General features: G+C 32.3%; 1 protein-coding gene and 1 long non-coding RNA gene across 3 annotated transcripts; one reads left to right on the top strand and one right to left on the bottom strand.

The window, feature by feature from the left end:
* Nucleotides 1–11,781: 11,781 nt before the first annotated feature.
* LOC127731149 (uncharacterized) lies at nt 11,782–19,735 on the bottom strand. Of its 2 annotated transcripts, XR_007995516.1 has the most exons (5): nt 19,691–19,735; nt 16,577–16,718; nt 13,886–14,070; nt 12,276–12,372; nt 11,782–11,932 (listed from the first exon to the last, which is right to left on the bottom strand). It is a non-coding gene; the product is annotated as an uncharacterized LOC127731149 (long non-coding RNA). The 2 variants fall into 2 exon arrangements; XR_007995517.1 differs by lacking the exon at nt 12,276–12,372.
* Nucleotides 19,736–34,746: 15,011 nt separating this feature from the next.
* LOC127727834 (galanin receptor type 1-like) lies at nt 34,747–126,552 on the top strand. Its single transcript, XM_052234949.1, has 4 exons — nt 34,747–35,186; nt 122,963–123,098; nt 124,368–124,582; nt 125,375–126,552. Exons 1-4 carry the CDS (start codon nt 34,851–34,853, stop codon nt 125,840–125,842), a joined length of 1,155 nt encoding a protein of 384 aa, XP_052090909.1. The 5' UTR covers nt 34,747–34,850; the 3' UTR covers nt 125,843–126,552.
* The last annotated feature ends 17,627 nt before the right edge of the window (nt 126,553–144,179 follow it).

Here is a 144,179-nt window from a genome sequence, read left to right as displayed (position 1 = left end):
CATTTTGGATTTTGAATGCGTACTGATTGATATTTAAGTTTTAGATGCATAAATGTTTTATAAGTTGTTATTGGCTTTGAACTAGCTGTCAGTAACAGCGACTACTCTCAGATCTGTACTAAGTGTCTTTTTGTTGTGGGGATGTATAAATATCCTGCCACTTCTGGTTTTTCCTTTTATTAGATATTTTTCTGCTTCGTATCGATCTGATGAGTCAAGCCCTTTTCAAATAATTTTATAGTTTGTTCTTATGTTTTACTGTCACACCACTGTCCCAGGTTAGGGGGAGTTTTGCGCCAACAAAGCAGTTTAACCCCGCCACCTTCTGTATGTGCCAGTCCCAAGTTAGGCCCCTGTAATTCAGCGGTTGTCGTTTGTTGCTGGATATCATATCTGTTTTTCGTTCATTGTTTTGTACATAAATCATGCCGTTTGTTGTCTCGTTTGAATTGTTTTACTTTTGTCATTTCGGGGGCTTTTATAGATGACTATGCGGTATGGATTTTGCTCATTGTTGAAGGCCATACGGTGACCTTTGGTTGTAAACTTCTATGCCATTTGGTCTCTGGTGGAGAGTTGTCTCATTGGCAATCATACCACATTCTTTTATAACATTGTGTACGCTAGACGCGAGTTTCGTCTTCAAAAGACTCATCAGTAACGCTCGAATCAAAAAAGTTAAAAAGGCAAAATAAAGTACGAAGTGAGAGAGCATTGAGGACCAAAAAGGTTTTGCCAAATACAACTAAAGTAATCTATTCCTGGGGTAGAAAATCCTTAGTATTTCGAAAAATCTCTTTGTTGTTAACAAGGTTACCTGTTATTTTTTTTTGTATTAGTCCCATGGTCGCAACTAAAAGCATATGAAGTTAGCATTAAGTTCAAATCCCTTCAACATTCAGTATCACATATGTTTCTAGAAAATACTGTGGCACTTATTGTCAACAACTCTGGACACAGAAGCAAACATGATTTCATTTATTTCTTCCCTCGAGAATATATTAATAACAAAAAGACTTCTATATAAAATAAGAAATTACACGACAGTTGACTGAAGAACACACTACAGCAATAACGATATTCTATATCGAGTCAAAGACTTTGTTCGGCTTCCGTACTAGACTCTCGGCAATGTTTTTAATTGAATGAAGTATTAGATAGTTCATAAACAAGTTTGTATGTATTAAAGAAAGAATTGACATGATATTTATGAGATAAATACTGGAATATAGAGTGAAACATTGTCTTGTATTTGCTTTTAAGTTTTATGATTTACCAAAGAATGGAATGTTTTGTTTATTTTATTTGTATGCGACAGATACAGTAACGTCAACACAATACTTCATTTGTATGCGACAGTATACATTTATTTCCCGTGCATGAAGGAGATATGAAGATTTGTTCACCCAAGAATATTCATATTTCACGAGGGCTCTGCCCGAGGGAAATATGATTTTTTCGAGGGTGAGCAAATCTTCCTATCTCCCGAGGCAAAGGGAAATGAATGTTTTATTCCACTGCCTATGCTTTGTTTACTATCAATACATTAAATATTATTTTGCATACATTTTTTTTCTTATCCGCTTGTTTTTGTAAGTCAAACTAAACACGACATACCCATTGATAAACAGTAAGGATCAAAATTTAATTATAAGTCTTTTTGTTTTATCGTCTGAAATAAGTTTGAACATGATAATGATTTTTGCTATCGCTATTTTAAGAAGAATAAGAAGTTCAAAACGTTATGTACATTAACCGCGCGTAACGTCGCACGAAGTAATCCCGACATTTCAGAGGGGAATATGATCCTCAGAACGGAAAATGAAGATTTGTTCAATGACACGTGGGATAGTCTCAACCAATCAAATATTGATTAAACTATCAATATGTTTAAACAGTGGAATAAATACAGTAACGTCAACAAAATACTTCATTTGTATGCGACAGATACAGTAACGTCAACAAAATACTACATTTGTATGCGACAGAAACAGTAACGTCAACAAAATAAAATTGAGAATGGAAATGGGGAATGTGTCAAAGAGACAACAACCCGACCACAGAACAGACAGCAGCAGAAGGCCACCAACAGGTCTTTAATGCAGCGAGAAATTCCCGCACCCGGAGGCGTCCTTCAGCTGGCCCCTAAACAAATATATATACTAGTTCAGTGACAATGAACGCCATACTAAACTCCAAATTGTACACAAGAAACTAAAATATACTACATTTGTATGCGACAGATACAGTAACGTCAACAAAATACTTCATTTGTATGCAACAGATACAGTAACGCCAACAAAATACTACATTTGTATGCGACAGATACAGTAACGTCAACAAAATACTACATTTGTATGCGACAGATACAGTAACGTCAACAGAATACATAATTTGTATGCGACAGATACAGTAACGTCAACAAAATACTTCATTTGTATGCGACAGATACAGTAACGTCAACAAAATACTACATTTGTATGCGACAGATACAGTAACGTCAACAAAATAAAAGATAGAAACAAACTGATCGCTGACATGAATTATTTAGATATTATATGCTGTCTATTCTTGATATAAGTATAAGGAGATGTGGTATGCTTGCTAATCATATAATATCCACCATAGAACTGCCAACAAGGAGATGTGGTATGCATGCTAATCATATAATATCCACCATAGAACTGCCAATAAGGAGATGTGGTATGCTTGCTAATCATATAATATCCACCATAGAACTGCCAATAAGGAGATGTGGTATGCTTGCTAATCATATAATATCTACCATAGAACTGTCAATAAGGAGATGTGGTATGCTTGCTAATCATATCCACCATAGAACTGACAATAAGGAGATGTGGTATGCTTGCTAATCATATTATATCCACCTTAGAACTGCCATAAGGAGATGTGGTATGCTTGCTAATCATATCTACCATAGAACTGCCAATAAGGAGATGTGGTATGCTTACTTATCATATAGTATCCACCATAGAACTGCCAATAAAGAGATGTGGTATGCTTGCTAATCATATAATTTCCACCATAGAACTGCCAACAAGGAAATGTGGTATGCTTGCTAATCATATAATATCCACCATAGAACTGCCAATAAGGAGATGTGGTATGCTTGCTAATCATATCCACCATAGAACTGCCAACAAGGAGATGGGGTATGCTTGCTAATCATATAATATCCACCATAGAACTGCCAATAAAGAGATGTGGTATGCTTGCTAATCATATAATTTCCACCATAGAACTGACAACAAGGAAATGTGGTATGCTTGCTAATCATATAATATCCACCATAGAACTGCCAATAAGGAGATGTGGTATGCTTGCTAATCATATTCACCATAGAACTGCCAACAAGGAGATGTGGTATGCTTGCTAATCATATAATATCCACCATAGAACTGCCAATAAGGAGACGTGGTATGCTTGCTAATCATATCCATCATAGAACTGCCAACAAGGAGATGTGGTATGCTTGCTAATCATATAATATCTACCATAGAACAAGGAAAAATCATTTCGCTTCTAAATTTGGCTGTTCGTTATCAGGCACTTTTAACCAATGAAGAACAGAAAACAAACGAACCTCACGTTGATTATAACAAAATAACCAACCTTCATGTGAACGTATGATGTAGTCAACAGTAGTTTACCGATGTCAGAATTGTATCAAAGAATAACGAAGATAAAATTTAAGGTTATAAACAAAAACTGAAGGAATAGCATGAACGTGTCACTCGATATAGCAAGAATTGGCTAAATATAAGATACGTATAGTTTCTATCACTGCATTCACTGTGATATGATATTTCTCATCTCGAGTCAGGTAATATTCGTATGGCGAAAGTCTAAATCGTCTTATTGTATTCATTTATAATGAAAGGCATGTCGGTAAATAAGAAACGGCCACACAAGAATTATCGACATTAAACACTATAGAAAAAGCATGCATATGATTATATTGGTGAATATATTAGTTGGACTTATAAGTTGTCATTTCGTTCAAATTTGTCGAGTATCATTGTATGCAATGTGTTTGAAGTCTATGCTCAGCGTTGATTTGAACTTGCGACAAGCATATAACTAAAAAAATAAACATGATTATAGATATGATTAAATAGAACTGTAGCGTAAACCTCAATGAAACAGCACCAAACACACACACACTTTTCGTGACATTTGGTGTTGAAGTTCAAGTTAACCTTACTTACTTAATGCCCTGTACGCCATTAAAACACATTCAAAACGTATTCGCGGCACATTTCTTGTCGATATGAACAACCAATCAACGTTTCACCATAGAACTGAAGGCATACTTAAAAGATATAAGCTGAATTCAAAATACTTTAGTGTAGAGTGGACACGAATTATGATGACCAATTTTTTACACTAATATAGGATCTGCAGCAAAAACGATCATCACAAGAAAAAAAGAAATATAGCTCGTGTCCCTTAACGAAAGTTTACTGTTCTATTATTGACCTTGTGTTAGTCCAATAGTCTAGACTAGCAGAATATGAAGGTAGCACGACATTCTAATTCCTTCAATTATCAGTATCCCATATGTGTTGCTAGAAAGTACTGAATCACTCATTGTCAACAACACGGACACGGAAGCAAACTTGACTTTATTTTTTCTTTCCTCTCTCTAGAATTAGATTAATAAATCAAATAAAAAACTACACGACAGCTGACTGAAGCACACAATAAAGAAATGAAGACAATATATATAGAGCGAGAAAACTTTTATCGGCTTCATTACTAGGCTCTCGGTAATGTTTTTAATTGAATGAATAAGATACAGTTCATAAAAAAGTTTGTATTCAGTAAAGAAAGAAATGACAAGATATGGTAGATGTTGAAATATAGAGTAGGATAAATTGATTTCCTTCTAAAATTTATTTATATTTATCAGGCACTTTTTCGGTGTAAACCCTATTGATTACAAGAAAATTATGATAAATATAAATATGATTAAGTCTTTGCATGAAAAAGCGAATCAAATCAAATCAAATCGAATCAAATCTTCTGCATATTTTCAGAACAGACACGTCTACTGACTAGGAATATTCGGTTTCCAAATTTTTATTCGCAGAAACACAAATGAATCCCCAAAAAACTGTTAACGTATTCTAATTTCTCTTTTTATCCCCCCCCCCTCCCATAATTTTGATAATTACTGAACGGACCACTGGGCAAATCAATGAATGTCGCGTACTAAATATGGTCGGATTGTTGCCTCTTTGACACATTCCCCGTTTCCATTTTCAATTCTCTTTATCGTAGCAGCTTAGTTTTAACTTGTTATACGGCTTCTGAAAGTTATTTTGACTAATATTTACTCCGAATGAAGTAAACGTTTACAAAACCAGTCGTTCCTGTGTACAAGTTAACTCCGACCTGGACTGCTCTGATCTGATCAAACTTAACCAATGCTTAAGGTTAACAACGGTTTTGGTATGTTCAACGAATTAGTTAATTTTGGAGCCAGACCATTTTGAATCGATTATTTAACTTTATGTTTGCATAGAAGGATAAATTCAAATGTCGTTTCTATGAAGAAAAAAGATCCAGGTGTATGAAAGTAAAAAACATCATGACCGGTCAAAAGAGGACCTGTCATCAGGACTGGTGAGAGGCAAGCCTGTTCACATTTGGTCTAAGGTAGATCTGTCACCAGGACCGGTAAAACAAGTTCTATGTCTTGTCTATGTTCTATGTCTTGTCTGCCACCAATAAAGTTAACAGGCTGGAATTCTCCAAATATATCAAACTAACTAACAAAGGAGTCAAAATGTCTGCTCAAAGTTATGTTTTGCACAGGTTATAACTCAGCTTTTTCATTACTTTATTAATGAAGTAAACATAGTTAGGAAGGATTGAAGAAATTAGAAATGTATGCAGTTTCAGACTTCAAATAACGACTCTTATCGAACCTCTGCCTTTGGTAATAGTATTATTATCTAAATGCAAAAATATCATTTTAATCTTTTAATCAACAGATTTTATACTATTGGGAGAAGTCCCTTGATTCGGGGATTTTTTTAAGGCTATTTAAAGAACAAACGGAATCATAATTTCGAATTTAATCTCAGCAGACGTCATTAAATTCGAAATTGCCAAGAAACTCAAGTTATATCGCTAATTTCCGGAAATACACTAACATTAAAGCTGTTTGTTAACTTCATCTGTCTGTCATTCACATTTTACAATCTCCTCAATTAATCCTGATTCTACTCGTAGATAATAATGTCCAGAGCCATGACAAGGACATCCGGATTTTACATAGGGGTATTATATCTATAACGGAAAAAGTCTATGTCGTTTCATACTAATTGTGATTCAGATCATAGTATGGCTTTACATATGGATAAATGACCATCAGTTGACTAAATCTTTTCCGTATAGAAAAAGACATAGATTGTGTTGTTAGCCACTACCTTAAAAATCTGTTTAAATCAAATTTTAATTGGTTGCAGTATCTACAAATGCATCTGAATCAAGACGTCAGTTTTACATATAGCATTTAATCCCTGATTAGACAATTTCTAGTGTTTGCCCTCAATGTGTGGGACTCATACTTACAAGACGTATACACCCTTGAACATGTAAGAAGAAGGACACAGGAACTTTAGATTACCATCAAATATTAATGACATGTTCCACCATCTTGAATGGCAATCTTCTCTCAAACATAAAAATAACACTTTATAAAGGAGAAGGTATAATGAGAACACTTTTCGTCCCCTTGAATTCCAAATCAAAAAGTATTATACATGTATCAAATAAAATTCTTCAAATGTGACATTAGTCTGACAGATATCAGTATTCAATTCAAAAAATGGCATTTAATTTTAGGCTTCGAACTACTTGTGTTTAGTGCAAAACTACAAAAACTGCCGAAATAGCCACATTTTAAGTTCTTGTACTTATAATTTAAATATGAGCAACTGCTTCACCCAAAAAGATATGTTGCTTCAAAATGAATGTAATAAAGAAGTTATTGTATGTAAAATATCTTTTTGAGGTAAAGCTATTGGTCATATCTATTTTGTCGAAACAGTTTGTTCAACATGTGTATGACGTCATATTGACATCACAAGTGACCCTTCTTCTTTTAAGTGCAATTTATCAATTAAATTAGCATACTTTTGAAAGGCTTGAATAAGTTTACCATACTTGCAATTTCAGGGGCCAAATAATGACATTTTTAGTCAAACAGATCTTCAATTGTGTCGGTTCTTATGCATCTTTGGCTTTTAAATATACGGCGTATCCTTCCCGATGAAGGTAAATCCAGCGCTTTGGACGCATGAAATTGTTGTTTTCATTTTTTATCATATCTCATCCTTTGGTGAGTTCTAATCGCTTGTGGATTTACCTTGACCAGGATAGCTTAAAACCAAAATAATGGACATTAATAATCTCATGTTTTATGAACGGATAATTTAAGAATGGTTTGCTATAAATCATGTCAGTACCGAAACTGACTTCTATACTGATCTGATGATACTCTCGGGTACAACCGTTGTATCGACCCAGGGCTAGAAAATGAAAAAAAAACTCTTTAAAGTTATATTTGTTAAGGGCTTTTCTGGACAAGTCTTCATTTGGCACGCTCATTATTAAACAATGAAAACTAAGATGTATAAACACATGAATACGTGGCAATCTAAATGACCAAAAAGGGTATAAAAAAAGGCATACCCAAATCCTTATTGATTCAACGGCGCCTGTGAAATTTCACAAATTCCCTAAAAGAAGAAAACATCTTGGGCTAAATATCGTTTCTTCAACTTCGAACTTTATTTTGCCGTTTTAACTTTTGATTCAATCGTCACTGACATATCGAGTAGGATCTGCTTACCCTTCAGGAGCACCTGAGATCACCCCCAGTTTTTGGTGGGGTTCGTGTTGCTCAGTCTGTAGTTTTCTGTGTTGTGTTTTGTGTACTATTGTTTGTCTGTTTGTCTTTTTTCCTTTTTTAGCCATGGCGTCGTCAGTTTATTTTTGACTTGTGAGTTTGAATGTCCCTCTGGTATATTTCGCCTCTCTTTTGTAAACGAATCATGCGTTTGGCGTACACAATTTCAATCCTGGTATCTAAGATGAGTTTATTCTTAAATAGCAAATATGTAACCACATCACATATAGAATGCTAACACAAAACAGACAGAGAAGACATACAAACAGTAACAGCTTCCGAATACCTATATGCAAAACATAATTTAGAATATATATTAGGATGGTAGGTAGGTAGGTAGAAAGATGAATAGACTGAAAAAAATTTGTTAATTTGTTAGTTTTGCGGTATTTTATTACATGTTTCATTACATTCATGCCAAACCGTAGATTAACATCTTTCTTAAGTGAATACCTAATTGGCAACTACCTTTCTCAAGTGAATACCTAATTGGCAACTACCTTTCTTAAGTGAATACCTAATTGGTAACTACCTTTCCACACAAAGTCAGAATATTTTTTTTTTTTATAATCTTGAATATTTTTGTTTTCATATCATTATTTCTCAAAATAGGGGTTTTCAAAATCAACTTTGTCAGGTTTGAGCTATCTGTAGAAATTTATCAAGTAATTACTAAAAATGAATGTCATTCCTGTCTGATTTCATCGTGTATATCATATAAACGAGAAAAAAATGTCGTAGAAAATAATGACTGCCCTATCAAAATATAGGAACAGACAATGCTATCAATAGTTGATAATTTTACAATATCTATATTCAGAAAAAAAATGATAACCTATAGTTATATATAGGATTAATGTTGTATGCTTTATTAGATATTATCCACCATTAATTAAGTTTACCAATTACAAAAGTGTTATTATTAGAAAATTAAGAAGGATGTATGAATTTCTTCTATAAGTCATCAAAACAACAGTCAGAGTAATGGAACAAACACATTTTATCTTGAATTACCTAGAGAAGTATTGATTATCTTTGAAGATTTGTGTTTCTCACATGCATTGTTCTCAAGAATTACTTTTCTTTGCTAAACATTTTCATCTTCTGTTTGCACAGGGAAAAAAAATATTAATCCATATAATGAAATTTGTAATATTTTATTAATCTGTTCTTATCTACGTCTTGTTGAAAACAGTTTATTTTTTATTTGTATTTCAATGATATATGACAAATTAACTTATAGTCTTGGAAGAACATATGTTTGGATGTTGTTTTTTTTTTACTAAAAACTTGTTTTTCATTTAATCCGATTGGAATTAGTGAGTAAAGAGTCTTCAATACAAGAATACTTATATGTTCTTTTATATTCACCATCTATTCGTGAATTGGTTTCTATAATGTTTCCTAGATGAGCTGTTTGCTTGTAAGTTTGTATTAGCTTCTTTTCCTAGTGTGGCAACTAAATTCTTAATCAATATTATCATTTAATAATCCATAATAAATCTATGTGTGTAATATCTTTTTTATTTTTTAACATAAATAAGCATATAACGCTATGCTCATTAATAAAAGTTTGAACTTTTTAATCTTACAATATTCAAATAATACAAACTCGAAAGATTCTCATCAATGAAATCGTCCTGGTCTGGCAGGTGTCTTATTTTAAAATGTAATGCGTGTAATGCTTGTAATGCTTGTAATGTATAAATGTAAGAGGATTACGAACAATATATACAATGAAAAGAAAAAAAACGTAAGCTCTTCTGTATTTTTAAAGTTATGGTGTATTTATTCTCGAGATAACTTCTCTTAAATTTTAGGCCAGTTTGTGTTCTGAAATTTTAATGAGACGCACACCACCTATTCTTGGTCCTCATCACTTTCTATATTAAATTTTTTCTATTTCAAGCATTTATAGAGTGCGAAGTCTATATACCGTCATTTACACACCAGACAGTACTGGTTACCAGAACTTTTGATATACCAAATCAGGTACTTTATATCTGAGAATCAGTCAATACATGCCCTTTTTATTAGATTTTATTTCTTCATACATTTTTGTATTATTCAAAAAATTATCAGTCAATATGTGTTCTACAAGGATCACCAGTCCTTCACCTTTCATTTGCTACCTAAATTACCAAAATATATTCTACATAGTTGATATTTACACCTATGCGTATGAACTATTTTGTTTTGAATATGTACTACTTTCCAGTATGTTCTGTTTGACCAAGCCCGATATGGTTGTGTTACAGCTTACAAAATCTACCCGAATTATTTTGCAAAGAATTCCGCTCAAGCAGAAAAGCGCTGTTCCTTTGATCTTTATGTGTTTTTGCGGTGCATGTACTGATTTTGTGTCATGGATGGATACCCCATATCCCTTAATTTAATATAAAGTTATATTTACCTTATTCAAACAGTTGAGCCTCGCGCACCACTGAAGAGATATGAATTTTCGAAATGCCCATCTGGTACAGTTAATGTTTTTCTAAATCTTTCAAAAAACACTATGCATCTGTTATAAATGTTGTACCACATTATAATTGTGAATAATGATACCACAAATATAGCCTGAACAAACGTTTGAACCTTTACTAATCTTGTTGACAAGTAGACTTTTCCATTCTCATTTGCATTATTTATACTGGAAGAAACTGGAGGGAGTATGTTAATTGGACACCATTTCAGCACTATCTTGCCATAAACCTTTTATGAGGCAAAATATACTAAAGGGATAATCAAAATCATAAGCCGAAAACGAACTGACAATACCATGACATAAAGCGAAAAAAAGAGGTACTTGTGTGCTACACTTACCTGCTTAGGAGTCTATACAGAAAACTTTCTAGGTTTAAGGTTTCAGTCCTTATAAAAAAGAAGCGAAAGAGACCAAAGGGAAATTCAAACTCATAAGTCGAAAATAAACTGACAATGCATTGGCTTAATAAGATAAAGACCACGAGACAAACAACAGTACACAAAATACAACATAGAAAACTAAAGACTGAACAACAAGAACCAAAAACTGGGGGTTATCTCGGTTGCTCCGGAAGGGTAAGCAGATCCTGTTCCACATGTGACACCCGTCGTGTTGCTCAGGTGATAAGTCTAATTCGGTAAGTCACATTCGGGAAAATGGGACGGGATTGCAGCCACGACAATTGGAAGATATCCATCGTCATCTGTGAAACAGATATTCCATAACGGTCAACCAACTTGTGATGGCGTCCGTAAAATTAAAGAAGGGATGATTGCAACTATCACCACTTGGAACTCTTGGTGCAATACCTTCCTTGTGAGCAGCAACCCTCTATCAAGGAAATCATTATAGGAAAAACAAACCCTGGAATATCGTATCAAATGGGAAATATATAATCCGTATGCTGGCGCTGCTGGAATGTTGCTACATAGAAATGGTAAGTTCACAATTGGGAAGCTGAAATCATCTCTTTTGTTCTAAAGTTTTGTTACTTAGTGCTTTTTTAGTCGTACTGTTACAGACCCATCAAATGTTTTGGGGGTACAGTGGTTGAATTATTCTCAGATAATAAACTTGATAATTTAATTGCCAATGAAAACATAAAACGATTACTAAATTCTTTCATAGATACACATATTTGGTTTGGAATTTTGGTTTTACTTGTAGAATTCTTATTACTTACAGGATATCAAATCCTAATTTAACCATATTATAAGCGTGGTAACATGGGAGTTTTTACTGGGTTGATGCTACTGCTGATTGACACTATGTCTCTGAGAATATCAGTAGCCCAGTAGTCAGCACTTTTGTGTTGACATGAAATATCATTTAAAAATCATACCACATTTTTTTTTATTAAGTAAAACACAAGGTACATGAAGGTATGTTAAGATTGCCAAAGTTTTATTTATTTTTACCAACACCTGCAAGCTAGCTGTAATTGACCGTACGCCATTTTCAAAAAGGTCAGTGATGTATTATGGTATTTGTACTCCTCCAGGGCACTGCAAATATAAAAAAAGGTAGTTTTATAAATGTGATGAAGCTATATCATGAAAGAGAAAAAGAATGTCGACTTTAGCCAGTACAATTTAATGGTGTGAGTACAACTGAAGGGATTATACTGATTTAGTGTAAAGGTATTAAACTCCGATGATTTCGCATTTTTACTTTCTGATTTAGTTTTCTGTGTAGTGTTTTGCAGACGTGAATTTCTTTTCGCTGTCTTTCGATTTTTGCCATGACGGTGTCAGTTTATTTTCGAACTGAGCCCCTTTTTACACATATTCAAAAGGGTATGACTTACTGAAACTTAAATATGAGTTCACTGATCAATTATTCACATACCTAGTAAATCTACTTCTGCATATCAATATGTAGATGTATGAATGATGGACCAATTAAGCAATATCCATATAGAGTCATTCACATAAAAGCACTATATCTTAAAAAAATAATTAACAATATGATATAAAATGTTCTGATTGAGCATAGTGATTGGCTTTAAGTTCGTTCCACAACCTGATTTGTTACATATATTAGAAAAAAATAACACTTTGACAAAATCTGAAAAATATCCCATCCCTAAGATGGATAAATGCATAGACAAAATATGGAAGGCAACATTTGAGCAACATGACGGGTGCCACATGTGGAGCAGGATCAGCTTACCCTTCCGATGCACCTGAGATCACTCCTGATTTTGATTGGGTTCGTGTTGCTCAGTCTAGTTTTTTATGTTGTATTTTGTATACTGTTGTTTATCTTTCCGTTTTTTGTTGTTGTTTGTTGCCTTTGTCTTTTAATGGGACGTAAGAGGTCTCAACTGTCTCATCAAGATTTCTGACTTTCTATCATAGCAAACTGGTAGTGTTTTTTAAAACCTCATGCTCATTTGCTGTTTTATTTTTTAAATTATTTGTATGTTTGTCAAATACATGCTTATCTAGGTAGGTTTTAATATCGAAATGGATGCAGTTTCTTAACTCCTTTATTAGAATCAGCTGTTTTAGATGTCGTAACTTCATCAAAAATTCTATATATTTTCATTTACATAAGTTTAGGAATCTAATTTTTTACAATTTCTTAAATTTGGTCTTTACTGTTTTTTTTTTGTACTGATTCCTAAGCTTTAAGAAATATTGTTTTAATAAAAAATATTTTGAACTATCTTTCTCTGGCTTTGCTAACAAAGACACTTTGTCTGTCTCTGGTTTTGCTAACACGGACAATTTGTCTTTATCTGGCGGGGCCTCGGTGGCCGAATGGTAAAAGTAGTCGAACTACTGTATCACTAGCCAGTCAACCCTGAGGTTGTTAGTTCGATTCCTGCACGGGGCAGGTGTACTCGACTGTAATCTTAATTGACTAGTATTGTCAGTTTTCCCACCGAAGGTCGGTGGTTCTCTCCGAGCACTCCGGCTTCCTCCACAAATAAAAACTGACCGCCACGAAATAGCACAATAGTGCTGAAAATGGCGTTAAACACCAATCAATCAATCAATCAATCGTTCTCAGGCTTTAATAACAAGGACACGTTGTCTTTCTCTGGCTTTGCTAATTGCTAACAAGGACATTTTGTAAAGTAAAGTCCAAGAAACCTTTTAAACAAAGTAAAAAACATATTTGTACACCTCTTTGTAATATTTGTTTTGTTGAGGTCTCACTGTGACTTTGAGATGAAGAACAGCAATAAAAGCGCTGTTCCTTTGCTCTTTGTATGTTTTTTGTTGTGCATTTACTGATTTTGCGTCATGGATGGATACCACATATCTTTTGTTTTTCTATTTAATTGCAATAATTGATATAGTTCTTTCTTTGTCTTCGTATGCTCCTTCTATTTAATCCTCTTAATTATAATTTTTGTACCCTTTGTTTTTCTTTATGTTTTGATTCAAGTTTTTAAGATTCAAATCTAGTTTCCTTTCTTTTTTCGCATTCACAATAGCTTGGCTTACCTCAAGCCTTGGTTGATTCTTCAGGTTCCAAAGTACGGTTTGTCTAATTTCAAGGCTTTCAATGTTCAAATATTTAAGACTGGTTTTATTGATGGCTGCACAATTTAGCGTTCCAAAAATGGTTTATTTTTTTCTTAGTTTCCTCTTTCCAGGCATTTTCTTTCGATATGTTTTTGTATAGATAACTGATAGAAGACAGATTATATAATTCAAGTATGCTAAATATTCAGCTGAAGAAACTTTTATTATTGTAATTACTAGTGACAAATGCTATTCATAACATCTCACAAAGATATCATGGAGTATAGAAGTGTGATTGTCTCTTGTGTATTTCAGCATCTATTGACAATGTTCCTAATGATAATAAGACAGCAGCATTTTATGTCCTCTCTGATAACGACTGCAGGTGCCTCTTATCTTCCCTGTGAATATATGGTCTTCTAGCTGATTTGATTCTTTCTTTAATGGTGAATTTTTTCAACCCTAACTGTTATCCTTATTCCTAGATGTTCAATACAATCTGTGTTTTTTCTTTTTCACCCCCCATAGTCCATTTGTAGTCAGTTTTTTTGCTTTGAGCAATCAAATATTTCAGTTTTGATTGGATGAATTTGATAATGGTGCTCTTTAGTATATCTGTCTATTAAATTTAACATTATTTGAAACTCATATTCATTGTTTGAAATAAGGACTATATCATCTGCACAAGTGTTCTCTTATATATATATGTCTCCCAAATGATATCCTAATGAGTTCTGCTCTCGATAAAAAAAAAATGTTTTTTTTTTATCGAAAAAGTGTATACTATATACGGTATGAACTATCAACTACAACTATGTCAATCTACCATCAACTACAAAAACTTTTTTGTTGTTGTCTTTGTCAAATTTACTATCAACTACAGCAACGTTTTTGTTGCCGTCTTTTCTTTGTTAGATTTATTTATATGGTTTTTTTTTTAATTTTATAGTCAGTGTTGTTATATGTCTGTGATGTATGTTTACAAAGTTTTAACTGCTGGGTCCCAATTATTGGCACACAAGCCTATTATGTCTGTTAGGGTTGCTAATCCAGTTTTGTCAATATAACGTATCTATAAACATATTTTCTTCGGAAAATGCCTGAACCAAGTCAGGAATATGACAGTTCTTTATTTACTCGTTCCGTTGGTTAATAACGTTTGATTTTGTCAGTTTTTATTGACTTCCCTCTTTTTTGAATTTACCTTCGAGTTCGGAATTTTTGCTGTACTTTTTCTATTTCTATCAATAGGTTTTATTGTACTAATATTTTGTATAAATGTATGGATACGTTTGGATAGTATTGTTTTTAATTTTTCCTATTTTACTGAAATCTATACATTTGTTAGTTGAAAAATATCAAATACCGGTGCTTTATCCGGGCCTCGTTAATATTAGTAAACAATATTTATACATCTGTTAGTATTTTTTAGTAGTATGCATAATTTTACATACTTAAAAAAAAAAATAATATATCATGTAAGTAAATTCAATAAGAAGATTTTTCATCAAGATTATCAAACATAATTATCTAATATAACTAATGCAGGTTATAAAAAAGATAAAGTTTGTGTTGTTTGAGGGTTAAAATGTAAAGATATATATTTTAAGTATGTCTGTAGATTTTTAGTAATCAAATAATGAAAAAAAAAAAAAAAAAAAAAAAAAAAAATAATAATGAAAGACAATTTTTAGGTTCGTTTTGGTTTTTTATTTGCACAAATGAATTATTTTGTATTTTATCATATAAGAGCCAATATATCACATGACAATCTATTTCAATACTGTAAATCTAAAGGCAAAGAAAGGAAAAACAACTTTTAGTTATGGAAATCAAACTGAAAACTTTCAATGAAAGATTAGACAAAGTATCTGATGGAAAAAATAATGATCTTTTAATAAAAAAATATGTATGCAGTAGGGGTGGGGATCTCGATAGTTTACAAGTTCTCAAACAGAAGGGGATGGGGTGACGCTGGGGATTCCCCCAAATTTTCATTTGATTTGTTTTATTGTCCCATACAAGTATATATATGGTTTAGGGGTGGGGATCGCGACCTTTTACAAGATAAAAGCACATTTTCAAATTCAAGGGGTGGGATGACCCCCCAGGGACTCACCCTATATTTTATTTGATTTGTTCTATTGTCCTGTTATTATTACTAAAGACCGTGTGTGTCTATCACTTACTGTTTTCAAGTAATAGTCATTTTGAAAATTGAAAAAAAATAAAATCCCATAGGGTTCTATAGTAAACCCCTCCCTTCTTTAGGCCCCTCAAAATACCCCTAAATAGACCCCAAGGCACAAACGAAAGATTGATGGCTCCGCTAGACATGTTAGTCTAACATTTTATGAAACCCTAAGTAAATCTGACAAGCGGTCCGAGTTGTCTTCTTTGACGGTCCGAGTGGACTCGGTCCGAATTGTCTCGGGGACGAGTTGTCCACATTTCTTAAAACATCCCATCAACGTCGATTTTCATCTTTGTCATTCATAAAACAACAACAACTAAATTTGGCAAGTTCAATGATGAACGGAATAATTTAATAAGAGAAAGGAATTTAAATGTGCATACATTTAATTGAAATTAATTGATTAATCACAATCTTCTTAAACGAAAAGAAGATCATGATAAACAAAACATACTTTATAACATCAGAATACTTACTAGCTTACGTTTCGTGTATGTTAAAATTACCGCCAACTTAGATTTAACATATTAGCCAGCTAGATAATAACAATAGCACTTTTTACACCATTCAGTGGGAAGAACACAAATCTAGGGTGATAGCATAAGGCAGCTTCACTGCCTAAAAATTTAGAAAAAGAACTATAGAGGATATATATTCGTTAAAAGCAAAAGAGGCCATGGTTAGGTCAAGAATAAAATGGGTCGAAGAGGGAGAAAAACATACTAAGTACTTTTTTTCCTTAGAAAAGAATAGACAAGTTAAAAATTCTATTAATAAATTATTGACAAAAAATGGTGAGGTTTACTGTAGATCAAAGTGAAATTCTAGATATAAGTAAAGTGTATTATAAATCTCTGTACAAAAGCACATGTCCTGAAACTGAAATTTTAAAGACATATATTGATAATACCCACATTAACCACTCTTTAACCCTTTGTGAAAGCAAACAAGTGGATGATATATTAACCATAGAGGAGTTAACATCTTCTATTTATAAGATGAAAATAAACAAAACTCCAGGCAAATATGGTTTAACTGTTGACTTATATCGACAATTTTAGCCAAAATCAAAGCATATTGTATTGAATGTGTCTAACGCATGTTATGATAAAGAAACTCTCTCTGACACCCAAAAGATTGGGATTATATCATTGATTTTCAAAAGAAATATCCTTTGTCCCTAGATAGTTACCGTCCAATCACTTTGTTGAATACAGATGTTAAACTTATTACATATACTTTAGCACAAAGACTTAAACAAATTCTACCCCTAATCATACACAGAGATCAAAATGATTATGTAAAAATCGCTATATAGGATTCAACGTACGTCAAATTCAAGATATTATTGATTATGCTGAAAACTTTAATATTGATGGAGCTATACTATTCATAGAATTTTCTAAAGCGTTCCACTCACTAGAATGGGACTTTATGCTGTAATCATTACACACATTTGGATTCAATGAGTCATTTCAAAAGTGTGTCAATTTTTATATCGTGATATAAAAGGATTAATTTAAAAAAAAGGGTGTATCTCTGAAACCTTTGGGATTCAACGGGGAATTAGACAAGGATGTCCCTTAAGCGCTTAATTGTTTGTATTATCAGTCGAAATACTGGCTTGTAGAATAAGTGATAATAATGATCTGAAAGGGATACAAATAAAAATTGATAAAAAACTCATAGCCTAAAAATCTCACAACTAGCAGAGGATACAACTCTCTTTTTAAGATCTAAAGATGAAATAAGACATGCACTAAATTTAATTGAAACTATTGGATCTTTCTCTGGACTTAAACTCAATAGAAACAAAACAGAAGGTATATGGCTAGGTAAACTTAAACATCGCAAAGATAAATTTGAAAGTATCAATTGGAAAGATAAAGTGAAAAGTCTTGGTATTTATTTTGGCTTTAACAGACGAGAATATGAAACACTTAATATAGATAAACAGTTTGAAAAATCAGAAAAAGTACTAAACGATTGGAAGAAAAGAAAATTGAGTATGATTGGAAAGATAACTATAATCAAAACACTAGTTTTTCCAAATATAACATATGTTGCTTCATTGATAAATCTAAGCAAAGAGACTGTAAGTCAATTAAAAAAAATCTTATTTAATTTTTAATGGGAGGGTGGTAGTGAGAAAGTTAAACGTTCAGTGTTAAAGAAAAGATTACATTGAAGGGGGACTGAAAATGACGAATATTGATGCATACATTGAGGCTATCAAAATAAATTGGGTTAAAAGATTAAATGATGAAACTTGTGCCAACTAGAAAATTATACCAACCTATTATTTCTGGGAGATTGGGGATAACAACTTTATATTTAAAATGAATCTTGGTTCTCATAAATCATTAGAAAACCTAAAACAATTACCTACTTTTTACTTTGAAATTTTGAAAAGTTGGATTAAAAAATGGAGGGGGGAAGACACTAGTATCTGATAATTATAGAGATATAAGAAAACAAGTTACACTGGGAAATCACCATATAAAGATTCATGGCAAAAGTTTATATTTTAGCCATTGGGTAAAAGAAAACATAATTTTTGTTAATGATGTAATTGATGATAAAGGAGAAATTTCTCATAAAGTATTAGATAAACTGAAAAAGAAACAAAACTGGATCGCTGAACTATGTACTCTTCGAAAAGCCTTACCCAAAAGTTGGAACGAAAAATTTAACAGTAATATATCAAAACATACTAAAATAACATAACACAATACATTAAAATGTTTTGTCATGGATTGTATTCCATGTATTACAATCTAGACAAACTTTGGTTTAAAGAAATTTATAATATTATAATCAGGTCTAATAAAGAGCTTCCAGTAGGTTTTTGCTCATGGAAAACCAACTATTCTGTGAAAATGTTAATTATTTTATAAAGAAAAATCTATCTTTTACTTCTCATTTTTTAAAAGATAATAGATTGAAAATGTTATGTTGGAAACTATTGCATAACATTTGAGCATCAACCATAATCTGTATCGTTGGAAAGTAGTTAATAGTGAAAACTATGAGCTATGTTTCAAATCTGATAACTACAACCATTCCTTCTTTGAATGCATATGGGTTAAAAACTATTGGACTTTATTCCACAAAATATTTATGTATTTTGATATTGGTCAACAAGTTTTTTGTCTTAAAAATCTTGCAATAGGATATAAAGTTGAAGATGTTGAATATAATATACTTAATCATATAATAACAATTGTTTGCTTTGTGATTTATAAATGCTTTTATTTATCAGAAAAGAGAACTAAATATGTGAATATGGTGTCAGTCCTAAAAAATGAAATTGAAACACAAATTTTATATCATCAGAAAAATTTATTTTTGAGAAAATTTCATGAGAGAATATTAGAAATTTGATTCTTTATCTCGTTTGTTTGCATTGGAATGGCTTAGTACCACAGTAAAAAATCATTGAAATAAAAGGAAGGAAAATGCTTATCAAGAACTACTCCTTTCTTCATTTTTGTTTAAATACCAGATCTCGTATATTATTCTATGTTTGAAGTAATTGAATGATAAGATATTATCTAAAAGACAATCGTAATAAATTCAATAAAACTGACCTTTCGATCCAAAAGATAAGAAACCATACTTTTACTTTCGTTTTTAAAATCAGAAACTAAAAGTTGAACAAAAGACGGTCAAAGATACGTTTTCTTTTTCATTGTATCTCAGTCGATATGCCACCAAAATGTATACGTGTTTGTAGAATTACACTGTAAATTGAAACTAACACGTAATAATATACAGATGTATAAGAAGTTTGCTTATGAAATCCCCTGGTTTTATTGGTAATTAACAATACAGGGAGGAACCTTAGTGCCATTGTTGTAACACCAAGGGACATTGTTAGCAACTATTAGTGAAATAAAATATCTGAAGTTGAAAAAAAGGCAATTCTATTTCTACTAGAATATGCAAACATACACATGGTAAAATAATAATTGATCAATCACTGAAAAGTATGACAAAAGCATTCCAACTCTTGTCAAAAATATTTACTCTTTTATTTTTTACAGCAATTAATTTTTCAATGCTGTTAAAAGATTTTATTTTACTAAGCACTGCCTGGAATGTTAAAGCCTTTTTAAAATATTTTTGCAGTTGAAAATATTTTGTTTTATTTGCAGATAAATCAAATTTTATTAAAAATCTTTTTAAGTCTCTCTAAATCACTCAAATTACACCCATTGCCATTTTTATCTCTATTTATGTATAAACTTTCATAAAAGTCTTTTGTCTCCTTTGAAATATCAAATTGGTTTGTAGATATTTTCCCATTATCCTTTTTATTAATTGGGAATTATTTTGCTTGTAAATTTTTTAATTCAAGACCACAAAAATACTTTGTAGGTTTTTCACCTTCTTCAATCCACTGAACTCTACAGTATAAATTTCCCCCTAAGCTTTTCTTTCCTTATACTTTCTAATTCTTGTATTTTAATTTTAAGCTAATTGTCTTACTCCTCGCTTAATTTTGAAAGGTTCACTGAACCCATCCATCCATATTCCTTCGGAGCTAAGCCCATCATATAGTCCTGTTAGAATTTTCCAATAAAACTTGATGAATATTTATTTTGTTTTCTTTGTTGTGTTTTGTGTACTGTTTGTCTTTTTGTCGTTTTTTGTCATGACATTGTCAGTATGATTTAGACTTATGAGTTTGAATATCCCTTTGGTATCTTTTGCTTCTCTTTTATTAATCATGTCCAAAGTACTGAGGTATCGACCAAGTGCAGTAAAAAATGAAAACAACACGTTATTTTCATGCGTGCGAAGCCGAATATTTGAAAGCCAAGGATGTATAAAAACTTCAACAGTTGAAGAGCTATATGACCAAAAATGACCTAAAAATAGCAAAATCTATCTAAGAAATATTATCTAGTTCAACTTTTTCTGGGTACATTCGGTTTTTCAACTTTGTTATGTAATTAGATGTCCTGCAGACGAAAATAGTTGCTCTGACGGTACAGGTGTGTTGCAATGGCTAAGACACATTTAGCAAAAAGTATGAACCTATGAAAGCTGTTCTCGTTAAGCGCAAACATTCGAAACGTATTTTAATTTTGATTAATCAAAAATTACTATTTAATTTTCCGACAGGTGCTCTCAATAAAGATCAATTTTATTTAAAGAAAACGTCAATAGCCTAACAAGATACCGATTAGTCGAATATCATTTTGGTACTCAATACTCGGAACTACTGAGCGAAATGTAAATATTTCAATTAATTATGCAAAAATGCAACAATGAAAGAAAGACAAAAGAATATAGCACGACTACAGCGGGATGAGAATCTAATTCAAATAACTTATTAACTTACTCCCTGTCTATTTCATAAATACGATCTCGTAATTCTAAATTCTATGCTTCAAATAGATTAATTATCGCTGGTATTATTATATTTCTATTATTAACAAAATTAGGTTAACGATTATATTTATTTCTTCAATAATTGATAAAAGATCTTGAATTGTGAAGGAAATTAAACCCAGTTTGACAATTTGATTTGCTGAATGTGTTTAGTTTGTATATAACATGACACACTCGACGTTCTCGGTTCTATGTTCAGGAACACAGAATCCATATTTATCTTTGAAACGTCATGAGTTTTTATTCTCGAATACGAATATATTTATGTCAGTTCAATGAAAGTTATTGATGATGATGATGATGATGATGATGATGATGATGATGATGATGAATTGATGTTTAATGTCCAGTTACAAATATTACATGCATGTTCAGGAAGAGAATAAATTAAACAGACGTCAATATTTTCTAAACACTACATTTGATGGGTGATCATATTATACCATTTTCAAGAAAGAAATATCATTTGAGTGTAATAACGTGTCTTTAAAGAACTGGTTGCAATTTTTAGCAATCCGAGAGAGAGAGAGAGAGAGAGAGAGAGAGAGAGAGAGAGAGAGAGAGAATATGTAAAATATATTAAACATACAATGCAGATGGTGCAGCAGAGCGGGATAGGAGAATTTATTAGATAAAGACACCGAGGATTGGAAAAAGGCACTCCTGTGTTGTCAAGTTTTGAAGATTATAAATTCTATAAGTTCTGTGAAATATATGCATAATTGAAGTCACTATCAAATTTCAGATTAATTTGTTATTATTTCTATTGATTATGTGATTATGAATAATGTACATATGAGATTTCGGAAATACGTTTGACCTAATTTTGTATTTGCTTTGAAGTTGGTTTCAATATGCTTCGCATCAAACTATGTTAAAACCGTGCATCAAAGCAAAATTGGGGTAAGATGATACCCCATATCATTAACGGACATACATGGAGTTAAATTTTGCTTATAAACTTTCCTCTTACGCATATGATTCTTTTGAAAAATGAATATGCTGCTCGTTGATTTTAGCTTTAAAGATTGTCATGTGTCAATGTAATTTGTACAAGCAGCAGCGCTTTTTGTTAAACCTCAAATGATAGTATAACAGGTATTACTAATGAAGGTTTAACAAACTGAAGAATGGGATTATCTTACCAAATGTATCGAACAATTTGAACAGTAATGAACTGATTAGCAGTATACTACAAAAACAAATCTTTATTCAAACATGTGAACACTTATAGTATTGCGTTAAAAAACCTGGATATAGACGTAAACAAATGCCTTTTCATATGAGAAAATAAAATATGCTCGTCTACATGGTGGTCAATAAGCAGTCCCTCACCAAGATGACTCTGAACTTAATATTGGGTTACCTATTTGTGGATCAAAGCAATATCATATAAGACCAATTGGTTATAAAAGGGTATCTCTGATATCAACCATCATCTAAAATTTAGTAAGAACAGTGTAATAAAGTCTATCAGCAACTGACTTTCTCCTTACAACCTAAGGGCAAAAGAAAAAAGTATGAACTGATAATTGATAAATTCAATAATTGATCCACCAACCTGTTTCGTTTACACGACGGATGTTCAGTGGATCATCTGCTTCGTCTGCTTCGTTTAAAGGACGGATGCCCAGTGAATCATGTCGGGTGCTTCGTTTACACGACAGATGCTCAGTGGATAATGAACGGCTGCTTTGTTTACACGACAGATACTCAGTGGATCATGGACGGCTGCTTCTTTTATACGACAGATGCTCAGTGGATCATGAATGGCTGCTTCGTTTACACGACAGATGCTCAGTGGATCATGAACGGCTGCTTCTGTCATGCGACAGATACTCAGTGGATCATGAAAGTCTGCTTTCGTGTACACGACAGATGCTCAGTGGATCATGAACGGCTGCTTCTTTCATTCGACAGATGCTCAGTGGATCATGAACGACTGCTTTGTTTATACGACGGATGCCAAGTAAATCATGTCGAGTGCTTGGTTTACAAGACATATGCTTAAGGGATCATTAACTGCTGCTTCTCTTACACGACAGATGCTCAGTGGATCATGAACGTCTGCTTCGTTTACACGACAGATGCTTAGGGGATCATGAAAAGCTACTTCGTTTACACGACAGATGCGCAGTGGATCATGAACGACTGACCCTCCAGGAGATGTCTGGTATTTTAGTGGGTTTATGTTTTTCCTAAGGTTTCTTTAAGCCATTGTGTCGTTGGTCTTTAATCAATTTTTTCTATTGCTATGTGATATCTTATTTTGTAACATATGGTATAGCTACTTACAAATTGTTAAACACCATGTAATGGGGAAAAAAAAGAGATTGTCCGCTCTTCAACGTTTTGTTTAGGTTTCAGATTTTCAAATAGTTTTGGCTCGAGCATCAGAGAAGAAATACTAAAACAAAGATATGCATCTGGTACAGTAAAATTGTTACTGTTAATGTTATTATACAATTATGGCCCGTTGAAAAGGTGAATATCCAAAATTGTCAACACGAGAAGGTTATTTCACTGAGGGCGCAGCCCGAAATGAAATAACTTTTAAGGGTTGACAATTTTGGATATTCATCGCTTCTAAAGGGCCACAATTGTTTTATTATACCGAACTAACAGTGGAAGGGCATTTTGAATCATTGTAAAAGCACTTACCCCTACTTGAGTCAGTAACAAACACAAATTGTCGTTCAAAAATACATGTAATTTGTGTCTTAGAATTCTCGTATGTACAACAAAGGTAGATTCTTTTTGTAAAATATTGATGGCCCTGAAAAGGACCGTTATTAGAGATATCATCGGCACAAGATGCACGTCAAAAGCCTTATTTCCTCTTCTCTCGATCAATGGGCTTCCTGTAACTTGAACGTTGCCATTTTGTTTATTTACGTCTGTGACGTCATTTTCATGAGTACAAATCAACAAACTAAAAAGGTTATTCGCCGGTGAATAATAGGATTATTTAACGCTGGTGTAAATTTTTAGGGTTATTCGTTCTTCCTTGCAATTGAATGAAAATTAACTGAATTATTCCATGTCACATGATAACGTTTTACCCAATAGAATTGTTTGAAATATATGTAAGGTATAATAATATGTAGTGTATAAATTCATGACACAAAATAACTACATGTATGCATTTGACAAAACCAAAAGCAAAGGAACAGCGCCTAATGTTCTTCATTACAAAGTCCCAGTGAAACCTGCATTATTATTCCTATATAATAATCAAAATGAAGTGGTCATTCCTGCATAATACATCTATCATCATCTAACTAAACTTAATCTGGAAATATATGTTTGAAAGTCTTCACTTATTCTTAGGTGTGCAACCGCCAAAAATATCGCTTCAAAAGTATGCTGATTTGTGATGTAATGATAAAAATATGCTATTCTTAATTCTGTTCATACTGATGTACTAGGGTGGTCTCCCGACATCAAAACAAGATCTGGCCTTTGTACAAACAACAGAATACTAGTAAGAACTGTTCATGTAAACTATACCATATGTCTCTCATCAATCTAGAGAGTTCATCCCGGAAATGGAAAGGCCAAAACTTTTATAGTGCAATGGAAATGTCTTTTCATAAAATGTGTGAATATTTAAGAATTGGAATGTAAACAGTTTTGAAGTAACTTAATGATGTTTGCTCCTCTTGTTTTTGAATTTTTGTCAGATATTCGGAATTCTCTTGTTTTATCCATGTATTGCCATTAGATTTTTTTGCCCAGTAAGCCCTACTTTTCCTTTAATAGTCTTATTACATATAGCTTCTAAAGCCATATCTGAAAATCTTATAAAATCCTTGTTATTTTTTCATTGCTTTTAAAATAAAAAAGCTGCCAATGTTAACTATATGAAAAATCTAGAGAGAATTATTTCCCGTCAAATTTTCAATGGCTTATATGTCAAAAACAAGCACACGGACCCTTGATTTTTTTCTGCTTTTTTCGTTCCTTTATTTATACGCTATCAGTTTATGAAAGTTATTTAAAAAGCTTGTTATTTTGAAACAGAGTAGCAAACATTCTTAACAGTGTATGTTGTAAGAGGACAACACTTTATGGTGAACCATCATGGTTATTAAGAATTTATATATGGTTTAAGAGTCTTAACAGCTTCCGCGAAATTACTCATGTCATTTCAAATAGTTCTGAGATTATTCATACGTGTAACAAACTAAGTGCTTACTTCAAAAGATAAAACAAATTATGGTACTGACAGGGTTCAAACACAATACATTATTTGATAATACGGTTAAAGTTCAATGTCACATGAAGGTTATTATAATATATAAAGGCAACAGTAGTATACCGGTGTTCAAAAGTCATAAATCGATTGAGAGGAAACAAATCCGGGTTACAAACTAAAACCGAGGGAAACATTACACATCAACTATAAGAGGAAAACATTAGAACAACAGGAACACTGAAGTGCAACAAAAACGCCAACATACATAGAAACGGACTATTTGATATATTCCTGGCTTGGTACAGGACATTTTACAAACAGTGACGCGCTAACGTAACTTACAGGCAATCTCGAACTTTATACAATTATTTTCACAATACTCGTCCATTTTTCATGACAATGATGTTATGGAAAGGCAATTTTATAATTATTTGGACAAGAAACGATAAGACATAATAGATTATCCAACCGAAACCATAACATAAACATCAAAAATAAATACATGAATGTTGGATCTACAAAATACCGAGACACGTCGTATACCAATGCAAATTCACACTCGGTATAACAGTCATATTCGGGAATAGGTCACGTTCGGTACTTAGCAGACAGACAACATAGATGTTAATCAACAATCTAAGACGTGGTAAAAATGTCATTAGTTAGTTTAGACACAGACACATCGTATAGATCAACCAATTCGTGAAGGTGTCCATAAAATTTACGGAGTGTCATTTTTAATCTTTCCTCCTCATAACTCGATAACTGTTGGAGCAGTTTCTGCGTAAGGAGCACACTCCTGTATATGAAGTCAGTATAGTGTGAACATGCATGAGCATAACGTATCAATTGAGATATGTAAACACCATACGACGGAGCAGAGGGTATGTTACTGCTGAGAAACGGGAAATTGATAATTGAGAAGTTGAAATCATCCCGTTTGTCATAGATTTTAGTGTAAAGTCGTCCATCTGTGTCAATATTGAGGAATAGATCAAGGTAAGAAGCAGTCCTTCTTGTATCAGTAGTATCCTTAATTTCAAGTTCACTGGGATATATGAGATGCAAGTACTGACTGAAATATAGGTTATTCAGTGATAGGACATCATCAATATATCTGAAAGTAAAATTAAAGAATTTTGCAAGGTGTTTTTTCTTTTTATCTTTTAAAAGGTTCTGAATGAATTATGCTTCATACGAGTACAAAAACAAGTCGGTTAGAAGGGGTGCACAATTAGTACCCATCGGAATACCGACTGTCTGTTGAAATATCAATCCTTCAAACTCAACAAATATACTGTATTTTCTGATAGAATCAGTGTGATTCTTCACAAAATAAGAATTATTATAACCCAAAACAAGAAATTTATATCTACGATTCCCGTTTTTATAGAAAAAGCTCTGTTTAATGAGATGGTGAAGTCGATCTTTCAATTGAGCATGGGGAATAGTAGTGTAAAGCGTAGAAAAATCAAAGATCTTAATGTTGCTGCAAAATTGCAGAGATTGTGATCTGAGATTTAACAGTAGATCTTTAGAGTTGTTGAGAATCCACATCTGATTGACACCACTGGTTGAATATATCTCATCACAATATTTTTGAAGGCCATCTTTTACTGTAGAAAGAATAGTAGTCAACACTTTAGAAAGATGTTTAGTCGAACATCTTGATGATCCAGCTATGTATCGTTTTTTATACGGAGTTTTGTGAAGTTTGATATTCAGTATAATGACGGTAGATTTTCTTCGTTTTCTTTGATGTTACTACCAAATGAAAGAAGGACAGATTTGTGATTTTGTAAACTTTCATCCTTAGTAAATGATGTTAAAGAATATGTAGGATTACCAATTGTGCTGTTAATTTCAAGCTCTTTCGTGAGACATTGCAAATAATGGTTTTTACATACGAAGACAATATCATTGGAGGCTTTATCTGCTCGAACAACGACATATTTGTCATGCAAAGGATAAAGCATCCACAACCTCCGGGTTCTTGAATGGGTTAGATACACTTATGCTCAAAGTACATCGTAGTTTCTGAATGCGCTTCTGAATGCACGATCAAATAGCTTTGATCCATTCAGACAAAGTATAATATACGATGCACTGTCCTATATATGGTAATACCTTCATACCCATCAGCATTCGCCCATGTCAAAAGATGAAAAGTGGGGTTTTTTTTCGGATAAGCTTTGTTGAGAACAAAAACCAGAAGAAGAAAAATAAAGATTAGTTCGAAGTATCAATCAGTACACATTCAGTGGATTTAGTGTAAGGACGTCATAAACAGTCCGAAAAAGCGAACTTTTGCAATGATCAAATATAAGTGAATAATATCGACAGTCTTTTCTTATCATATCTTATATCTATACCACACATATTGCGACAAAAAATGGCAATTATAAACAAGTGTTGCAGGTTCTCAACAAGTCTAAACTTCCTGATTGCACCTTTGCATTTTTCCAATTCATATATAATCTGACTGGCGATTTTATTATGGGTGATCTGAACATGGTCAACAACTCTTTTCTGCGAAATGTGTTGACTTGAGGACCGCAATATCGTGAGCATAAATCCATAAATTGGAGACAGAACTTCAAAATGCAACGGAGTCAGTCGAGGTTAATTCCATGCAATGGACTTAACGCGAAAATCAGACGTGGATGCTCTTTATGCATGGGTTAAGACTTTAGGTCGTTGATACAAACTAGAGATAAAAAACTGAATGTGTCTATAAATACTCATTTTACATCTATCATCAAACACCCAAATGTTGCTAAGAACCTTTCCTACTTCCATGACAAATATATATTATACTTGAAAAACAGAGAGCTCCGCATTCATCGTTTGTGTAAATCACATAACATAAACTCCTTGATAATAGAAGTAGACATTGATAAATCATATAAAAACTCAATATATACTTTCACGACTCTTACCAATGAGAAAATTCTAAACAATCATAGGTCTGTTCTAATCGTCAGTGATACAGTTACATAAAAATCAGACTGAAATACATATTTAGGTTTAAATTAAGGCGACAGTAGCTTACCGATGTTCAAATTTCGTTAATTAATGAAAGAGAGACAAATCAAGGTAACAAACAAAAACTGAGGGAATCGAACTAACTCAGAAAGGAACAAAACCGGGTGGGTCGACAGGGTGAGCGTCTCCTGCTATGCATGCCTCCCCTGCCATGTCAATGCACACTCAGTAAACATGCAACAATCAGGAACAAAACACAATCAGTTAAACTACAAATCAGACAACCATACCGATATCTAAAGATCTAAAACCGAGAAAACATGTCGCTAGTGATTGAGACACAGTTACACCGTATCAGTTAACCAATTGGTGAGGTGATCGTAAAACTTATGTAGTGTCGATTTCAGTCGTTAATCCTCATAAAAGAGAGGCGAAAGTTATCCAAGGGATATTAAGGCTCATAAGTAGATAACACCATGCCAAAAATCTGTTGAAGACATTTTTGTGTGAGGAGCCTTATGTGTGATAAGCATCCATTCTACATGCCAACTTCTAAATAGGATTTAGACAAATTTTAAATACCAATTGTCATCTTATGCATACTCTAGTGTTGAGACAAATTGCAATTACCAAATGTCAACCGCTAAATACCCGAGTGTTGAGACAAATGGTAAATACCAAATGTCAACCTCTTAATAACCTAGTTTTGAGACAAATTATGAATACCAAATGTCAACTTCTAAATACCTTAGTGGTGAAAGAAATTGTCAATAACAAATGACAACCTCTAAAAACCCTATTGTTGAGAGAAAACTATATATACCAAATTTCAACCTCTAAATACTCTAGTGTTGAAACAAAATTATAAAAACACCAAATGTTAATCTCTAAATACCCTACTGTTGAGAATAAAATTGTATATACCAAATGTCAAACTCTAAAAAAAAAACTCTAGTGTTGAGACAAAAATGGTAAATACCTAAAGTCAAACTCTAAATACTCTAGTGTTGAGTAGAAATTGTAAATACCAAATGTCAACCTCTAAAAACCCGAGAGTGGAGACAAATTGTAAATACAAAATGTTAACCTCTAATTACTCTAGTGGGGAGACAAATTGTAAATACAAAATGTCAACCTCTAAATACCCGAGAGTGGAGACAAATTGTAAATACAAAATGTCAACATCTAATTACCGTATTGTTGAGACAAAATTGTATATAACAAATGTTAACCTCTAAATACCGTATTGTTGAGAATAAAATTGTATATACCAAATGTCAAACTCTAAAAAAAAAACTCTAGAGTTGAGACAAAAATGGTAAATACCTAAAGTCAAACTCTAAATACTCTAGTGTTGAGTAGAAATTGTAAATACAAAATGTCAACCTCTAAATACCCGAGAGTGCAGACAAATTGTTAATACAAAATGTCAACATCTAATTACCGTATTGTTGAGACAAAATTGTATATAAGAAATGTTAACCTCTAAATACCGTATTGTTGAGAAAAAATTGTATATACAAAATGTTAACCTCTAATTACTGTAGTGGGGAGACAAATTGTAAATACAGAATGTCAACCTCTAAATATCCGAGAGTGGAGACAAATTGAAAATACAAAATGTCAACCTCTAAATACCGGAGAGTGGAGACAAATTGTAAATGCAAAATGTTAACCTCTAATTACTCTTGTGGGGAGACAAATTGTAAATACAAAATGTCAACCTCTTAATACCCTAGTGTTGAGACAATTTTTAAATACCAAATGTTTACCTCTAAATACTCTAGTGGGGAGACAAATTGTAGATACAAAATGTCAACCTCTTAATACCCTAGTGTTGAGACAAATTTTAAATACCAAATGTTCTCTAGTGGTATCTTTCGTCCCTCTTTTTGAATAAGGCTGACATTTTAATTCGAAACAGATCACCTAAGAACCCATCCGAATTGCTACTACTTTCTTGTATATTCTTTAAGACCGGGAATTAGTGGTTCTATACCCAATAGATTCAAACCGTGTTTTCTCTTCAATGATTCACAAAGGGTTATGTGTCACCTCTTGTGTTTTCGGAAAAAGGGCATCATTTTCTCTAGCTTAGTGCACAGTATTATTCAGAGAATCAAACCATTTTGACGGACATATTTCTTTTTCTGATTTTTTCCACTTTTCGATAATATAATGGATTTTTGCAAAGATTTTAAAGTTGGATTTTATTTAATTGCATTCACGATCCGATACCAACTCTTACACGAATCGATCGCAATGTTTGACCACTGTTAATACTTCATTCTTTCGTATAATTTGTTTCGATATACCGAATGACAGCCGTGTTAAAGAGCTACCTGACATTTTCATTAAATATTACAATCAAATATCATATGATTCTCACATTACATTGCTTATATTGCAAATTAGGTGATAATTATTCCTATATGAACAAACTAATAATTTGTCGTACAAGTGCATTTAAAGTTAAAGTACGACTTGAAAAGCTATGAAAAACCTTTGATTATACTTGATGACAAGTCAATGAAAAATGTGCAAAAATATAGAATAGTGTTATACAGTAGTAAGCATTTTTTGATTTTATTCGAGCGTCGCTGGTGAGTCTTTTGTAGACGAAAGTGCGTCTGGCGTACATAATTGTAATCTTGGTATCTATGATGAGTTTATTTGGTTTCTATTACTGCTTTGGTTATCTTCCAGATATATTTACATTCTATACACCCACGAAGGCGTTAATTTAATATACACCATGTATTAATATAAAATGCTAGATTTCAATAATTAAGAATAAAGTCTTGTAATGTAGGCGTATCTATGGTAAAGCATGATAAATACTGGATGTCCAATCTCATTGTATTACATCATGTTTAAAAACAGAAGTGATGTAGTCATTTACCTTTCGCTTTGACTGAAGTTGAGACGTGATTAATGTGCTCAGTAGCCCAGCTGTATTATAAATAATTACAAACTACTCATGCAGTATTCCCAGCTCAGCTAATTAAGATCAATACCTATATGTACATTACTAGCCACGTGATAGAAGACGTTGAAGACGATACTGAATATGTTACTGTTGCAATCAAATTTAAATCTTTATGAATTTCAATTCCCAATAAAGATTAACACTTTCTATCAGATTAATTAGGGTCAATCAATTCAGGTTACTATCTAGACGTATATTAAATGTAATTGTAAAGTCCCATGTGGTGCTTATAGACGCTCAATAATACTAATCCTAAAATTGGATTTACACTTTTTGTTCAAATTTTGTCATATAGTCATATGCATTATTCGGAAGTATTTTGTCATAATCCCAAAAAACGTCTAAGTGCTCATTGAATTTGAAATAAAATTTGATAAATAAAATTGTCCAAATCAAATCTGATATGACATAATCCTCTTCATATAACGTTGACATGCAAAAATTACAGCAAATAGGTCCTGACTATACGCGGTGGTTGTTGCTCTTTATTGAAAGTCGTACGGTGAGCAATAGTTGCTAACATCCACGTCATTTGTACTCTGCTGGATAGTTGTATAATTGGCAATCGTATCAAATCTCTATATCATATACTGTACTATTTAAATATTTAAATACGATGACAAAGAACAGACAATTTATTATGTATAAAAAAACTATTGGTGTAGTTACTATGTAGTAAAGGAATAGAAGATTGAGTACACTTAAAAATACAAAACTATAAACTAATGAATCGTTTTCACAAGGGTAAATAATTGTGTATCTATACTACTAATATAACGAGGTCCAATTTGTTAGCCAGCATGACGTAAAAACGACGAATAAAAGAATTCAACTTCATATATAACTTATTTAGGACAATGGTGTTGATTAAACATTAAACCATTCCAGGCCCTTTTGTTTGCCACATAATTAATATTACCAATAATTAACAAGTTCCGGGTCGAATCCGATACCGATACCGATACCAATAGTATATGTCGTATGTAGTTTCCGGTTGTAGTAAGAAAACAGGACGAGTTCAAACAGAAAAATTTTGAAACCAAAGAAAACTGTGCACCTTATAATCAGCATGACTTAATCAGATGACATTACGAATACTGAAAATACAGGCTAAAATAAGGCGTAGATACTTTAATTCAGTCACGGACCCGCGTGTGTTCTAGTATTTTATTAAAGAAATGTCGTGTGCAGCACTAATTTCTCCTGTCCAAAATTTCAAATATTTCGTTGGAAAAAAAAGTGGTCTCGTGTACATTCCAATACTTTTTGTGGATTCCTGTTATCCTTGTTATTAGTATTACTGTGGATTCATTATTATTCTTTGGATACCAATTTTCGTGGATTTCGTGGGTTGAGGTAAACCACGAAATTATATGTTCAACGAAGGACAAATTTTCTAAAGGTTTGTATAAAGACTTCGGCAAAACCACGAAATTAAATGTCCACGAACATGCAAGTTTTCCTTCATCCACGAAAATTGGTGCCCACGAAAATAAATGAATCCACAGTAGCTTTATTTCCGTTTGGTTTTTGCTTCTGTTTAAGATATTCTATTAGTAATTTCTGGATAAATATTTCGCAAAAACATAACATTTATAAAGTGTTAACTTTCTCACAAATTATATTAACACAAAGTTTACCATGGTGAATTATAATTAAAATTTAGATACTTATATATTGGCTATTGCTACGGCCAGAAATCACCATTAAATTGTAGCCAACAAAAGACACAAATCAATAATAAAATTTAACATGATGTATTATACAATTTTACAAGAAATATTACACAAATAGAAATATCAACTTAACTCTTAAAATATATGTCCGATCCTTTGTCTTTTCTTTATCCGGAATTCTTCTCTTAACTGTATCAGAATATGTCCAATAAGTTCACAATCTAGTATGATGTAGTTAACGTAAATAAAAGTGTCAATCCAACAACTCCAGAGAACACAGGTATTTTAATGTCTATCTGTCTAATTTCGGTGTCTATATATATAGTTGTCACTTCTAGAACACTGTAGAAGGGAAACTCCAAGAAAAATGTAGAAAGGAAACTTCTAGAACATTGTAGAAGTTTAAATTACGCATCTTTGATTATGATCATTCCTCAATTATTATGTAAGTCAAATAGAAAGTTCTAATATTCCATCAGTATCTATGATTGTTCTAGTGATTCCTAAACTGCACAATTATAACATTATTTTGTAAACAACTATAAACATCTTATAAGGCCACACAAAACGAATTAGGCCAATATAAAACACTGTAATGTGTAATAAATGCAGGGAAATATATTTACTATTGATATAAGTGACTGTTATACACACTTTCTAAATTTATTACAGTTTATTAACAAACCAAAGGTAACAGTACAAAGCACAGTGTGATTTTCATCATTTCAATAATCCTCGTCTCGAAAGAAAAACGTTGAAACAAAACAGATATGATTTATGTGTGAACAAATGGTCTTAAGGACTTTATAACAAATAATATGCTCACAACAATTCCAAGCACGATGTGTGTTGTTTCTAAGACTTAATCCAACCGTATAAAACCTTTGGAACAAAATCTGAAGAATTATTTCGCACACAAACATAAGGAAACTATATATTTTAAAATTGTTGTATAAATGGTATATGTATAAACATCTACTGTGGTAGCAAATGAGGGGCGCAACTATTAAATAGTATGGAATGGATAGGATGATAATTAACAATTGTCACATTCTGCCTTATAAATATCTGCAATCAATATATTTGTGATTGTCGCTAGAGAAGCCATCATATGGAAAGGTATATAGTATGTTCAATAGTAATTTGTTAATCAGTGCTGAAAAGTAGCTGCAAATAAATTGTTTGATTTGTGTATATGAATAAAAGGAGATGTTTTGAGTCAATACTTAGCAAAAACGAATCAAAGAGGGCCAATTAAACAACAGACTAGTGGAATAATTATCTAGCATTTCATCTTTGAAATAACGAATTGTTTGTTCTTCAGAACAAATAGACATTTTTCAACAATTACGTACTTATATTTAATGCATAGAAGTGGTGTTTTGTGTTTTAAAAAACAGAATACTGTTGTATACAAATTGAATTCAATAAATTTAAATTAAACATCCAGAACAGAACTATTTATTGGTTGTATATATTGCTTATCAAGGATAAAAAGAATAATGCTTTATGTTAACTTATCGATGACAGATGTCACAACTGACGCAAATGTCAGCATAGGGCTGGAAGGAGTTTTTACCGGACGACCAGAATATGCCGTAATCGTTCCAACAATTTGGGCTTTACTCGTCATTCTCGGGGTGATTGGAAATGGTTTGGTAATATACACACTGAGTAAAAATGGAGAAACAACAGCCACAAATTGCTACATTGTTAACCTAGCTATCGCTGATCTAACATTTCTTGTAGTTGTAATCCCTTTCACTGCTTCATTTTACGCAACACCAGTCTGGATTTTTGGAGATTTCATGTGCAAATTGGCAATGTATATGATCTACGTAAGTATTATTTTGTTATAAAACTTGTTATATACATGAGAATATCATTAAAAAGAAGGAATGATCAGGCCCCTGTTTTGTTCCCTTCAATTTTAAAATTAAAAAGTATTATATATCTATCAAATGACTTACTACAGATGTTCATAAAACATTAGTCTGTAGGAAATCAGTATTTTTAGGTTTGAATTTTGTCTTACATATTTGCATTTGGACATCAAACTTCTTGCATTCAGTGCACAAATGTAATCACTGCAAACATAGCCTCATTCAGAAGTTTCAATTTTGCAATTTCAGGGGCAAAATAATGGCTATTATCAAACCTCCACCTTTGAGAAAGCATGCAAATTTGTAATTAAATAATAATTAAGTAAGACGGGGTCATGAAATACCTAACTTAAATCAAATTTATTGGCCTTTTAGATTTTCAATGCTAATATTACTTTGTTTATATATTCTGTATCTTACGTTCGGAGTAAAGACTGAATTGTTCCAATAGTATATCATTTAAGTTTAGCCTGGGTCTTTTGACCACTCAACAGGTACTCTTTATCGTTTTACTAAAATACTCTACGATTCAATTTAAGGCTGTAAAGTTAACTTTCCACTTTAGCAGCTTATAGCCGCCGAATTATTTCTCGAACTGATGTTTTCCATTAAGTGGCATAACATGCTCGAACGACTTATCGCGACACGACTGATTGAACTAAAGATATATATATATATATATATATATATATAGATAAATAAAGGTAACAGTAGTATACCGCTATTCGAAATTCATAAATCGATTGAGAAAAAAACAAATCCGGGTTACAAACTAAAACTGAGGGAAACACATCAAATATAAGAGGAGAACAACGACACAACAGAAACACAACACTAAAATGCAACACACACAGAAACGAACTATAATATAACAATGGCCATTTTCCTGACTTGGTACAGAAAATTTTAAGAAAAAAATGGTGGGTTGAACCTGGTTTAACCAAACCTCCCGCTTTTATGGCAATGTTAAATATAACATTAAAATGACAAGATTACATGACAGGACTACAATACAAATAAATGGGAGAACATACAGGACAGAGACACACACAAATAATAGCGACCAAAAGGTACCAGGCTTATAATTTAATACGCCAGACGCGCGTAAATTTATAAAAATGACTATATAATAGATATAAATGTTAACACCGAAGTGGTGACTAACTATAGAATAAAAACGAATACGTAAAACAACCTGAATCAGCACATAAAAAAAGGCACAGCCGAACAACGTATTATATGTAAGCCGAAGAGATCGACGCACAATGTGACGTCACATATAAATTTCTATAAATTTCCAAAAAATAGGATAGAGTTCAAGATTAGGTTTGTAATACTGATATAACATGTATCAATAACAATGAAAATTACAATACTTATTAATATACAATTGTGGTAGTAATTAGATAATTAATTGTATTATCAAGCTATGTCGGTATTTCTTCTAAATCAAACTGTAAACCAAATACATCGTATAAATTTAGTTGACCCAAACTAAAATCTTATAAATGAACTGGGTGATTAATTATCTTTACCGTAACACAGGAATAGAACAGTAAAAAATAATAAGATTTAAAACTACAAACGATAAGACATTTGACAAAATCCGATGAGAATAACAAATATAATATCAAAACTAAATACATAGATTTTGGATAGAAAAATACCGTGACACGTCTTATAGCAATGCGAATTCACACTCAGCAAAACAGACACAAAACATGTGTGTATCTTATGTATTCAATGTTTTTATGCATATTCGGAACTATCCAATACTGATATTTACGCCCACACGGCGAAAGCACATAATATTAATGTATGGAGTCATTTCGTACCTTTTAAGTGTATATTTTAGGCAAAGTTGACATTAGATGAATATGGCATAAGATGAATATGGCCCTATTCTATTGAGGACCTTTTTGGTCATATAACTCCTAACATTTCAGCGTATTAACGCATCCTTGGCTTTTAAATGTTCAGTGTTAAGCGTTCCTGGTGAACGTAAATCCAGAACAACGCTTTGGATGCACGAAATATTTCAAGTGTGTATCTAAATTAGTGTTTAGTATTAACAAAGCTGATCTGCTTAACTTCATTTGTCTGTAGCGTCCTCAGTATATATTTTCTAGATGTACTTGATTTTATGGCAGTGTTCATGCATTCAAATGAAACTCGTGACCCCTGAATATGTTCCTGCAAGGGTTGTAAACGTAGAGAACATTTCACGAGGCACACGAATTTAATGTCCCCTTTCTGACCGGACGTTGCTGCGTATTTAGTTAGCACTCCATGCTTACTAAGCCATGTTGGCGTTATGGGCCCGCAGATGTTTTTCAAATATGAATATTATTGTGCAATTACATGTATTTTTTAAGACAAAAACAACCTTCAAATGGATTTATACGAAAAAGTGTGTCATGTGGGTTATTTTCTGTTTAATAGTCTGTATGTTAATGTTCATATCAGACAAAGGTCCTGAAATTATTGCAATATTTGTTTTGCACACTTTTTTTTCTCGAAAGAACGTTGTGATGCAATTTTACTAAAACAGTATGCAACAAAGCACTATTTTAAAAAAATATTTTGATAGATAAACGTCAATGATTTCAGAAAAGGTATCACTTAAAAGGATGGGACTTCTATTTGTCTCATGCATAGCTCTAATTCCCTGTCGGGATTTGGCTATACTTTTGGTCTAGATTTCTTCAACTCTTAAAAGTTTGTACGAGCTTTTGGATTTTTATACATTTTGGTCCGAGCATCACTGAGAACTCATTAATTGTTGAAATGCGCATCTGGTGATGTACAATTGGTACCTGTAATGTTTTTGCCATTATAGACTAGATTATAACATTTTGCCACTATAGACCAGATTATAACATTTTGCCATTATAGACCAGATTATAACATTTTGCCACTATAGACCAGATTATAACATTTTGCCACTATAGACCAGATTATAACATTTTGCCACTATAGACTAGATTATAACATTTTGCCACTATAGACTAGATTATAACATTTTGCCACTATAGACCAGATTATAACATTTTCGGCATTTGTGTGGAATATTTTATAGCAAATAAGTGCATTAACATAAAACAAATTATATTTCTCTTTTAAAACAACAATGTATTAAAAGTCAAATCTATGAAAGATTCTGATTCCAAACATACTGCTGGACAGGAGAGGGGATGGCCATATCTATATGTCATAGTCAACTTTTGGGTCAAGATAACATTAGATTTTAATAATTGATTGACGTCAAGAAATGACGTGTGAAGGACAAACAAACATGATGCAAATGTAACAAATTGTTCCAAATACGTAGTAGTTATAATTCCAATCGATACCATGTCCTCTGTTGTCACTAGTACCCAGTTTGGAATCTGTTCATTATTTTTTCACAGCTGTCCGTCAAATTGCCGCCAGGTCTTAGTCTAATTTATTTTGTTATGAGTGGATATCGATTTTCGTTAATCATTGCCCATTGTAAAAAAAAACATTGATCTAGGAAAGGTGATTTCTGATTAATTTCAATTGCCAGCTAAACCCGGTATGTTACATGATGAGGTTACAACAATGTTAAAGGGGCATCAGCTGCGATTTAAACAAAAAATTAAATTTATTTTGGTGTCAAATATTTATTAAAGCGGAATATTCCCTATGTGCAGTTTGTTTGGTTCTATTTGATCAAAATAAGATCAATAAAATCGCAAATTTATCATTGACTTGCAAGTCAATAATTCAATCTCATTTGAACACGTATTCATGTAACCCTAACTTGATCTTTAGCTAGCTGAAGATTGGATATGCATGCCCTAAGCGTGTTCAGTTATTGGAAAAAAGAAAAGAATGTCAACATTGAAAATTGATACAATGGAGCCAACATAAAAAAAAAGATTGTTTTGACCGATTCGACTTACAAGAAATCATCCATATACAGATAAACCGATGATTTACATTTAAAAATAAATTATGACATGAAATCAAACAGACCTGGAAAAAATCGTAATTACACAACTCCGCGTGCTTCTCCGTCTATTTATATTTATATTTACATTTATGTTAATATGGGGTCAAATGACAATCGGCAGTCTTCGGAGGTAATCTCGAGAGTTAGTTAGATGGCGTCTTGTCTAAAATACGCAAAGAATGCTCATACATTATCACGAGTCCATGCATTGTTAATTGTTTCTTTTGGACTATTTCTAATTTGGATTTATGTTTCAGCATGTTATGTATCAACTATGAAAACTTAAGTCAAATCGGTGATACATAAAGTATGGAGAAAAAATAAAGAATAAAAATGACACTTTGTAAACGAAGGACTGCTTTAAAGTTACTTCGGTATTTTTGTTAATATATTTTTTTGGATTGAAGCCTCCATCAGAAACGGTAAATATCAAACCCCTGAAAGCAATTGATGCAATCTCACTTGAAGATCAATGTTGACTGAGGGAGTTGGATCCTTAGTTTTTGTATAATTTCTTATTATTAAAGATTTGTGAATTAATGCGTTGTTCGGTCACTCGTAGAATATTTTTCTACATTTGTATTCTTCGATTAGTTATTCTATAACTAATAATGCATGGTATCAACAACTTCAGTGGCGAAGCAAACATGTTTATTTTTAGCTTATTATACCCGATGTGACTAACATGCCATGAGCATTGGTAGCGATTTAGTTTTAGATACTAAAAATAACATTATCTATTTGGTGTGTCCACAGTGCTAAGATTTGAAAACAAATGTGCAAGAATAAAAAAAGGAACTCCCATGACAAAATGTTTAAACCTCTCATGATAATATGTTTAAACCGCTCACGACAAAGTGTTTAAACCGCATATAAAAACACCTTTAAACCGTTCATGAAAACACAGCCAAAGCTCTCATGTTTGAAAGAAAGAATGTATTATTCGTAGTGGAGAGAATGACCCAAACAAAGTAAACATATAAACTCCCCCAAATCCAAAAAAAAACGTTGAAGTTGTTTTCTTTTTATACACATTGGAGAATATTAAAGATCAATGAAATGAATCTACATCTATTATGCCGTCCTGGAAATACATAAACTATTTTGACTCTAATGTTTGGGTATATAAATAATATGATATTACTACGTGGTTATTTCTGTATTGGCCTTGTTATTGGTCCGAGACTTGCTGTATTGGCCTAACTTGTCTTTTCCTATACATTGTTTGGAAAACCAGATATTTGTTTTTGGTTCCACTAATGGCCTTAAGTAAAATCTAGAATCTTGGTCTACCGTAGGCCTATGACGCCTGTACTCTTTATAAATATGTACTGGACATTTTTCTCCTGCATGTAGTTCTTAAAACACTTTGGACTGAACAGGTCTGTAATCTCAAACTTTTTCCCCTCTCTTTGTTTTAGTGCTACGTTCTAAAATAAAATAAAAATGTTAGTTTATTTGCAATAGGTTTTATGGACAAAAGAACTAATATTGACCTCGGTCAATATTGGTTCTTTGGTCTACAAAACATTATTTAGCTTGTCTTTTCTTCAAGTTGATACGATTTTGGTTCTTTAAAAACATCTGATATTGGGTCAAGATTGTAGTATTGGAACATTAAAGCTGGTACATATCCATACTAGTGCATGCAAGCAATTACTGATAACTGAGTCAGATAAAGTTTGTCAGCATTTTCGGTAATGTGTCTAACAGCAGAATATATTTTTAATAAGAACTTCATTTAGCAAACAAAAATATCACCAAAAATGTCAGTAGCATATGATACATACCATTGAATTCTAAATATTCCTTTCCACTGGATGTTTTTTTAAGTAGGACATCTCCCCACAACATATCAATATGATCCTGTCTACCTCTCAGACCAAAATATGCACCATTATTCAGCCAAATTGCATTAAGTAGTGCTTCTGGATTTTCTAGATAAAAAAAGTAGATAACAACTTCAATCATTGAACTATACATCATTATTTTATATCAATTTAAATGCACAATATGAATTAGTAAATAATAAGTAGTGCCTTGTAAATTTTCATTTTATTTGTTTTTGTTACAACAGCAACATTAAACTGTATTTTTTTACATGTTATTTGTGAAGTATTTTCTACAACTTACCTTTATACATGCAATGTGCCTTTTGTCTCCCATATTAGGTTGAGATTATTTAGATGTTAGTAAACAACACCGACAGACGGACGTTTCAAACAAATGGAATAGCTTGTGCATTTTTGGGGAAAAGTGCGATAAATTTATGAAAAGAAGGTAATACATACGTGTACCAATAATTCCTTTCCCCCCTAAGGATGCCAATTTCTTCTCTTGTCAAGGACTCAGCTTTATTTGGTTTATTGCCTTTTCCCATGGATTTCAGTGATTTCTTTTTTGTCTCCAGTACTCGTCTTGAGTGGGCAAACTCTGGATCTTTTTTATACTAAAATATAAGTGTTATAAAACACATTAAATGTAAATTTCAAAATTCAGATTTAATTAAGGCATATCAAAAATCCTTTTGTACGTGTTTCCACTAAAAACATTGTTTTAAAACTTTTTTCATACATATTTTGTAATTTGTTCAACCATTTTTATTAAATACACTTTTACAGAAGCCTAAAATGAAAAAATAGGGGGAGGGGGTGTATTCTGGCTGCATTATTAAACTTCATAAAAAAACGTAGTAGCTCAGGATCAGCAGCTACTTTTGATATATAAGATTTAAATAAATCAATAAATGTACCTTATAGTAAGTTTCATATCCCTGAAGTATCTATACAAGCTTTTATGAATCCCATATAGACTGTCTGGTTCATATTCTGACAAGTCTCTCTTCCTGACTCCCAAAAAGAATCTTGCTAACAGACTGTCCAGTTCATTAGGGGGAATTTCTGTTGGATCCCTTATTTCACCAACTGATATGAAGAAATCTTTCACAATTTTCCCATCGCTTTTGGTCTTGGATCCGATGTTTTTGTTCTTATTGATGTCCAGAAATTGATCAGTCTCTTCATAGGTGTATATTTTGAATCTACCTACACTTTCCTCATCATTTTCTTTGTTATCATCGTCATGATCATCATCCCGTAATAATTGGGCAGTCCTGTTAGTCTGTGGCATGGTTGGTTGTTCAACTTCAACTTCAAGTTCCTCATAACGTACAGAGTTTGCGACGCCTGTCACATTGTGTCTAATTGCCTCCGCCTCAAGTTCGGCAAATGTTGCATAGCGGAAGATATCTTCCACCAATGCGTCCATCATTTCCTCCTTGTTTGTTATTTTTTTGCGTTTAGGCATTTTTTTTTTTTTGTGTGTAGAATGAAAGACAGTGTCTTGCAGACGACAGTTTACATATCTTTGCCTTCATCGTGAATTTCAAACTAAAAACTAGGGAAGTTCCAAAATCCTGTATTGGCCGGATCGGAACTCGGCCAATACAGAAAAAACATCTATATTAGCCGAGTTATTCTGTATTGACCGAGTTGACACTTTTGTATTGCATAGGCAGTTTTCATCATATTAAGTCCAATAAGAGAGTAGTTAATTAATAAAGTTTTGTAATCAGTCACGTCTTATGAACATGGTAAACATTTCCGATCAATTGCTATTTTCACTTCATCTTTATCAGACGTTTATGGAAGTTAAAAAATTATATTATATACCTGAATTCATAAGTGTTCTGTATGGTTCAAAACATTACTGTTTTGAAAATCATTTAGAAATAAGAAAAGAAAACGTTTATTTTAATTTGTATGGAACTTATCCCCCGTGGCGTAATGCACATTTCAAACTGATCAAGCAAATCACAAATCGCTGTTATACTGATAAATATCCAACACATTTAATATCACAAATAATTAAAAGGCTTCATTAACATATTTTACCGGATTAATTAGTACAAAAGATGTTTTTTTGTTGTTAACCTCTATTTACAATTTAATTCGGTTATTTTGAGTTTAATAAGGTTGTGGTATATATGTGTGACAAAAAAGAATGAAACCCCTTTCTTCCGTTGTTCAGATATCACAAAGAACACGCCACGTCATTGTGTTTCAAGGTTTTGGCTTTGCTAAAAGTAAAGCTGCCGTAGTATGTGTTTACATATTGATAAAATAAGATATGTGATAGGCGTTGTTGTGAACGTTAAATTATGCGAGGAGATCTCTGTGTCAACGTAACGTCGCTTCCGGAAAATTTGACAGTTGCCGATTTAGCGTTACGAAATTCCGCCAACATGTGGTATGCGCATAACGTCTTTGTTTTTCATACCTGTATTCCTACGTTTCATTAGTAACTGCTATTTACCTGTTTTATATTGCTAAATCGGTGTCAAGATGGATGAAATCGTGCTTGTTTTCTATATTATCCTATATTTATGTACGTATTATTGACAGTGATAAACATTATAAACCTTGAACGTTAGCGACCTATTTTATTACGCGCAATCTTAAGTGTGGTTGGGGGTATAAAAGGGTGATTTTGAACTGTCAAAAAGAATTCGAACTGAACATCAGAGAATACAGGTAAATATTTTGACATAGAAACACATATACAGAAAACCGTTAAAACATATTTATTCTGCTTATATTTATTGTATTAATTTTAAGATTATATAATTTCTATTTCCTGAAGATAATTTAGTCATTCTTTTGTTAAAATATTGGCAAAGGTATTTTGCATAGAATGAATATCTAAAAACTATAATTGTTGAGAACAATCTTTACAAGAGTTAATGACGCAGCAGCTATCTCAACAAAATAGTATCCAATAGCAAGCGTCATTGAACCCTGTCCAGTATTCGAAATCCCGCCTCAATGAACCATCTTCTACAGCGAAACCAAGTGAAAATAACATGATATCACGCGTATTTGAAAGAAAAGATCTACACCGTTTTACCTGAACAGATATGCTGAGTTGTTTATTTTTAATTCAAGTCACGTTATGTTCGTTTCATATCATTAACAAACTTTAAAAACTGGAACAAAATCATTGAAACTTATTGATAAATGATTAAAAATAGACGTTTTAATAATCTTAGAAAGGTACTGCGAAACAGTCTTTTTTGAAATAATAAAGACCTATCAAGTACAAAGAACACAGTTGTTTTGTTTTAATGACATTGTCGTAATAACAAGAGATTATTCTAAAAACATCTTTGTACAATAGAAGCTGCACTGTAGGTGATGTTAAGAAATACATTGTTTAAGCACAGTTAAGATTGACATCTTTGTCGATAAAACAATGTCTACTTAAATTTTCTGAAATTCCATGCTGTTTAAATAGGAACCTGACCTTGTTTTATTTTCAAAATGCGATCAACTCTTATAAATTTCATTTTATTCATCATCATCATTGTCGTTAAAACACAAACACATACAGGCGCTTCAAAATTATCATCAATTGAAAATGACTCTTTATAAATAAAGGCAACAGTAGTATACCGCTGTTCGAAACTCATAAATCGATAGAGATAAAAACAAATTCGGGTTACAAACTAAAACTGAGGGAAGCGCATCAAATATAAGAGGAGAACAACGACACAACAAAAACACAATATTAAAATGTAACACACACAGAAACTAACTATAATATAACAATGGCAAAAAACAGCTCATTATTTTTTTGATTTACCTCAATCAGGACCACTCAAATGAAAGCCAAGGATATATTAAAAAGATTAAACTATTTTTCAATAGAAACTAACTAGATATACAATCATCTTTGTTTTATGGGTGGCATTTTTTTTTTGGATTTTTGGTGTCTGACGAACAATTTCTTGCAAAATGATTGTTATAGTCAAATAGCATCGACAAAACGTCACAGAGCTTAGTTGGATGGACGCATTGATAATGGTAATAAAATGTATAAGACAAATTGGTGGCATACAAATAAACATATGCATAACAATTCTCTGAGTAGATGATATATCCAAAAACTATTGAAAATATCATTTGATAGTAAAATAAAAACAATTACCATCGTAATCTATACAATATGAGGCAGTTTTATAATATGAAAAACAAATAATTAGATGATTTCTAGTACGTTGATAATCTAGTGTAAATTCAGTTTGGTCTGACAAGCTATAATGTGTGTTCGTCCATTTATGAAAAAGAGAGGCTAAAATTACCAATGGAACATTCAAACTCATAAGTTAAAACAGTTGACAATGGCATGGCAAAAAACGACAAACGACAAAATACAACATATATTAACAGTATAATACTAATATTATCTGGTTAATCAATAAGAGAATATTTTCTCCATCCTAGTTTTTGTCTACATTATATGACAGTTATGCTGCTTTGGTCATTTGTCAACTTCAAACAATTACACGACATAAATGAATTTACTAGTAATTAATTAGAAATGAATTCAATATATGTTGTTCCTGGTGAAATGTTTATTTAACCGAGCTGAATGGAAAGCAAAACCGATTACGGGTTATGATGAATGATATGTAAATGAACGGGGTGGTATGAAAAGTTAGCGTCTCATACAGTTCTTATACCATATCTCTGAAAGTGAAACAAATGGTTATGTATCAATGAAGTTCTGCATCTCTATCATTTAAATTCTCTGAGTATTTGCATGGTGTAATGAAAAAAGGGAGAAAATACCAAAGGGAAATAAAACAAAAATAGTCGAAGAACAGAAAACAAAACACCCTATAAATAGTATTTAGTTATAAGTAATTTGTAGCATTCTGGGATGCCATGAATGAGGAAATGGGATTACAACAAGTGTAACATATATGATAATCTGTTAACAGATTAGTACCTACAGTTGGATCATTATAGGGTCTCAAAACCCTCGAAAAAGATAATTCAACTTTATTAGTACCCTTGCACAATAACTTTCATAATGCATACAAACGGTATTGTACCTCTAACATGAAAAAGTAGAAATTGAGAACTCATTTTTCTCACAAATGTAATTGAAATCTTAATGTATTTCTGTTATGACAAACAGGACTACAAATTTAAGTTGTAGTTTTATCCTTATTAAGGCTTACAACTGTCTTCTTCAGAAATACCTGTGTGATTCCGGGTATTAAAATTGATGTGTATAAAAAAAAGAAGATGTGGTATGATTTCCAATGAGGAAACGTTCCATCAGAAACAAAATGACATAAAAGTAAGCAACTATAGGTCACCGTACGACCTTCAACAATGCGCAAAATCTATAACGTATGTGCAGTGATTCTGGAGGCACAAATTGTGTTACTTCCTCTAGAAAAAAATAATTGTTTTGATGTACTTCCAAGTCTAAATCTTTTAGTTCTCTGCAAATCGTCATAAGGCTAAAATTATTTCCTTGGTAAAGGGTTGCTGCTTACTATAAAGTCAAAGAGAGGCAAAATATAATATAGGGATATACAAACTCATCTTGCTGCAAACTAAATAATTCTTCAACAAAAATATATTTTATACCAAATGGATATGACAGCAAGCACTCAACACTAAATATATCAACCAATCCACTAATGGCAGACAGTATATCAGAAGCATCAATACCATCAACATCAGGATCAAGCATTAACTCACCATTATTTAACACAACATCTTTCAGCACAGATATACCGATCATGACATCATCACCAAAACCAACTAAAACCAAGGCAGCCATTTAAAAGCAGTTGAGAATATTAAACATCAATTTTCAAAGTCTCAGAAAAAGGGTAAACTACTTGAAGCAATTATCGAGTCAACTGAGCCAGACGTAATAATAAACACGGAAACATGGCTTGATCCAAACATCAAATCAAGTGAGATCATACCAGACTACTTCCACTTTGACACGGAACGCCGAGATCGCCCAAAAGACCCCCACGATGATAGCAGCTAAACAAACATTACAGCTGGGTAACATCATAAAAAGCACAGACATAGAACTACTGACTGGCACTATTAACTAGAAAATACTTATAGGTGCATTTTATCGACCACCTGATAAAACAGACGACACCTACCTGAATAAAATGAAAGACGAAATAAATAACATCAGATCAAAACATCAAAAAGATATATTCCTTATTGGTGGTGATTTCAACTTACCAGATATTAACTGGGCAGAACAAACTATAGACCATCGACAGTATCCTACCAGAACCAACAAGGCTTTCTAAGAACTTGTAGCTGACAACGGGCTAGAACAAATTGTGGACTTTCCAACACGCAAAGAGAACACCTTAGATTTATTGCTTACCTCTCACCTATCATTTAAATTGAGATGCAAACCTTTACCATCAATAGGAAACAGCGACCATGAAATCGTCCTCCTAGATATGGCTTGTAAACCACTTAAACCTAAACTAGTCAGAAGAAAAAACCTGGGACAAACACATAGACAATACAGTAGGCAAAGGTAATAGAACGTTGGCATTTATACGTAGAAATCTCAAAGGCTGTACAAAACCTGTAAAGGCAAGTGCAAATGTATCCATGGTAAGACCTGCAGTGGAATATGCATGCATAGTATGGGACCTAACAACCCAAAATAGAATGAAGGTAATTGAACAGGAACAGAAAAGAGCAGCACGATTTGTGAATAACAACTACACAGATCGAACACCTGGCTGTTTCACAAATATGGTCAACAATCTAAAATGGGAAATCTTAGAAGAACGGAGGAAACCAAACAGACTATGCATGCTATTCAAGATCCAGCATGATCTTACAGACACAGACCGTCACCAATATTTAACCCCAAATGATAACCGGACCAGAGGTAAAAACCGCTTCTACCAAGAAAGAACAAGTACAGACGCCTACGGCCAATCTTTCTTCCCGAGGAACATCAGGGATCGGAACAACTTACCAACATCAGTTTCATCGGCCAACACCGTTGAGGGATTCAGAGCTGCCCTTAAGGCATGCTCTGAAAGGAAGTAGGAAACACCAGTTGTACATAATTTTAATTGTATAATATTGCGAACGTTTTACATGTAATTTGTAAATAGCCAAGAGAGAACTTTCTGTGTTGCCCGACACTGCGTAAAGTTTTCGCGCGGAACCAATAACATTCAGTTTTGAATCCGGTTCCTTACCTGGAAGAAGAAGAAGAAGAAACTCATAAATCGAAAACAAAACTGAGCAACACGAACCAATGGTTCATATTTGTAAAGAAGAAAAACAACGGGCAGAAAATACCAAGGGGACATTCGAAACTCATAATTGAGAAAAACTGACAACGCCATAGCAGAACACGACCTCACTGTCAACTTCTAGTTCTCAGCAGTAATATACCTTCTGCTCAATCTATGGCGTATACTTATATCAATAAATATGCGACGCTCGTGCATGTTTACACTATTCAGACTTCATTAACAGAAATATGTACCTGCCACAAAAACTTCTCAAACAGAGTAACGAAGGAAAACCACTGACATCGACACTACACAATTATAACGGTCATCATCACCGATACGATGTATCTATGTCTCAACTAGATAGCGACATGTTTTTGCGATCTTTACATATCAAAGATCTGCAAAGTAACCGATTGTGTCCTATTCCCAATTGTATGATATTTTGAATGAGTGAAGATTCGAATGGAGGATGATAAATGCATAGTAGGAGACGCACACAGTCTTGCTCCTCTGGGGGATACATGCGATTCCCACAATTTTTTATTTTACCTTGATATGTCTCTAATTTACGCACATTTGACTGATATTTTCTCTTGTTTTATGTTCTTGAACCGAATACATTCTTACACAGTGAAGCTTGATGTGTGTCTATAAAAGATTATAAATAGGGTTTATCAAAAACCATTGGTCGAGGAAAAACTGACAACAACATGGCAAAAACAAGAATATATAACCATCAATCTACAAAATCACTACACAAAAGATTGAGAGTTAGCAGCACATTCCTAAACAGTCGGTGCTGAACGAATGTACCCTAGAAGGACCAGAAGATCCTGCTCAACTCATGAGATGAAATATAACAGGAGCCGGTGTTGACCGCAGGCACTACAAAAGGACCAGTAGTTTCTGCTCAACTCATAAGATGAACGTTATAACAGGAGTCGAAGTTGAACGCAGGTACTATGCAAGGACTAGTAGTTCCTGCTCACCTCATGAGATGAAAGTTATAATGAAATTAAAGGTTGAATAAATGCAAATACTGTGGTTCTTTCTTGCACCTTTATTTTACGACAAAAAAAACACTGTAAACTGTTTATCTAATTACTGATGTAAAATCTGGAAAATATATTCAAAGAAGATCTTTCCAAACATCTATTTTCAAATAGGTTCTGATATATTTTCTCTCAGTCTTCAATTTTAAACAGTTAAGTTTTCGTCTACTCAAGTCTTGCTTACGTTTTCCAACGGGAACTTTTAATAAAAGTATCATGAGCCATTGTAAATGCAATGATCGTCTCAGTATTTGCGCAAGACTTATGATATGTATGTTTCTGAATAACATTTTCTTTGACGTTAAACCTAAGAGGGAGATTTGTCTAGAAACACGTGTATTGCTAACGAATGCAATATTATTTTTTTTCTATTTGCCATAGCAACTTGATTGCAAACGTGTAATCTTTGTCGTATATTCGATTTATTAACATTTCTTTCCGAGCTTATTTGTTCCAGCTCCATATAATAAGACGTATAATAGCACAACTCAGTATACTTTGAAGAATGTAATAATATTATATGATAAATCAGTTATTATTATTAGTATCATTAATGTCATTATCATATCTACCATGACCAGAACGTTTAGCTGTGAATTTTTCACTTATATCATTCCGCTGAGAACCGGCTAGACATTGAAGAGTTTAATTTGAAAAGGAGATTTTTTTTTGTCCTTAGAACTCCCACTGATAAAAGACCACGCGAGTGAGCAATAAAACTAGAAAACTGCTAGTTTGACTGTCTCTGATTGTTCGAATAGTTATAATAGATATTAGTTTCCTATAATATCAGTACTAAAATTACAAGCATACGTTTTGCGACTATTATTGAATTGCACCCAAGTGAATATATTGCAGATAACTATTATTTAAACAAAATTAATAATAGTTTTGATAAATGAAGCTGCGATTTTACTTTGCCCATCAGGAATTACTTTTAAATGGGAACAGAAACTAAAAGCACTTTATCAAATTTATTTAACTGTCATGATTATAATAAACGATAGACCAGTAAAATTTGGATTTTGCTTTGATTATAGTAATTTGTTGTAATCGTATACATGTGCTTTTTATTCGTGTTCAAAGAAAGGAACTTGCAAGTTTTGCAATAAAATATGAAAATATGCAAACATATAAGCTATATTCAAAGTTGTGGGTATACATAACACTTAACACTAATTATTTTTCCCCATTATAGCTGTGTGTAATATCGAATAGTAAGCATTCTTCATAATGAATCTCTCATTTATTCTGTTTATTTCAGATAGAGTCTTAAGTGGTTTAAAATTTTTGTAGAGTGAAAAAAAAAGTAAAACTGCAAGTTGAACTCTAGTTTATTGATGGCTAACGAATTAAATGCAATGCTCATTTTAAATGTTATACATGCAAATACACTTGCATGGCCCGTTTCAGAATCTAAAAAAAAATCCAAAATGATATTTTTTGGGATCATATAACGACTTTAAGTTATGTATAACTATTTCGGTTACCCATTAATGAAATTTAGTTTACACAAATAATTATTGAAATAAATCTGTAACATTTTTGGAACAATTATAAAATACTTCCGATGTGATGATTATTGCATATATACCAAAGTTATTTTCGATTTATACCTATGTTATGTATGTGTCTATTTGAAGTCTCCTTTGTGACTTGGATTTCAAAAGTGTTAATCGCTGCTTTGGGTGTCTCTTTTCGTAAGTAATTTTTTTTTCTGACTGCATACATATACATAGTTTTCATGTACTCCTGTTTCATGTATAATTTAAAAACATAGATTACGTATTGTACTTTTTCTATGAATAAATGTGACACAAAATGCCATATTGGCGACGGTCCCCTAGGTCTTGGGGAAATTAAACCTTATTATAACAAATAACTTAACATTTATAAACAGTTAACATATCATTGATATTATGTTATCAATTATACTTATGTTATTTTTATTGTTGTGGTTTAAGTTTTATTTATTAAAAGTATGCTCGCCAATAACTTGCGAGACACTGAAGATTTCAAATTCGAAGGGAAATAATAATGGTTTACTCTAGAATACTAAATGGCATAAGTTCTGCAAAGGTGAATAGTGTTAGATTTATTGTACCTGTCTGTGCAAACTATTTTAATATATCGATTTCTATAGTATAGTTGCATAATGAAACAAATACCAGAAGCATTTGTATTTTTTTTTTGCTTTTCACAGATGGCTATCATTTGAAAAAAATAACATTCTGCTTTGATAATAATTGGAATTTGTGTTTCCCTTCAGAAATAGTAATTTGGTATAACAAATATGAAAAGCACTTATTCTAATTTTGACATGTGTTATCATTGGTGTTTATGCAAGGATACTCTGGTAATTTATAAAATATGCAAGCAAATTGTGCAATAAATGAAATTGTAACATTTAACCTAAACACTTCTCTCTTATTAGCAGTATGTTATATCATATTGAGCATGATATATTTGTGTCCTTTAAATAAATGAAAAGAAAACATTAAACAGTCAATAGTTTTTTTGCGTTAATGTCGTTTAGTGATGACTGAAAACATACTACTTATCCATGATCAATTAAATTGTGTCACTTGGTGAAAATGACTCTCAAATTATTTTAACATGTTAACTGCACAAATGAAAAAACCTGGAAAGAGTATCGATCCACCGAATAATTAGAAGGCGTTTGATCTATTTTGTGATTATGTTGACATTTACTAATGGTTTTTGGTGGTGTTCGTGTTTCGTTTTTAATGTAGTGTTTGTGGCTATGTTCGGCCTGTTGTCTTCGACTTTTTTTATTTTTTGAATGTCCCCTTGATATCTTTGATCTCTTGTTTTTTAAATGTCCCCTTGATATCTTCGATCTCTTTTTTTTTAATGTCCCCTTGATATCTTGGATCTCTTGTTTTTTGAATGTCCCCTTGATATCTTGGATCTCTTGTTTTTTTAATGTCCCCTTGATATCTTGGATCTCTTGTTTTTTGAATGTCCCCTTGATCTCTTGTTTTTTGAATGTCCCCTTAATATCTTCGATCTCTTCTTTTTTTATTGTCCCCTTGATATCTTCGATCTCTTGTTTTTTTGAATGACCCTTGATATCTTCGATCTCTTGTTTTTTTAATGTCCCCTTGATATCTTCGATCTCTTGCTTTTTGAATGTCCCCTTGACCTCTTTTTTTTTAATGTCCCCTTGATATCTTCGATCTATTGTTTTTTTAATGTCCCCTTGATATCTTCGATCTCTTGTTTTTTGAATGTCCCCTTGATATCTTCGATCTCTTGTTTTTTTTAATGTTCCCTTGATCTCTTGTTTTTTAATGTCCCCTTGATATCTTGGATCTCTTGTCTTTTTTTAATGTTCCCTTGATCTCTTGTTTTTTAATGTCCCCTTGATATCTTGGATCTCTTGTTTTTTTTAATGTCCCCTTGATATCTTCGATCTCTTGTTTTTTTAATGTCCCCTTGATATCTTCGATCTCTTGTTTTTTTTAATGTCCCCTTGATATCTTCGATCTCTTGTTTTTTGAATGTCCCCTTGATATCTTCGATCTCTTGTTTTTTTTAATGTCCCCTTGATATCTTCGATCTCTTGTTTTTTTAATGTCCCCTTGATATCTTCGATCTCTTGTTTTTTAAATGTCCCCTTGATATCTTGGATCTCTTGTTTTTTTAATGTCCCCTTGATCTCGTTTTTTGAATGTCCCCTTGATATCTTCGATCTCTTGTTTTTTTTAATGTCCCCTTGATATCTTAGATCTCTTGTTTTTGAATGTCCCCTTGATATCTTGGATCTCTTGTTTTTTTAATGTCCCCTTGATATCTTCGATCTCTTGTTTTTGAATGTCCCCTTGATATCTTGGATCTCTTGTTTTTTAATGTCCCCTTGATCTCTTGTTTTTTTAATGTCCCCTTGATATCTTCGATCTCTTGTTTTTTGAATGTCCCCTTGATATCTTGGATCTCTTGTTTTTTGAATGTCCCCTTGATATCTTGGATCTCTTGTTTTTTTAATGTCCCCTTGATATCTTGGATCTCTTGTTTTTTTAATGTCCCCTTGATCTCTTGTTTTTTGAATGTCCCCTTAATATCTTCGATCTCTTCTTTTTTTAATGTCCCCTTGATATCTTGGATCTCTTGGTTTTTTAATGTCCCCTTGATATCTTGGATCGCTTGTTTTTTTATTGTCCCCTTGATATCTTCGATCTCTTGTTTTTTTTTAATGACCCTTGATATCTTCGATCTCTTGTTTTTTTAATGTCCCCTTGATATCTTCGATCTCTTGCTTTTTGAATGTCCCCTTGACCTCTTTTTTTTTAATGTCCCGTTGATATCTTCGATCTATTGTTTTTTTAATGTCCCCTTGATATCTTCGATCTCTTGTTTTTTGAATGTCCTCTTGATATCTTCGATCTCTTGTTTTTTTTAATGTTCCCTTGATCTCTTGTTTTTTAATGTCCCCTTGATATCTTCGATCTCTTGTTTTTTTAATGTCCCCTTGATATCTTCGATCTCTTGTTTTTTTTAATGTCCCCTTGATATCTTCGATCTCTTGTTTTTTGAATGTCCCCTTGATATCTTCGATCTCTTGTTTTTTTTAATGTCCCCTTGATATCTTCGATCTCTTGTTTTTTTAATGTCCCCTTGATATCTTCGATCTCTTGTTTTTTAAATGTCCCCTTGATATCTTGGATCTCTTGTTTTTTTAATGTCCCCTTGATCTCGTTTTTTGAATGTCCCCTTGATATCTTCGATCTCTTGTTTTTTTTAATGTCCCCTTGATATCTTAGATCTCTTGTTTTTGAATGTCCCCTTGATATCTTGGATCTCTTGTTTTTTTAATGTCCCCTTGATATCTTCGATCTCTTGTTTTTGAATGTCCCCTTGATATCTTGGATCTCTTGTTTTTTAATGTCCCCTTGATCTCTTGTTTTTTTAATGTCCCCTTGATATCTTCGATCTCTTGTTTTTTGAATGTCCCCTTGATATCTTGGATCTCTTGTTTTTTGAATGTCCCCTTGATATCTTGGATCTCTTGTTTTTTTAATGTCCCCTTGATATCTTGGATCTCTTGTTTTTTTAATGTCCCCTTGATCTCTTGTTTTTTGAATGTCCCCTTAATATCTTCGATCTCTTCTTTTTTTAATGTCCCCTTGATATCTTGGATCTCTTGGTTTTTTAATGTCCCCTTGATATCTTGGATCGCTTGTTTTTTTATTGTCCCCTTGATATCTTCGATCTCTTGTTTTTTTTTAATGACCCTTGATATCTTCGATCTCTTGTTTTTTTAATGTCCCCTTGATATCTTCGATCTCTTGCTTTTTGAATGTCCCCTTGACCTCTTTTTTTTTAATGTCCCGTTGATATCTTCGATCTATTGTTTTTTTAATGTCCCCTTGATATCTTCGATCTCTTGTTTTTTGAATGTCCTCTTGATATCTTCGATCTCTTGTTTTTTTTAATGTTCCCTTGATCTCTTGTTTTTTAATGTCCCCTTGATATCTTGGATCTCTTGTTTTTTTTAATGTTCCCTTGATCTCTTGTTTTTTAATGTCCCCTTGATATCTTGGATCTCTTGTTTTTTTAATGTCCCCTTGATATCTTCGATCTCTTGTTTTTTTTTTATGTCCCCTTGATATCTTCGATCTCTTGTTTTTTTAATGTCCCCTTGATATCTTCGATCTCTTGTTTTTTTTAATGTCCCCTTGATATCTTCGATCTCTTGTTTTTTGAATGTCCCCTTGATATCTTCGATCTCTTGTTTTTTTTAATGTCCCCTTGATATCTTCGATCTCTTGTTTTTTTAATGTCCCCTTGATATCTTCGATCTCTTGTTTTTTAAATGTCCCCTTGATATCTTGGATCTCTTGTTTTTTTAATGTCCCCTTGATCTCGTTTTTTGAATGTCCCCTTGATATCTTCGATCTCTTGTTTTTTTAATGTCCCCTTGATATCTTCGATCTCTTGTTTTTGAATGTCCCCTTGATATCTTGGATCTCTTGTTTTTTTAATGTCCCCTTGATCTCTTGTTTTTTTAATGTCCCGTTGATATCTTCGATCTCTTGTTTTTTGAATGTCCCCTTGATATCTTGGATCTCTTGTTTTTTTAATGTCCCCTTGATATCTTCGATTTCTTGTTTTTTTAATGTCCCCTTGATATCTTGGATCCCTTGTTTTTTTAATGTCTTCTTGATCTCTTGTTTTTTGAATGTCCCCTTGATATCTTCGATCTCTTGTTTTTTTAATGTCCCCTTGATATCTTGGATCTCTTGTTTTTTTAATGTCCCCTTGATATCTTCGATCTCTTGTTTCTTTGAATGTCCCCTTGATATCTTCGATCTCTTGTTTTTTTAATGTCCCCTTGATATCTTTGATCTCTTGTTTTTTTAATGTCCCCTTGATATCTTGGATCTCTTGTTTTTTTAATGTCGCCTTGATATCTTCGATCTCTTGTTTTTTGAATGTCTCCTTGATATCTTCGATCTCTTGTTTTTGACTGTCCCCTTGATATCTTCGATCTCTTGTTTTTTTTAATGTCCCCTTGATATCTTTGATCTCTTGTTTTTTCCTAATCATCCAAATGTTTTTTGTATACATCTGTAATGATTCTTTTCTGGTTTCATTTGGTTATGAACTGCAAACAAATGAGGTTTTAGTGTTTTTATATATTTTTCGTACATACTCGTCATGTAAAGGTTGATTATGCCAAAAGAGTATTAATTCTGTAAACATTGAGTCATAAAAAATTTGAACACGAAGTGAACATTTGGTAAACAAAAATATACAAATTAGTACTTATGTCATAGTCTTCGCTTTGACCAACATTGGTTCAAAACCCAAGACCTCCCGCACTCGAGCCGAACACGATACCACGAGACCACCGAGGCTGTTATTAAACTTGGAAATTCGTAGCAACTAGAATATGATAATTAAGGCTCTTCTAGTTTCGACCTGTTTGCTAACAATTTTCGAAAGAAAGGATTCTTGATAAGGTGGAGACCAGCAGTTATACCCAGCAAGCCAGAATACAATATGAATAAAGAAAAAAAAATATGTTACCACAATTTTCCGAAATAATAAGTTTCCCTTGAGCTCCAACGATAAAAGAATATATGTTTGATGTAAATGAAGAACGCTCCTTCAAAATAATCGAAAAATAGCCACTACACATCTATCTAAATAGACAACAATCTTGTTTAGCTTTATATCTAATTCACTCTAGATTAGGATAACAGCTTGGTTTATGGAAGAACCAATGGCGAAACTGCTCATTATCTGTATAAAACTACATTTAATAGAGATGTGTTATTATTATATGACTGATTCATTGATGGCAATTAACCTTGATCGCAAAAAATGACCCTGGACATTATCTTTTAAAAATACTTTTAAGTAAAAAAATATCCATCTTCTTTTAATCCTTTTTTTAATTGTTTTGATGAATGTGTTTCTGCTTTTATCTAGTACACATAGTTGTTCACTTTTATCATAATTAAGAAAAAGTCATGGAAATCATTTGAATCGTTTATCAATAAAAATGTTAATAAGAAACTATATTACCACTTTTATGAGTATTGTAAATACATTATTATCTATTTGAAAGGAGATCCATATAATTCCTCTCTGTTGTTTCTTATAAGAGTTTATAATAAGAAAACGAACAAGGAATTCCTGTGTTTTCTGTATTTGACCGACAAACAATTACAATTTCATTCATGTAATTCCCATCTTGAGTACACACAGAATTATATGAAAAGGAAAAGCAAATTTCAGATAGCAGTAAAGGATTATAATCTGGAAATTCATGTGTTTCATTTAGATAAAAGTAATCTAGATTTTACTTTCACTCTTCAACTATATTAAGTTTTTGTTCTGAATAAAGAGTTCAGTAAATTTTCCATTTGAAGACCATCTTGTTACAAATGTGTTCACGATGTTCTAAAAAAGATGACGGAATAGTTCAGAGTTCATCTCGGTTTTTGATTGAGTTTGTGTTGCATAATCTTAAGTTCTCTTTGCAGGTTTTTGTCTTGACGTAGTATATGTATTAGCTAGACTTGTGGCGTTCATTGTCATTTGTTATCGGCTTACCAAACTCCTTTCGTTTGTGAGACATCGTGGTAACTCATTATCTACTGTGTCAACAATCTAAAAATATCAATCAAATAGGCTTTATAAAAATATTGTTGTCATTAGTAGATTAAAACTTTTTATCGTCTGCTTTATGTAGGTTTATAGCACAGTACATAATGTATAGGTGCATGCGAATGGAATATCTTGCAGAACAGCTAGCTTTGACAGTTATAAAAGATGCTAGCTATTTACCATGCAGGCACGTCAATATGTTTTCATTTTATGCGTTCATATATTGAACAACTCTAAGACATATATTCTTCATCAGATTACTAAGGGATATGCAGGGCTAACAATACAAATTACTTCCTAAATTTAGCGCAGCAATATTAGATCTGCAAATTACCTCTTACAAATTTGTGTCCTTCCCGCGGCGGTAATTGATTGATTAATCTTGTTCGCTTTTGATCGACCCTGTTCATATATTTTCTATCGAACTTATTTGCAAATTTTGCTGTCATTCTTTTAAAACAAATAATTCCTTATTATAATAATTAAAACTATTATTGTTTTACTTTTTTTTGTACTTTCATGCATTGTGTATTTTGTTATTGGTTCTTAGTATTGTCTTCATTGTATCATTACTATAATACGACTTGACCAGTTATCGTTAAAAAAATGAATTACAAAAATTAAATTGATATTTTTATGAGTACTTTTAATATAGAATTATTATGGTTGAAAGTGATGTCTAGATAATTCAATTCCGTCTTTTTTAAATGTTGCTAAAAACGAAAATAATTAAGGATTGGTGTTTCTATGACAGAAAACCAATTGTCATATTTTTAGGAAATTTCTAGAGGAACATTGAAAAATGTTTTTTTTGTTTTAGGAATCAATATATAGTTTTTAATATAAACTTACCTATATGATTTATTTTTTGAGGTTTGAAAGGTGCAGCATATGTAGATTTCAAAATGATTTCATACTTGTTAATTTTTTATGACTTTTAAGCTGTCTATGCCATGCGATTGTTTAAGTGCGAGTCATACGAACCTAAACTAAACGCATTAAAAAACTACGCGTACCATAAGCACAATTTTTTCTTACTTTTTAAAAAGCCCGAGGTTGTGGATGCTTTATCCTCTCTTTTCGACAAATATGTTGTTGGTCAAGCAAACATATGCTCAAATAATGTTTTAAAATTGGAACAACTGAATCAGGATACAATAATGTATCATTCGGGGTCCCACAAGGTTCCATATTAGGACCATTATTATTCTTAATCTATATAAATGATTTCCCGTTTACATTAAAACACACAGAGTCTGAATTATATGCTGATGACACAACTTTGCATATATCGTCTAAATCTATTTCAAACTTAAACTCTTTTTTAAATAAAGACTTTGAAAACGTAATTGAATGGTGTGCTGAAAACAATATGATAATAAATAACAAGAAGTCCAAATGTATGCTTATGGGATCTGAGAGAAAACTTGAGAATTGTAATGATGTCTTGTGTGTATTATCGCAAAATCAGACTTCGTTTGACAATGTGGAAGTAGAAAAACTTCTTGGTATCCATATAGATAAAAATCTATCATGGTCAATTCACATAGATAAAGTATGTGAGATTTTTTCAAGCAGATTATACCTGCTAAATAGATTAAAACGATACTTGCCTCGCAAAGGTCTTATCCTTTTTTGCAATAGTTATATATTACCAATAATTGATTATTGTTGCACCATATGGGGTTTTACCGCAAACTGCAACATTGAGCGGATTCATAATTTTGATTATCCATCAATATCAATGTTTAAAGAACTTAATTGGATGACCATTTTTACACGGATAAAATATTTTCAAGCCATTTTAATGTTCAAATGTATGAATGGACTAGCGCCAGATTATCTTACTAGTAAATTCACTGCGTGCAGTGATCTATATAGCTATTCTCTTAGGTCAACAACATCTGGACATCTTCATTTACCAAGGCCAAAGTCTGAATACTTCAAAAAGACTTTTCAATATTCTGGTCTAATTATTTGGAATAGTTTGCCAAATGTTATAAAGGATTAAAGTCAAATCGAAAGCTTTTAGGTGAAATGTGCTAATCTTTTTTTCACAAAACAAAATGAGTAGACAAACTTTTTTTTTTCTCTTAGGACATTCTTGCCATGCTAGTTCTACAGACTGTTTTCATGCTTGTGTATATAAATTTGTAATTGTGTACATCTCTATTGATTATTGTGTTATATGCATTGATTGTTATATGTATTAATTGTTCATTTTAATGTGTGAAGGCCTCGTGTGAGATTACCATTGTATGTTAAATGAGTTACCTTCGTTAAATAAAGAATTTGTTATTATTATTATTATTATTATTATTATGCAAAAATCATTATTTGGAATGTTTAACTAAACTTAAGAAATTGGAATGGACAACATATATTGAAAGCCTGCATATATACCCCTACATCATTCACGAAAGAGGAGATTTTAGAAATTCACAAATCTGTACCTCTCATTTGATATAAACGAGAAAAGGACAAGGAACATCTCCCGTCTTCATATTATACGGACTTTGTTTACAGGGGTGTGCTCATTTAAAAAAACTGCCCAACCACAGTTATGAGGAATAACGACTGAAACAGAATCTACATGAGTTCTACGGTTGCCATCACCAAATGATTGACAGATACGATGTGTCGGAGTCGCAACTCACTAGCTACAACATTTTGCAGGTTATATATCTTTAGATATCAGTATAGTCGTCTGAACTGTAATCTATTTGATTTTGTCCTATTCCCTATTCTATTGTGACATTTTGAAAGAGAGGCCGTACGGTTGCCTATACTTGCCTATATTTATTTCATTTGAAATCAGGTGGATAGCTGTTTTTATTCCCAATTGCGAAATTTTGACTGGGTGTGGATTTGCATGGCGGGTTAATAGAAATAAGAAGATGTGGTATGAGTGACAATTAGACAACTCTCCATCCAAGTCACAGTGTGTAAAAAGTAAACTATTATAGGTCAAAGTACGGCCTTCAACACGGAGCCTTGGCTCACACCGAACAGCAAGCTATAAAGGGCCCCAAAATGACTAGTGTAATCAATTCAAACAGCAAAACCTACGGTCTAATCTATATAAAAAAAACGAGAAACGAAAAACTCTTATGCACCACATCAACAAACGACAACCACTGAACAACAGGATCCTGACTTAGGACAGGTGCATACAAATGCAGCGGGTTTAAATGTTTTAACAGGCGCCAACCTTCACCCTTACCTGAAACAGTAGTGTAACATTACAACATAAAAAGACACACTTTAAAATATCAATTGAAATGGCTTAACTCGATCAAAAAGACATATAAAGAAAAACAAGTAAACATAAACTGAACGAATAGATTTGATCTGTGACACAATATAAATACAATATTAATAGAAAAGACGTAAAACAATGTCAGAAAGACTACTATAACCTGGAACAAAATGGCGTTAAATAAAATAAAGTACACAGGTAAATTTAAATATAATAATTTTGTTGTTAGGAGTACGGAAATATTTTTAACAAAATAAATAAATTTGTTGTTCACAGAACGAGTACAGAAGTGAAAATTTATCGTTATACTAAATACCTAAATACTTAAGGAAACATGCATAGCAAGAGACTACTATCATATCGACTCATCCTCCTTTGTCTTCTTATCCGATTTATCAAATTCGAACATCGGGAAAATACTAATGCCTTAATTTAGGTTATGACAAATCTGGTCTTGTGCAGAACCACACTGATTCCAACAACAAATTCATCAAAAATTAAGTTTTCAAAATAATGGACTTTTTGAAATACAACATATTTGTTGAGATTGACGGATTGATATTTCAACAGACAGTTGATTTACCAACGATGGGTGGTAAATGTCCATCCATACTGAGCAATTTGTTTGTATTTATATGAAGCAGCATTTATACAGAACCTTCTCAAAGACAGAGAGGAAAAGCATCTTTCAAGTTCCTCCATCTTATTTTCAGATATATTGATAATGTCATGTCGCTCAATAATCCACATTTCAGTGTATGATGTCATCTCTTGTAAGTGAGATTAAGGATACTTCATAAACTAGACGGTCCTTTTCATATCTTGATATTTTCTTTGATATGGATACACATAAAAAACTTCAAACTAGAATCTTTGACAATTGTGGTGATTTCAAGTTTCGATTTTTTCAACTTCCCATTTCCCATAAGTAACATACCCTCTGTCTAATCGTATGGCGTTTTTATATCTCAATACATGACAATCGTGCATATTCACACCTTACGGACTTCATTAACGGAGGTGTGATCAAGAGTAATTGGAAAGAACGACTGTAAATGACATTAAAGGAGTGTTTAGGGTCACCATCACGAATTGGTTGACCGATACGCTGTGTCTGTGTCTCAACTCATTAGCGACATGTTTTCGCACAATGGCATCTTTAGATACCAGAATAGCTGTCTGAACTGTCAATGTACCTTTTTTTAGTACTTCTGGTTGTAACATTTTACTGAGTGTTAATTCGTATTGTGATTTATGCATGCAAAGCAGGAGACGCTTACCTAGTCTTCTTATTATGTCACGCTCCTTTTGGAGTTCATGTGATTCCTTACCAGTCTTCTCATCATGCCACGCTCCTCTTGGAGTTCATGCTATTCCTTACCTAGTCTTCTCATCATGTCACGCTCCTTTTAGAGTTCATGAGATTCCCTTCGTTTTTTCTTTTTACCTTGATTTTTGTATTTTATAAATAAATGTATGCGATTTTAACAACGGTTAACTACTTTTGCCATTTATTTGGGATTGCCTCATTTGGATATTGGAATTGTGAACAGATATATCAAAATTCAAATCAGGATTGCAAAGTAATGACGCATTATCTTGAGAAAAACAACTTTTTATAGTTGGATTTGTATAGCGTTGATGGCCAGGTTTCTTTGTTTAAAATGTTGTTGTCATGTACAATACAAAACTGTGGTAGAATTACCAATGAGGCAATATATACTTTTCCTTTGGAGTCAATATTTCTTGATAAATAGCGTGAAGCAAGAATGTCTGAAGAATGATACAAGCAAATCTATGTGATAAAATGTATCATTCAAGATACGACATCTGGGGGCGGTGGAAAATGTCAGTTAGCAGGTGATCAAGAAGGGTGAATAAATCCCCACGAGCGTAAATCAAATAGTGAAATATACCATTGCCAACTCGTCAAACATGTATTTTGCACAATGCATAATTAATGGAGGACAGCGTTTATGGCTTACACATATTGCTTTCATTTTTAATGAATTTCTCTTTGATGCATTCGGTGAATTTATAATCATTGAATAATACATTTACCTTGATATAGTTAAATAAGATATCGACTGTGTATAACAAAGATGGAAAGCTATGTTTATTATTGTGAAAAGAGTTTAGAAATATTTTATCATACTGAACAACAATCAGTATACATATTTATTTAACTATTATCTAATTAAAAGTAATGAAAATGCTCCGTGAATACTGTATAGAACTAAGGTAAATTAGGTAAAAGACTATTAACCATGGAAGCTTTATGTGTGGGACGTTAATGAGTACTCCAGATAATGAGATACTTGTGATTTGTTAATCATATTCTCTTTGTGTATAAAGTAAAATAACAAAAATACCGATCTCCAAGAAAAATTCAAAACTAAAAAGTCCTTTATCAAATGGCAAAATCAAAAGCTCGAACACATCAAACGAATGGAAAACAACTGTCATATTCCTGACTTGGTACAGGCATTTCCTTATGTAGAAAATGGTGGATTAAACCTAGTTTTATAGCTAGCTAAACCTCTCACTTGTATGACAGTCCTATAGAATTCCATTATATTGACAACAATGTGTAAGCAAAACAAACAGACACTATAGGTTGAAATGTCAAAAATAGGAATACAGCAGCCAACATTGTGTATAATCTTAATCATTATAAAAACAAATGACTATTTCAACAAAAAATTATAGTTGTCTGCTTCGTTCGGAATTATACTGTAAGAACGTAAATCAAACTTCATACTTGAAAGAATAATTATGTTTGTTTTTTTATCTTCTGGTCAAAGCATTATCATTGTATGATATGGTATGCTCTAAAAAGCTAAGCAGAATGACATACATAAAGGCAACAGTAGTATACCGCTGTTCAAAATTCATAAATCGATTGAGAAAAAAACAAATCCGGGTTACAAACTAAAACTGAGGGAAACACATCAAATATAAGAGGAGAACTACGACACAACAGAAACACAACATTAAAATGCAACACATACAGAAACGAACAATAATATAACAATGGCCATTTTCCTGACTTGGTACAGGACATTTTAAGAAAAAAATGGTGGGTTGAACCTGGTTTTGTGGCTAGCCAAACCTCCCGCTTTTATGGCAATGTTAAATATAACATTAAAATGACAACATTACATGACAGGACTACAATAAAAGTAAATGGGAGAACATATAGGACAGAGAAACATACGAATAATAGCTAACAAAAGGTACCAGGTTTAAAATTTAATACGCAAGACGCGCGTTTCGTCCACACAAGACTAACCAGTGACGCTCTCAGATAAAAAAAGTACGAAAGCCAAAACAAGTACAAAGTTGAAGAGCATTGAGGACCAAAAGTTCCAAAAAGTTGTGCCAAATACGGCTAAGGTTATATGTCTGGGATAAGAAAATCCTTAGTATTTAGAATACTTCATACTTTTGCAAACAGTAAATTTATAAAAATGACTATACATAGATATACATGATAATACCGAAGTGGTGACTAACTACAGAATAAAAACGGATACATAAAACAACATAAACCAGCACATAAAAATTCACAGCCGAGTTAGCCAAAGAGATCAACGCTAAAAAAAGGTGACGTCACATTTGAATTTCTGAAATTTCCCCAAAATAGGATAGAATTAGGATAGAATTCAAGATTTGGTTTATAATACTCATATAACATTTATCAATAACAATGAAAATTACAATACTAATTAATATAAAATGTGGTAGGAATAAGATAATTAATAGTATTATCTAGCTATGTCGGTGTTTCTTCTAAATCAAACTGTAAACCAAATATATCGTATAAATTTAGTTGACCCAAACTAAATTCTAAATAACGAACAGGGTGATGAATAATCTTTACCATAACACACAAAGACAATAGAAAAAAAAAGATTTACAACGACAAACAATAAGACATTTGACAAAATCCAATGAGAATAACAAATATAACATCAAAACTAAATACATGAATTTTGGATAGAAAGGTACCGTGACACGTCTTATAGCAATGCGAATTCACACTAAGCAAAACAGTCACAGTCGGGAATAAGTCACGTTCGGTAATTAAAAGATCAGACGACGTAATGTCAAACCACAATCTAACACGTGGTAAAAATGTCCTTAGTTAGTTCGGACAAAGACACATCGTATGGATCGACCAATTCGTGATGGTGTCCGTAAAATTTACGGAGTGTCATTTTTAATCTGTCCTCCTCATAACTTTGTTGGAGCAGTTTCTGCGTTAGGAGCACACTCCTGTATATAAAGTTATACACGCATGGAAATAAGATGAAACATATATGTGTAATTCTATCAAATGTTTTTTTTAAAAATGATCGCAAGGCAGTTATTTATAATATATTTATTTAATGTTAGGTACATTGAGTTAAATCAAATTTATAGTGACAAACTCGACATATATATTTATAAACTGTAGGCAACTAGGTTTCTTGATAAAATGTGTCATGTTTACGAGTTTTCTGACGGTTTTAAATTATTACACATGTATAAGAGATAATGATTTGTACTATTTGAAAAAAAAAGCGGGAAATGCTTCTTGGTTAGCGTTCTCCAGCATCTTGACTACATACATACACTTTGATTAAGATAATTACCTCTTACAGCGCTTCACCTGCTACATGTACATGTAATCAATAGATAGGGCGGTTATATCTTCAAACAAAGTCAAATATTAATTTAACATCATATCTGATGAACGTTTGGTCTTAATTGTAATAGGGAAATCACAACATATAAGGACAAATGACATAAACACAAACTGCTAGAAAAACGCCACCTGCCGGATTCTGTCTTTCCTTTGAAATTCGAGTGTACTTATTTTAATTCTTTAGTTAAACAGTAGATGGTTGTATATAGTTTCACTAATCAATAAAATTGTCATTAGAATAACAATATATCACTGTGTTATGTAACTTTTAATTGCTAGATGGAGTAAGCATATAGTTTATAGCAGGAAACATCATTCCTAGGCTTTACATAACCAAATCATTTCTTTAACTGAAAATAGTTTTCTTTACATTAAACAAAACCCTTTCAGCAAAAAGTCCTATTCATCTTTTATGTGTCTAATAAACAGTTTTAAGCTTATTTTCAAACAAACTAGTACTTTTATGATAACACACCGTATGGTTAGAAAGTGAAGGCATTTATACTTCATTTCGTATAGAACAAACCTGTATATTGTATAATGATGATTAAAAATGACTAAATAAACTTTTGATTTTTATTATCATTGACAGAGTAAATTAACAAGAAAATGTGTTCATAGAACTACTCGCACTATAACCTTTCCATGATCCGCAAAATATTTGGGCAAAACGATCATTTGGCATATACTTGAAAAGGTTCAAATTATAATGTTCAAGTGTACTTTAGTTGTAGCTAGCTTTGATGACTGCCAGCTAGCAATAAACCCCTTTCAAATTTATGTGCCGTTTTTTGTTGTTTTTTATAAACTTAAAGATCATCCTGTTGGTACATGTAGCTGCATTGTAGAGGTATTTAGACAAAGTGGAGGTTTATGTGTATATAAAACTAGTGTAACCCCATTGCATTGTTTGTATGCACCTTGTCAGGCTATCTGGACAATGTGTTTCTGTTGTTGTTGTTGTTGATGATTAAAGTGGTCTCTATTACATACAATTAACTTAAGTGATTTATTTATCCTTTTTATGTTTTATTATAACATGTTATACGTAATAGACTTTAGTTTTTGTAACATGTTATACGTTATTGATTTGTAACATGATATACGTTATAAACTTTAGTTATTGTAACATGTTATACGTTAAAAACTTTAGTCATTGTAACATGTTATACGTTATAGACTTTAGTCATTGTAACATGTATACGTTATAGACTTTAGTTATTGTAACAGGTTATACATTAAGGACTTTAGTTATTGTAACAGGTTATACGTTATATACTTTAGTTATTGTAACAGGTTATACGTTATAGACTTTAGTTATTATAACATGTTATACGTTATAGACTTTAGTTATTGTAACAGGTTATTGTTATAGACTTTAGTTATTGTAACAGGTTATACATTATAGACTTTAGTTATTATAAGAAGATATACGTTATAGACTTCGGTTATTGCAACATGTTATACGTTATTGACTTTAGTTACTATAACATGTTATACGTTATAGATTTTAGTTGTTATAACATGTTATACATAATAGTCTTTTGTCATTTAGTTTAGTCATCAATATGATATCAATTTGAAAACTACTCTTTACTAGACTGATACACTAAGCTAGTTTTAAACGTGCTAGTTCACAAGGTAATAGTCTACAAGAAGTCAAGCTACCCAGATCCATTTTTCTGACTCAGCCAGTCTTTTACTCGCAAATCTGCCGCGTTTTTCACGGAGAATTAGGAAATACAATTGTCAAGTACTATGAAGTATGATGATAGTATTTGGTTTGACATGATCGGTATCGAACCGCTCGCCCACAAGAAGAGCACGCTACTTCGAAACCATATAGTGTTTTTTTGTAATGGGGAATAGTGTTTTGTGTAATGGGGAAAGAAGTAAAATCACAAAAATACATAACTCCGAGGTAAATTTTAAAAGGAAAGTCCCTAATCAAATGGCAAAATTAAAAGCTCAAACACATCAAACGAATGGATAACAACTGTCATATTCCTGACTTGGTACAGACATTTTCTTATGTAGAAAATGGTGGATTGAACCTGGTTTAATAGCTAGCTAAACCTCTCACTTGTAAGACAGTCGCATCAAATTCCATTGTTTTGACAACTATGCGTTAACAAAACAAACAGACACAATAGGTAAAAATGTCAAAATTAAGGGGTACAGCAGTCAACATTGTGTTATCATCTTAATCACTATAAAAACATACAAATGTAACAAAGAAGCACAAAAAGGCATACATCAAATTTAACATCCTCATTTTGCTTTTTTATTATACGATCTTATTTCTCTATGTAAAATACACCCATAAAGGATGGAAGGTTTTAAGTACTGGCAAAGAATCGCGCGTTTGACGTCACACAGGTAGATGTAAAATAATTTTGTCGTTCAAAGTATGACGGGATACATAAGAACAGAGTCACATCAAATTGATATCACAAAAATCAGACTTAACAGTAAAAGTAATATTTATAAAATAAAATAATTTTGTCGTTCAAAGTACGACGGGATACATAAGTACAGAGTCACGTCAAATGATATCACAAAAAACAGACTTAACAGTAAAAGTAACATTAATAAAGATAAATAAAAGAATACTATAACACGTTATTAAGATGATAAACAACGTCAGTACGCAGAATCTATACTTCAAAACCATCGTGTATTATTTGTGAAGTTGATACGGAATATTTATCAACAAGGTCTTGGTACCTTCCGATGAACTTTTTTAGAAAAAGGAAGAGACGTTCTTCGACATACCCCTGATTCATCAACTTTCTGCTCAGAAACTGATGACGTTTTACAAAGTCTGAGTAGAAACTGCAAGCTCTTGAATACCGAATAAGTTGGGAAATGTATATCCCATATGCAGGTGAAGTTGGTATATTGCTACTAAGGTGGGGGAAATTGATAATTTCAAAATTAAAATCGTCTCGTTTGTCATAGATTCTGGTACTGAGATGACTGTGTATGTCAAATTCGAGGTATAAGTCTCAAAATGAGGCGGAGGAAGCCGTGTCTGTTGTTTCTTTAATTTCTAGTTTTTGGGGATATATTAATGGAACCCAATCAGAAAAGTGTTTTGTGTAATGAGGAATAGTGTATTTTTGTTATGGGGAATAGTGTTTTGTGTAATGGGGAATAGTGCTTTGTGTAATGGGGAATAGTGTTTTGTTTAATGAGGAATAGTGTTTTGTGTAATAGGGAATTATTTTGTTTTTTATAGTGGGGAATAGTGCTTTGTGTAATGGGGAATAGTGTATTGTGTAATGGGAAATTGTGTTTTATGTAAAGGGGAATCGTGTTTTGTGTACTGAGGAATGGTGTAATCACGGTTACACGGATCAAGGACTGTATCATAGTTTTCATTTCTTAAAGCGTAAAATGTGAACTTCCTGTACCATTTTTATCTAATTTCAACATTTTTCATAAATTAACCGTGTTGATTGAATTATTAAGTTTTCAGAAATCAAAGATAATGCTGTATGAAGAATGATATGAATATTTGGTCGAATTCTTTTACTCTGAAGATTTTTTTTTGCGTTTACTTCTCTTCCACTCCTAACATATGGCAAAATTTGGGGTACTTTGATAATTTACCATAGCGGCCATATTGCCTTATTATGACGGCAGCCATTACAATAGGATTATATATGCCAATAAAATAAAATGCAAATATGACAATTCCCAAGTCGAATCAACAATTTGTCCGCATATAGGTGAATTGTGCAAGTTGTTTGCCTTCTGTTCGTGTACAAATGAACATTGTCTACTCTGACAACTTTCGGCCTTTTGAGTTTGAAAGTCGGAAGTGTAACCGTAGTATAATTGCTATCTAAAAAAAACAATTTTTCGTGAAAAAGCTAGATCCAAAATAGAAATAAAGATACAAGAAGGCACTGTTCATGATTTGTCCGCAAATAGGGAAACACCTTGCAGGTTGAATTTTCAGGTTAAATAACTTTGATCTCACCTGCTTTCTTAAGTTTTCGGCCAAATTCTTTTAAAAACATGATGATTCAATCCTTCCCATTCCGTAAAAAGTCAAATTTTAATCATTTGTCCTTCAAATTACACAAAATATTTGTAAATATCCGCCAAAGGAAGTTTTCAAAGACACGTTGGTTTTAGATCCAAAACGGAAAAAGACAGGATTATCCGCAAATTTGATATAGTTTAAATTTTCAATCTACAACTAAGGGAAGTAATTTAATGAAAAGGGCCAAAGTCACGTGGTGCAAATCATATGAATAAAGTACCTATGATTTTGCATTATGTAGTAAACTTTTCGACAACTCTTTTAAAGATCGTCTTTGATTGTTGTTGATTATAAACATCAATAATAAATATTCCTCTTGGAATACTTGTATAAACTCTGTGACTTACTTTTCTTTATAAGTCCTACATATCTGATGTAAGGGATTTCTTGCATTTTCTTGATTTAATTCCTCAAAATACACCTCCACAATGAGCCATTTTCAATTAACAGACTACCATTCATTATATCACCATTTTCAATAGCTTGATAAGGTTATTTGAAACAAGAAGTCATTCGAGCTGATTAATAGTAAATCCTTTGACATGTTTAGAAAAGGAAAAATTAATATCAGATTTGAGCTGCAAATACCACCAGACAACACTATATAATAACACATCGTTTAAATGGCATAAAACGGGCCGACCTTTTTACATATCACGGTAAAGTCAATTAACTCTTCCTTCGAGACATCTTTTATTTATTTTATCGAGTTAAAGCTTCTGTTTAAGTTAAAGAATATCTACGATATGATCAAATGTTCTATTAATATTTTCCAGATTAATTATTTTTCAATTTCTAATACAATGCACGATATTTTCCATCAATAGAAGATATTAATAAAGTTGAGAATGGAAACGGGGAATGTGTCAAAGAGACAACAACCCGACCAAAGATAGAAAACAGCCCAAGGCCACCAAATGGATCTTCAACACAGCGAGAAATCCCACACCCGGAGGCGGGCTTCAGCTGGCCACTCAACAAATATTTTGTACTAGTTCATAGAAAATGGACGTCACACTTAACTCCGAAACATATAAATGAACCGAAATTAAAAAAACATACAATTAACAATGGCCAGAGGTTTCTGACTTGGGGCAGGCGCAAAAATTCGGCGGGATTTAACATGTATTGTGAGATCTCAACCCTCTCCCTATAACTTCAGCCAATGTAGAATAAACGAACACATAGCAGTACGCACAGTAAAACTCAGTTTAAAAGAAGTCCGAGTCCGATGTTAGAATATGTAACAGAAGAAACTAATCAAAATGACAATGATAACGTAAATTAACAAAGGACTACTAGCAGTTACTGACATGCCAGCTCCAGACCTCAATTAAAATTATTGAAAGATTATGTCCTCATTTTATGAAAATCAAGCACAATCCCTCCCGTTAGGGGTTAAGTATCATACTATCATAAAATATACGAGAAGAACATAACCCTTATCATGCCAACAACTGGTTTTAGAATACATGTGTCTATTTTCGATGCAAAGACCCTATGAGTGAATAAATATTAATTCCAAAAAATGCCATCTTTAATGACTTGACAACAGTATTGTAACTATATTCCTTCTGAATAAGTCTGTTTAAAGGTTTGGTTAGCTTTTGAGGTGAATGACAACATTTTTGTATAGAATATTACCATAAAAGATTGGATGTGAAATACCTGAACGCATAAGATGTCTGCACGTTGATTTATATTTACGAACTAACGCATTTCTATGGACAATGACAAATTTGATTAATACCATATGATATATTAAAAATATATATTAACAAAAATACTGAACTCAAACGTCAAGAGAACACGACTTTCATTGCTATTGATGACTTTTAAGGGGAAAAAGAAGTTCGTGATAGTTGATATGATTTAAGTTTCCTTGTAAAGTTTAATTTTAAATATAAATAATCAAATCAAGTGTAGTTTACACTTCTCTGCGAAATTTGTTATCCAAAGGTCCGAAATATCGTGAGCCTAAATCCATCAATTGGAAATACAACTTCAAAATACTGATGGATTCAGTCGAGGATTATGCCAGGTAATGGGCTAGACGCGAGAAAGAAGACATAGATACTCTTTCCGAATGGATTAAGGCTGTGAGGTCGTTGATACAAATCCGAATTAAGAAACTAAATGGGCATATCAATACCCACGCTACGTCAATTTTTTAAGACCCAAATGTTGCAAAACACTTGTCCTACTTCCATGACAAATATGTTGTTATCCCCGCAGATAAAGCGCCAAACAACATCGTTTTTGTGTGTAAATATCATTACATAGACTGCTTGATAAATGAATTAGGTATTGACAATTAACTTGGAAACTCAACATATACCCTCACGACACTTACCAAAGAGGAAATCCTGGATAATCATAGGTCTGTTCTATGTTCCTTTTGAAATTCAACCAAAGATGAAGAACTGGATCTTCCATCACTGTATTGGATTCCTAAACTACATAAGTGTCCTTATAAACAACGGTATATTGCTGGGTCTTCCAAGTGCTCCACGAAACTTCTTTCTAAATTATTAACATCTATTTTATCAACAATCAAAGCCGGGCTCCAAAGTTATTGTGAAACTACCTATTCTAGAGGTGGCGTGAATCAGATGTGGATACTAAAAAATTCCAAAGATCTTTTAGAGTACATACAATTTAAGACTCTCTCATTTTGCAATAGTATTAAAACATTTGACTTTTCTACACTTAACACAAGTATTCCCCATTCCAAACTAAAAGACAAATTGAAAGAGTTGATATTACTTTGTTTCATTAAAAAGAATGACGAACGTAGAAACAAGTATCTTGTCTTGGGGAGGGATAAATCCTACTTTGTAAAGAATTACTCTAATTCAAACAAAAAATTCTCTGAAACTGACATTATCAAGATGCTTGATTTCTTGATTGACAACATATTTGTTACGTTTGGAGGACGTGTTTTTCAACAGACTGTCGGTATTCCAATGGGAACCAATTGTGCCCCTCTTCTTGCCGACTTGTTTCTTTATTATTATGAGGCTGACTGCATACAAGAACCTCTTAGGAAGAAAGTAAGCGGTATCCTTTAACTTTACTTTTCGCTATATAGTTGATGTTCTCTCACTAAATAATTCAAAATTTGGTCACTATATTGAACGAATCTATCCCATCGAACTAGAGAAAAAGGATACTAAAGATACAGTTAAACCTGCCTCATATCTTGACTTACAACTAGAAATCGACAATGAGGGTCGGTTGAAAACAAAACTTTACGACAAAAGAGATGATTTCAGCTTCCCAATTGTGAACTTTCCATTTCTATGTAGCAACATTCCAGCAGCGCCTGCATACGGAGTATATATCTCCCAATTGATACGATATTCCCGGGCTTGTGTTTCCTATCATGATTTCCTTGATAGAGGATTGCTGCTCACAAGGAAGCAATAAAACCAAGAGTTCCAAATGGTGAAGTTGAAGTCATTCCTTCGTAAATTTTACGGACGCCATCACGAGTTGGTAGACCGTTATGGAATAACCGTTTCACAGATGATATCGGATATGTTCCTTATGTCGTAACTACAATACCCTCCCTTTTCACGAATGTGACTTACCGAATTAGACTATTTACCGGATTTGTAATAACATTAGCAACACGACGGGTGCCACATGTCGTGCAGGATCTGCTTACCCTTCCGGAGCACCTGAGATCACCCCCAGTTTTTGGTGGGGTTCGTGTTGCTTAGTCTTTGGTTTTCTATGTTGTGTCATCTGTACTATTATTTGTCTGTTTGTCTTTTTATTTTTGGCCATTGCGTTGTCAGTTTGTTTTCGATCTATGAGTTTGACTGTCCCTCTGGTATCTTTCGTCCCTCTTTTACACTCATCTTAACTTTAGTTTTATTCGTTATTTTTTTCTTCCATAAAAATTATGTTGTTTATGTTAATTCTATTTCATTTTTTGCATCTGTCTGTCCATTTGATAAAACTCTATAACTCATGTTTCATTTGTGTTGCAGATCTATTGTTACTCTATTACGATTTTTCTCGCTGTGTTGAAGACCCATTGGTGGCCTTGGACTGTTTTCTGCTCTTTAGTCGGGTTGTTGTCTCTTTGACAAATTCCCCGTTTCCATTCTCAGTTTTATTATGCATATTTTTGAAGCTACTTTTCCAAATTTTAGAGTTAGTTCGCGCATGCGGTATTTTTAGAAATACTCTTTTGTTTTTGGCAGAGATGTTTCATAGATTTGTGATTGTTTTCCTTTATAAACAGCGCAAAGTCGATAAGCTAGCTATGTAGAAAAATCCAATATAATCAAAATTCAGATCTATAGGAACTCGCTTTTAAACGAAAATATTGGCATGAAGCTGAATGATTAGGCAATTTCCAAATATTCAAACGATCGGAAGACGAAACGTGATAGGTTGTTTTTTTTCTTCAAAAGTTTTTGCACAAATCAAGTATAGATTTTAAGTACTGACGTTGTTTTTCATCTTCATTACGTGTTTACGTGTTCTTTTTTTGTCTTTTTGTAAATTATCAACCTTTACTGTTTAATTGGCTTTTTGTTCAAGAAAACCTAGAGGTATTGAAAAATTATTGCAATTTATATTAATAAATGTTTGGAACTCAGAAAACTATCAATATAGTACAGATATGTTTATATGTAACCAATTAAGAATATTTGCCTGTTAATATCATATATAACTGTTATACCTTTTTACTTATATACGTATGGTTCTGGTCTGGCTGTGGTTTAAGATCTTAGCATTAAGATGATTATATTCAAATTTATATATGATTATCAAATTATTGTCAATTATCAAAATCATTGTAATAAATTACTTTTTTTTAAAATATTTTATCTTATCTGTTTAGTCCATTTTTGGTAATATCCTTTTGGCGTGGCTTAGTACTTATACTTCCCGCCTTTGTGTTATAGTGCTATGGTCTTTTTTGTATTCTTGTCTTTCATTTTTGCTTATGTTTTTTGTCTATATGAGGTTTGTTTTTCTTTGTTGACACAATTGTTTTTTTTAAGTGATTAAGATTAATACACAATGTTGACTGTTGTACCCCTTTTTTGACAATTTTACCCATTGTCTGTTTGTTTTTTTCAAACATTGTTGTCAATATAATGGAATTTCATGCGACTGTCATACAAGTGAGAGGTGTAGCTAGCTATAAAACCAGGTTTAATCCACCATTTCTACATAAGGAAATGCTTGTACCAAGTCAGGAATATAACAGTTGTTTTCCATTCGTTTGATGTGTTTGAGCTTTTGATTTTGCCCTTTGATAGTTCGGTATTTTTGTTATTTACTTTTCACTTGTTATATGACCAAACCAATAGTAGGTAAATCACAAACGAAATTCACTTGTTATAAGACCAAACCAATAGTAGGTAAATCACAAACGATATTCACTTGTTATAAAACCAAACATATAGCAGGTAAATCACATACAATATTCACTTGTTATAAGACCACACCTATAGCAGGTAAATAACAAACGAAATTCAGGTTCTTTCTTGTTTAATCAGAAATGTTACAATGCAAAATTCAAGCAAATCGGATTGAGTAACATTCTTGCGACTTATAAAAAGAAATGAACGAGAATTTAAACCCGATTGCACAATAGAGGATCAGTATTTATAGACGAAACTAATAAGAATTTTCTCTCAAATTGATCTTTACAATATATGTCAATTAATATAATCAGTATGTTGTCATAAACTAATCCATTGCAATAGAAATATTCGTTTGTATGACAACAGTTCGTATGAACGTATCAATGTAATGCATATAAATGATTTGATTGTTTGGTGACTACAAAGACAAATTGGATATTGTATCCTGAAAATATAATGGTAGATTGTTTGTCTTTATGAAATAAAAAGTAAATGCTGCAGTTCAAAGATGTTGACGATATAGAATGAAAGCAAATTGAATTATATTAAGTAGAATATTTTAACTGAATTTAGGACAGTAGTTATATTTGTCAAACAATTTGTTTCAAAGAAGAACGTGTTACATTAATGTGAGGGATACAAGAATAATTCATTATTCATTATTTGTTATTGTTAATAATGCATTATTCAATCTAAATTAAGAGTGCTATTCATCCTCGGTAGGGACAGATATTCCATTGTTGACCTTGAATTAGGTATTTATCATTCATTATTCGCACTTGGTTATAACGGATATTACATTATCTTACCTCCTATACATTTCCAGGAATATGATTGGTTAAAAGCGTCCGCGTGGAGACCGTGTATATTCCATATTAGGTTAGTAGGGAGGCGGGGCTTATTTCATACACGGTTAGTAGTGGTGTTACGTCCCTTTATAAAAACAAAACGGTACTGAGAAAAATCTTAAAGGTTTCAACAGACGAAAAAATTGATGATGAAGATTGAAATAAATTCATAAACACATTTAAACCTAACAAGTTGTTATTGTTGGCATCTGTTTTTGTAGGATCAATGGAAGTAGTTTCTTAATGCAAACGGTATTGAAGACTTGCTCATTTTGATAGGTCACTAGTCTAAATTTCACACGTTAAGATAGTCGGTAAGATAAATTCGTTACATAGTGTGCTAGTGACGTAGTATTAGGTCACTAGCACATTATGTAACTTATATTATTCACCATTGGTTAGAACTGATATTCTATTATTCACCCTTGGTTACAACAGGTATTCCATTTTCATCATTGGTTATAACTGATATTCCATTATTCACCATTGGTTAGAACTGATATTCCATCAATCACCATTGGTCATGATGGATATTCTATTATTCGCCATTGATAATAACGGATATTCTTTTTTTAGCATTGGTTAGAACTGATTGATATTCTATGATGCATTCCAGTTGAGAACTAATATTCTATTATCAACTATTATTAATGTCTGTTTATTATTCACCCTTTGTTATATTTGATATTCTATTAGTAATTTAAACATATTTTATTTACTCAAGAAAATGGATTAAACACAAGTTAACGATCCTTATGAAGTTCGCTTCAAATTTTATCATTCAGTCTTGGTCTGGATTGATATTTCATTATTTGACTTGGTTATAACTGATATTCTGTTATTCACCCTTTGTTTTGACAGATATTCCATTATTCACACATGGTTAGACTGATATTCCATTATTCACCCTGGGTAAGAACTGATATTCTCTAACTTGACCGTGGTTAGACGACTGACATTCCAGCATTCACCCTCGCTTTAGACTGTTATTCTCCGTTGCATTTAGACTACAATGATTCACCACCAATTTAAACTGATATTCCAGTATTACGCCTTGGTTATCTGACATCCCGTCATTCACCCTTGGTTAGGATTGATACTCTATTATCCATCCTTGTTTAAGGCAGATATTACAATATCCATCCTTGGTTAGGACCGATATTTTATTATTAGCTCTTAGTAATGACTGATAGTCCATTATTCACCCTTTGTCAAGACTGAAATTCCATTATTCACACATGGTTAGACTCATCATTCGCGCAATTTGACTAAAAAGTCTTATTTTACCAGAAGCTACGATGATTTGAATTGTAAATCAACAAATGTCGTCTACGGATTAGAGAGTAACCATTGGTATACGTCGGTGAAACGAAAGGAAGGCTAAATAAACGTATGTGCGGCCATAGATCAGACATTAACAACAATGCAAGCGACATTGTTTACCAGCATTTTAACCAGCCTGATTATTTAATCCTTTCTATGCAAGTTCGCATCATCTAACAAATTTACCACAGGACTAACAATCCTCATCTTGCAACACCTCCCCGTAGACAAAGAGAAGACTACTGGATTCGAAAATTAGGAAATGCGACACCATATGTTTGCAATGATAAAATTGATGATATAGGTATTCTATCTAGTCCTTCTTGTAGTTCGGTGAATGTGATAAACATTTTCAACTCTACTCCTCCTTGATAAATTGCATGCTAATATTGGTGATTTCGAATCTGTTCAAAGTTTTGATTTTTCTACCCGATATATCACTTTGCCTCATAATCGTATTAAGAAAAAATTCACACACCTAATTAAATGGGCATTTAAAAAGTCAGAATGCAAATATATATGTTCTAACTCTTATATTGTCAAGTTATCGGAATTCCAATGGGGACTAACTGTGCACCACTTATTGCAGACCTGTTTCTGTATTGTTATGAGTTACAATTAATGACTAAAATTAGCAAAGACCCATCGAAACAACATCTGATACAAAAAATTAATAACACTTTTAGATATTTGGATTATATATTGGCTCTCAATAATGACGACTTCAGTATGTACACTAAAGAGATTTATCCTGCTGAACTGACTTTAAATAAAGCTAATACTTACAATGAACACTGCTCTTTCCTGGATCTTGATATCCATATCTTTAACGAGAAGCTTAATACCAAAATGTATGATTTTTCATTTCCTATTGTTAATTAAAGGCAACAGTAGTATACCGCTGTTCGAAACTCATAAATCGATAGAGATAAAAACAAATCCGGGTTACAAACTAAAACTGAGGGAAACGCATCAAATATAAGAGGAGAACAACGACTCAACAAAAACACAACATTAAAATGTAACACACACAGAAACGAATTTTAATTTAACAATGGCCATTTTCCTGACTTGGTACAGGACATTTTAAGAAAAAAATGGTGGGTTGAACCTGGTTTTGTGGCATGCAAAACCTCCCGCTTTTATGGCAACGTCAAACACAACACCAAAACGACAACATCACACGACAAATTATCCATTTTTAGATATTGACGTTCCCTGAAAAATTATAACACCAGGGTTTTTCGATATCACAAACTAGTCAAAACATTTACTAAATCTTATCATCGGTACAAGGACATCATTCGTAAATATGAATCAACATGCAAACATCCTATACGTTCATGTATTTCACATCCAATCTTTTATGGTAATATTCTATACAAAGCACAAAAATGTCGACATTCACCTCAAAAGCTAACCAAACCTTTAAACAGACTTATTCAGAAGGGATTTATTTACGATACTGTTGTCAGGTCATTAAAGATGGCATATTTTGGTATTAACATTGATTCACTCATAGGGTATTTCCATCGAAAATAAACATATTTATTCTAAAACCAGTTGTTGGCATGGTACGGGTTATATTCTTCTCATATATTTTATGACGGTATGATACTAAACCCCTAACGGGAGGGATTGTGCTTGATTTTCATATGATGAAGACATACTCTTACAATCAGTTTAATTGAAGTCTGGAGCTGGCATGTCAGTAACTGCTAGTAGTCCTTTGTTAATAAATGTATTATTGTCATTTTGCTTAGTTTTTTTTGTTAACTATTCTGACATCGGACTCGGACTTCTTTTAAATTGATTAAACTAACTTTTACTGTGCGTATTGCTGCATGTCTGTTTATTCTACATTGGCTAGAGGTATAGGGGAGGGTTGAGATATCACAAAACATGTTTAACCCCGCAGCATTTTTGCTAAGTCAGGAGCCTCTGGCCTTTGTTAGTCTTGTATGTTTTTTAATTTTAGTTCATTTATATGTTTTGGAGTTTAGTGTGACGTCCATTTTTATTGAACTAGTACACATTTTTGTTTAGTGGCCAGCTGAATTCCGCCTCCGGGTGCGGAATTATCTCGCTGTATTGAAGACCCATTGGTGGCCTTCAACTGTTTCTGCTCTTTGGTCGGGTTGTTGTCTCTTTGACACATTCCCCATTTCCATTCTCAATTTCATTGTAAATAACACTTCTCTGCGAAATGCGTTATCCAAAGGCCCGAAATATCGTTAGCCTAAATCCATCAATTGGAAACACAACTTCAAAATTCTGATGGATTCAGTAGAGGATTATGACAGGCAATGGGTTAAACGCGAGAAAGAAGACGAAGATACTCTTTCCGAATGGATTAAGGCTGTGGGGTCGTTGATACAAATCAGAATGAAGAAACTGAATGGGTCTATGAATACCAATGCTACATCAATCTTTAAAGACCCAAATGTTGCAAAACACTTGTCCTACCTCCTTGACAAATGTGTTGTTGTTCCCGCAGATAAAGCCCCAAACAACATCGTTTTTGTGTGTAAATCACATTACATAAACTGCTTAAAAAATGAATTAGGTATTGACAATTCACTTAGAAACTCAAGATATACCCCCACGACACTTAATAAAGAATAAATCCTGGATAATCATAGGACTGTTCTATGTTCCTTTGGAATTTCAACCAAAGATGAAGAACTGGATCTTCCATCACTTTATTGGATACCTAAACTACATAAGTGTCCTTACGAACAACGTTATATTGCTGGGTCTTTCAAGTGCTCCACGAAACCTCTTTCTAAATTATTAACATCAATTTTATCAGCAATCAAAGCCGGGCTTCAAAGTTATTGTGAAACGACCTATTCTAGAGATGGCGCGAATCAGATGTGGATACAAAAAATTCCAAAGATCTTCTAGAGTATATATAATATAAGACTCTTTCATCTTGCAATAGTATTAACATATTAGAATTTTCTCAACTTTACACAAGTATTCCCCATTCCAAACTAAAAGACAAATTGAAAGAGTTGGTCCTGCTTTGTTTCATAAAAAAGAATGGCCAACGTTGATAGAAGTATTTTGTCTTTCGGAGGGATAAACTCTACATAAAACATCACTTTATTTCAAACCAAAAATTCTATAAAACTGACATTATCAAGATGCTGAATTTCTTGATTGACAACATATTTGTTACGTTTGGAGGACGTGCTTTTCAACAAACAATCGGCATTCCCAAGAGGACCAACTGTACCCCTCTTCTTGCCGACTTGTTCCTTTATTCATATAAGGCGGATTTCATACAGGAACTTCTTAGGAAGAAAGAAAAGAAGTAAGCGGTATCCTTTAACTTTACTTTCCGCTATATAGTTGATGTTCTCTCACTAAATAATTCAAAATTTGGTGACTATGTTGAACGCATCTATTCCATCGAACTTGAGATAAAGGATACAACAGATACAGTAAAGCCTGCCTCATATATTGACTTACATCTAGAAATTGACAATAAGGGTTGGTTGAAAACAAAACTTTACGACAAAAGAGATGATTTCAGCTTCCCAATTGTGAACTTTCTATTTCTATATAGCAACATTCCAGCAGCGCCTGCATACGGAGTATATATATTCCAGTTGGAATATATTCCAGGGCTTGTATTTCCTATCATGATTTCCTTGATAGAAGGTTGCTGCTCACAAGGAAGCTATTAAACCAAGTGTTCCAAGTGGTGAAGTTGAAATCAACCCTTCGTAAATTTCACGGACGCCATCACAAGTTGGTTGACCGTTATGGAATATCCGTTTCACAGATGATATACTGGCATGAAAAGATTCGGTACTGGCATGAAAATACGGATTTTGTGTTATTAAAATTTTCTGTTACAAAATTTTTGAAATTATTTAAAATTAAGGAATGTATCTCTTTGGCTTAACATTTTTGTCCTTTTTGGTTTATAGCTCTTCATCCTTTTAATAAGTTTTGGATTTTCAAATATTTTGGCCTCGAGCATTACTGTAGAGACATTGATTGTCGAAATGCGCATCTGGTGTAGAAAAATTGGTACCGTTTATGTTTTCCAAATGTTGTAACTACAGTCCCGTCCCCGTTTCCCCGAATGTGACCTAATGAATTAGACATATTACCGGTTTTGTACTAACATGAGCAACACGACGGGTGCCACATGTGGAGCAGGATCTGCTGCACCTGCGACTCAGTTTTTGGTGGGGTTCGTGTTGCTCAATCTTTAGTTTTCTATGTTGTGTTTTGTGTACTATTGTTTGTCTGTTGGTCTTTTTTCTGTTTTAGCCATGGCGTTGTCAGTTTATTTTCGACTTATGAGTTTGAATGTCCCTTTGGTATCTTTCGCCTTTCTCTTGGTATGGGCTGATGTACCACTACATCGAGTGTGATACGAAATTTCTGCACTTGAAACAGTACAATTTTCAAACATGAGGCTCGCCGAGCGTTTTTTAAAAATATTCAAAATTTTACTGTCGAGAGTAGAAAAATATCGTATTTTACGAGATATGGTGGTAGAATCTGTTTTTCTAATGATTTTAGACGATGTGCAGATAAATTTAGGACGCCTTTTCCAATGATCTGACAAAAGATGTATTCTTTCTATGCAACGTCGCCCTTTTTTCGTGACGTCACAATAGGAAATTCAGAAGAAAGCAAGAATTAAAATATAACTGTTTAATTAATAACTAAATGAATACATGTCGTGTCTGATCAGTAAGTTTTTGTTCGTGCAGTACAAAATCTACCGTTGTAATTGAAAAGTATGCCAAGGTAGGAGAAAGAATCAACGATTTCAATGCTTTCTCCATATATCCTTAACTTCTGATTTAACTTTCTTCTTACTAAAAATCACTGCTTTAGTTTTGTTTGTGTTAATCTTTAGTTTCCGTTTTTTACAGTATTCCTCAAAACATACAAGTTTTTTTTTGTAATCCTTTTGCACTTGCAGACAATAGCGCAGTATCATCTGCGTACAGTATAATCAACAATTTAAGATACATTTGTAATGATTCTAAGCTTGAAATATTATCTATACTTTCGATATTGTTTTCAACAAAATAATTTTCTAAATCATTTAGGAACAAAGAACATAGGAAAGGTGATAAATTGTCTCCTTTTTTACCTCCTGTGTGAGAAAAATTCGGAAAAAAAACATTTCCTTTCTTGAAAATGATTTTACTTTAGGATTATAATTTAAAAATACTATATATTATTCTGCTAAGGGGCTTTCCTTTAAAAAAAGATCGTGTTCAGATTTTTTTCATTACTAACCATCTGCAGTGAGTGGAATCTGACAGGCTTTGTATATCGTTGACGTTAGTTGTTGTCCTGAAAAAAGTATCAACCATATAAGTTATGTTTCACAGCCGTAAATGCTTCACACTTTTAATGTTTTTTTTCAACTAATTTAATTTCCTCTTTTTCAATTTTTCTATTATACTGACCAGCCAGGTAGTTTAATAGAACAAGTCATTAAAATAAATAAAAGTTTTTATAGTATATAGAATATAATAAACTAACATTACATAATGTTAACGTAACTACATGTAATCATTGTGAACCTTGAGACGACCCATAATCAACAGGTTAACTGTCGTCCCATACATAGGTGGAAGGTGTCAGCATCGGTTTGTTTTCAAAAATGTCTACTACTACTGAAAATATAAACATTACATGTATAGCTTCTCTATCGATAAAGTGGTATACTGTATATTCCTCTCAATTCATTCGATTATTAATTTCGTTAATTAACATCTAAAGATATCAATTTTACTGCACTAGATATGCCTTTTGACTAGTAATTTGCTGGAAGTGAAATATTTCAAAATTTAGGCCTTAATACAAATTGTTGACAAGCTGTTGTATTCACAAAAAGACCAAATGTATGGCAAAACCCAGGCAATTATTTAGAGCAACGCGTAAGAGAGATATATTCCTTAATTTTCAAATGATTTTTTTAGTTTCATAACAGCGAATTTCAATACAACAATGTCCGTCTTTTCTTGACCCTACCGAGATATTGAGCTACTGGGGTGATGATACCCTCTGGGTCTAACAGTCCGACAGCAACGGAAACGACTAAGTGGTAGTTTAACTTTCAGCGGTATTAAAGCTACTGCACCAGATGCGCATTTCGGTAATTAATGTCTCTTCAAGGATAATTCAGGCCAAAGTAATTGAAAATCTAAACATAAAAATACCTTGACGAGTTAATATAATAGGAAAGACACATATTTGAAATGTATAGGAAAACCCGACAAGAAATAAGACCTTTGCATGAGCAGACTTTCATATACGTGTAGTGATAATACTGTTTCCACGATACTGTTTGAATCGATTCAGTGTTTGTTTTTGTACATACAAATGCTATAACTGTCCCCGTCGATATGTATAGTTGATTGATTGATTATTGGTATTTAAAGCCTTTTAACACTATTGGCTATATCGTCAAAGTCAGTTTTTATTGGTGGAGGAAGTCGGAGTGCACAGAGAGCATCACCAACGTTCGGCAAGAAAAATGGCAATCCTAGCCAATTAAAATTTGAGTCGATAAAACTTGCTAAGTGTAAGGTTCAAAACTCACTACCTCAGTGTAGATAGTGCTTTGATGCAGTATATATATGGCGGAACGGTTTTATATATGTAGGACTCAAAAGTGCGATGGGGACGCTAAAGTACGATGGTCACGCTTAAGTGCGAGGGTCTGCGCTAAAAAGTGATGCCTCCATACGCTGAAGTCCGATGGTCCGCGAAATTATAAACGTAAGGAACGTAGTTGAATTATGACGTTAACAGTCGTTTATACAAATCAAAAATGAACATGCCGGAAGATATATTAAGAATATTTGATTAACAACTTTTCAACCAAATGTCCATGACTTAATTTTAAACCTAACCGTGCTTTGTAGGCTGAAGCAAATGTGGTTTTTTTTCGGGTGCTGGAAGAAGGACTTGTATCCTGCAGTCGACCATTTTACTATATAGATACAAAATAGTATACGCTTAAGTATCCTATATCCTGCTTCTATTGGAACGAACGGATACAATCAAATCATTGTTTACGTTGCAGTTTACTTTGCGGTCCTCATTAAAATTTTGTAGATTTTATTGAAAAGTAATGTCGGTAAAATAAAGGTACATGTTTTCAAGCGTAAATTATAAATGTCGAGTAAAACATTAGTTTGTACATTGTAGGAAAATATAACATGTATGTGTAATCGCTACGAAAAAGGAGAAAGCTTGACGAACATCTTTCTCTCGCATTTAAATTAAAGCTTGTACAAATAAATGTTACTTATTCCGACAATGAACGAATTTTGTATTTGTAATTTACAATGACGACTGTAAGGGTAGGTGTTCACATTATTGATAGACTGTGTGAACTGCAATCTACACCAAATATCCAAATATTTGATACGCCCGAATTTAAAAAAAAATCATTTACAGTAAATATAGTATTGTGTGACACCTAAATTACGATCAATTACCTTTTTAGCAATTATTAAGTGTGTCGGTCTTCTATATTTAGAAACAATCACTTAAGCCTACCGGTAAATTAACATACTAGCTTTTGCAAAAGACTATTTTTTAACATCCATGTACTTTAACGTTTTAAGCCCTATAAAAGAGGGGCGAAAGTTACCAGAGGGACAGTCAAACTCATAGATCGAAAACAAACCGACAATGCCATGGCTAAAAAATAAAAAGACAAACAGACAAATAATAGTACACAAGACACAAAATAGAAAACTAAAGACTTAGTAACACGAACCCCACCAAAAACTGGGGGTGATCTCAGGTGCTCCGGAAGGGTAAGCAGATCCTGCTCCACATGTGGCACCCGTCGAGTTGCTTATGTTATTACAAATCCGGTAAATAGTTTGATTCTCTAACCTTACCCTATTGGTCCATCGCATATTAGCGTGATATACCATCGTGCTTTAGCAAACAAACAACCATCGCACTTTAGCGTGAGACTCCATCGTTCTTTAGCGTAGACCATTGCACTTTAGCATGACTATCGCATTTTAGAGTACCATCGCACTTTAGAGTCCTACATATATATAGTTTCGTTTGAGGTTTTCTTTCTTTCTGACTGGCTGGCTGGCTAGCTGGTAGGTTTTTTAAATGTAAATGGACGCACAAATAACTGTCTTTCTTTCTTGCGATATGCATTGAAAGAATATTGTGTGCACTAATATGTGTATAAAAACGATGATATAGAGTGCGTTATCTTTGTTAACTGTAATCTATTTCTATATTGAATAGACATAATTTTATAAGGGAAGTCTACAACGTTTACGCGAGACTTACGAGGTTAAACTTACACAAATAAGACAGAACTTGTAATCTAAGTTTAAGAATTTGAAAAAGCAGAAGACATCTGACAAAACATGCCACTTTCTATAACAATTATGTGATTTAACGCCCCTAGTTGTCTTAAGCTTTTCCCTATTGGACACAATTGTTTTTGCATTATTCAATACTGTAAATCAGAAAGTTGAAAAGAAAAACGTATAACACTAAGATAACCCAACGCTGTAATTACTGTCAAATAGCTAATGGTTTCTTTACAATTTAGTGTAAGTATTGTATTATCAGGTGGCAGACCCTTTTATCACTTTTTTGTTTAAGCAGAATAAATCATTACACACAGGAATAAATCATTACACACGGAAATAAATTTACTTGTCGAAAATGCTGAAGCTGTTTATTAAAATTTAAATGAAACTTTGAAAGCCAAAAAAGGAAGATATATTCTGTACAATATAGTGTAATTATTTTTTCATCAATTCGGAAAGAATACCATTTACAACAGGAATAAACATAATATATTATTGTTAAGAAATATCCACTTCATTTAATAAAAGAAATAAGTAGTTGTAATGAACTGCTGGTATTCATTTAACATTTCAGAATGCAATTATCAGTAGAAATCAAAATCCAGCTTTTTGTGTGAATTTTATTTCTGAAGAAATCAAGTATCAAAATCATCTCTCAATTTAAATTGACTTATTGATAAATATTATGATTTTACTGATATTATAACAGTTTTTGCGCTAAGGGTCGATACCGATTCACGTAAAGTTTATATTAATATGGCAAAGTATTTCTTTTGATTAACTTTATGTGTTAAAATTCCAAACTTTAATTAACTCTTTACTCAATAAAGTCTATAGAAGAATGTAAAGTCTTGAGAGAATAAAAGATCGATTGATTATTGTTTGCTTAGTGTTCAGTAGCAACTATTTCATGCATGTTTAGGACAAATTTACAATAAATACATAGGTAGGTCCTGTAATAGAGGCCGTCCGAAATAAAGGTCGGTGAAATTCGGGCTGCCACTGGAAAATGAGGGTATATTGGATTGGGAAAGAAATTTGCCTTGCAATTGGCTACATACGTACCCATAAAAGAGTGTCTTTTATTTAAAAATAAAGAAATTTGGTATGATTTTGATAATATTCAACTGATATCAATTATCTTGAACTTTTTTCAATAAGTCCGTGTCAAGTAAACAAGGACAATATGACAAAATATATTATCCCGTGAGTTTTTTAAGAACTACGAAGTTTGAAACGGGCAGAAGGAAGAGCGAAAAACAGGAGAGCAGTTATTCAAAAAAGCTGCTGATACAGAAATCGTGCCTTTTTTTTGATTCTCTACCCCAAGATTGGGGAATAAAAATATGGTCACTCTTGGTCCTCTTCAGACCGGCAGTAAAACATTTGCCAAAGTTGTGCGTCCGTTTGGTTGTGTTGGACGTACACGCACGCAGTCACGTCCGGTCAGAATAGTGACGTTAAATGCGTTGCCGGTAGATGGATACAAAGTCCATGTGTGCGGAAAATGAAACCCTCTTAACTGAAGCATATGTACTTAGCTAGTATGTACGTTTCTTTAAAATGTCTATCAGAACAATATTTCTGATCAATTGCTGATATTGATATTTAGATATTTAATTGGCAACCTTTCATCACGCTGTCGCTTTACATTTTCTGAAAGCAATGCATATCAAAATGAAAGAACTGTTTGATTAATGACTGAAACTTTTTAATGTCACATATAAAATGTATACGATAACATTAATGAAATCAGAGAAGGCGAGACTAACATCCATACATTCTTGAATAATAAATACGATGTACAACTTTACTGTATGATAATAAACATATTGTGCATCCTGACTGGGCCAATAATATTCACCAAATATCTGAACTTAAGGAATAAATCATTATGTGATTTGAATCAGTTTTGCTGAATAATTAGTGTGAACAGTTCTGTTTTCAACGCTGTGAAAGGATATTGTTAACTTATCTGTAGCATTTTTACTAAAAAAACTAATAAAAAAAAACTATGTACGATTAGTTTGCGAGCATCGTTAACGTCACGCTTGTTTCCAAAAGTACATAATGCTTTTGTAACCTAGAAAATAAAAATTCCGAGTAAATGGTGACGTCTGGTGTTTGGCACTTATCATGCTGCTATGCGTTTCATTCTAAATAACAATCACAATTCTAGCACAGACCTACTTCCAGATAAACCGTCAAGACTAAGCTGACATCTTTTAAGAAACAAGAGATTAGTTCTAACATTTGCAGCTCAGACATATTGAATTAATTTCTGTCAAATCTGTCACAATAGAACACAAATCTCTCATAATGAAATAAAATAATGAGAAGTTCTGACAGAAAACAAGACACAACTTACCACTATAAGCGTACATCTATAATTTAGCCGATCATCTATTGTTATTATGGGAAGGATTATTCGATGTCACGCCACATTGGAAATCTATAGAAATCAACAATAGGCCTTATATTTTTAATGAAATACACAAACATTTTTTGTTTTACAGATGCCTTGAATTTCAAACAATCATATGTATTGGACATGTACAAATATCCAACTACAAACTTCCAGAACGGCAAATTGAAAGGATATTTATTTTATATCTTGAACACACAATTCGGTCAAAATATCACGCTAAAGTAAGCTGACATAAGACAATAAGACATCTGGTGATTGCATTGTTATGATTCCCTGATCTATGGCAAAGCTAGCATAAAACGTCCATTAACCTCTAAAGAATGAAACAACTCCTCCGATTTTACTTTGTTATCATTGCATTCGTCATTGTTCTAGACAACTTTCAACCATTTCAAAAATAACAAAGTAAACAAAATACAGATTTCATGTTTCTATTTATTACATGACTGCTCAATGAGCTATCATCTGACCTCCTGGGTTCGGATATCCTTTTGTAACAAGTTTTGATGCCCTATGTCAATATACATCATATTAAGTTCTCTTCTGCGTTGGGATTATTTTATCGTCATGACGTCTCCGTAAGGAAATAAGCAATATAATAACAATAGCATAGCAATTACTCCTATACTAAAACTATGTGGGATACACGATAAAGAATCATGCACGAAGGAAACAGATTTCTTGGATCAATTTCCGACCAGTACCTAAAGCAGCTGTCTTTAATTAAATAGTTGGTGTTGCTTAAAATCTAGAATACTTAATATTTTGGTATGAAGATAAAAAGGGGCACAATAATCAAGAGAAAATAATGATCCTAGTGTTGTAGATTTCTATCCTTACATTTAGTCTTGACCTTTTATGCACAGTACTGTTAATGATGACAGGAATAGGTTGATTAAATTTTAATAATCAAATTGAAAATCTAAATTGAAAACCAATTAGATTCTAATTTGTTTTACGCTTTGTAATCATATATGATTAGTGAGACAAAACTTACATTATTTACTTCTAGCCTTTAATCATTCTCATGTCTTTGATGAATGCGTTCTTTTAATCATATCATCAAAGTAAGAGTCTTATTAAAGCAGCTGATTTTCAATGAAGTTTCAATAGTTGGACGGATACCATTCATCACCATGTGTTTCTTAATTACATTCTTTAAAAATAAGATAAAATATAGCATCTCGCATTTAAAAGTTTATTGACTGTCCAAGATTTAGACGTGTATGTAGCTTTAGCACAGACAATTTTTGTAACTTAAAAACAGTTAATGAAGAATGCATACAAATCTTTACTGAGTTGTTAGAGACAAGAATTAAATTCTTGCCTTTTTCAAATTTTTCGCACTTTACATTCTATAATCAGAAATTTATTTGACCTCCCCTTATCCCCTCTGTCATGAATAAATCACAAAAATAATGAACAAGTGCAAGAGATCACGTGACAATATATTTAAATATGTGAATAATATTTTACGATAATCAAAAGCCAATACTGCAGTGTCGGACTAATATGTGGAGTATATATTACGATCATCGAAAGCCAATACTGCAGTGTCGGTCTAATATATTGTAGCGACACAATGAATACATTCATCAATTTAGATAAAAGTCATCATGACAGTGTTATACGAAATCGAAACAGAAATGATTATTTAAGCCAGTTTAAGTTTCAAGTGTTGATACAATTCATCAATGATGCCAGACATATACTTTTGTACGCCAAACGCGCGTTACGTCTACATAAGACTATTTAGTAAAGCTAAAAAAAAACCAGATAGAATGCCAAATCAAAAAAGAAGTTGAAGAGAATCAAAAATCGAAAATTTGAAAATGTTGTGTTGTGCAATATAAGGCTAGGGAAATATATACATTTGGGTAGAAAAACCTTAGTGTTTCGAAAAATTCAACATTTTATAAAAAGTAAATTAACAGAAAATTCACATATTTATGACATTTCAGCGTTTGTATGATGTCTGCCATGAATTATAATACTATCTATCAATATTTATTTACGAGAATTAAGCACCTGGTTTCGTAATAAAGCATGGACTACAAACGTTTACAGAACACCTGATTTCACTCCAGTTGTGAAAGGATTCATCATTTTTAAAATCTTTAGATTTTTGTTTGGTGTTTTTATTGTTGCCTATATGTTCGTCTTTTTATGGTTCCATGTTCCATGGTGTTGTCTTACTTCGAATTCTTAATTTCATATCTCGTTAGAATTTACCACCTAAAAAAGTTCGGCGAATATCCTTTAGCTTATATGTAAATCACATATATACATTGTATGTGATGTTCTATAAAGAAAACAGAAGTAAAAGATGAGAAACACAATCGATTGATGAGAAATATACCGCTCTCCTCTTTCATACCTGATCAAAGGATATTGATTTTCATCGAACATAGAAACTTTAATATTTGATTGTATACTTGTGAAAATATGAAGGATTGCAACCGTACATAGCTGACGATAAACGGGAAAATAAGATATTACCGAACATATACATAAAAAAGCAATCAACATAAAATTTAAAAAAAGAACCAAAAAAGTGTCACAACAAAAAAGTAGATACTTTACAATCAAGATCTCAATATAATACGTTTAATGAAATTAAATTGTCGTTTGTCTTTAAGATTTTACCTAATGTTAAAGTGTAAAGTGAATTTATATTACCCAAAATAGACATTTGTTTAAATTGCATTGTGAGCGTGATAGAAAATCAATACATTATGGATTACAATTTCTCGTTAAATGTTAAAATCATTTTGGTTTTCCTATTTATTACAATTTACCACTCTCAATGCAGCACCAACGACAGATTTGCCATATCAATAACATATATGAATGTAAATATAAGAATAGTTCATATTTTATGTCATGTTTTATTTACTGCATAAGTCACCACAGCCATATGTAAAAAGAGTAACAGTCCGTAACGACACGATGCACAAAAACTACCTTACAAAAGGTAACAGTCCAGTCCGTAACGACACGATGCACAAAAACTACCTTACAAAAGGAAACAGTCCGTAACGACACGATGCACATATACTTTATTCTAACTTCGAGTCGACCAGTCTAGTTCCAAGGGTTGTGTGATTGGCAGAGAAGCAGCAAATACCATTTGTAAAGTTTTTGCTTTAACCGGCCAGATATCTACCCCACTACTTACTGCACCCGAAGCCTTCATTTGGAGAAGCTTTCTTCCTGGTATTGATAGAAACTAGTAGTTACAAAACTGACAAAATTATGAACATAAATGGAGTGAAACAGAGCAAGAATAAAGCGAAGAAAACATAAAAATGTAACAAAACCGAATATTAATGGAATACTTAGTTGATCTAGGTCCACTGAATTAAAGTTTTCTATAGGAAATATCTAATGTCATTATGATCTGTCATTTACTCCATATTCCCACTTTTACTTTGTTTTAGTTGCTTATTTGGAGATGAAATACGGTCTTTATTGCTGTTCATTTTAACAAGTCAACTCAGTGGCAATATTATGATTTGGCATGTTGTCTATTTAGGCAATATGATACGAAGAAAAAGCAAAGAAAACTACAGAAAATAGAAAAATCAAACTAGAAATAAATCATTGCGAGATCGGACGCATGGCATTTAACGTAAAATTAGACGTCAATAAGAGGAGAAAAAATTTAGACCTTGGTAGGAGACTGTAACTTTAGTTTTGGTTCCGATTTGAGGATTGGACGTCAACTAAAGACCAGATGTCAATCTGAGTCTCATACCTATATGCAATATTTTTGTCATTTTTACATCATTAATGGCAGAATTAAATATTTGAATACAGCAAATATATAAATAGCAATTTAGTATGCTTATGTTTCATTTTTAGTCTGTTTAAATAGCACAATACAATGTTACTAAGACAAATTACCAGATTTAGTTCATATATTAGAACAGCAGTTTTCGAAATTTTCCAATCAGTCAATGATTAGTTTAAGCATATAGAAGATTTTCATTGCAACATTGCTACATATTTAGATTTTTCGTAAAGTAAAAGCACATATTTTGATTCTTCAGATACATGTGCTGATGATTTTTATAGAAATTTGCACATGATTGCACATGATTAATATGTCTTTTATCAGGTAAAGTTATACCAATCATTTAACCACTATTACCATCTCCTTTCAGAAATAAGTAGAAATAACAATTTGTCTATCTTAGATGGTACATGTAGGTTATTGTGTTGTCCACCAATCTAGTAGTGGGATTGTTAACACATTGTATACTTTAAATATAGTTTTCTTGTATGGTAAAGATCATTGTACATACTTTTTCTTAAACTTTTTACGCCTTAGATCCTGAGGTTAACCTTAGATTTAATGAATAAAGTGATCGTATTTCTATTTTTTTTATTATAATTATCAATTTAACAGTAAAAAGAACATTAGTTACTATACAGAAGATAAAAACTGTTATAAATTGACGAAAGTTACGTCTATAAAGTGAAAAGATAAAATGAAATTAGGATAAATCATTTTTGTTGTTGTTATTATTCGTTTAAATAAAAATGTCACAATTGTTAAAATGATAATAATTTGAAAGACAATCTACATCCCTTCTGTTCTTCAAACACTGAAAATAGCACGTGTGCGTCCGAAGCGCTTTTCTACAGTTACCTCCATCATGAACTCACAAAACCCAATATTTGAAAGTAAAAGATATCTGTACAGAAACACGTGAAGACCATATACAAACAAAAGGACCTACACATAATAATTAAAAAATCCATGTGACCTACACATAATTACTAAAATATCCATGTGACCTACACACATGTTACAAAGTGCTTTTAACAGAAAGGACTTTTGAACACAAAACGTTATCACATTGATTCGTTTAGTTTCCAAATGCTGATTTTTTCCTTCTGGAAGTAGCATAATATGAATATCAGCCCCATTTACGCATGATCTTTTCATATAAAACGTGAGCAACAGAGTTCAATTTAATCATAAGAATCAAGGTTTTGTAAAATGAGAAAGATAATTATTGTCCTAGTTATGGTAATTGCCTGCACATGTCTTACCATCAACGATTTTGCATTATCTTTATCTAACTATCCGCTTTATTTTACATTTGAGTCTCTTTGTTGAATTAAAAGAAGATTTTCCAATGCAGTTTTGTCGTTTAAATTACATAGACAAGTCGTTTCCTTACTGGATGTTAATAAAAATCACAATAAAATGTCTTATCTGCCGGTGTTGCTCTTTAAGAAAAGGAAGTAAAAATGTACTTAGCTTCAAGGTATCTTGTGTAAAAGATCAATGTCAAAATATATTGACTTGTTTTATTGAATAAATTGAACCGATTCTCAGTGGAACAATTGGCAATAGCTATAAATAAGTTCTGTTTTCAGTTTATTTAATTGTTCCTTACGAACAACCCTAAAATGTATGCACAAGGAAACATAAAATTGTCCTAACTCATAGAAACATTTTTCATTACAATTCCTTGTCGTAGAACACATCACCATCAAATCAATCTCGCGACATAAAGCGAAACGTCAAAACCACCACAATGCTACTAGTACTCCCTCGATCAAGGTAAAGCGGATTTAACAATTCTATTTAGTCCCTTTTGGTCAAATCGCTTCAATGTTTGCAAGTTGTAATATGTACACATACTTACAACATTTTCAGTTATGATCTTTCTGATGAAAGTTAATCAAAACGCGCTTCGGATGCAAAAACTTTCTCTCGTGTTATTTCTATTTTCTAGCACTGTGTGGGTATCATCAGCTTAGTAGTCAGTGCTACTATACTGGCATTATTTATAACATATCATTTTTAAATAAACGTTGATAAATGTAGTAAAAATGATTTTTGACATTTTGAACTCCACCAGGCAAAGTTAACCTTATGTGAGTTCGGTTTTTCTTTTTATGTACCTTCCGATCAAATAATTCTTTAACTTTACAAATTTATATACATGCTTGGCTTTAAATTATTGGGGTTGGTCGTTTTTAATGATGATAATTCCAGAAAAGCGCCTCGAATGTACAAAATTTATAACGTGTAATTTCAAATTTTAAAAAGATAAAAACATTTGTGAGAAATACGTCTGGACCAAAATTCATTAGTTGCCACGAGTGCGCGACTACTTCTTTTCATTTGATTTCTGTTGTAAAGAATGGAAAAAAGAGAAGTTATTCACATTTCCATAGTTGTCATTTCAGTTTAAATGTAAATAAGTTTCATTTTTTTGCAGAATAAGTTCTTAGTCATGACCAAAGAAGTATACACTTCGAATGTAGTTTCTTCTCTTTCATTAAAGGTCATTTCAGATAATTGTTTTTCAGAAGATATTGAGGATATCAATTGTACTAGATGTTATGCCTACTGAACAGCGGTATACTACTGTTGCCTTTATTTATAATTCTATTATTTGGCTGCATTGAAAAACCGGATCACATATCAATATGCATGCCGACTAAACTGTACAGAACTATAATCAGACTTATAAAGACACACCCACGTTCATCTATAAAGAAGTTAACTCCTAACTATCCTACTGCCTGTCGATACATTTATTTTTGGCATTGCACAAGTCATTTCTTCTTTGACTGTCCATGACGTTAAAATACTAAATCCCTGGGATGTGTTTTAGTTAGTTGATTTTAGTCTCTGATGCATGATTTTTTATTATTAATTGGTTTTGGCTTTTAACTAGCTGTCAGTAACTGCGAGTACTCTCAAATCGTACTTTCTTGTTTATTTGACCTGTTGATACTAATGCTTTTTTGTTATTTAATGTTTACGTATTCAGGGTTATATCTGGTCTATTTACCAGCTTTGATAAGTGTTTGATATTACTATAAATTTTCACTTCTTCGTACTCTGAACATCCAAATTATTTATTTTGTAAAAATATTTCCTTTCTCAATTTGAACTGTACACGTATACCTAACAACAAAATTAACCTGTGTTTATAGTAATTGCAAATGGCTGATATTTTTGTTCAAGCATATTGTTTTTCTTAAATTGTTTAACATTTCACAGCGGTATAACATGTTACTTTAATTATTCTTCCCTTAGTTTATTTATTTTGTATTTACATTCTATCATAGATCAAATTTTTTTTTCAGTGTATGTTCACTGGTGTTAATATGTCTTTTGATTGAGTTAAGCCATTTCAATTGATATTTTATAGTGAATCTTTTTATGTTGTGATGTTACACTATTGTTTCAGATAAGGGTGAATGTTTGGTACCATTAAAACGTTTAAACCCGCTGCAATTGTTTGCACCTGTCCAAAGTCAGGAATCTGATGTTCAATAGTTGTCGTTTGTTGATGTGGTTCATTAGTGTTTCTCGTTTATCGTTTTTTATATAGATTAGACCGTTTGTTTTCCCGTTTGAATGGTTTTACACTAGTAATTTTTGGGGCCCTTTATAGCTTGCTGTTCGGTGTGAGCCAATGCGCCGTGTTGAAGGCCGTACTTTGACCTATAACTAAAATGGTCTACTTTTATAAATTTTGACTTGGATTGAGAGTTGTCTCATTGGCACTCATACCACACCTTCTTATATCTATTAAAAGGAGAATACGAATGTACATTATAAAGGAATCTCTATCTTGTGTTCTGTCTTATAAAGAGCATATGTTTACTTGTTCACAGGCATCGGAGTACGTGTTTAGTTATTAAAAAGTATATTTACAAATCGCTTTGTGATGTAACAGTATAGATGGGTTAGCATTTCAAGTGTATCTATGACTGAAATACAATTAACACGAGGAAAATATTCTATAAAGAATACAATAGCATGTTGGTATTTAGTTTTCTATACACATTTGAATAAAATGCGTGGTGCTTTGTCAAAATTTTCTGTCTGGATTGGTGTGAAGGATTTTTATATATCAATGTTTTTAGACTTTTCGTAATTTCATAATACGAAAATCCGTAATTTTATCTTAGAAGAAATTATCTCCAAATGTTATTGTCTCCGCCAATTTACCCTTTAATAACATTAAGGAAATTTACTATTCACTGGCTTTACATGTTAATATGACATTAGAGATGTGTGTGTGTGTGTGTATGTGTGTGTGTGTGTGTGTGTGTGTGTGCATTGCTATTGCCTGATACTCAATTATCCTCTGATGCTCCAGTCGGACATTACCAAACTGCCTCCACTTCCTCTGTCCTTAACTACTGTTCTGAAGCTACTTATATTTTTATTTTATTGGAGTGAAATATCAATGTTATCTTGAAATTATACTGGTTACATGGAAAGGGATATGATTCCATACCTTATAAGAACAAAAGCAATGGTCAGAATGGGTAATATGTCTACATACTTCAAAACAACAGAAACAATGGTCAGAATGGTAATGTTCCCTAGACCAGTCCTATGTTTTTTGAAGCATATTGGTGATTCTTTGTAAAAGATACATTGAAAAAGTATCCTGACGATGTTATTAAATATATGAACATTTTGAAATAAAGGTAATGTAAAACAATAGTACGGCATATTTGACAAACATGCACGGGTCATGCTAATAAGGAATAACTATGTTTGTATTTAAGATTTGTTAGGTTCAGCATTTACCAAAATTACAAAGAAAACAATATGTGATGAGTAATTTTCGATACTGCTGCTGGTAGACCTCAAGGTCTCGAGGTTATCATCAGCTCAGTATTAAGTGCTTTGGTATATTCACAACGTATCACAACGTATCTATTTTACATTTTCCTCGTTGATATATTTAGAATTTTTTAAGAACAAAGGTTTCACCTCACTCAAGCAAATTTGACGTATGGTAGATTTGGCTACTCTTTAAGTCATATAGCTTCTAAAGTTTTTAATTATCCATACATGCTTTGCTTTCAAAATTGTTAAGATTTGAGAGCTTCCGATGTGCGTAAATTCAGAAAAGATCTTTGGACGCACCGTATTCATATAGAAAACAATATCTTTGATGTTGAACACACTTGCCAACTTGAGGAGTTATATGACCAGAAAAGAAATCAAAAAGCAAAAACTACCTACGCACAATTTTGCATTAGAATAAAGTAAATAGGATTCTGAGTTTCTTAATAATTTCTGTAAATCAAACGCTGGCTTCAGACCGTCGCTGTTCAATCTGACCAATCCTGTTTAGAATATATTCGCGGTGGTGAGCAGGATCTGCTTACCTTATCATGGTACCTGAGTTCATCTCCAGTTTTTGGCGGGGTTCGTGTTGCTTAGCCTTTAGTTATCTATGTTGTGTTTGTATATCGTTTTTTGTCTTTTTGTCGTTTTTGTTTTTTGCCATGGCGTTGTGAAAGTATGAATGTCCCTTAGGTATTATTCGCCTCTCTTTTTCACAGTTTCGAAAAAGTTTACAGAATTTAAATGAACAAGGTTTTCTCCGAACACATTCAGACACCAAATTGGAACTGAATTTTTAATATTAGCTTAAACGGTTTAGTTCATTTCTTTTTCGTATATTCAAACGATAAATCATAATATAATATAATATAAATGGTTGTCTCTATTGCTGATAAAATTTTGATGCGAATCTCTTTAATTGCAGTCTTTGTCCAATTTCTCTAGAGGCAACCTATCACATTTAACACAGTCAGCTGTTCTGTAACCCATTCAACACAATCAGACCTATGTTGAATCCCAAGGTAATTCAGTATATCTTGTACAACTATAATATTTTCTTCTTCTCTATATATGAATCATATTTATAAACCCGTATGTAATACTACATAAACTGCTGATTAGACATTAAGTTCAAAATGATTTCGTTCTGTCTACCATAACTGCCAAGTTTAATATTGCTCAGTTCAGTTTGATGTTGGAAACGATATCTTCTTACAAATTCCAGTTAATGTTCTGTATTTGTTATGTGAATGCTCATATTCTCGTCACTCTTTTTGTGGTTCGATATCAAGTACTCATATATGACTGTAAAGGGATATTTTTACAGACTGCCAAGAGACAGCTACTTATTTATACATATTCTGATTAAGTTAATTTAGAAAAACGGGCATCATTTCCTGTCTTTTTTATCACTGAATTTGTACCTGTTTGTTTATTTTTGTATTAGTGATATACGCATTAAAAACTAGAAAATATATAGGTGCTCATAGTCATTTTCCATATATAAAACGTTCTATATTTGATCACTCTATGAATACCATATTAAATCAAAAGCTGCTCTTTTCGATCTAAATAATCAATTTGAAATTTAAACAAGCTTTTAATACCAATATGATTAATTAGTCCCTTCTATTCAAATAGTGAAGGTTATCATTAATGATACATGTACTTTATATGTTTCCACCTTTTTCTTTCATTTTGTGTAGCTAATATGATCGGAATGTCTAGAAAAAATTTAATCTTCGAGAAAACATATGGCATTGTTACAACAAATTCGGAATAACAAATTACTTGCGGTGGTTAAATCAGACAGTGCAAGTGACCGGTCATTAAGGACTATAATAGTGTAAACTACATTTGAACTTTACCTTACAATGGTATTGTTTGTAAAGAGATTAATTAGGAATGACATTCTATCTGTTGTGAGAAATAAATGTTATTAAATCAGAGATAACTGTTATTAACAAAACTAAGATCTGCTTTTAACGTTAGAAATTTATTATCTTTTGGTGTGATCAGCTCTTGAACGATTGTATTAAACTTTGAATTTTGAGAAAGTATGGCATTGAGCATCACTGAAGAGACATTAATTGTCGAAATGCGATTCTGGTGCAGTACAATTGGTATCGTTTTTATATTATTAGTGTGTCGATTAATTTGGTTGCTTCGAAATTTTCCATAGCGATACCAACTTGTATCTTCGAGTTTTAGAAATGAGTGGAAGAAAGAACAAGTTAAGCATTTAACCAGATAGCCTTTGCCGCTTTTCTGTTTTGATTAATCAAGGGAATCAGCAAGCATCTTTCTAAAAAATTTGACTCTTTAGTGTTCTAAAAATAATCATTCAGTAGACTAAAGAATCTTACGAAACTTGTTCTGTTCAGCATATCTAAATGTTTTTAAGATGATTTTCAGCATACCAAGTAATTCAAAAATAATATAATTCCTGTCTTGACAAATAGAAAGTACACTTGTTAAATCTGAAGCACACAAAATAACTTATAAGTATAAAAGTCATTCTGAATACAAATTATCTTTTTTCAATGCAATGGAAAATTTGTACACAAGATAGTTTGCGCTGATTAATAGCATTAACGGTATTTACAAAAATACAAAACTCGAAGGTAAATTCAAAAGGAGGGAAGTCCATAAAACCTGACAACATCAAATGCTCCACTATATCAACCAACCAATTTTACTGCACTAGAACGGCATTTAAAATCAAGGAATCAGTGCTATACCTAAATGTTTTACATTCCGGTAAGTAAATGATTTTTTTTTTTTATCAATAAAACAATATTCGTTTGTTCTCGCCAGTACATAAATACGAAGTTACTGTGTTGATGATACTCTCACCTGTCTCCTCTTTGTAATATTTGCTGAAACTAAAGTTAGACACTTTAAGTTCATCAGGCCTCAACCTAAAATCAAGTGTACATGAGAAATAATCATGCATTGAAACCTGAAAATCTTTTTTCATGGATTTTAGGAATACCTATCTTTTTGTTTAAGTATAATGTATGCCTAACTTAAAAAAAACAATTACTGTTTAGAGGAGCTAACACAAAAAAATTAAGGTACACATAGTTTTCGACAAATTTTAAGTATATAACATTTAAAATGAAACGTCAAGTATGCCATTAGTGATCTTTTTTACGCGGATATGATGTTACCTGATCTAAAGTTTTCATGGATATGTGATAGCAAGTTCCTATTTTTGACTCTTTTGGTTATTTGATTATCATTTATGTAAAAATAAATCATATGATCAATATATCCTCCATAAAATGTTTGTGGTTCTGTGAATACAAGACACTCTTCGTTATTGAAAAGTAAAATAACAAAAATACCGAACTCAAAGGAAAATTCAAAACGGAAAGTCCCTTATCAAATGGCAAACTCAAAAGCTCAAATACAACAAAAGAATGGAAAACAACTGTCATATTCCTGACGTGATACAGCAATTATCAGATTCAATATGTCATGTTTTAAAATATGTTTAAAAGTATAAATATTGCTTAAAGAAACTAAAATGTCAGTTTTCATTTATTTATTGTCTCTTTATAATTTTTAACCTTTGAGTTCTTTCGATTTATGGCGAATTAAGTAAAGACTTGTACAATTTAATGCAAATACAGATATGACTTGTACAATGAAATGCAAATTAAATAGACATACAGTTTGCCATAATAGTTCATTATATTCTAAGTATGAAAATTTTATATCGAATACATGGTTCATACTCCTTTTAAAATCTATAAAATTGGCAAGCAAACATCAAATCTGTTGATATTCAAACTTAAATAAGATTCAGTATTTAAAGATATTTTACTTAATGTAGCCTTTAAAATAAAATCAAAATACATAGAAAACGATTGTTATATTTTATAAGTGTTTTATATTTGATCAATTTAGATAAAAGCAAAAGGTACTGTTGTTTATCCTTACAAATATATGCACTTTTAACTACTGGAAGTTAATGTTTCTATATTCCATTTTATTTTGGTTATTTTTATTTCAGTTAAAAGTTACGGTTGTAATGTAATTTTACATGTACCTCATAATTTTGTCACATTTTTCTTTCGATTTCATTTTGTCGATATAATCGTAATATTTGAACGCTTTTGGGAAACACTTATTAATATATTCCATCGATGTGATTAAATACGCCAGTGCAGTTATGGAAAATAATTATGTTCATTACATTTGTACTTCTACCTTACAAAGGTATTGTTCGTGGACAGATGTGTGAAATAAATGTTATGATATTGGCTGAAGTGAAAACGTGTTTCCTTGTCAAACAAACCAGATAATTTCTCATGTGAAAGAAATCATTTAATTTCACTCTTCTGGTGTCAATCAACAACAAGTTTTGTCAAACGGTTCCCAGTGACATTGCATCAAAACAAGTTTAGAAAGCATAAACAAAGCATTGTTTTACAATTTCTACTTTATTCACATAACAAGTAATATAAATGTTATAAATACAAAAAGTCTATGAAAGAATTAAAATATCTAAAAGATATTCACATCGTGAACAAACAGTTCTGAAAATTCTCTATTGCACATATTTGAGTTCTTAGATTAATTAGTATATGATTTAATCTGAAATACACGGTAACCACGAAATTTAGATTTGTTACTAATTGTAGAAATTTTATAATGACGGCTATTTTTATGTTGTTACATATGTCTCATGAAAATAGAGTGTTGCAGAAGATTTTTTTTTAGAGTTAGGTGTTTAGCAATAATCTTGTCGTTTTCTCTCTGGGAAAGGTATACTTGTGTCTGGTTATTTTGTATTCTGTACGATACCATTCAGCAGACAATATAATCTATCCTATTGTGTTTTGTTCATCTCATTCTTATGTTTTCATATATGATTTCGAAAACCGTATAATCTTCAAGTAGTCTTATCTTTCTACATGACGCATTAATTGTACATTTCAATATGTTTTTGCAACAAAATTTGAGGATTTTAGAAATTAATCCATAATTCATCATGCATTTATCTTTTTGAATGGGTTAAATGATATAAATGCATGATCAATTATAAGATAATTTCTAAAACCCAAAATATTTGTGATGATAAAGATTGAAATGTACAATTAATGCGGGTTTCGGGTTATTTTGGTAGAAAAGGTGTCATAGTTAGTTTTAGCCTTCACAGTAATTTATGAACTTATCACGGATTGCTTGGCATACGAGAACTAACTAGCGATATGCATTCGTGGTCTTAAAGCCCGTGGATGGTGTTAACTTCCAAATAGAATATGTAAAGTGTTTTGTGCATGGAGAAATACGATGAATAATTAATGTTGTGGGGATTATATGCTTTGTTCGTGTCATATGAAATGTATTCAAATTTGAAAGTCCCACAACCACGTGATAAAGTGGATAACTTTGAATGATGTATGATTCAAATGTGAAAATGGAAAAGGAAATAGTGTATGGTGAATGGGGAATGATGTGTTGTGTAAAAGGTGTATGGTGTATAGTGTAATGGCGTATAGTGGGTGGCATAATGGTGTATGGTGTAAATGGGCAGTTAAACTTAAAATTGACACTCAAACCTTATTCATCACATATTTTCTGACGGTGATGCAAAATTGCATTGATACATTTGTCGTTTCATCTTTTACGGTTTTAAATTAATAAAAACTGCACAGTAAGTAGTTAAAGCATTAAGAGTGTAACACATCTTCTATTTTTTAACAGATAGAATAAAATAATTTCATCTCGCTAAAACTACAAAAGTATTTTCGTAAAAAGAATTAAGTGTAAATATGAAATTTTTATGATGGGTTAATAAATTGGAAAAAAATGACGAACATATATATCTATGTTATTGATACATGATTTTCAAAATAAAAAGATAGTTCATTAATTGAGCTTTGCTTAATTGTGAAAGGAAAGTACTAATGTTCATTTAAACTTGTCTATTCATTTGTCTGGCTTGTTCGAACCAGTTATCCAACATTGTAGTGTCAATTTATCATACAGGCATCACTGTCTTTTAATCCTGTAATTTACTTCCTTCTTGATTGATGGTAATGTATTTTTTATCACTACCATTCAAGTCAATTACACTACAAATCAGTTTTACGGTGTCAATATTCTTAGAATTTTACATCTATTCACTTTGTTAAACTTAATTTGAAGATATGCACTGTGAAGTTGCTTTATAAATGACACTCAATCAGAAAATTTGCTGCTGTTTGTTAAACAAAATTAGAATGATTGACAATGATACGATATTTACTTCTAGAACAAGGATGTTTTTGAAACTAGATCTAATCAACCGTTTAATCACTTTAATTAAAGATTATGTTCTCTAAAAATATTTGATAACTCCATCAATTGTTTGTACTTGTATTTTAGCTTTTTTTATTCTAGCATATGTTATGTTTTGATATACAAATAATGCATTTGTTTACATTTTGTTTTCTCATCAATGTGTTCGTTTCTTTGACATAAATAAACATGAAATATTTTGTTTTGTTTTGACTATTTGTAACAGTTATAGAATGGAGAAATATGAGTTTACACTACTCTTTGTATTTATAGTTATTACTCGTTCATATACGTAAACGAACTCACAAATTACGTAATTCTCTATTGCATAATATGGAAAGCACAATAATGGAACAATTTGTTTGTCACCGAAATGCATTTATTAAAAGTCACTTACGAATGTTTGACTTCACTTCAAGCATTGTTGTAAATCAGGGTGTAGGCGACAACTGCAATCGAAATTTAATTTTCTAGTTAACGAAATAAGCAATCTCTTGATTGACATTAATTCATTTTACTAATTTAATTTAATCGTTCTGGTGAAGATAAATACATGTAAAAAAGAAAACGAAGTTTTAGAAATAGCAAAATATTTGAATAACTATCAAATTATCGGCTTCAGAGGCATATGTGTATACGTATTAAGATACTCAGCCTGCCAGACAATTGATGAAGGAAAAGATAGTACTAATGAAGTGCAAAATTTTTATTTCAATAAAACAGTTTTTATATTCTGTACGTAGTTAAATGAAGTAAATTGCCCTATTCAATATCAGAGAAAATGTAAAATTAACGAATCTGTCAAAACAAACCTGTATACCGTCATCAATTGTAGTATCACAACTAAAAATAGCATGTCTTCCATTAACCATTGTAGAGTCACAAATATATATAACCTCTATTTCATTATCTGCTAATGGTGTACAATTAAAATTACATGTATTTTATCCTCAATTGTAAGTACAATAAAAAAATCACTTGTATATAATTATCTATTGTAGATTCACAATTTAAATAGCATGTATATAATCATCAATTATAAGGTCGAAATAAAAAAGCATGCAATTTATTAGCAACTATAGAGTCACAATAGAACTAACATGTGTATCATTATCAATTGTAAAATAACAATATCAATTGTAAAATCCCAATTACGAATAGCATTCATTTTATTACCCATTGTAGAGTCACACTTGAGATGACATGTATTTCATTATCAATTAATAAGTCTCGCTCCTTTAAGAGTTCATTCGATTCCCTCAGTTTCCGTTATGTACATTGAGTGGTTGCTCCGTTCAGAATTCCTGTGATTCCCTCAGTTTCTGTTATGTACACTGAGTTGTCTCGCTCCATTCGGATTTCATGCGGTTCCCTCAGTTTCTGTTATGTACATTGAGTTGTCTCGCTCCATTCGGAGTTCATTCGATTCCCTCAGTTTCTGTTATGTACATTGAGTTGTCTCGCTCCATTCGGAGTTCATGTGATTCCTTCAGTGTCTGTTATGTACATTGAGTTGTCTCGCTCCTTTCGGAGTTCATGCGATTACCTCAGTTTCTGCTACGTACAGTTCATAATTCTATTGTGGTGTACATTGGAGGTGTCCGTTGTTATTCTGTGGTTTACAAGTTGTAATGTACTATTATATTATTTATTTATATATTTCTTTTTCATGAGTGTTCTTGCGTTTATTTCTACTTTATTCCTGTCACGTAATGTTGTCATTTTAGCGCTATTTTTAACATTGCCATATAAGCGGGAGGTTTGGCTAGCCATAAAACCAGGTTCAACCCACCATTTTGTCTTAAAATGTCCTGTACCAAGTCAGGAATATGGCAGTTGTTATCAAATAGTCCGTTTCTATGTATGATGGCGTTTGTTTTTGTAGCAGTTCAGTGTTTATGTTGTTCCGTTGTTTTCCTCCTATAAGTGATGTGTTACCCTCGGTCTTGGTTTGTGACCCGGATTTGTTTCAGTTGAATTGATTTATGACTATTGAACAGCGGTATACTACTGTTGCCTCTATTAACTATAATCCACTCAATAACCTATATTTCTTACATATTATATATCTCACTGAAATTGAAATAAGGAAACTTTCGAATCTAAACGGTCTACTATAAATCTTAACTTTTTCTTGATATTGACACAGATGACACAGATGGACGACAAAGATTATGTTCTTTTTATATATCTAGATTTGTTTATTCTAAAGGAGATAATTGGAATCGAACATTGTTTAAGTAATATTGCCTCTAGAGTGACAACCTACACTTATACGTATTTCATCTCCTATCAAGAAATCATGTTAAAGATAATATGCATTTCATTATCAGTTATAGAGTCACTATTAAAACATGTTCCTTTAAGTAATTCTTTAATACTCATATTTCTGTAGATTTTTGTTAAGCTTACAAACCATATATTATTAGATATTTTCTCGAAAAGCCAAGGTTCCTATATTTTACTTGTAACTATCAACAGAACGGGCAATCATGATGAATATACTATTAGTTACATGGTGTGTTAGTGACCTAATACGATATATGTATGGGGTCAGTAAATATCGTACTAGGTCACTAGCACACCGTGTAAGGAATTTATATTACCGACTATCTTCACATGTGGTATTTAGACTAGCGGTCTATCAAAGTGATTAAGTCTTCAATACTTAGTATTAAGAACCTACTTTCATTTGTCTATACAAAAAACAAATGCCAACAATATCAACTTGTAAGCTTTAAATTTGTTTTACGAATTTATTTCAATCGTTCATTATCAATTTCTTCGTCTGTTCAGACTTCTTTTTTGTTTTGAAAGGGAAGTAACTCCTTACTAACCCCAATATGGTAACTAACCCCATATTTTTTAGGACACCCTATATCAAATATGTAGTCACCACGTGTAGTCCTTTAACAAATCATATCCCCGGAAATCTATGGGAGGTACACACTATTACATGATTGTTTCTACTGTTTAAAGTATATATCGAAAAAAAAAAACTAAAATGTTATATCTAATTTCATGTAAAAGTAGTCATGTACTTGCACTGTCTGTACAAACGTTTCGTTGGAAAAGGGTGATAATTCAAACTTTGAATTAATTAATTGTTTGTTTTTTTTTATTTGTTGATTCAATTAATGACACTTGAATTTAGTCGGAAACTCTTGCCACTAAAATTCATATAGAAAGTAGTAAACATCTTTTAATCTTCAATCGGGTAAATGCATTTTTATATGCAAACGAATGCTTATTGTAATTTTTACACAGAGTAACTGAAAGGGTTTGCAAGTCTTGCATTCGTGTAGAATATATAAAACTCAACTAATGTGATATTTTGCAAAATGTTTAATTTTACTCTGACTAATAGGAGAAATGCTTTTGATTTTAGCAGTAAGATACGTAGCACACTTCATGTAAGTATGATGTCGGTGATGAGTCGACGGAGATGTTGATACGACAATTGGAACACATCCGTGTTCACCACAACGATATTCTGTAGCGGCCAACCTACTTGTTATGGCGTCCATAAAACTTTCAGACGGATGAGTTCAACTCTACAACTTTTAATCTTGGTTCAGTAGCTTTTTTTAAAACAGTATTTTTATGTCAGATTGCCGACAATGTTATATGTCTACGATGATTACATGCCATATGATCCATTCATTTTTCAAAGTAAAAATTGACCGGACATTTTGTGAGCTTATGTTACAAATCTATATCTTTAATAAAGTCCTTTGAATGACGTAGGCTTCTCTATGAAATATTTCAAGCCTTCCATAATAAACAATCATGCTTTATGAAATTTACATTAACAAAAATAGAATATGTGAAGTACATTCAATTCCCTAATAATATTATTTTCTTAAGGTCATTCAGCAGCGCAGAGTTACAAACATATAGGATAATTACATTTCGCCACCGCTGTAAATTTATTTCCATTAATTTTTTTAACTAGTTTCCTGCTTTATGTTATTATCATAACAATAGCTAACCTGTGTTTTTATATTTGTGTTGTCTGGAAGATACTAACAGTGTGTGTGTGTGTGTGTGTGTGTGTGTGTGTGTATGTTAGTTTTTTATTGCCGGTTTTACGGTTTGTGTTGTTATTATTGTTGAAGGCCATACGACTGCCTATAATTGGTTACTACCACTTCATTTTTCATCCTTATTTTTGTTATTTTACTTTTTAAGTCTGGTGTTTAGTTGTTCCATTGGCAATCATACAACATTTTGTTACCGACCAACATAATGATTGGATGAACAGACATACACTGTATTGACTGACAGACAGTGTAAATATATCATTTACTGGTACTGCAATTTGTTCTTAATGAAATACACATAAAAGTCAGGCAGTCTATAACGATAACTGTTTCTGTCATTCCTATGTGATATTCTATAACGAACTCGATTTCCCCATTAAGTTTATTTTTAATAGATCATAATGGAGAAATAAAAAATAAACTAGTTGTCACCTTACGTTCGTGTGTATATAATTGCACTTTGAATTCAAGCCGATATCAATTTCAATACAACCATCAATTATAAACCTTCATCAAGTACTATCATAAATCTACAAAAGTTACAGGCTTTTGTAATTTAGCAATTAAAACAATGATTCAATACAAATGCACACATTGTATGTCCTAACAGAAAGCTTTAATAAAGTATCATATCAATGACATGAATATAAGCAATTAATCTCTAAAACAATTATCGATTAGGAAGAGACAAATAAAGGTAAAAATCAAAATCAAAATGTGAGGGAATTGCTAAAGGAGCGAGACCAAAAGTGTCTACAGGGTAAGCGTTTTCTGCTTTGCATTCATCGCCTACTATGCAAATTCACGTTCAATCAAAGGCTCCGTGTTGAAGGCCATACTTTGACCTATAATGGTTTACTTTTACAAATTGTGACTTGGATGGAGAGTTGTCGCATTGGCACTCATACCACATCTTCTTATATCTATAAAATATCAAAATTGAAAATATTCGTTTGTAGAAAAAGTTCTGTTTCATGAGACGATGTACTCGATCTTTCGATAGAACATGGTGAATAGTAGTGTGAAGCTTAGAAAAATCAAACTTTTTGATATTTTCTGCAAAATTGAAAGGTTGTGGTTGAAGATATTGTAGTAGATCTTTAGAATTTTTAATAATCTTGTAGATTCAGTGACAACATGAAGGGTTCACTAGCTGATTTGCAAAAGAGAAGCATACGAATGTATTTCTAAACATTTGAGTTACTAATAGAATACTATGTTGTGATTTTAGATTCAACAAGCTTAATTAATGTATCAGGTTATAAATAATGTTGCATGTAATTGGAGTCTATTTGATTTGAAACGTTTAAGATAAGAAACTAGCAAATACAATATATTTTAAGTAATCAGATATCAAAACTGAAATAGAATGCGGTTTAAGAAAAGAATTTCATTTAAAAACCCGTAGAGAGTTTGAAAATTTATCGTTTTTCCACAATGCTTTGTCAGAAGTCTGCTAAGATTAAGATTTCGTTAAGACTTCTGATGGTTTATTCATTTCTTGGACATTTTACTTTAAGCCATTAGGACCACATGTCCTCTCTACATGTACATGACTGCCACTTTATTTGGATTTAAGACGAAATAGCTATTAATGCTTAAAATTAAACAAGTTACAATAAATGTAGTAGGGTTATTTTTTTCGATATTAAAACTCTCTCTAAAATAATAAATCAGCCCATTTTATATGATTCGCATCCAAATTTCGGGGTGCTGAAAAGAACATACCATTCACTAATAACATTAATTTCTGAGGATCGTTAATCTGCATACAGTTTAAACAATATATACTAATAATATCTCGCCACCAGTGTTTATACGTGACAGTTTCTCTATTTCATCCATTTAAGAACTAACTATCTGATTTATAAAGACGTCAATAGCATAAGCAATAGCTAAGCAGTTTTTGAAATTGTTGCTTTGTCTAAAAAAATGTTAATGCTATCTATTAATAGTACTAGTACATCTATTTTCCTAATCAAACTCTTGATGTCATAAATGTGTATATGTATGTTTCTAGTTGGTTAGTTAGGGTGATGCCGTCCCTACCTTTCCATTTATTCATCATTAAATACAGAAGGATTTCAGATGATTTATTAACAAAAGAGAGTACATCTTCTTGTATTAATGGTAATCAATCTATTCTTGTTGATAATGATTTTCAGTTACAATACTGATAAAACTTTTAGAATTATATTTTAGAGATTTTGATTACATTGTTTAAGTTTAAGTTAAATAGTTGATTAATATACTGATTTATCATTGTATATTTGCCTCCTACATAATACAAGAAAACAGAAATCATATTTGCAACCAGTAAATCTTCAACAAAATTTTATTTGTCTACCATTGCTTTCGTCTTAGAACCGTAAAAGATCTGATTATCATTTGGTCTTACAAATCGAAAGACACTAGGGATATTACTAATTTCACACAGCATATCTTTGTAACTTTATAATAATCACCTTCAAATAACGTTTTCAAAAATTAAAATCAAAATTGAAGTAATTAATGATTGAAAAAAACTAGTTTGTTTTGCCTGAAAACATTTAAGTTTGCATAGTAGAACTAGTTTGCGGCTAGTTTAGATGAATTCCGATAGGATGTGACTGTACTTATTAGACTAGTTACGAAATGGTATATACTCGACGCTAGGGTTGACAAATCAGACTTTAAATGCGGGTATCGTATCAAAACAAAAAAGTAATTTAAAGATTTAAATTACCTGTGTATAATAATCAATTGAATCTTGTGTTTAAACCGCATAACTGATGTCCACGTATATTGTTTCCTTATATTAAACAGACGTCCCTTTGAGAACTTTATTAGAGTTCAATTTCGTTATATAAATAGTCCTTATTGAACAAATATTCCATACTAATTATTTCGAAGGGAATGAATAACGTTGACGGTTACAATTTTTCTGCCCCAGATGCGCATTTCGACAATAAATGTCTCTTCAGTGATGCTCGATAAATAAAAATGATAAATAACTAACTATTTATTCCTTTTGGAACACTGACAGGAGGTTAGGATATTGCAGAAAAGATATAAAATCCAGAAGAATGCCGTGGAAAAGGAGTAATAAATAAGATAAAACAAGTCTCCCGCCTGCCTTTAAAAATTAAAGCAATATGTACTTGCCAATTTTAATTTTTGCGAGTTCGAAATCAATAGCGGCAGACCATTTTACTTTAAAAGGGTCCAGAACTTTTGGACGGTTTGCACACAATGTAGAAGCGACTTATTATATAATATGATGAAATCCAGCTGTCGGGCGTGTGGACGTGCATGCGAGCGGTAGAAGAGGGTAACCGTTTTGAGTAATAATCTCCTATCCTAGGCGCTTTTACACTTTGCGCAATGTATATATATATATGTATATACATAGAAAATGTGCAACTCTTTTTATGGATTCATTTTGAATATAGCTTGCTGGTTTTTTTTCAGAGGTTGAAACTTTGTGAATTTTTTGCAATTGTACTTGAGGTTGTCCTATAATCACAAGTAATGATATCAGAAAAGGATTATTCTGAATTTATTTAATTTCAAATGAATCAAAAAGTGTGTAGGATACCTGGTATTGAATTTTCCCGGTTTCCCCCCGCACACACTTACACCTCTCCCGTTCTTTAATCAAAAGTAATGATATCAGAAAATGATTATTCTAAATTTATCTAATTTTGAATGAATCAAGAACCTGGTTAACATCACGAATATTGAATTTTACCGGTTTTAATCGATAATCAATGTTTTGAAACAGTCCCCACATTTAAAGTCATATTTGTCAACCTCAGCGTCGAGTATATACCTTTTCGTAACACGTCTATTAAGATATTTACACGGTTTATTACCGTATATGTTACTATTGTTTGGATATTCCCATAAATAACATACCTTTGCCCTTTCCAAATTACAAATCGCATTTAAAAATTCGTCTCTTAATATGATAGGTTTTTAGTGGCTTTAGGGTAGGGGGTTTCTAAGGGGGAGGGTGGGTACTGGATATTAGTATTTCTCACATTTCCGTATAAGCAAAACGTATGGAAAACTAAACATCTTTTGCAAGTTCTGAATTTGTCTTCCCTAAATTATGATATTTTGGTTGTTTTGTTTTCCAGTTTTAATGTCTATTTCATAATTTTTGAACCATGCACTTAACCATACCAGTACTGACGTCTCAGATTCAGATATGAATTATATTTTTATAAACACACTATAAAATAAAACAATACGGAAACAGTATTTTGCCGATGGTCAGTTGTTATCAAATAGTCCGTTTCTATGTAAGTTGGCGTTTATTTTTGTAGCATTTCAGTGTACCCCTATTTTGACATTTTTACCTATTATGTCTGTTTGTTTTATTTACGCATCGTTGTCAATATAAAGGAATTTGATGCGACTGTCATACAAGTGAGAGGTTTAGATAGCTATAAAACCAGGTTCAGTCCACCATTTTCTACATAAGAAAATGCCTGTACCAAGTCAGGAATATGACAGTTGTTGTCCATTCGTTTGATGTGTTTGTGCTTTTGATTTTGCCATTTGATTAGGGACTTTCCGTTATAAATTTTCCTCGGAGTTCAGTATTTTTGTGATTTAACTTTCTGTTGTTCCGTTGTTTTCTACTTATAGTTGATGTGTTTCCCTCAGTTTTGGTTTGTGACCCGAATTTGTTTTCGCTTAATCGATTTATGACTATTGAAAAGCGCTATACTACTGTTGCCTTTATTTATTCAGAACTCAAAATTCAATTAAGAAGAAAAATCATGGTATCAAGCCATTCGAATCCACACTCAGTCAAAATGTCACAATAGGTTATTGGAGAAATCGGTTAAATTACAGATTAGAAAACTATATCTTAGATTGCAAAAGCATGTCGCGAGTGATTTGAGAAACAGAAGAATCGTATCGGTCAACCAATTCGTGATATTGACAGTTAAACTTATTTTGTGTTATACGTTTTACCGGACGGAGACTACTACGTGTACACAATATATGATTTTATATCAGACATTTATTAGGTGTTTAGTGGAAAGACCTTTTGCTTTTGTTCTGATTATATCCACTTTTTGTGGAAAGACCTTTTACTTATGTTCTGAAATTATTATTTTTTTAGGTCTTTTCCCTTTTCTTGTTATCTTTATTTCTCTGAAACCATAAAAGATATCAACAAACTTTTTTCTCTCCAAATTGTTCGTCTACTCTTAAGAATGTTTTGATTAATTTTAACCGAAGTGATCCAATGACATTTTATGGGAGTTATTTCCCTTTAAAAATTTAACATAAGTGACATGTTGAATAAATTCATATACCATTAGTCATAGAGGCCTAAAGTCTTTTGAGATGAAGTCCTTGGTCCATTTGCAGGTAATTGAGGTCAAGGTCAAAGGTCAAGATCGTTTTCTTAATTTTGAACTTTGCTAGTTATCTTTGTTCCAAAGAAACCGTAACAGTTAATGATATGTTGCGTTTGCCAAATAATTGTTTACGACATGGCGCAACTTCAACCCATTTAAGTCGAAGTGTTTCGGTCACACTTTTATAGGAGTTTTCTCCCCATATGTATTTGAAATCAGTTATACTCCTCAACCAAACAAGTGAATGACCTGGGATCTTTCGATTTGAGATCACTGACCTATGACCTTTAAATTGAAATCGAGGTCAAAGGTCGATTTGACGTTCTAGATGTTGACCTTTGCTAATAATTCATACTGATTCATTATAAAACATTAGGTCTTTTCTATTAGGTTTGTAGACCTATGACCTTTAAAAAGGTCAACCGAAAGTGACATTATTTTAACCTATTTCATACTAATTTAATGAAAAGTAAATAGAAATCTTATATATTTAGAATCAGTTTGTTGTAACAAATCATATGAACCAGAAGTGACATCTTCTAACAACGATTTTTAAATTTAATTCTTTATTTTCGAAGTTGAGGTGGAAAGACCTTCAACTGTTCTCTGACTGAACAATTGGTTTATAATTTTTTTTCTTCTGCCGTCTGAGATATTTTTTTTGTTAATTGACTTATCGAAACGGTTTTTGGCCCATGATATTGTACACTGATTACGATTCACCATTCACCCTGCGTGACGGAACACTTTTCATATAGGAGTTATCTCCCCGCGACCCCTTTTTTCCTGTTATCTTTATTTCTGTCTAACCGTATATGATGTCGACAAAAATATTTTTCGAAATTGTTCGTCTACTCTTAAAGATGTCTTGATTAAGTTTAACCGAAGTGATCCAATGACATCTCATGGGAGTTATTTACCTTTTTAAATTTAACATAGGTGATATGTTGAATACATTCATACATCGTAAGTCATAGAGACCTAAAGCCTTTTGATATGAAGTCCTTGGTTCATTTGCAAGAAATTTAGGTCAAGGTCATAGGTCAAGGTCATGTTCTTAATTTTGAACTTTGCTTTTTATCTTTATTCCAAAGAAACCGTAACAGTTAATGATAAGAGGCTTTCGACAAATAATTGTTTACGACAGAGAGCAACACATCAACCTATTTATGTCAAAGTGTTTCAGTGACCCTTTATAGGAGTTTTCCCCCCTTATAAAAATAAGAAGATGTGGTATGATTGCCAATGAAACAACTCTCCACAAGAGACCAAATGGCACAGAAATTAACAAACATAGGTCACAGTACGGCCTTCAACAATGAGCAAAGCCCATACCGTATAGGCAGCTTTAAAACGCCCCAAAATGACAAATGTAAAACTATTCAAACAAAAAAACTAACGGCCTGATTTATGAACAAACTAATGAACGAAAAACAAATATGATATACAGCAACAAACGACAACCACTGAATTACACGCTCCTGACTTGGGACAGGCACATACAGAATGTGGCGGGATTAAACATGAACAAACTATAAAAATCAGTTGAAAAGGCCTTTTGCATTAGGTTGATAGAGATATGGCCTTTAAAAAGGTCAACCAGAAGTGACATTATTTTAGCCGGAAGTAGCCATTATCACACTAATATAATGAAAAAGTACATAGAAATTGTATTTTACTAGAATCAGTTTGAAGTAACAAATCATATAAACCAGAAGTGACATCTTCTAACACCGTTTTTAAATGTTATCCTTTATTATTGAAGTTAAGGTGGTTCTCTGAACAATTGGTTTTTAATTTATATTTATATTACATAAACAGACTGTAATTACTGTTTACATAAAATATGCTATTATACGACATATAGAATACTGGTTATAACAATATGATGTTGCAGCACACTTTGAACGACTAATGTAGAAACACGAATCTTGTCTTTGGGAGGTATGAATCGTACTTTGTAAAAGATTACTCTGATTCATACAAAAACTTCTCTGATTCTGACATTATGAAGTTCTTGGATTTCTTGATTGACAACATATATACGTTTGGAGGAAGTATTTATATACTGCAGCTGTGCTATTTGCGCAGTCAAATTGCATTGATCGTATAATCATTTGTGATATACTGTCACAAACCGTATATCGCCTTGATTATGACGTTGACAATGCGTTTCCGTAGACTTTTATTTATGACGTCATTAAAAGGTACAGGTTCGCGGAATTTTTACGTCGTTTGCTTCAAATTAAGAAATGATGGTTTTTACCCTAAATATTTCATTTGAAACAATTATAGGAGTTGCAGTATATAAAGAATAACCATTCATTGTCTCGAAATATACATTTTATTTGTACTCGGCTCAAAACAGGATAGAAATGCTCGGCACAGCCTCGCTTTCTACCTGTTTCTAAGCCTTATGCAAATAGAATTTAGGTTTCGAGACAATGTATGATTATTCTATATATAAACAAACAATCGGCATTCAAAACCATCTGTGCTCCTCTTTTTGCCGACTTGTTCCTTTGTTCATATATATGATTTATACAGGGGTTTCTTGAAAGAATGAAAAGAAGCTAGCATTCTCCTTCAACGTCACGTTCTTTTATATAGATGATGTCCACTCACTTAATGATTCAAAGTTTGGTGACTATGATGAACGCATCTATCCCATCGAACCTTTCTATGTTGTATTTGTATTTTGTTGTTTGTCTTTTGGTCTTTTTTTTTTTGCCATGACATTTTCAGTTTTTTTCAACTTGAACTTGAATATCCCTTTGGTATCTTCCGCCTCCTTTTTGACTACTGTTTATAAACCATATGATATTATACCACACTTTGACATCTTTTTACATAACGTATGATGTTATTCAATCCATTGTCTACTGTTTATATAACATCTGATAAAATACATTGTTGTCAATATAATGGAATTCCATATGACTGTCATTCAAGTTAGAGATTTAGCTAGCTATAAAACCAGGTTTAATCCGCCATTTTCTACATATGGAAATGCCTGTTCCAGGTCAGTTATATGACAGTTGTTTTCCGTTCGTTTGATGTGTTTGAACTTTTGACTTCGCCATTTGATAAAGGACTTTCCGTTTTGAATTTTCCTTGGAGTTTGGTATTTTTGTTATTTTACTTTATACTAGACATTGATAACTGTTTCCAACACATGTAATAATTGTGCAAAAACTTATGTTCATACAAAAGATAATATTTATACTAGTCCAAGAGCGACTAGTGTTCAAAAAGCCTAAATGACAAAACAGGATAAATTTACAACGGAGACTTTTGATGATTTAAAATGATGACCTAAGAATAGAAAACGACTACAAGATAATAAAGTTCCCAAATGTAGATATAAACTATGTTAGAATGGAAATTTTTACCTTAAGTAATACCTGCTTGACTTGAAATTGTTGATTTGAAAACCAAGTTAAAACAAAGAATAACACAGACCATGTGAATGGGTAATATGCAGATTCAATTTTTCAGAATATTTCGAAACGAAATATATATTTCGAAACAAAAGTCCAAAAGCGAGCTTACATGATGGTGACGATTATGCATATATTCAAGTAGGCCTTATATGTGTTATTTATACGAATGCATAAAACAAACTAGCTGTGATTTGTACTTATCCTGCTTACATCATTTGGACAATGCATTCCCATTTAATAACGATATAATAATTTCTCGCCATAGTAACCAGCTGATTTAGCATGCCAACAATTATTGCATTTAAAGGTCACCGACCAACGTACGGCCTGATTGACAGGCATACAATGTACTGTCTGACTAATACTGAAACTATATCATTATCTTGTACTGCAATTTGTTCTACATGAAATACAGATAAAAAGTCAGCCCACAACGAAAACAGTTTTTATGTGATTTTCTATAGCTAACTAGAATTCTCCATTAGGTGCTGTTATTAACATATCATAATGGAGAAATAAAAATAAACCATTTATCACTATAAAACATATGTTCGTGTCAATCTTAATGCACTTTGCTTTTAATCAATATCATTTTTGCGACAACCTTCACATGTTAAATTTCAAAGAGTATTATCATTATTCGGCAATAGTTGCAGGTTTTGACAATTAAAACTATAAAAAAGAAATCATTTAGTACCGATTTGTTTGCCCACAAAATGAAACAACACTTTATAAAGTGCATGCGTCCGAAGCGCTTTTCTGAATTTATCTTCATGAGGAACGCCCAAAGCCGAATATTTGAAAGTCAAGGATGTTTTTGACCGAAACAGTTGACGAGCTTTATTTTCAAAAAGGACCTAAAAGTAGTACTCAGTGAGTGATTATGTATCAAATTGGACCAGAAAAATGTAAGAATTGAGTCTGAATTCATAAGCAGTAAACATATACATAAACTCATTATAAACAATATGCTTAACATTTTGTACGATAGACGCGCGATTCCTCTTCAAAAGACTCATCAGTGACGCTTGAAACCTAAAAGGTTAAAAACGCCAAAGAAAGTACGAAGTTAAAGAGCATTTTGGATTCCGAATTCCAAAATGTTTTGCAATAAATGTAACCTGATGTTCATGTACACTAGTCTCTTTAAAACAATGTTAGTGAAAAAGTAGTTATGAATACAATATGTGACAGCTACATGATTATCTTCGCAAATAATAGTTTACCTTAGTTGTATTTGGCAAAATTTTTCGGAATTTTCGGTCTGCAATAAGTTCGTATTTTATTTGACCTTTTTAACTGTATTGATTTGAGCACATCTAGTCAAGTTTGTATGTGTCACTGCTCTATGCGCACGGATACTGAGAAAGCACTTATTACTTGCCTTTGATTTCAATTTCACAATGTGTTAATGTGGCAAAGAAATAATATTAACTGAAGGGTTCGTCTCGTCGTGTCAATGATTTGCTTTTGCTATATACAATTTTATGTTTCTTTTTTTTTTGAGGTTCCTGGACCTTTTGATTTGCTTTTCATCAACTTTTGAAATTTCTGATTACCAATTTAATATAATTACGAAACATTAGTCGTATGTTTATAAATAATCTTAATACGTTCTTATTGCACCACAACAATTTCAATCCTTAGGTATGCCATCAATCGAAGATGAAGTTGTTATCATATTTACCATTTTGAAATGTCATTATAATTAATTGATTTTAGTCATTGCAATCTTATAAAACTTAATGACACTTGTCGAAATTCAGGTAAATAAGTGTTCAGTTGCACTGATAAGATGCAACAGAATACCATAATTGGCACGACATAATGAAGCGTTCTAAAACAATAAATGTTCTGATGAAACGATATTTGTCGGGAAAACTTAACATTACAATAAACTTTTTCTATAAATTGCATACTGTTACAATTTTGTATCAGATTTAAATCTCATTGAAAAGATAAAAATGAACGTTAAATCAATTATGAAAAATGTCTGAAGATTGATAGATAAATTCTTGGTTAAGGACCATTAATGACGTCACTTTCATAATAACATCTTGATTTGTGCTGAAAATGTAGCCAAACAATCATTATCAGTATGAAGACAGAATAAATCGGTCTACAAAAACATTAGTTTGACTGAAAATTATAGATGAACGGATTTCGAAGCACTTATGATTTATATTATAAATCACACGGACTGTCGATTTTATGTCTATTTATGTAGTTAAGATATAAAGCGACAGCATAACTTGTTGTTTTATACTATGTCAATACCTTTGTTGCTATACATTCCACCAAAATGTTTCTTTCAAACTACTATATGAACATTTTATATTAATATTGAAATAAACTGTTCCTGCATTTTGGCAGCTAACTATATATATTTCCTCGTTAAATGACTTTATAAAAAAGCATTAACAAAGAAACTCCAAGGTAAATTAAAACAAAAGGGATCGTCCATAAATTCTGACTAAATCAAACGTTTGACTTAACAAATTTGATATGTTTGCTGTGACGTTTTACAAGATTTAATCTTGACATGTTTCATCAATGGACTGAAACATATTTCTCCATCTGCTGTATCTGAGTTTATCTACGGTTTAAATAGAAATTTATGTTTTTGTTGATTGAAATATTTACCTTCAATTCAACTACTAGGTATGAGATAAGATCTGTAATCAAAATCACACATGTTTAACCCCGCCACATTCTTTATGTCAGGAGCTTGTAGATCAGAGGTTGTCGTTGGTTCATGTCCGTCATATTTGTTTTTCGTAAATTGTATTGTTATAAACGAGGCCGTTAGTTTTCTCAATTGAATTGTTTCATGTTTGAACCTTTATAGCCGACTTTACAGTATGAGTTTTTGTCATTGTCGAAGGCCGTATGGTTGCCTATAATTGCTGCTTACATCCACTTCATTTCAACTCGGGTGGATAGTTGTCTCATTGGCAATTATAACACATCTCCTTATTTTTAAATTAATTTTCAAACGAACATATAACAGATGATGTTTCTAACTAGTATGCTTGAAACCTAGTTTCAGTTATACAAATACAACACGAATCTTGAAAGAAAAAAACACTAAACTATAATTACTTAAATGATAATACCAAGGGGGATCGAAAATCATGAGTCTGATAAAAACAGACCATATACCATGACTTGAATTTAAACGATGAAAAGACAGACAACAATAACAGAACATTACACAGAAAATCAGAGATTCAGCAACACGAACCTCATGACAAAAGGGAATTGACCAAGGTGTTCCGGGTATGCAGACAGTTACGATATATTTTAAAATAATGTGTGTTATACTTTTACGACAAATGGTCCAGATAGTCCCTTTTCCGAGTGACTCACTGGACCATTCCAGATAGTCCCTATTCCGAGTGACTAACTAGACCATTCCAGATAGTCCCTATTCCGAGTGACTAACTGGACCATTCCAGATAGTCCCTATTCCGAGTGACTAAATGGACCATGTCCTATTTGTTGATATGTGTCTGTATCTTTATTTTGTCGAAGTGTTGATGATTGTCGGAGTCTATTGTATTGCACAACATATAGTGGTAAGCCTGTTATTCGTGTTATATTTTACATAGTTATAAAACGTAGGTGATTAATGTTTGCATGCCATGAAAGTAAGAGAACCGTTGCCCTTGTGCGGATTTAGAAGAAAGAAAAGATAGTTCCATATTCTTGAAATACCCATACTGAAATCAGGCCATTTATTTCTCTCTTTGCAATCATTTCACATTATTCATGGGCCTTCTTTGCATACTATATGATTTGATCACTGCTTATTGTTGATGGCTTTAAGGCCATCTGCATTTGTTCTCATTCTTGTCTATTGTTTTTAATGAGTTATTGTCTCATTGGCAATGCAACTAATATTCTTATTTTTATATGAATAAAGTAGTATTGTCCTAATGCATTTCTTTCGTTTTGGCAGTACGTGCACCGAATTTGATTGGTAGTTTCAAAAGACGGGCGAAAGATAACAAAGGGACATTCAAACTCATAAGTCGAAAATAAACTGACAACGCCATGGCTAAAAAAGAAAGAGATCAACAGACAGACAACAGTACACAAAACCAAACACAGTGTTATATACCACCATGGTTTTATTGATTCAATTGTTTCTTTTCGATTTTTTCCCCTATTACAAAAATAACTGTCCATTTGATTCTGAATATGCAGTACCTACATGACCGTGAATACTCTTAAAACATTTAATTTCGTTTTTATGCTTGCAAACGTTTTATAGTTTTACTTATTTACTTATAAAATGGAGCTGAATACCAAATACATAAACGTTTTAAACGTTATTTCTGATCGACACATTATCTCAATAATACATTAACAATACAAAACTAGAAACAAAAACAATGATGAAGAAACGTTAATGTTTGATGGTTCAGTTACGCTTGAAGAATGGGCTTGACGGTCTTACCGTACATTTGTACAAAATTTTTTGGAAGAAGCTTAAATATGTACTTGTTAATTTATACAATAAAAGTCACTGATACCGGTTGAGTGTTCTGTCATTAATATTGAAAAAAGAGGACCAATTAAAATTAGAAATCTATAGAACAATTTAATTATTAAACGTAGATCTCAAAATTCTGTCCCATGCACACCTTAAAAAGTTCTCTCAAAACCTAATTTGAATACTTAATTTTTTTTATCGGATTCAATTTAAGACAAATACAAGATATAATAGAGTATGCAGACATATATCATATAGAAGGGGCTATTGTTTTTGTCGATTTTCAAAAAGCCTTCAACACTCTCTAATCGAAATTCACTTTATATAGCTTTCAATTCAATGAATCATTCATAAATTGGGTTAAAACTTTGTATAACGATATTCAAACATGTACTATTATCAATAAATGGATCATGTTTAAAAATTCAAGAAGGATTACGCAAGGGTGTCTTTTATCTGCTCTTTTTTTGTCATATCCGTTGAGATATTGGCACTAAGACTTAAGAAATAACAAAAATATAAAAGGATTTCAGATTAAATTTGATAGTAAAAAACATTGTATTAGAACACAGATGGTTGCAGTCATAACCTGAACAAAACATTAAAAAACTTTAGCAGACCTGCAAGTTAACTTTATCTTTATCATACCAGACCTAGGTTTGCTTTTTTAGGACTGCTGCAGACTAGACATGGAATGACAAACCAGATAAAATTAAAAGAAATACGATGATTGATAATTTTGAGTCAATGTAAAAAGACAATGTTTGTCAATGAGTGGCAATTATATTGACATTTCTTTTTTGTTAGATAATAGAAAAAAGAAGATGTGGTATGAGTGCTAATGAGATAACTCTCCATCCAGGTCACAAAGTGTAAAAAGAAAATAATTATAGGTCAAAGTACGGCCTTCAACACGGAGCAGTGGCTCGCACCGAACAGCAAGCTATAAAGGGCCCCAAAATGACTAGTGTTAAACAATTCAAACAGGAAAAACAACGGTCTAATCTATATAAAAAACGAGAAACACTTAAGAACCACATCAACAAACTATAACCACTGAACAACAGGTTCCTGACTTAGGACAGGTGTACACAAATACAGGCGCCAACCTTTACCCTAACCTGAAATAGTAGTGTAACATTACAACATAGAAAGACACACTATAAAATATAAATTGAAATGATTTAACTCAATCAAAAAGACATATTAACAAAAACAAGTAAACATACACTGAACGAATAAATTTGATCTATGACACAATATAAATACAATAAAAGAAGGGATATAAAAGAATGTCAAAAAGACAACCATTTCCATTCTCAATTTTAACTCTAACCGTGGACAAAATGGCGTTAAAGAAAATAACGTACACAAGTATATTTAAATATAATAATTTTGTAAGGAAAATTTTTTTACAAAATAAATAAATTTGTTGTTCACAGTACGAGAACAGAAGTGAACATTTAACGTCATACTAAATACTTATCAAAGATGGTAAATATTAAAAATAGTGAGACGAGATATTACACAAAGTAAGTAAACATTGAATAACAAAAAATGTATTACAAATTGTGTCAACAGGTCTAATTTACAAGAAAGTACGATTTGAGAGTACTCGGCAGTTACTGAAAGCTAGTTAAAAGCACAATACAAAGCCAAAAACAATTAATAATTAAAAATCATACACCAGAGACTAAAATCAACTAATACACATCCCAGGGATTTAGTTTTTTGCTATACGATATCAGACAAAAACTTCTTTGGATATATCTATCTTATAACTAATAATGGTCATTCAATTTATAAATCATATTATTTATCTGGTTGGAAACGAAAGGAATAGATGTTTTTTGTCTATTCCTTAGAAATTTAAAAAAAAAAAGAATGTGATATAATAGAAACATGGAAGAAGTTATATTTATTTTTAATGTAAAAAACTTTTATTAGATTGATAATTTATAATTTATCATTACAATAGAATATTGTAAATTATCTTTATACTTCACAAGGAGCTTGGACTTGTTGAAGATAATGTAACAAGCAATTGATGGAAACAAAGAGATTTATTGATGTTAAAAAGAAGTTTTTTTGGAAATACTCTCAAATCATTTAACACAGATTATCGGTTATGTTTTTCAATCAATGAATGTTTATATGTATCAAATGATTGTATCATAAGATTGTGATTATAGATTGAAATCATGTGTTCATCTTAAATGTTATAACATCCTGTAATTTAGTGGTTGTCGTTTGTTGCTATATATCATATTTGTTTTTCGTGTTTTGAAAATAAATCAGGCCGTTAGTTTTCCCCTTTGAATTGTTTTACATTTGTCATTTTGATGCCTTTTATAGCTTTCTATGCGGTATGAGTTTGCTCATTGTTGAGCCCCTACTATGACCTATAGATGCTTACTTCTACGTCAATTGGTCTCTGGTTGAGAGTTGTCTTATGATGTCGAAGAACAATGTGTCATCTATGTCGTAGTGTATTCTTATTTGTCTGTTTAATATATGACTTGAAAACTTGAATGAAGCTTTTTCATGTGCAGCATCCTAAGAAAGCTATCAACAAAATTAGTTGGTGGAGTAATGGAAGATCTGGTATACATACCTTTGGATCATGATGTAGAGACTGTGAGGTTAGATGAACCATTTTGGTTGGTGTTTTTTTATCTTAAATTTTCTGTAAAGTGTTCGGGGATTTTTGTTTGTCTCTCTCATTCTTTGGTGGTTGAAGGGACCAAAGATGGTGTATGTCTTTCCTTAACTTATGATATGTGATAGTCCGAAATGCATCGTTTACCCTTTTTCATTCAATGTCAATATGTTTTCAAAATAACTTTTTTTTGTACAGGTGACCTTACATGCAACATCTTTTACTCTGACAGCTATGACGATTGACCGATACCATGCTATCGTTCACCCATTAAGTTCGATGAACTGGAGAAACAGGAAGATATCTACAATTACCTGTATCTTTGTATGGGCAAGTAAGTGTATTTAAACGGATATGCCTACAACTTCCTATCTCTTTGTATGGGCTTTTAAATGGGATAAATTTACAATTCTTGTATCTTTTGTATAGACAGGAAGCTGTTATCAAAGGGATATATATTGTCGATAGTTGCTCACTGTCATATTTGTTTTCGTTTATCATTCTTATAAATCAGGTTCTTTGCATTTGTTTGTAAATTTGTAACGTTTCTTATTTATCTGTTATTCAAATATTCGACTTTGAGCGATCTTTGTAAAGGTAAATCAATAAAAGCACTTCGAATGCATGAAATTTATAGTGTTATTTCCATCGTTTTTATCTTTGGGTCGATACCGCTGCTGGTGGACTGTAAGTCCCCGAAAGTTTCTTCAGCTCGGTAGTCATTCCTTCGGTTCTGACATGATTAATAACCATTTGGCTATTGCATAGGTTCTTTTTGGTCATATAGCTCTTCAACCATTTCGGTTCTTATACATCCTGTAAATATTCGGCTTTCAACATTCCTTGTGAGGGTAACTCCGGAAAAACAATTCGGACGCATACAAATTTATAAAGTGTTGTTTTAATGGTTTGCACAGTTTGTCATCGGGGACCTTTTTCGGCTGATTTTTCCTCATTGATGAAAGCCATAAGGTGACGTATAGTTACTTATATTTACGTCACATTACCTTTTTAACTGCATAACAAGTTTCAGTTACTGTCTGAAGAGCTGAATTAACGGCCGAAAGCACTAAGCGTTCACCAATTACCTTTCTCCTTGTGTGGATTGGATACATTTGCTTTTATGCAATTCAGGAAATCTTTTTAAATAAAAGGAATACATCTCCCTCACGCAAAGCTGTAATTCTCGGTCTGAAATTTGTTACAAATTAGGTCCTTCTCCGACAATTTTATTTATATTTTGGATTTTTAAATATTTTGGCCTCGAGCGCTATTGAAAACCATTACATGTCGAAATGCGCATCTTGTGCTGTTAACTTTGTGATCGTTAATGTTACAAGTTAAATTCATATTTGTATCTATTTATCAGCCGGAATCTTTTTCCAGACTAATTTTCAATTGAATATTGAACTTAATAAAGATAACATAAATAGCTACTTAATTACGACAACAACAACATAAATAAATACTTAATTACGACAACAATAGCATAAATAGCTACTTAATTACGACAAGAACAACATCATAACTACTCGATTACAAAACTATCAGGAATAGCTACTTAATTACGACATCTCATAAAACTCGTCATTTGTTTTTGTAGTTGCTTTTTTCATATCTGTTCCGTTTGCCCTATACCACAAAACCGTCACTGACGAGGAAGATCATACATATTGTCAAGAAGCATGGCCAGACGAGACATTGGGGAAAGTAATACTCATAACAGTCACAGGAACTAACTACGTCTTACCATTAACCATCATTGTTATATGTTATTATCAGATTCTTCGTAATTTATGGAAAGGCTATAGACGAAAGGTTTGTACAGACATGAAACAATAATATTACTTTTGTTGTGAATATTTTCTAAGTGCGATTGTGTGTCTGTTTATTTCGTACTTCGTATCTTCATATTTTTGTCGAGAAAACCAACTATACTAGTGGATAAACATTATGATCTTTTAACCATATTTAGTATGAAATATATTAATATGATAAGAAAAACATAACTCTGCTTTTCATTTGATCGATATACGACGTTGTTCTTTCACATGGGAGCTCACAAGGTAGAATACAATTGCCAAGGAATGTCATCCTCCCCAAACAAATTATTCTGTCTCGGAGCCGACCAGTCTGATCTTATTCTTCTATTACCCATGCTAAGCGGAGAAACCTAATACTATTTTTAAGTATTTGTTATTATCTGACCGGTGATCGAACTTATACCGTCATCCACAGTCGAGGGTAGTGCATATAAAATATTTACAAATATGCATAATGGTCATAGCATGTTATCAGTATTAATTTGGAATGAGAGATATTTCACGGTTTGGAAAAATTATTTGATCCGCAAAAAAGGGTAAAATAATTTTGAGAAAAATCAAATACTATGTTGTAAAAAGTAAAGTCACAAAAATAACGAACTACAAGGAAAATTCAAAATGGACAGTCCCTTATCAAATGGTAACGACCATTACTTTTATCACATTTAATCCCTATGTCTAACCTTTGCCAAAAAACAACTATTTAAGTTGAATATCGATCATACGTTATATTGATCGATTAGAAACAAACAATTAACAATTTTTACAATGAATATTTTTGTTTCAGACAGGAAGATCTATAAATTCAGCAGTTACTAGTGAAACACAAACAAGAAGAAAGAAGCGTATGACGCGCATGGTAGCAGTTATAATATTGCTGTTTGCTACATTCTGGTTTCCGATCCACGTTATCAATATTTATACCAAGCTATATCCTGAATTCCCCAAAACCGAACCTATGTTTATAATCAAATTCCTAGCACACACATTATCATATGCAAACTCCTGTGTAAATCCATTCATATATGCGTTTTTAAATGACCGCTTTAAAAAATCGTTCGTGAAAACATTCCCATCACTCAGTTACTGGTTTCCTTGCATGCGAAATATTATTGAAGAACTCGAACACACCCGGATTACCAACATGGTGGATCAAGCAATTCAAGCAGGAGCAGATGACAACGATAATGACCACGTTGAGGAAAACTGTAACCACATTCAACTTCAGAAATTACAGGAAACTAGTTTGCTATAAGAAATATGAGAATAATGGTGCTATACAGTGAGAAATTATGACGGTTGTTTGCTGGAAAAGACACGTGTTCTGACTACAAATGATTTTTTTTATATATAATTCTTGTACAATTTGCTTATCTACAAAAAAATGAAATCTGTTATCTTTTTTCCTTTAGTTTTTACAGAACAAAAACGTATGAATAGAATCCTCGGGTTTAAAGAAAGTTGAATTTGAGAGAAATGTATAACACATTATTGTTTTGAGAATTTTAGGGATTTGGCACATTTTGTCTTCAGATTTTTCTTCTTCTTTTGTAAGTTAATTGGCTCAGAGTATGAATTGATAATTTCTTATTCTATTATGAAAGAAACAAGATTTGTAAGTGCTTGCGTACAGCCAAAAATGTTTTGTTTTCGAAGGGAGACTTTTTAAGCGACAACAAACATGTTTTTTTAATTCCAGACGATACATGCTCAACAAATATTTCTGTTTTTGTTTTTGTTATTTGTTAAGCTAGTAGAGTAATGCCTCATTGCATCATTTATTGATTAAAATCTCTGAGAAATCGACTTAGATTATTCACAATGTGATATTTGTATCAGTGAAATCGACTTGGTAAATTGAGTATTGATACGTAAGGTTTTTTTTTAATAAGAGTGCGTTAACTATAGTTTGTTGAGGGTGTTTCTGTTAACATTTTGACATTTCATATTAATGTTTCCTGTAATTGCGTGTGTTTTATAAAATAAAAATCTTTTAAAATGCTCTTATCATTCTGTGTTTTTCTTGTGCAGGAAGTAGTTTTAAATTGTAGCTGGTAGTCTAGTTTAATTTTGATCGTCTTCAAGTATAACTTGATCGATACAATTTGTCAGTTTCTATATTTAACACCGTCTATTTCAGACATTATTACATATTTTTCGTGTTCCTGGCGAAGGATCTTGTTAGATGTATTGATAATATCCTTTAACTCTTTAACTGTTTTACAATGAGTAATAACCTGCCATGTATTCCATTGAATAAGACAGTAACATTAATATATGCTTCATATCTGATTTTTTTTTTTTTATGATTTGACGGACTTTCCGAAGCTTTGTTCTCTGTCAAATGCAGTGTATGCAGTTTTCCATAAGGTTGTTGTCCTGTAGACTTACCTGGTCTCACTACCTCGAATTTGGTAATTCCCAATGTATGTGCATGCATTGACAAAATTACATATATATATGGATATCATCATTCTTCATCTATGTATATTTGATTGTCAGATTATTAAATGTTAAGTAATTTTCGACCCTTTTTGTTTTCAATGTGTAGGTAGGTTTTAACGTGAAGTGATCTCATATCAACAGTTTTCGCTGCTTTGAATCCTAAACTTTGGAAATAATTGCCTTACAAAATAATACAACGGACACCAAATGTCTGGCAAGTTTTTTTCAATGTAACAAAGAAGCCAGCAAAAAAGGTTTTGTAGATGATATTAAATTCAAAAGACGCTAGCAATAATGTGTTTGAAGCTGATAGTTCATACAGTATATAGTATAAACTTTCACATTGAATTACAAATTGAGTAAAATATATAGACAAGGGATAATAAAATAAAACCACTATAAAGATTAATATATAAAAAAAACAAGTAAAATTAAAAAATACCAATCTTCAAGGAAAATTCAAATCGGAAAGTCCCTTATCAAATGGCAATATCAAAAGCTCAAACACATTAAACGAATGGAAAACAACTGTCATATTCCTGACTTGGTACAGGCATTTCCATATGCAGAAAATGGTGGATTAAACCTGGTTTTATAGCTAGCTTAACATCTCACTTGTATGACAGTCGCATATAATTCCATTATATTGACAACAATGAGTGAACAAAACAAACAGAGAAAATAGGAAAAAATGTCAAAAATAGGGGCACAACAGTCAACATTGTGTTATAATCTTAATCACTATAAAAACAAACAACTATGTCAACAAAGAAAAACAAACAGTATATAGACAAAGCACATAAGCAAAAATGAAAGACAAGAATACAAAAACTGACCACAGCACAACAACACATTGGCGGGATGCATAAGTACAGAGCCACACCAAAAGGATATTATGAAAAATGGATTAAACAGTAAAGGTTAATAATTTACAAAAACAAATAGAACAATATAACACGTGATTAAGATGACAAACAACATAAGTACCTAGAAGCTATACTTCAAGACCATCATGTATTATTTGTGAAGACGGACTATATATCAACAAGGTCTTGGTATCTTCCGGTTAACTCTTTTGGAAAAAGAACAAGACGGTCTTTGACATAACCCTGGTTCATCAACTTTCTGATCAGACACTGGTGACGTTTTATAAAGTATGGGTAGCAGCTGCAAGCTCTTGAATACCGAATGGGTTAGGAAATGTGTATCCCTTTCTCGTTTCTCAATTCTACTTGCCATTATGTGAATTTATTATGTAAAAGATGTATTTGATTTCATAGTCAAATATTGTTTACTCTAAAATAAAAACAACGCTATTAAAAACATCTTGCATCTGAATCATACACATGGACCCACCTGCACCAGGAACGCTAAAAATCAAAAACCTGATAACCTGATGTTGATGCATAATTACCAAGTCACGTCAAGAGTCATACTACCATTTATACCCCATACGCAGGTGAAGTTGGTATTTTACTGCTAAGGTGAAGAAACTTTACAATTTCAAATACTGAGTTGACTTCTGTAGTCAAATTCGAGATATATGCATTGAAATAAGGCGGGATAATCTGTATCTGTTGTTTCCTTTATCTCAGGAGGATATATTATATAATGCGACTAAATCAGAAAGGTTTGGATTGTTAATGAACAGATTATCATCAATATACCTGTAAAAGAAATTAAATGATCTAGCTTCATTGATCATTTCATATATTTTACCAGAGTCTGAAGGAACTCCGGCTCATATGAAAATAAGAACAGGTCAGCCAAGAGGTGCACCGTTGGTTTCCTAGGAATGCCGAAAACCTGATGGAAAATTTACCTCAACATTCAACAAATGCGAGGTCAATGAGGAACTCCAGCATCTCTTGTTATTATATGGGGAAGCAAGTTTAATTTTCGGGTACATTTTAACACAATATGACAAAATATACCCAAAACAATATTGTAGCGTATGAAATCAGTTTTATAGAGGAAAGCATTGATGATCATTCAGGTGGTACGGTGATGCAAAGGGTTGAAAAATCAAATGTTTTGGTAGAATTAATTCCAGAAAATAACAGTGATTCTCTTTGACTGAGAATGACCGAAAATAATCCCTTGTTGTATATGTTTCGATATATATATTTTATATTTCTTCAAAATGCCAAGTTTTACGCCACCTCCTACAAAACGGTTTTGGCCAAGTTTGATCTTTGGAAAAATTACTCATGTATATAAAAACAAAAATCAAAATTTTTCTGAAATGTTTTGTAAACAAATCTTTAAAGTCATGGATTGAATTAATTATTTCCATTTATTTTCCTAATTGTACAATGTCAATTTTTTTCCACTTTATAGCGGCCTCCTATTTTAAATTAAAGAAAAGTAGTATTTATGTTATGCTTTAAAACAAATCCAGAAGATATTGTTTTGCTAGTTCACGTATACATTCCGTGACTTGAAATTTTCGTTTGAAATGTTTAGAAATGATTTCTATGAAGATTACTCAAAACTTAAGATATTAATTATGTTTGGAAATTTGACTGTATCTGTAGAATATCATAGTCTAGTTTTTACAGTGTTGTTTAAACTAGAATCTATGACAAAAGCGACAACTCTAACTGTCCACATGTCACCTTTCCATATCTCAGCAGTGACATACCTTCTGCCTAATCGTATGGCGTTTACTTATCTTAAATAATACGTTACGCCCGTGCATGTTCAATTTATATGGACATCATACGCAGGGATGTTCTCCCTACACAAAATCTGCTTCAACGATTATGAGGAAGAACGACCGAAATCGACCCTACATACCATCACGAGTTGGTTGACCATTTCAAGGTTTGTCTTTTAAATCACCAGTGTCCTATTACCGATTTCAACATTTTGACTAAGTGTGGATTCACATGGCGGGTGATTTATATAAACAACGAGACACGTACCCTGTCAACGCACCAGGTCTAGCTTCTTTTGGAGTTCTACCGATTCCCTCAGTTTTTGGTTTGTTGCCTTGATTGGTCTCCATAATCGATTTGTACTTTTGAACATCGCTGAACTGTTTTTGCCTGTACTTTTTTGTAGACCTCGTAAATTTAGATACGATCCATATTAACTTTTTGTTTTTTGAAACAAACTTATTCTTAAATGTTATCAAATCAACACTATAGTAAAATCTTTGAATATTAACTTCACCGCTACTAAGACAGATTTTGTTTTCACTACATCAAAACATTAATAAACAGTGATTATATATTTTTAAACTGTTATCACCACCGGTTTTTGATGGGGTTTGTGTTGCTCAGTCTTTAGTATTCTATGTTGGGTTTTGTATACTTTTGTTTGTCTTTTGGTCCTTTTCTTGTTTTCCCATGGCATTTTCAGTTGGTTTTCGACTTATGAGTTTGAATTTCTCTTTGGTATCTTTTGCCTCTCTTTTATGAACATTTAGTATCTAACATCCTCTCAATACCTATATTGTTAGTATTATACAAGGCGTTTTTTATTCAGATCGGCATGACCACTTTTCAGAAACCGTCGGTGCTTTACTGGATATTAAAGTCTGTGAAAAATGTTTTATCTGTGATTATGAATAAGAAGATGTGGTATGGGTGCCAATGAGACAACTCTCCATCCAATTTACAATGTGTAAAAAGTAAACAATTATTTGTCAAAGTACGGCCTTCAATACGGAGCCTTGGCTCACACCGAACAGTAAGCTATAAAGGGCCCCAAAATAACTAGTGTAAAACAATTAAAACAGGAAAAATAACGGTCTAATCTATATAAAAAACGAGAAACTAGAAACACTTATGAATAACACCAACAAATGACAACCACTGAACAACAGGCTCCTGACTGTCTATTTAACTTTTCTGGTCTATTCTTAGATCAGTTCTTACTGTCTTTGTGTTTTAAATGTATTTGTTGTTCGACGTGCCGATTTTATGAGTCAATCATTCGAATAAGAGGATTCCCTTGAGCATTCATACATATGTTAAACGCTGCCATGTTCAAATCAGGATTTTCTAATTTTGTGGTTGTCGTATGTTTCAGTTGTTTTTCAGTGTTCTCTTTTGAATTCTTTCTTATCTTGTAATACCGGGACTTTTTATAGCTTTCTATACATGTGCATATGTGTTTTGTTCATTGTTGAAGGCCGTACAGTGACCTACAGTTGTTTTCACCAACGTTATTTGGCCAATGGTAGATTGTTGTCTCAGTTGAACATACACTACATCTTTTTTGAATATTGATATATCTTCTTTAATTCTTACCCGACCGGTTAATTATTTTTATATAATCAATGTGTGCTTCGTTTGATCTCACTTCTTCATTGGTCAAATTCAACTATGACGTCTATTTTTTTTTTTTTTTTTTTTGCTGTACTCTAAAAATCATATTGTTGCCTCATGAAAAAAGGCAACCATACCTGATGACGTCACATTTGAAGAACACATCGTTTGCAGGTCAGTTATTTGTATTTTCCCGCGGTTCGTATAGTAAAGCGGGAAAATATTGTATTGTCGTTACATTTTCATAAATATTCATAAGGAAGTCGAATTTTGTGTTACGATATATTGGTGTTTTTTCAAGTGCTTCACTTTCTAGCCGTCGTTCAACATAGTAAGCTGCATGGACGCCGATATTGAACAAAGTATACGTGCCGAAGTGCATAATGCAGTGGAAAACACCCAAGAACAGTTATTAGACAATATGACAACTTTACTAGAGTCTCGTTTAGACGGTTTCCAAAGAAGAATTCAGGAGAACCAGAAATCCTCGTCGGACACACAGATAGCGAAGATAGACGAAAATATGTCGGACACATATAGGTTCCGCAAAAGAGGTAACGAGGTACAAACATAACCACAAGGTTTTCGTGAAGATGAGGGAGGCCACTACCGAGATGGAAGCAGATAACATAAGTCAGACGAATATTAACAACGCGAAACGGAAGATAACTGAAATCATGGACATTATCAAAAACAGACAAAAGTTAATCAAATTGGCTGATTCGTCAAACGCAGGGTGGATTGTAGTAGCGGAATACATTGCTAATCCTTTGGCAGAGAATTCCGAGGACGAAAGGAAAATGTACAAGGCACAGTCACGGGCAGATACCAAGATGAAAAAAGAAAAACTGAAAAAACGTACAGACCAAAGGACAACACCATACAACAAAACAACGACACCGAATTCTACGGGAAGTTCGATACCAGTTTATGTCAGCGGTAGATTTGGAAGACCTGGGAGATGTTTTTATTGTCACGAGAGTGGGCATTGGATAAGACAGTGTCCAAAAGCCACAGCAGATCAAAAGAATAAGATAAGTATAAATAGTACTTACAATGTTAGTCACATAGAATCGAGCGCACCTCTGTTGTGTAAACAAATATCAGCTGATTTTAAATCAATGAAAAGTGCACACACTAATGTATGTCAAGGTAACGGTACAGGTGTAGGGTTTTTTAAAAGAAAAGGTAAACTCGTGGAAAGAGATAGGTGCTACAAAGTTCGTGGTTGATATAACAAAATCGGATATAAGATACCATTTAGCACGGTACCTCGAGAAACAGAATAAGAAAACAATAAAACTGCACGCGACAACTCTAATTTTGTCGCCTGTGAGATAGAAAAACTTTTAGAAAAAGGTTGCATACGTCGAGTGAGAATTAAACGTCACGTTGTAAATCCATTGACTGTAGCAAATTACAAAGGCTCAAAATTAAGATTGGTTTTAGATGCGAGACTCTTAAAATCACATATTGTAAAATTCAAACACAAATTCAAAGACGCCACAACTGCCAGACAGTTGTTTGAGAGTGGAAACTATGCATTTTCCTTCGATTTAAAAAGTGCATATCACCACATAAAAATATTTCAAGCAGATACACCTTTTGTAGGTTTCAGATAGGCAAATGAATACTATGAGTATAATGTTTTGCCTTTTTGGATTATCTTCTAGTGGGTATATATTTAGCAAAGTAATGAGAGAGATCGTTAAACATTGGAGAGGTAGAGGCATACAAATCGTTATGTATTTGGACGATGGCCTTGGTGGAGGTAACGGTTTTGATAACGCTTTAGAATCAAATAAAACAATCAAATCCGATTTAGAAAGGTTCGGATTTGTTTTGGCGCATGAGAAATGCAACTTGTTGCCAGTTCAAACGTTAGAATGGCTAGGATTTTTATGGGATATGTCGGAAGGGGTTTTAAGACTCACAGAAAAACGCATAACTAAGTTGAAAAGAACTTTTATTTTCATTTACCAGTTTAGAAGTGGTATTAGGCTATTCAGAGTAAAATTTGTGGCCAGTATTGTAGGCATAATTACATCTATGCAGGCAGTATTAGGTAATCAGGCACGATTAAGAACTAGATATTTATATGAAACTATTTTGTTAGTACAGAAGCACTTAAAGAGTGTACATTTTGGCTACAGAATATAAGTAGCTTAAACGAGACAGGATCTCAATTGTGTCAGTTTACATTTAATGACGTTCAAGATTATCACTTGTTCTGTGATGCATCTGGCAAAGGTTTTGGTGGTCATTTGACCGCAGGTTCAAGGACGAACCATTGGAAATGTTTTGAAGTTGGTCTGTAAATGAACAAAACAAAAGCTCAACTTGGCGAGAGCTATTAGCAGTATAGAGAGTATTTAACAATTTTATAAATGTAAAGAAGGGTAAGGTTATCCGGGTATACACAGATAACAAAAACGTAATGCACATACTCGGAGTCGGAAGCCGAAAATCGTCACTACATGAAAACGTGATGCATATACATGAAATTTGTAAGAATCAATCGATTAAACTAAGTTCTGTTTGGATTCCACGTGAACAAAACACACACGCTGACATGTTAAGTAGACTGTCAGATTGTGATGAATGGGAGGTACAGGACGAAATATTTACATATCTAGATCACCTGTTGGGTCCTCATAACGCTGATAGGTTTGCACATGACTACCAAACCAAGTGTAAGCACTTCAATTCAAAATATTAGTGTCCAGGAACATCAGGTATCGACGCTTTCACAGTTGATTGGAAAGGTAAACATAATTGGCTTGTACCACCACCAACTTTGATTCCAAAAGTGTTGAACAAATTAAAACAAGAAAAATACAATGCTACTTTAGTCATACCAGAGTGGACCTCTGCACCATACTGACCTATGATAATAGATGAAAACGGGAACATGAAAGCTTTCATTGTTGCACACAATTTTTTTCAGGGAGAGAACTTGACCAGAGAAGGCCGCGGTCAAAGCGGCATATTTGGACAACAATTTTTTAAATTTGGATTGATTGGTTTAGGAATACAATTTTAGATCAAAATATTTATGATTCTTCTCTTTTTTAACAGGGACCAAATAAGATCGTTCAGTAGAGGAGGCCATTAGAAATAGCGGCATCTATGGTGACAGTTATCTTTATAGGCTTTATCCAAAAATGTGTGAACTTTTAATTAATAGCAGAAGTGAAAACACAGTCAAATCTTATTTTAATGCTTTCAAAAGATGGGAACGTTTTATATCTCTTCACGGACATGTTGCTTTGCCAGCTAAACCAGTGCACGTCGCACTAGTCCTTACAGACTTAGTTAACAACGGTTCCACTTATCATCCGATGTATAATGCAATATATGGTATAAAATGGGCACACGAAATCAACGGTTTAAAAGATCCTACCACGAACACTGTTACATCAATACTAGAAGCGTCTAAAAGAGTTGCGCCAAAGAAGACTAACAAGAAAGATCAAGTTACTACAGACATTTTGATAGAACTTTGTGATACGTTCAAAAATTGTTCTGATCTACTTGTGTTAAGAGATTTGATTTTGATGCTACTTTGTTTTGCAGGTTTCCTTAGATATGATGAGCTTAGTTCTTTGCGTTTTCTTGACATTGACATACAAGATTCTTTTCTGATTTTACATATAAGTAAGAGCAAAACATGACCAATACAGACAAAGCAATGAAGTGATTATATCAAAAGGTTCTACAATCGCATGTCACTATAATATGTTAGTTAAATACACACGTTTGGTTGGTTTTAATAGTCATGAAAATAAATTTTTATTTCGTCCTTTCTATAGGTCAGGGAAGTTATGTAAATTGATTAATAAGGATAAGAAACTCAGTTACACGGCGACTAGAGAGTGTCTTCTTAAAAGAATCAGAATTATTCGTCCTGGTTGTAACATAGGTCTTCACTCGTTCAGATCAGGTGGTGCCACAGTGGCTGCTTACGCAGACGTTAGCGAACGGTGTTTGAAAAAACACGACAGATGGAAATCTGACTCGGGTAAAGATGGTTATATCATAGACTCTATAGAAAAACGTTTGAAAATTTCTCAAGTTTTAGGTTTATAGTTCATATTTGGGATCGTGTACCCTTTCTTTGTATAATTCTATCATGTTCGACGGGCTGTCGGCAAATTTACATTTGTGTTTTAGTTATATTTAGTCATGGAATATAGGTAATACTTGTATTTTCTCGCGGTTCGTATAGTAAAGCGGGAAAATATTGTATTGTCGTTACATTTTCATAAGGCATGACAAAATTGACCAATCAGGAAGTCGAATTTTGTGTTACGATATATTGGTGTTTTTTCAAGTGCTTCACTTTCTAGCCGTCGTTCAACATAGTAAGCTCCTTTTTTATAATTGCTGATTGCAATTTAAGTTGTTTTTCTGATTTTTTTATTTATATACGTATTTGCTAATTAAAGGTGTGGTCCGACACTTTTATCCTGAGATAGGCTAGAGCATGGGCATCGGATACAGGTTTCCATTCATATTCATATATAAATAATGATTGTTGGTTTTTCCTGGACGGCCTTGAATATATGAAGGGTAAACATTCAGAAATATAAGCGAATACACTATTGATACATTGATATTTAATACATTGTATATATTTAATATTTGTAAAATGTGTACTGCTGGAAATTTTTTGAGATACAAATTAAATACGGCGTCTATCACGTTCGACGGGCTGTCGGCAAATTTACATTTGTGTTTTTGTTATATTTAGTCATGGAGTATAGGTAATACAAAGTTTTGTCTACATATCGTTTAAAAATCATTTGAGAAACAGATCACAACAATGAATCTCGTGCACTACGATATGTCTCCACTCTCGACTGTTAACTTTTTAATATTTCAAAAGGCACGGCAAGACTCGCGTTTTAAATTTGATAGATTTTAACTGTCTGGAGTAGAGAAATATCCTATCACACATGCAGTGGAAGCGTCTATATTTCTCAAATATAATTAAAGGAAAAGGGTGTACCATTTTATACATAATTAAAGCGTTATAATTTAATAAGATATTTCAATCAATTGAGTATTATATGAGGCTATCATTCATATGCCAAAATTGATAGCATGCAAAACATCGGATACACAATGTTGCGTTTTATATGCAAATAGGGGATCAGTCAAATTCAAGGTAAACAGTTAGGTAGATTGTTTCCGTCGAGTGAATTATACAGTACACTGAAGACATATGACGTATAGTATTAGTAATCAAAATTAGATACAGACAGTAAATCACATACTAGTCTAGTCTTGGAGCTAAACATATGATATTATAGAAGCTCATCAAACATACCAGGCTTATAGTTTGTAGACCATACGTTGACATCTAGATGTCTTGAGTCGCGTTTGTCTTCATTCTGTTTGACGGTTTATTTACATCTCCTTTGGTTTATATGTATGCATAGTCGTCATTCCGTTAGGTAGACTTCATTAAGTTACAAAATTTTATATAACAATTTAGGTAATTGGTTTGTTGAAATAGAAAAGAAGATTTCAGAGCAGGAAAATTAATAGAAGCAATAATGTATGGCAGGTAAACAATGCTTGAGACATAACACAACGAAGTTGCAATTTGAAATATAATTGTTTTGCCTTTTTGGTATTTTCAATTTTGTAAAGTATGTTTAAATACTCAACACTAGATAGTATTTCCGTTTTTCTATTATTTCACAACAAATTTTTTTACATCATCATAAATAATCTAAAATGTATGTAGAACTATCAGGTAGAACTATCAGGTATGTATATAATTAGAGATATGGTACGATTGCCAATGAGACAACTATCCACAAGAGACTTAATGACGTATATATTATGAATTTCTTATACGGATGCACCTGTTGCATAGCTTTATCTAAATGCTAAAACAGTTTTAAAGAAATCGACACAACATCAGAAAATGGTTGACAGATGTGATATATCTGTGTCTCAACTGGAACATGTTTCCGCAGTCTTAGACCTTTCGAAACCATATGTTATCTTACAGATTGTGTCCTATTCTCGATTGTGACACTTTGACTAAGTGTCCATTCGAATTTTGTGGGTGAAGCATGCATAGCGTGTGACGCCTACCCTATTACTGCACATGGTATCGCTTCTTTTAGAGTTTATGCAATCCTCAGGGTTTTCCTTGGTTACTTTATATGTATTTTTGATCGATTTATGAGAATTGAACATCGGTAAACTACTGTCGCCTTCCTATAGAACGTTATCGATTGTCAATCCCAAATGGCCGGTATGTATTGCATTTATATTAATCAGAATTCGTACAAAACCTTATCAAAGACAAAACAAACTTTGTTCTTTTATTACACGTTCAGATTTATTGGTGATTTCATGTCGTGCAATACCCCACAGTTCAAATGGAATCGTAACAAATGCATTGCTTCTGTTATGAATCAATCAATTACCCAATGTTTGTACTCATATATATATAACATTTTCATTTCTAACTATTTTTAATGTAAATAATAAAACTTTCATACGACTTGACCAATTTACCTTGTCTTTACTATTCACTTGATTAGATTCCAGCATGTAAACACATATCTTCTGAATACAATCGTCAGCTTTTTAATTTAACGATTTTTCATCATTTTTTAAAACATATCTTTGAGAAGACAATGGGAGATTCTGGACTTCAAAATAATCAATGTTATTGTATGTGCTCTTAGTTACTTTTAAATATTCCCTTTAAAATACAAATGAGTGGTTTCTACATTAGGAAATACCTGTACCAAGTTAGGAATATGACAATTTTTTCCCATTCGTTTGATGTGTTTAAGCTTTTGATTTTACCATTTTATAAATAACTTTCATTTTTCAATTTGCCTTGGAGTTGTTTAACTTTTTTCAATTGCAAAAACTGAATGAGATCCATATACTTCATTACCACGATTCACAATACTTAAAACATCAACTCAAAACAATGAGAGACTGGTTGCGTCCGTAGGGTAATCGTTGTGCTGTGCATGCATCATCCGCAGTTTCACACTCAATAAAGGATAAAACCTGCTTTTAAAATTCATAATGTCTGTCACAAATTATTTTGTGAGTACCTCCAATTGAAAGTAGTCTTTTGATTAACAATTGAATCATGTGGCGAAAATCTCTAAGCAAAACTATTGTGTTTGCCTTCGTACATAAATGTCTCAATGAACAGAAATGTGATTAAATGAATATCAAATTATACATTTTGAATTGATTGAAATAATTTGAAAATCAGCGACGATCTTTTTGTGTAATGGAAGCTATGCCCCCAAGGAATGTTAGAAAAATTGATAGTTCTTTTATAATGCCGTTAGACTTCGCTGTATCAATCTTGTTTATTGTGCATTTACTGAGCAGGACACTTATGATACTAACTGTTGATTGCATCCAAATATTGTTTGTCCTTGGCACACGTCTAACATCGTTGATATTTAAAAATTTGGATTAACCGATAATTTGTGTTTTCTATAATCAAGGGTCCTTGAAGAATTGTCGTTTATCTATGAAGTGTCAAAAATATTTTTTTGCTCTTTGAGATTTTGATTTTGCCATTTAATAAAGGACTTTCCGTTTTGAATATTCCTTGGAATTCGGTATTTTTGTTATTTTACTTTTTATCATAAGTCAATTATTCAACAGGGTTCATAAATCAAATGGAGAAGATAATTAACTGCATCATACAACTTCTATAAAGCATACTTTTATTAACTAAACGTGACTGTTTCATGATAGGTTCCCTGGACATACCACGAATTACGAATAGCAAAGTGTTATTTGTGTAATAAATGACCATCCTTGAGCTGTCAACAAACCAATCGAAATTAATTACTTCTACCTGTCTAATACTTTGATCTCGTGACTCGGGATAATGGTCATATAACATAGTGATTATTGTGTTTTTAATTGGATTATAAATTGAAGTATAGCATTATTCCTTCGGATAAGAAGTTTATCACTCTTTAACTAATTTGTATCGAAACATATTGTTCTCTATAGCTGAAATAGCTTCAATACAAAATTCAAAAACCTATATATCTAACTAAACATTAATGAGATGAGATACAGTTTCAAAATGTTTGCAGGAAATGTGACATAACATATTCAAACTATTGCCCATGGATTAGTTGCAGTCAAATTAGCTATTTTTGCAATTCCAAGTTTTTTTACGGTCCTTTAAGAATTCCAAACTACATTTTTTGTAAATCTATGACATTTCACATTCAATATTTCTCTCTTTTTGTCGTTTAATCAATTATTTTACAGAATTTGTAAATACATATGGAGAAGAGCACTTACGGCAGCATACAAACTCAATTAAGCTTACGTTTAATAACCTAAAAACGACCAGTACATGATAGGTTTCCTGGACATACAATGATTGAATTTGAGTAATGAATAACCATTCTAGAGCTGCCAACAACATAATCAAAATAAATTAATTCTACCTGGTTAGTCCTTTGATCTCATGACTTCAGATAATAGTGATAAAGCATAGTTATTATTGTGTTTTAATTGGATTGTATATTATTGCTTCTAACAAGAAGTTTATCACGCTTTTAATACTTTGTATCGAGACTTCTAGTTTTTTTTATTGTTGAAACAACTCATAATATATAAATTCATATAAACATATAGCTTTCTTAATTAAGGCTATGGTAGTTTACCGATGTCCAAAATCTGGTAAATCGATTTAAAAGAGACAAATCGAGGCTACAAATAGAAACTTAGAGAATTGCACGAGCTCCTGAAGGAGCGAAAACGGGTGCGTGGACAGGCTAAGAGTCTACAGATTATTATACAACACCCACCATGCACACTCACACTCAGTAAAATAGTCCTTGCTGTATTGGTACACCACTGTCACAGGATAAGGGAGGGTTTGGCACAAACAAACTAGTTTAAACCCGTCACATTCTGTTTGTGCCTGTCCCAAGTCAGGAGCCAGTAATTTAGTGGTTGTCGTTTGTTAAGTATATTAAATTTGTTTTTTGTTCAGTAACGTGCCAGTTCATTCCAGATTTGTGCAGCACTGTATCTGAAAGATGTTATGGTGTAACTTGGTTTTTTCTTACCTTGGCTATATCTGCTGTTTTTCTAATGTCTAAATTCTTTTAATTTCACTTTGAATTATTGTAATGTCATATAAAATTTCGAATGTATCATTATCGTAATCATCGAATATACATCTAGTATACCGGATTTTCCCCCTACTTTTATTTTTTGTTTTCTACAAAAGTGCATAGTAATGGGACAAAACTTTGAAAGAATAATAATTAGGAAGATTTTTAGTCTGTTTAAGTATTTTCTAATTCGTTTTAAATATTCAATTTCCCTAGAGCTTTTTCGCATATATTATACGTGTTTCCCAAAATTAAATTGAAAATCAATTATTGAACATTAACATCATCAACACATTTCTCTCTTTTCCGGAACAAGTAAAACAAATGTGATAATATATATACATAGCTAATCTAAAAGTCTTGTGTGTCGAGTGGTCTAGGGCGCTGGACACAGATGCCACGATTTCACAGAAACAGGGGTTCGAATCCCGCTGAAAGAAGAACAAACATCTGCTTACGCAAATTATTAGACCTAACATTGTTGGATAAGATATTAAGATATGAAAAAAAACGTATATAATAGAATTATATTTCGATGTGGTGGCATGGCAAGTAACATTATTATCCTGAACGACCGACAAAACATAGCTGATCTGAAAGGTACACCATCTACTTGCCACTATATATCATGTAATGTGTTACAACCTAGATAAAACCGACGAGGAAAGGCATTACTCGACTAACGAAAGCTTATTTTTATATAGCCGAGATAATCGAGTTGTCTAGGGCGCTGGACACAGTGCAAGTGGTGTTGCCGCGATATTACAGACGCAAGGGTTTGAATACCGATGAGGTAGGAACAAACAATTGATAAGGCAAACTGGTAGATCTAGCATTGTTGGGATAAATTTGAGACGAATTATATATATTTAAAAAAGACCAACCAACAAATTTAATATGTACCGGATCGTCTGGAATAGACGATATACTCCGCAAGTAAGGAGAATGAAACATCTGTAGGCCACATATGCATCATTCATCAACATTCCACAGTAACGCCACCAAAAATAGGATATGTTGCAATGTGACCTGCAATAGTATTAATATTATTTACATTCTACAATGCTTAGTTTGTTGCCTCCAATAAGTTGGTGTGTCAAAGCAACCTTTTCACAAAATCCTGAATGGATATAGAAGTGATATGTCTGAGAAGCCACTTCTCCAAGTTAGCTAGCATACCAGACAGTCGGATCATACACTTGATGTATTTAACTGCATGAAAGTCCTACTGATTGAATAAAAACATTAACTGGAATGATACCCAGCGAGAGCTTAGGGAAAGTTTCTTGATAAAAAAGTAAATGTACTTCATTCAAACGGCATCAACAGGAAGTACAAGCAGTGTAATAGAAGTGCTCTTCTGTTATTTTATAGATATGTACACAGAGAATAACAATAGTGGATGTACAGATACACAGCCACGTTAATATAGTATTGAAATCTGTTTTGTTGGAAGAGGTTCAAGATTTCGGATCAAATCGATAGTATCAAACTTTCCTGTATTACTGAGCTATTTTTTTTAAACATAAACAACTAGTATTGTTCTACATTTGATAAATATTATTGACACTGACGAAGCCTATTTGTTAAGCGAAAATATTGTTAAACACGATTTTATAACATTCTCTTTGTATATTATCACCTTATATTCCTACCGTTACGCAAATCTCAAGACTTATATATATATATTGTGTTTTTGCCATATACAATTGCCTAGAATTTGTTTGAATGGCTTTCGTTTAATGAACCAATAACCAATTGATTTGCGTTAAACTATCATGTTTAATGTCAAACGACTTTTTCGATGTCTGAATCACAAAATAAATGTATGGTCATTAATATAATTAGTAAGTGTACTATCCTGAACAAATTAAAATCATCATTTATTTTAAATTAAAAAAAAAACATGACACTGAATAGAAAATTTTAGAACTAATGAAGATATTTTATCCCAATGACGATAAAAAGATAACGAATTTATCTGTGCTGTTTTCTGGTTTTTTTCCCTAAATTCATTGTTTATCAATTTTAAAGAATTTTCTAAAAGATAATAAGGTTTAATTTCTCTAATAGTAAATTAATAGGCAAACAGCGGAACGCTTACGACGGGTCCATTAAAATATCCTGTAAAAATCAGGTTTCCTCTTTAGACTTCAATTATTTTCAATAGTATTGTTTGAACCATAACAGACAGCAGATAGAAGATGATTATAGCTTCAATTTTCTAATCCATCATCTGTTCTTGTATGGCTTTTAATGCATTTAGTTAATGCAGCCAGCGTATGGTTTCTTATCAAGAGTACGATTCTTATTTTGATATGAAGGTGCTTGAGCGGGATTGAATTTTTCGGGGGGAATGAATCATTTACGATTATTATCATTTTCATTTTGTGTTATCTTATTGTTTGTTTAAACAGCTTTGTTGACAAAAATCCAAAATGGTTGAATAAAAATTTGTCAATTTTTGAAACTCTGCTGTCCATTCAAAGATACAGTTTTTAATAGGTTTCTTCTAAATTTTGTTACTAAGTTTCTTGCCTTGTCGTTTCTGTTCATATCTATGGTGTAAATATTTATCATGTTATTTTTTCTTGCTTATAACGTTTTTTGAGCATATATTCGATTTCAATTTCATCATTGCTTTGAGAGTGCCTTTTCTTTTACATATGCAGTTTCTAAATGTGTGTATGCTGTATACGTTGTTCAAACTTTTCAAATTTGATATAATTCCTTATAAACTTTAACACCTCTGAAGTGTTTAAAAAGTATGTTTTTGGTACATGTCCTTCCAACTTAAAAAAAGTAGTTTACTGATGTTCAAATCTCGATAATCAATTAGGAAGAGCCAGTCAAGGTAATAAAAAACACATTTCATGAACTCCAAACACCGACCTCCAAATTGAATTCAAAAAGGATGAATCCATACAAACTGACAAAAACAAACTTTATGTTTTATCAACCAACGGAACGAATGGAAAACAATTGTCAAATTCCTGACTTGGTACAGGCATTTTCCGAAGAATATGGTGGGTTAAACCTGGTTTTATAGCTGGTTTTACCTCCCAATTGTATGACAAAACGAGCAAGAATAGATGCGTCGACAGGGCAAGTGTCTCCACCTCTGCATTCATCAACCGCCATGCAAATTCACACTCAGTTAAAATGTCACAATCGGGAGTAGGACGCAGACGTTAAAATTACATATCAGACGACTATACTGGTAACTAAAGATCTAAGACAGCAAAATAACAAAAATATGTGTTATATGACACAATGCGCTGCTTGTGCTAATATTTTCGTTCAGTGAACAAATGATTTGTGCTCATTACCATAATTTAGCAAACCCGTCAGAAAGAAATTCACATCATCATAAACAAGTGCATTTAGTTACTAACTAATGTGACACAACTTCATGGTAAATTACGTTAAACCAAATATTATTCTGAGAATATACTGGTATCATACTGTAAAATTTTCATGTTCAATGACCGTGAAATTAGAGTCTTTACCGTAATTCGGCATATATTATAATAAATTCACATCATAATTAATGTGTGTACTAAGTTGAAAGTTAACCAACAACTTAAACATGAAATCGAACGGACGAAAATAATTTCGAACGTACTGACAGACGCAAAGAGCAGTAAATATGATGCTTCACTACTATCGTTTGAGGAGAATAAATATTATTCAAATTATGAAAGTATCAACAGTAAAGTTA

The sequence above is a fragment of the Mytilus californianus genome, unplaced genomic scaffold, assembly GCF_021869535.1.
Source record: "Mytilus californianus isolate M0D057914Y unplaced genomic scaffold, xbMytCali1.0.p SCAF_2, whole genome shotgun sequence".
Classification (NCBI taxonomy): domain Eukaryota; kingdom Metazoa; phylum Mollusca; class Bivalvia; order Mytilida; family Mytilidae; genus Mytilus; species Mytilus californianus.
The sequence above is the reverse complement of the archived record's forward strand: the minus strand, read 5'-3'. Positions and strand labels throughout refer to the sequence as shown.

Excerpts from the sequence above, each read along its gene's own strand:
- LOC127727834 (XM_052234949.1), top strand. The coding sequence starts at position 34,851 with ATGCTTTATGTTAACTTATCGATGACAGATGTCACAACTGACGCAAAT. Across the intron at positions 123,099-124,367 it reads CTGTATCTTTGTATGGGCAA|TTGCTTTTTTCATATCTGTT; the intron begins GTAAGTGTATTT and ends TTGTTTTTGTAG. Across the intron at positions 124,583-125,374 it reads GGAAAGGCTATAGACGAAAG|ACAGGAAGATCTATAAATTC; the intron begins GTTTGTACAGAC and ends TTTTTGTTTCAG.